Source organism: Heptranchias perlo, chromosome 4, assembly GCF_035084215.1.
Source record: "Heptranchias perlo isolate sHepPer1 chromosome 4, sHepPer1.hap1, whole genome shotgun sequence".
Classification (NCBI taxonomy): Eukaryota; Metazoa; Chordata; class Chondrichthyes; order Hexanchiformes; family Hexanchidae; genus Heptranchias; species Heptranchias perlo.
This window is the reverse complement of record NC_090328.1, coordinates 8,901,469-9,002,595: the sequence shown is the minus strand read 5'-3', so window position 1 is coordinate 9,002,595 and position 101,127 is coordinate 8,901,469. Positions and strand designations below refer to the sequence as shown.

General features: G+C 47.4%; 2 protein-coding genes across 2 annotated transcripts; one reads left to right on the top strand and one right to left on the bottom strand.

The window, feature by feature from the left end:
• Positions 1–2,200: 2,200 nt before the first annotated feature.
• LOC137320396 (profilin-3-like) lies at positions 2,201–2,620 on the top strand. Its single transcript, XM_067982096.1, has one exon. It carries the CDS (start codon positions 2,201–2,203, stop codon positions 2,618–2,620), a length of 420 nt encoding a protein of 139 aa, XP_067838197.1.
• Positions 2,621–15,228: 12,608 nt separating this feature from the next.
• Positions 15,229–98,354, bottom strand: dok7b (docking protein 7b). The gene is made up of 17 exons (XM_067982095.1): positions 98,287–98,354; positions 98,108–98,153; positions 95,179–95,409; positions 88,216–88,416; positions 82,224–82,343; positions 69,040–69,147; positions 65,213–66,075; positions 52,788–52,836; positions 47,734–48,699; positions 39,884–39,975; positions 38,077–38,221; positions 36,322–36,416; positions 33,562–33,631; positions 32,219–32,292; positions 27,458–27,521; positions 18,907–19,059; positions 15,229–15,819 (listed from the first exon to the last, which is right to left on the bottom strand). The coding sequence occupies exons 1-17, from the start codon at positions 98,338–98,340 to the stop codon at positions 15,680–15,682; spliced, it is 3,471 nt and encodes a 1,156-aa protein (XP_067838196.1). The 5' UTR covers positions 98,341–98,354; the 3' UTR covers positions 15,229–15,679.
• Between the last annotated feature and the right edge of the window lie 2,773 nt (positions 98,355–101,127).

Sequence of the window (101,127 nt, the reverse complement as noted above, 5' to 3'; positions counted from 1 at the left end):
TTCACTGAGGCCTGGAATCATCAATTGCTTTGATAGCGGTAAAGACCAGAATTGTATTCCAGATGTGGTCTGACCAATATCTGATTCAGCAATGCAGCCTTTTGATCAATACTGCCCCCTCTCTGCTACTGCAACCCAGTGCTTAATTTGCTGCAGCTAACTCACTGAATTGATGGATTTATCACCAAGTTCCACTATCTTTTTATCCTCGGTGGTGTCTTGTACTATGGGTCTTGCCCTTCTACTAAGTTTCTCAGAGCGGAGCGGGGAGAACCCTGGATTTATTTTCTCGATTAGCACGTTGTGCCACTATTTTGGTTTTAATGCGTGGGACATTCTGGCCCCACCTTGTTGCTGTTGTGGCAGATCTAGGACTGACTGGGCTGGAAATGTGCTTGTTGGGGGGCATGCATGCGGCACACCCCCTGCCTCCGCTCCCCCTCTCCCAACCCCCAAATCCTCTTAATTTCCTGACTGCAATCCCACTGCTGTGTGCCCAGTTTGAAAGCTGGTCAGTAGGGGCAGAGAGGGCATAGACGAGATGAGATTTGGAAAGGATGTGTGCGAGCCCGGTCAAGCACATAGTCATATTCAGGCTTCAGGTATTATATTTTTATTTTAAATAACCACCTCTTATTCTTTTACCTGAAGGAACTGCTGAGACTTGCTGTCACCAATTCAATGTCATTCGTCTGTGTTTGCTTTAAACTTTTTGTACTCCTCGAGCTGAGGGATGTTGCTAGGAAATGGAAATCTTCCCATGTCAGACACCCAAAGTCAGCATCAAGCATGTGGGTATATGTCAACCAGCTACTACTGCTGATTTCCCCCACAGCCAACCTGTGACTTCTCAGATTGTCAATTGGGAACAGTTTGGTGCTGTAGACCCTTAAGTCCTTGTGCATGTTGCCTCCCAAATCTGTGCCCATCTTTGCCACAGCTCTATGTTTGAATCTCTCCTGTTGGGTCTCTCTCTCTATCAGGGCGCTGAAACAGCCCTAATCAAAGTCACAAATGGCTTTGACTGTGGTGCATTTTCACTCTTCGTCCTCCTCTACCTCTGACACAGCCAGCCTGCTCCAACGCCGCTCCTTCGTTGTCCAGCACAGCAGGACTGCCCTCGCCTGGCTCCACTCTTGCCTATCAAATCGTAGCCAGGGTAATTTCAGCAATAGCTTCTCTTGCCGCCCATACACCATTACTTCCGGAGTGCCCCAAGGATCTATCCTGAGCCCCCTTATGTTCCTTGGTGATGTCCTTCGAAGAGATGGGGTCCGCTTCCACATGGCTCCTGATGACGCCCAGCACTACGTCTCCACCACCTAGCAACATAGGAACAGGAGTAGGCCGTTCAGCCCCTCAAGCCTGTTCCGTCATTCGGTTAGATCATGGCTGATCTGTATCTTAGCTCCATTTAGCTGCTTTGGTTCTGTAACACATAATATCCTTGCCTGACAAAAATCTCTCAACCCCTCGGTGCCGTCAGACTACTTGTCTGGCGTCCAGTTCTTAGATGAGCTGCAATCTCTTCCCGCTAAACATTGGGAGGACTGATGCCATCATCTTCGGCCCACCCCCACAAACTCTGTATCCTTGTCACTGTTCCGTCCTTCTCCCGGCCACTGTCTCAGGTGGAACCAGACTGTTTGCAACCTCAGTACCCTGAGCTGATCTTCCGACCGCATATCCTCTCCATCACAAAAACCTCTGTAACATTACCCTCCTCCTCATCTTGCTGATGTACATTGGTTCCCTGTCCTTCCAATGCCTCCCATTTAAAATTCTCATCCTCGTGTTTAAATCCCATCAAGGCCTCTCCTCCCTCCCATCCCCACCCCTCCCATCTTTGTAATCTCCTCCACTCCTAAAACCCTACAGAACTCTGAAGAAGGTAGAGAGGAGACGATAGAAGAGGCCTATTAGCAGGTTTCCAAATTTCCTTGCCTTCATAAGATACAAACATGGAGAAAATGAAAGGAAAAGGGGGTGAAAATTAAATAAGTTACACAGGATGGGGGGGGGGGGGGGGGGGAGGGTAAACCTCCCAGTTCAATACTTGTGTTGTAAAGACAATGTCATAAAGCTTGCATGACATCAGACGTTACCCTGCACTGGGCCTTGGCTAAATGCTTCATTTCCCAGCCTTCTCTCGGTGTCCAAGCACATTGTCTTTTTGTTGTTGATTACAAGGGGTATAAAAATGCTCGATTGGAAAGAATATATTGCGACTGTCCTGAAGGACAACACCATTGAGGACATTGCAATAGTTGGGTGCACCCCCAAGAACAAAACGATCTGGGCGTGTAGAAGTGATGGAGTGTTGGGCCAGGTTACATCTCAGGAGATCGAAGTGATCATCGACAATGACAGGAAGTCCATCCTCCAAAACGGGATCACCATCGGTGGGAAGAAGTATTCCATCATCCGTGACAACATGCTGCTGGAAAAGGACCCGTCGATGGACATCAGAACACTGGGCGACGAGGGAAAGAGCATCTGTATCGGGAAATCTTCCAAAGCTTTGATGATTCTGATGGGCCAGAAGGGAGTTCATGGCGGAGTCGTGAACAAGAAGATGCATGATATGGTGGACTTCCTGAACAAAAATGGCAACATCTAAATAGCGAGGAATGAAATAAAACTGATGAAACCCTACTCTTTTTTGGTGTATTTTTCCTACCACATAGTTTAAAAAAATAATCAAAACCTTTGAAAATAGGATTATTAAGAGATCTTCATGATGTGAGTGCAGTAGGGCTGTGGTTTCCAAATATTTTGGAATGGGGGCCCTCCTGCCAACACTGATACCCTCCTCCAAGCCCCTTGGGCTGAAATTTCTGAGACACAATCAATAGTACAAACGTAGACAGTGCTTTCACTGCAGGAAAACATCTTTAGTGAGGGCAATGGGTAACTCTCCCTGTATGACTGCTCATTGTCTTGGAGCTGTCCCTCATTATACTGCTGATCAAACTGCCTACTTCCACCTCGGTAACATCGCCTGGCTGTATCCCTGCCTCAGCTCATCTGCTGCTAAAACCCTCATTCAAGCCTTTTGTTACCTCCAGGCTTGACAGTGCCAGTGCAACCTTGCACCCTCCGTAAATTTGAGCTCACCCAAAACTCTGCTGCCCATTTCCAAACACGCAGCAAGTCCCGTTCACCCATCACCCCTGTGCTCACTGACCTACATTGACTTCTGGTCCGGGAACGCCTCACTTTTAAAATCTCATCATTTTCAAATCCCTCCATGGCCTCGCCCCCTCCCCTGTAACCTCCTCCAGCCTTACAACCCTCCGAGATCTCTGCACTCTGCCAATTCTGGCCTCTTGTGCATCCCCAAATTCCTTTGCCCCACCATTGGCGGCCATGCCTTCAGCTGCCTAGGCCCTAGCTCTGAAATTCCCTCCCGTAACCTCTCCGCCTTCGTCTCCTCCTTTAAGACGCTCCTGAAAACCTACCTCTTTGATCATGCTTTTGGTCACCTGTCCTAATATATCCTTATGTGACTTGGTGTCAAGTTTTGTTTGATAATCGCTCCTGTGAAGCACCTTGGGATGTTAAAGGTGCTATATAAATGCAATTTGGTGTTTGTTTATTTTTGATTCCAGAGGATATTGATACTTTCAGATCTTTGTCCTCTGCACTGAGCTAGGAAAATGATCTCGATACGAGTTATTTCAAACTTGGAGCTTGTTTTACAGATGGAACTGAGGGTCAGATGGGACAGAGGTAGATAGGGGTTTGGGGCTTGGGTAAGAGGAGAGGGAGACTGGCTTGGGCGGGGTGCGAGACGGAGATTGGGGCTCGGCTGAAGGGAGAGGGAAACCGGCTTGGAAGATCGGAGCTTGGGCGGGGGAGAGGGAGATTGGGGCTCGGGCAGGGGGAAGAGGGAGATTGGGGCCTGGGCGGTGGAGAAGTAGATTGGGGCTTGGGTGGGGAGGGCAGAGGTAGACTTGAGGGCAGGGAGCATGTGACTTGGGGTCAGGAGATTGGGGCTCAGGGAGAGAGGGAAACGGGGTCAGGAGATTGGGGCTCGGTGAGAGAGGGAGACGGGCAGGAGATTGGGGCTCGGGCGGGGAAGAGAGAGAGACGAGGTCAGGAGATTGGGGCTCGGGTGGGGGAGAGAGAGTGGACGGGAATGGGGGGGGGGTTTGGAGGGAGGCAGGGAGGAAAGAGGTATACAGGAGATTGGGCAAGGGAGAGAGGGATACCTGGGGCTTACCATTTGCTGCAGAGCCGGGAGTACCAACACCAACGGCGTTGAGCAATGGAGCCAGTCAAGCGGTGAAATATGGGGACTGTACAGTGAGTAAACAGTGAAAGATTGTTTCTACTGGTGGGTGAATGAGGAACAAGAGGATGGAGACTGAGGATTCTCACTGGAAGAATTAAGTGAGAAGAGAAGGAAAGTATTTGAACTAAAGTCTATTAGACCATGGGATGCTTCACCATTTGGCTTTTGAGGTAGAGACTAAATCATTTAAAAGGGGAAATGGGATAAGTATTTGAAAAGAAGGAATATAAAAGGATGGCATTACAGGAGAGAGAGCCAGCACTGCCACGGGCACTGGGAGACGAAGGGCTGTCCCCTAAGTTGTCATTCTGTGAAAACTCTCCTTCATTAGAGTCTCCAATGCTCTGCTGGACTCAAACAACAATTCAGATGCCTGGACAGGTTGGTGGCTTACATAGAATTACTTCGAATGTACAGCATAGAAATAGGCCATTCGGCCCAACTGGTCCATGCTGGTGTTTACTCTCCAGACGAATCTCCTCCCACCCCTCTTCATGTAACCCATCAGCATATCCTCTCTATTCCTTTCACCTTCATGTGTTTATCCAGCTTCCCCTTAAATGCATCTGCTATCCTCCTCAACTACTCCTTGTGGTAGTGAGTTCCACATTCTCACCACTCTTTGGGTAAAGAAGTTTCTCCTGAATTCCCAATTGGATTTATTATTGACGACTGTCTTATATTTAAGGCCCCTAGTTTTGGTCTCCCTATAAGTGGAAACATCTTCTCAATGTCTACCTTATTAAACCCCACAATAATTTTAAAGACCCCTATCAGGTCACCCCTTCAGCCTTCTCTTTTCTGGAGAAAAGATCCCCAGCCTGTTCAATCTTTCCTGATAGTGGAGTGAAGTGGAAGAGGTTATACCCAAGAGTTTCACGTGTGATTGTTTCCCTGTATGGCATAACTTTTTTCCCTGCAAGCAGTACAGTGGACCATTGTCCAGGTATTTCCACAGAGAGCAACAGACAGCAGGGCCAAAATGTCTGAAAGTGAAGCAGCCCTCGGAAGTTGTCGGCAGCTGCAAGGGGCCCAGATTCTCGGCTGTATACCTGGATGTTCTTTTGGCAACAGTGAGGCCAGGCAAGCAAGTCTGCTGGCACTAAGGGCAGATTATCTCTCTCAGTGGAGTTGGTTGAGGGATAGATGTTGGCTAGGATACTGGGAGAACGCTCCTGCTCGTCTTTGAATAGTGATGTGGGCTCTTTTACGTCCACCTGAGAGGGCAGGCGGGGCCTTAGTTTAACGTCTCATCAGAAAGCACCTCTGCCAGTGCAGCACTCCCTCAGTACTGCACTGAAGTTGCAGCCTAGATTATGCACTCCCTGATATGGATCAATGGCATTGCCATGATCTAATTGAAAGGTGAAAGATGCTTGAGGGGCTGAATGGCCATGTTCCATTTACTTGCTTTTGTTCCATATCCCCCGATACGAACTTTGTAAATCACTGGTTAGGCCTCAGCTGCAGTATTGTGTTCAATTCTAGGCACCACACTTTAGGAAGGATGTCAAGGCCTTAAAGAGGGTGCAGAAGAGATTTACCTGAATGGTACTAGGGATGAAAGACTTCATTTTTCTGGAGAGGCTGGGGTTGTTCTCCTTTAGAGCAGAGAAGGTTGAGAGGAGATTTGATAGAAGTATTCAAAATCATGAACGGTTTTGATAGAGTAAGGAGTAACTGTTTCCAGTGGCAGAAGGGTCGGTAACCAGAGGACACAGATTTAAGGTGATTGGCAAAGGAACCAAAGGCGACATGAGGAAACATTTTTTTATGCACTGCCTGAAAGGGTGATGGAAGCAGATTCAATACTAACGTTCAAAAGGGAATTGGATAAATACTTGAAGGGAAAAAATTACAGGGCTGTGGGGAAAGAGTACGGGGGTGGGATTAATTTGATAGCTCTTTCAAAGAGCCGGCACAGGCACGATGGGCCCAATGGCCTCCTTCTGTGCTATTACATACTATGATAACCTTATAAAAATCTCAGCCTGGAAGTTTTATTGCCCCAGCATCCACAGCTTTTGGGGGACAGAATTCTAGATTTCCACTACCCTTTGTGTGAAAAAGAGCTTCCTGATTTCCCTCCTGAATGGCCTAGCCCTAGTTCTCTGTATCTACCCTATTGAATCCCTTTATCATTTTAAACACTGCAATTAGTTTCCCCCCTGAACCTTCGAAACTCAAGGGACTACAAACCAAGTTTATGTAAACTGTCCTCATAATTTAACCCTTTATGCCGTGGGTATAATTCTGGTGAACCTGCACTATACCCCCTCCATTATATCTTTCATGAGGTTCAGTTCCCAAAATTGAACGCAGTACTGCAGATGGGGTCTGACCAAGGCTCTACAACTGAAGCATCACTTCCTCACTTCTGTATTCCAACCACCTTGAGATAAAGGCCAATTCCATTTGCCTTTTTGGTAACTTTTTGTGCACCAACATTTAGTGACTTGTGTCCATGGACATCTCCTTTGCTCCTCCACAGTTTCTAGTCTCTTGCCATTCTGATTTATGTTTCCTGGATCCAAACTGGATGACCTCACACTTCCCCACATTGAACTCCATCTGCCATAGTTTTTCCCACTCACTTAGTCTCGCTATGTCCTCTTGTAACTTCCTGCTTCCATCTACACAATTTACTAGACCTCCTAACAGTGTCATCTGCAAACTTGGATATACAACTCTCTGTTCCTTCATCCAAGTCATTTATTTATATATATATATATATATATGTGTGTGGTGAAAAGCTGAGGCCCCAGTATAGATCCCTGGGGAACATCACTTGTCACATGCTGCCAATCAGTATCCATTCCCTTCATCCCTACTCTTGGTCTCCTACTTCCCAACCGATTACCAACCCATGTCACAAGGTTACATCCAATTCTGTGCACTTTCATTTTTGCTAATAATCTCTTGTGCAGAGCCTTATCAAATGCCCTCTGGAAGTCCATTTGGATAACTTCCATACACATTCCCCTGGACACCAGGTTCAAATGAACAAACCCTTTCAGTCCTCTTCAATGATTTCATCCTTCTAACATCCCACCCTCTCATTAGGCTGTAAAGTTCCAGTCCAACTTTTCCCGTATGATAAATACAGCCATCTCACTTCCTGCAATCAAATCCTTCTTCCTGTGTGCTGAGGAATTTTGCAAAAGGCCAACAGTGTGACATTGTTGAAGGCTTGTGTAGCACAAAATGGTGTGAGAGATTTCCCAATTTAAGGAAGAGCAAGACTCGTTGAAAAGAAAAGGCGGACAATAAACACCTCAAACACCAGCAGATCAAACTTGACCACCGTGTTTACTGAAGATGACAGATCTCTGAAAACTCATCCCGTCTCCAAAAAAAAAACAAGTGGAGGAACCATATTCTAACAAGTACAGTACATATCGTGGCAATTAATAACCTGCATATGTGCTACTGATGTTTTATCTTGAAACACATTGAGAATAAAAATGGATGTAAACACGTCCTGTGTGTGTATATATATATATATAAAAAAAACAGCCTACGTTCCTTCAGTACCACTTGCAGCTGCAGAGTAATCAACATTTCTGAATGATCAATAAAAGTCACTCCTACTCCCCTCGCCAACAGCTCAGTCAGTCAAGGCAGTGCGTAAACTGAGCCATGCAGACCAGAAGGTCCCAGGTTCGATTCCTGGTCTGTGCTAAGTTAACAGGTGGTGGTACGTGTGCTGCAACTGACCCTCAATAGCCAGGGCTAGGGATGGGGAAAAATAATTGGCCAGGGTTCTCGTTCCTGAATAGTATCCAGTAACCCCTGCTGGAAGTTTTCGGATGTCAGGCAAGGACAGGATCGAGCGATATTCCTGCCCCACGGCCAAACAAACTGGTCACCACTTACTGGCCGGGCTCACACATGAGGAATGGTCACTCGCCAAGGTCAACGGGTGTCCGTGGAGACCTGTCCCAGAAAGGAACAGCTTCAGAAGAGCGGGAGAGAAGAAACCAAAGGCCAGAAGGAAATGACAGTCCGCTTCTTCGAGCTTGACTGAGCTCTTGGGGTTCAGGTTTGAATTTAGCCTCCCAAAGACAGCCTTCCCCCTTTACCATTAAATGACGGCAGTCCATCTATCAATGGACATCCCACTGCACTCAAAACAAAACATCCTGGAAATGCTTGGCAGGGCAGTCAGCATCTGAAAGAGATGGTAAGCCGTTTAATTAGCTCTGATGCTAATCTTTCTCGCCTTGCGCTGATGACAGGACCCCACTGTGCAATCCCAGAGTTCTTTGTATATTCATTTTATATTTCCAGTGTCCAGCCCGTTAATCCAAGGAGTAACTCGGCCATAACAGACCAGGAAGGTCCCAGGCTCACTCTCTGGCCTGTGTTGCATTAACTGATCTCATCTGGAGCAACAGTTGAGGAGTTATAATTGGCCTCAGTGCCACCAGATTAGGGCCTGGGGGTGGGGGAGAGGGTAGGAAGAAGTGAACAATCAGCTGGGATCCCAACTCCTATTTGCTATTCAAGGACTCTTGGTGGAGATGCACATGTGTGGACATCGTGAGAGTCTAGGACCAAGGTCAGTTGTGATGTTGCCCATTGCCTCCCCCTCCAACGTTAAACAGTTTGCTGCCAAGGCTCCCAAGGAATAATAGCCACTTGGATGAGCTATCAGAGAGTGACCACTGCCCCTAGGTACCACAAGGAGTCAACTCTTTCAGGACAGGAGGGGACCCCACATTGGCAAGAGGAGAGCTCACTGGGTTTCCAGCAGTCGACAAAGTTTTTCTTCCTGCCTCACTGCACTACCCTGCAAATCGAGGTAACATCTGAGGTGAGGCCACAAACAGTGGAATTCTTTTCTGTACAAAAGTAATAAAAACCTATTTTAAGATGATCTCACAGGCACCATGTAAAACATCAGCAACAAAAACCTTAAAAATGTAAGTCAGGTATTTCAAATCTACTATTTCAGCAATAAATAATAATTCTTCATCAACTTGCCCTCTGAGCTTCTAAGTACAAACAAAGATTGACTACAACTTGCATGTAAAGTCATTTCTACAAATTAACGGCAGTCTGACCAGTGTTAACCCATGGTGGTGATTTCCTCCAGTCACTATGTGTGGTGACATCATAATCAAATAGAAGAAAACTTGCATTTATATAGCGCCTTTCACAACCTCAGGACGTCCCAAAATGACCATGTAATCTTTTGTTAGTGATGTTGGTTGAGGGATAAATGTTGGCCAGGACACCAGGGAGAACTCCCCTGCTCTTCTTCAAACAGTGGCCGTGGGATCTTTTACGTCCACCCAAGAGGGCAGACAGGACCTCGGTTTAACGTCTCATCTGGTGTAGAAATGAGCAAACAAATTGATTAAGGAACCTGAGCTTTTGGAGGGCCTGAGATTTTTACAATGGAGAATAGAACACACACAAGGAAGAGGTCATTCAAGTATTAACGGAATGGATAAATTGAACCCTGATAATACTGAGATTGCCACAAACTTTTAGAACCAGGGGACATGGGCTCAAAGTTAGAAGAGGGCAGGAGCACAGACAGTTTAGATTGAGATTTAGGTGAGCTTGTGGAATGGACTGACCGTGGAGGCAGATAGTGTGGGTGTGTAAGGGAGAACTGGAGAGATACTTGAGGGAGTGAGCGATTGAGGGCAATCATTTCGAGGACTGGCCAGGTGGACTATGGATTCTTGTGTTGGGGGAGCACAGTCAAAGAACACATGTACGGCTTTTTCTGCAAATACCAACTGCAGCAAATGTTCCTGCACTTGTTAATAAGATTGCTGCACATTGAGCTAGAAATTACTGCTGATGATAGCAGTGGACAAACACTTCAGCATGAGTACGTGACACTACTCCACCTGCTATTTTGGCAAAGACGCTAATCATTGAGCTAGCACCTCTGTTTAAAAGAGCAGTGGTTAGCACTCGCGCCTCTTGAGTCAAAAGGTGTGGATTCAAGTCCCACTCCAGTACTTAAGCATACACTCCAGTCCAGTAGAGGAAGTGCTGCATTGTCGGTGGTGCTTTCCTTCGGTTGAGAACCTTAATCCGGGCCCAGCCTGCCTGTTTAGGCAGACACGAGGTCCCACGGCCACTATTCGAAGAAGAGCAGGGGAGTTCTCCCAGTGTTCTGGCCAATATTTATCCCTCGACCAACATCACTTAAAAAAAAACAGATGATCTCGTAATTTATCTCATTCATGCTTGTTGAGTACAAATTGGCTGCCGTGTTTGCCTACAGTGCAACAGCAATTGCACTTCAAAAGTAATTCATGGGCTGTGAAGTGCTTTGGGAACTCCTGAGGATGTAAAAGGCGCTATATAGGCGCAGGTTAATTTGTTTGGCACCTGTTAAAACAGCGGACAAGGGAACATCATATGAACAGGTTAAGTGTTTGCCTGCTAATATCTCGCACTGTAATCTCCACTCCACTAAAATTAGCGGGAAACACCCCACTGGAAGGCAAAGAGCCTTCACATAAAGCAGCATCACTTTACCTGGGTTTGTTACTTTTACATTTAATTGAACTGTGCGTCTAGCAGCCTCTTGAATCCAGTGGAATTTGACTGGGCAATTGCAATGGTTATCAATTCATCCCTGTAGTCTATCTTTAGTCTGCATTAAAAGCTTCGAGGGTGACATACATGTTAATTCAAAAAAATATCCACAGAAGTTTGGCAGTGACTTTGTACAGTGAAAATAAGCCTCGCTCCCCAACTGCTGGTACAGTAGGCAATATATTAATTCCTATCCATCAGTCATTGGGAGTAAAGTAACATAACAACTATACATTAAGATTACAGCAGTAAACCCGAAATCTTTAGAAGAGGTTGAATAAAATATATATATATGAAATAAATACATTATAAATACACATATCAATAACTAACCCCAAGGAAAGCAAAATCTTCCCATGAAATCCCTCCTCAAAAACAGCTTTTTTTTTGCTCTTTTCATCCATTTCATTTTGGTTTATAGTCGCAAAATGCTTTTTGTCGCAGATGTCAAAAAAGACACTTTGCATTTCACTTAATATTTGTTCAGCAGGACATAGTGGAAAAAAAAAGGAATAGACCTTAAGACCCTGATAGGCAGTAACTGGTATTAGTGTCTGTGCAACAATGCAAAATGATCTCGAGCTTCAAAAAACAGTGTTAAAACCTTTAAAAAAAAGCACAGCTAACTTTCCAATATCGTTAAAAAGATGTACAGCGGCACAAGAAATCGGCCGGCAGCATTACGAAAATAAGGCACTCCAGTATAAAATAATGCAAAGATCGACTTTGAGAACCGCAACTGGGAATATGAAAGACGATGGGTTTGGAAAGGTCCCTTCAGCTTTGGAACTTTCCGTTTGTGACGTCAGTGGGCGGAGGCTTGCCACGATCGGATGTCATTCATTGCTCTGTCTGCTACCTCAGCCGAGGTTGTCAAATTTGCCGATGACGCCAAACGCAGGAGAGGCGGTGGGAAGGCTCACCACTACCACCACCTTCTCAAGGGGCAACTGGGGATGGGCAATAAATGCTGGCCTTGCCAGCGACACCCACATCCCGAGAATTAATTTTTTTTTAAATGCTTTAAATTGAAGGAGGCAGCTCAGAAATGGACCAGATGAGTCAAAGTAAGTAAGCAGGCAGAACAATGGTGTAATTTAATTCAGGGTAAGTGTAAAGCACCACACAAGGGAAGGAAAAATGGACAACGCCTACTCCAAAAATGGTCTTGAGGCAGTTCAGGATGAATTTGAAAGAGATCTAGGAGTCTTAGCGGACTCAAGGCTCAAGAGTGTCCAACCAATACAGAGCGGCAATCGACAATCCTAAATGCTGAACTACATAGCCAAAACAGTCGTGATCAACTGCAGAGTGCTCTGGTCAGGCCATACCTTGAGTACTGTGTCCAGTTCCGGTCACTGAGATGCCAGGGAGACATTTAGCACTGGAGGCAGCGCAGGGAAGAGTCATGAGGCTGATCCCCCAGTGTTAGGGGTCTGAGTTGATGAGGAAAGACTGGACAGATTTGGCTTTGCAGCTTTGAAAGGTGATCTTACAGAGGTATACAAAGTAGTGATGGAATACTCTCCACTTGCCTGGATGAGTGCAGCTCCAACAACACTCAAGAAGCTCGACACCATCCAGGACAAAGCAGTCCGCTTGATTGGTACACCACCCTAAACATTCACTCCCTTCACCACCAGCGCACTGTGGCTGCAGTGTGTACCATCCACAGGATGCACTGCAGCAACTCGCCAAGGCTTCTTCGACAGCACCTCCCAAACCCGCGACCTCTATCACCTAGAAGGACAAGAGCAGCAGGCACATGGGAACAACACCACCTGCACGTTCCCCTCCAAGTCATACACCATCCCGACTTGGAAATATATCGCCGTTCCTTCGTCGTCGCTGGGTCAAAATCCTGGAACTCCCTTCCTAACAGCACTGTGGGAGAACCGTCACCACACGGACTGCAGCGGTTCAAGAAGGCGGCTCACCACCACCTCCTCAAGGGCAATTAGGGATGGGCAATAAACGCTGGTCTTGCCAGTGACGCCCACATCCCGTGAACGAATTTTTAAAAAGTTAACGGTGTGGAACCGGTAAATCCGGAAAATTAATTCAGCGTTACATTATGAGAGTAGGACAAGTAGGAAACAGGTTTAAACTAGTATACCATAAATTTAGGACTAATATCAGGAAGTCCTTCACAAATGGAACCAGATAAGATTAGTCCGGGAGTGAAATCCCTGAAGTTGTTTAAGAACCAATAAGATTCTGCAATAGGGTAACCGTAAAGTCCTCTCTGGATGGATCAGCTAAGAAGGGACAAATGGCCTTCCTCACCCACGATTACCGTACGATCTTACAACAACAACTCGCATTTATATAGCACCTTTAACATAGTAAAACGTCCCAAGGTACTTCACAGGAGCGTAATCAGACAAAATGTGACACCAAGTTACATAAGGAGATATTAGGACAGGTGACCAAAAGCTTGGTCAAAGAGGTAGGTTTTAAGGAGTGTTTTAAAGGAGGAGAGAGAGGTGGAGAGGCGGAGAGGTTTAGGGAGGGAATTTCAGAGCTTAGGGCCTAGGCAGCTGAAGGCACGGCCGCCAATGGTGGAGCGATTAAAATCGGGGATGCGCAAGATGCCAGAATTGGACGAGCGCAGAGATCTTGGAAGGCTGTCAGGCTGGAGGAAGTTACAGAGTTAGGGAGGGACGAGGCCTTGGAAGGATTTGAAAACAAGGATGAGAATTTTAAAATTGAGGCATTCCCGGACCGGGAGCCAATGAAGGTCAGTGAGCACAGGGGATGATGGGTGAACGGGACTTGGTGCGAGTTAGGATACGGGAAGCAGAGTTTTGGATGAACTCGAATTTATGGAGGGTGGAAGATGGGAGGCCGGGCAGGAGAGCATTGGAATAGTCGAGTCTAGAGGTAACAAAGGCGTGGATGAGGGTTTCAGCAGCAGATGGTCTGAGGCTGGGGCATAGACGGGTGATATTACTGAGGTGTAAGAATCCAATCTTGGTGATGGAGAGGATATGGGGTTGGAGGCTCATCTCAAATAGGACGCTGAGGTTGCCAACGGTGTGGTTCAGCCTCAGACAGCGGCCAGGGAGGGGGATAGAATCAGTGGGATCGGAGTTTGTGGCCGGGACCGACGAGAATGGCTTCAATTGAAAATTTTAAAACTGAGATTGATAGATTTTTTTATTTGGCAAGGGTATTAAGGGTTACGGAACCAAGGCGGGTAGATGGAGTTATCATATAGATTAGCCATGGTCTAATTGAATGGTGGAACAGGCTGGGGGGCTGAATGGCCAACTCCTGTTCCTATGTTCGATCAACCCAATATTTACCTTGTGATCTTGTGCTAAAATAAATGGGTCATTCCTAGCAGACAGAGGGATGTCAAGCGAACTCATTAATTGTCCGTCCGTTGACATCACCAACAGTAATTTCAAGGCCTTGGAGTTGTTCCCGTGAGTTGCGCGTTGTTAAGGTAACTGACCGCAGTGCATGCGACGGGCTCACTGGCTCATGAGCCACAGGTAGCCTCTGCATCCCTGCAGAAATGATTATCGTGGCCATGTTGCACCTTAAACTGACCATAAAAATAAAATAAATAGACTGGGAAAGATCCATTGAAAAATCCCAAATCTACACCAGCAATTCAGGAAACAGCGTACAGTGCACCGAGTCAAATATAATTCAATCATTGCACTCTTGCAGCTTGATAGAGATGTCTTGTGGACACTTCTGTTGAGGACCAAAGATCCCCCTCCCAGGACTGTGTTCGGAGACACTGAAGTGCACCAATAAATCAGGTGTGTTGCGATCACGCCCCCCCTCTCTAACATGGTGAACCACCAAGACATTTCGACATGAGAAGGCAATTCCACCCCAGCCAAGCTCCACAGAACCAGTGTGCACTTGGATACTCTAACCTCCGAGCTGCATTGCCATGGCAGACTCAGGGGTGGGGGGGGGAGGGGGGGAACACGGGAGTGGAGTAGGCCAAGACTGACTGAAGGCAGTTTTTCTCGTGACCCTGTCCAGTCGGCCGGTGTGAGGAGACTTTTCCGGCCCACTCCAATGGGCTACGTTCCAACCCAGACTTCCAGAGAGAAGAGCGAGCGTGCCCTCTTAAAACAGTTCCGTCACTAATCCGTGGCTTGTGCTGAAGGGACTTCTTATTAAAAAGGCAAAAATGTGGCTCCATTTCTCCCCTCATTGGCACAGCAACAAGTTTACCCGGTGAGCAGCAGAACCATTCAAACTAGGAAGGTCCCCGGATCGACTCTACCCCCCTCTTCCTTTCCTTCCCCTCCCCTCCTTTGTTGAGTTAGTCGGGGCAGTGGTAGCGGGCACCAAAATTGGACTCCGTATCCCCGAGTTATGGGATGGCGGGGGGGTGGGGGGGGGGGGCTGGAAATCAACTCCTGACCGCGAACCAGCCGTCCGTGGATTTCGGTTGAGAACACGATCGGGATCACACGTGACGCCTCCCCCCTCACGGTTGAATAGCCTACTGACACTTGGGCGAGATACCAGAGGGCGACCGGCGCCCGTCGTGGCACCGTACCCCCAAGCAAGGAGTCAACGTGTTCTGGGGAGGGGGAAAAATTGACGAGGAGAAAAATAAAAGGACAAAATACATCCTTTGCAGTCAATACATCGCACAAAAATACATGAATCCCATTAGCCCTTCGAACCTGCTCATCAATCAAAGAGAGAGTCTGGTCCATTACGAGCAAATGTCAGAGTGGAAATGTCAGGCAGTCAACTGTCGTCCGAGGCTCAGACTGATCCTGTTTAACCGCCCAAGTTCTGAATGAAAGGAAAGGAAAAATGTCCGGCCCGGCCTCACTGCGGTGCTGTCCCCTTCCTCTTTTGTTCCAGTTCCTGTAACCGCTCCTCCCGGTATTGGGCGTGTTGAGTCCCCACCTTGTGTGCCGTTTCCGTGGCCGTGATATCGATCTGTGCGTACTTGGAAGAACCCGCTCCTGTGGTAGACAGGCAATGTGATCGTCAGCAAAAAGGAGCTAGAACTTCTCAAAACCAAACCATAAACCACTGCACGGCCTCCCCAAAAAGCCAACTTCTAAATCAATTCCATTTTTAAAAAAAGAAGCTCTAGCGGCTCTCTTATGGCATTGCTCATGATAGGTGGGGATGATTATAGCCTCGAGTTTAAAATTCTCATCCTTGTTTTCAAATCTGTCCATGGCCTCACCCCTCCCTATCTCTGTAACCTCCTCCAGTCCTACGACGCTCTGAGATCTCCGCGCTCCTCCAATTCTGGCCTCTTGCGCATCCCCGATTTTAATCACTTCACCATTGGCGGCCGTGCCTTCAACTGCCTAGGCTCTAATTTCTGGAATTCCTTCCCTAAACCTCTGCGCCTCTACCTCTCTGTCCTCCTTTAAGATGCTTCTTAAAACCTACCTCTTTGACCAAGCTTTTAGTCACCTGCCCTAATATCTCCTTATGTGGCTCAGTTTCAAATTTTATTTGATAACGCTCCTGTGAAGTGCCTTGGGACGTTTTACTACGTTAAAGGCGCTATATAAATGCAAGTTGTTGTTGTAATGCACAATCTATTATTCTGCTGCTAAGGTTGAGGTGTGACACTTTAAGGTCTCAAAGACTCTGTACTGGAATTAGGCACATTCCAACATCAACTAAGGGATTAATTGTTGTTGTTGAGAGAAATTTGCTAATTCGCCAAGGCTAATTAGACTAAGTAGAAAGAAAAAGAAAGACTTGCATTTACATTGCGGCTTTCATGACCTCAGGACGTCCCAATGTGCTTCACAGCCAATGAAAGACTTTTGGAGTGTTGCCACTGTTGTAATGTAGGAAACGCGGCAGCCAATTTGCGCACAGCAAGATCCCACAAACAGCACTGTGATAATGACCAGGTCATCTGCTTTTTTTTTTAAGTGATGTTGCTTGAGGGATAAATATTGACCAGGGCACCGGGGAGGACTCCCCTCCTCTTCTTCGAAGTATTGGCCATGGGATCTTTTACATCCACCTGAGAAGGCAGATGGGTCCTTGGTTTTAATGTCTCATCCAAAAGACAGCACCTCAGGCCGTGCAGCACTCCCTCAGTACTGCACTGGGAGGTTTAGCTGAGATTTTGTACTCAAGTCTCTGGAGTGGGGCTTAAATCCACAATCTTCTGACTCAGAGGCAAGAGTGCTACCCACTGAGCCATGGATTGACACTTTCAGTCTCACCCAGCGGGCTCCCTCTTTCCTTAGACCAAGTAGGCGACTTTCAGTCTGAGGTCCTCAAGGGGAAGTTTACGTCATCAGCAAGAAATGGCTGCCTTTTGAAAAAAAATACTTTTTACACTTCCAAGTGGGAAGTGACGAACAAGCTGGATGTAAGGCTTTTTTGAGGAATGCAAAACGAACTCTACATAACTCAACTTCTCTCAAGATTGGCGGCCATGCCTTCAGCTCCCTAGCCCTAATCTCTGGAATTCCCTCCCTAAACCTCTCCGCCTTTCTCTCCTCCTTTAAGACGTTCCTTAAAACCTACCTCTTTGACCAAGCTTTTGGTCACCTGTCCTAATATCTCCTTATGTGGCTCAGGGATAACGCTCCTGTGATACGCCTTGGGACGTTTTACTAGGTTAAAGGCGGTATATAAATGCAAGTTGTTGTTGAGGCCTCTTATCAGGTACTAACTGGCCACCTACCAAACATTTGGAGACTCCTGTGAAGAACTAATGATCTGGACTTCCCCTCAAGGATCTCAGGCTGAAAGTTGCCGACTGGATCTAAGGGAAGAGGCCCCCCAATTCCTGTTGGGTGAGACTGAAAGGGAAATTGCATTGGGCGATCCCAAGCCAGCAAGGACAACCTCCCACGTCCGACAATAAAACAAATTTGATGGCTTCCCTAGGGCGTGGAACATTTGACGCTCCCTGGCCGTCATGGGCTACCATGCATAGCGAGGGTGGAAATAATGAAATACTCTACGGGACACCATGGCCCCCAGAGTCCCTGTGATCGTGGAAAAGTGATTGGATGGAAATTAGTTAGTCAAAGACGAATAACGTTAGGTTATCTATGGATCCTAGAATTACAGTAGCAGCTTCACAGAATCGTCCCTCAAGAGACTAAATGTGTTGGGTGGAATTTATAAAAGGCAAATTCTACACGGCCTGGGCAATAAATGGGCTTTAAGAGGTGAATGGCCTCTTCTCATTCCATGCTTTCTTATGTATTATATATGGATCTGGTATTGTATTGTAGCTTATGAACTTATGAAACCAGTAATGCCCATTCAACCCGTCCCCTCTCTGCTAATGTTACCCAGTACATATTTCGCTGCGGTTAACTCACTGAATTGACGGGTTTATCACCGAGTTGAATTATCTTTCCATCGTCGGTGGTGTCTCGTACTATGGCTCTTGCCCTTCAACTAAATTTCTCAAAGGGGGGAAGGGGAGAGCGGAGAGAACTCTGGATTTCGGTTCCCTGATTAGTGCATTGTACCGCTGTTTCGGTTTTTAATGCGTGGGGCATTCTGGCCCCATCTCGTTGCTGTTGTGGCAGAAATGGGCTGGAAATGTGCTGGGGGACGGGTGCATGTGACGCACCCCTGCCTCCGCTTCCCGTCTCCCGCCCCCGCATCCTCCTATTTTCCTGATGGCAGTCTCTCTGCTGTGTTTCCCACATTTGCCTCATTTTGAAAGCGGGATGCGGGTGGGGCAGCTTTCAGCAGAGACAACAGATGGAAAGCAATATAAATGTATAGGCAGTCATCCAATCTAATCGAGTTTAACAAAGAGCTCCTCCGATGGTCCATCTGGCTAAGAAGACAGTGAATGACCGAGCCAGACTATTCCAGACCGGAAAGGTCCCAGTTCACTACTGACTTGCTCAACCCGGGGGGGGGGCGGGGGGGGGGGGGGGTGGCGCGGCCCCAAGCAATGTTACATGGGGAGGTACCAGAGATCACCCAGTGCCCATTAAATTGTACCCCAGTAGGTACAGGGGCAGAGAAGGTGGGGGGGGGGGAGGCAAAAAAGACAAAGCTTGGTAAAGAACTGCGGTCCCATCATGCTGAGTTACCTCGAATGGCAGGACTGGACTCCTGGAGTTCGAGTTCCATATAATGGAGCTGCTTCTTGGACGCGGGGCTCACTGGGATGTTCACGTACGTTGCTCCTTCACAGCGAGATCTGTCGGCCCCAGAAGGCTCCACTGGATAAACAAACGCCCCGCCTGCTGGATACAGAAAAGCAGATTAGCGGCAAGTTAGCGATTCCGGGGTAGAGTTTCCGCTTTGGCTGCGATCGGGAAATTGCGCCCATAATGGCCTCGAAATTGTGCCGGTTAGATTAGGCTTCAAGTTTCCGCTGAAATTTATTTGCACAATCGCAAGCGTGAAATCGTCCACGAACCAGCGCAATCGGGCAGCGTAATGGAAGGTAACTGCTTCTTTTTTTCCATTAAAATGTATTCCTTGATGTATTTAAGAGTGGTAACCTAGCACAGTTTTATTAATACAGCTGAAAATGTGTTTATCAGCAAAAATAAGCATTTTTAAAAGGGTACCTGAGAGTGACCTGATTTAAAATCACTTAAAAAAAAACGATACTGAACCATTTAATAGTTTCATTGGTGTACACTAGTCAGTTTCTTAGTAAATTCAATATTTTTCGATATGAAAAATCTTTTAAAACGTGCCGACTAGTGCCTGTGCGCCTATGAAAATGAGCGTAATTTGAAGAGAGTTCCCGAACCCCCGGAATCGGCAGAATCTGGCAATTTCGATCGGGGTGTGGGGGGGGGGGGTGTTTTGTGGGCGGGGCCTGATCCGGGCGAATTGAACCTTGAACCAGCGTGAAAGGTCACGGAAAACACGAGTGGAAGTGGTTTTGGACGTAACTCACTTCCGTTTAAAACTCCCTTGCTTTTTGTGCACTGGTTCAGCCAATTGCGCTGATATGACTACCGTAACCAAGCAGAAACTCCACCCCTCTCTCTTTTTAGTTTTACTCGGCAGAGGGAAGTCACAACTCCCTAGAACACCCCGGTTTTTTTCAAACAGTTTGCATTATCTCACCTGACCTCAATCGTGCCTTTCAAAAGGGGACTGGATAAATACTTGAAGGAAAAAAATTTGCAGGGCTACAGGGAAAGGGCAGGGGGAGTGGGACTAGCTGGATTGCTCTTGCAGGGAGTTGGCACGGGCTCGACGGGCCGAATGGCCTCCTTCCGTACTGTAACCATCCCATGATTCTATGCACATTACGATTCAGTTCATCTGGTGGAGTAGGCCATTCGGCCCCTCGAGCCTGCTCTGCCATTTGATAAGATCATGGCTGATCTGATTGTGACCTCAACCCTATTTTCCCGTCTGCCTTGTTAATCACGAATCTATCTAACTCAGCCATAAAAATATTCAATGACCCTGCCTCCACCGCTCACTGGGGAAGGGAGTTCCACAGACTCACAACCCTCTGAGGGAAAAAAATTCTCCTCATCTCCGTCTTAAATGAGAGACCCCTTATTTTTAAACTGTGGCCCCTAGTTCTTGTCTCTCCCACAAGGGGAAACATCCTCTCAGCATCTACCCCTTCCAGTCCCCTCAGGATCTTAGTTGTTTCAATAAGATCACCTCTCATTCTTCTAAACTCCAATGTATAAAGGCCCAACTTGTCCAACCTTTCCTCATAAGATAACCACCTCATCCCAGGAATCAGTCGAGTGAACCTTCTCTGAACCGCCTCTAAAGCAATTATGTCCTTTCTTAAATAAGGAGACCAAAACTGCACACAGTATTCTAGATGTGGTCTCACCAATGCCCTGTAGAACTGTAGCAAAACATCTCTACTTTTATATTCCATTCCCCTTGCAATAAATGACAACATTCCATTTACCTTCCTAATCACTTGCTGTACCTGCATACTAACTTTTTGTGATCCATGTACTGGGACACCCAGATCCCTCTGTACCTCAGAGTTCTGCAATCTCTCTCCATTTAAATAATACACTGCTTTTCTATTCCTCCTGCCAAAGTGGACAAGTTCACATTTTCCCACATTATATTCCATCTGCCAAATTTTTGCCCACTCACTTAACCTATCTATATCCCTTTGCAGACTCCCTATGTCCTCTTCACAATTTACTTTCTTACCTACCTTTGTGTCATCAGCAAATTTAGCAACCATACATTCGGTCCCTTCATCCAAGTCATTGATACAGATTGTAAATAGTTGAGGCCCCATCACTGATCCCTGTGGCACTCCACTCGTTACATCTTGCTAACCTGAAAATGACCTAAATGACATAACAGCTACATCATTAGAGGGGCTTAGGGGGTTAATATATGAGGACAGGCTCCATAAATGTGGCTTGTATTCCCTTGAGTTTAGGAGATTGAGGGGTGATCTGATCGAGGTGTTTAAAATGTTTCAAAAATTTGATAGGATAGAAACTATTTCCTCTGGTGGGGGAATCAAGAACAAAGGGACATAACCTTAAAATTAGAGCTGGGCCGTTGAGGAGGGAAATTAGGAAGCACTTTTTCACACAAAAGGTAGTAGAAATCTGGAACTCTCTTCCCCCCAAAAGGTTGTGAATGGCTGGGGGTCAATTGGAGCTTCCGAGATAGATAGATTTTTGATGTCTAAGGGTGTCAAGGGATATGGAGCAAAGGCGGGAAAATGGAGTTGAGGTGCAGGCCCAAGGGGATGAATGGTCTACCCCTGTTCCTATCATAGTAGTACAGCACAGGAAGAGACCATTCCGCCCATCGTGCCTGTGCTGGCTCTTGGAAAGAGCTATCAAATTAATTCCGTTCCCCTGCTCTATGTTCCTAGTATTCCTTTTTAATGAAGGTTGATAATATTGAGAACAATGGAAAGCTCCTGGGTCAGTCAACTGGAATGGTAATGCTGATCGCTTCTACTCAATATTGACGAATGGCGATCTTGGTTCATGAGAGGGGTATTGTCTGTTGCCTGCGTTACAGGATTTGCAGTGGTGTACACAAACCCCCCCCACCACTGCTCACAGTTCAGTAGTGACTTTGATTAGCAACTGTTTCTGAATCCTTTGAAAAAAAGGGGGCAAGACCCCATGACGGGCTGGAGCCCGGTGTGATTGGCAGATCGGTGGGCAGAGATTTCATCTCACAGACTGGTTTTGACAGTTTTTTTCAGTCAGCGATGCACACCAGACACAGAGGCGTAAAGCGCCATGCCAGCCTGATGATCAAAATGAGGGCTAGTCTGAAGTTATGGTAAATAAATGTATGGTTAGTGACTATATTTAGAGAGGAACCGAGTTGCGTATTTGTTGTTTTATACTCCAAGGGATGTAGGGAAAATATATCCCACTGTGCAAACTATGTATTGTTTGCACATCTATTTCAGGTGAATACTCGTACAAGACCTTGGGACCTTGGTCAGGCCTCAGTTAGAAAACTGTGTCCAGTTTTGGTCTCCTCACATGGTGGGTGATATTGAGGCTTTGGAAAGGGTGCAGAGGAGGGCCACTAAACTTATACCCAGATTGAAACATCTTAGTCATCAGGATAGGCTAAAAGAGCTGGGACTCTACACTTTAGAGAAGCACAGACTTAGGGGTGATCTGATCGAGGTTTATAAGGTCATGAAGGGAATAGATTATGTTCGAGTTGACAGTTTGCTCCAATTAAATAGGTTAGGGAAGACAAGGAGTCACAATTTTAAATTGTATAAGGTCAGATCTAGGTTAGATCTGAAGAGGTGGCTCTTTTCCCAGAGAATAGTGGACTTCTGGAACTGTTTCTGGCTGGGGTGGACATCAAAAGGTAGGTACTGCACAGAATTATCAGGGCCAGAGTGATTTCCTGGAATCATTTCGATCGCCTGGGGAATTTCCCAGATTTTTTCCCCCAAATTGGCCTGGGTTTTTATCTGATTTTTCACCTCTCCCAGGAGATCACATGGTTTTGAGTGGAGTGAGGAGTGTATATATTGTGATACACAAGGTATCACAATTGTGTGGTACAGGCTGGACAGACCAGAGGGTCTTTTCCTGTCCATCATTGTTTGTATGTTTGTAAATAAAACCATTTGTCGGCTCAAAGTCTGTATCTCAATTCGGCAAGATTGCTTGTCCAGTTCAGAGAGGAGAATGTTACAATCCCTGGGCTTCACAGTTGTTTACTTAGATATTGGGTCGAAAAAGGTACACTCTGTATTGTAGGGGACGTGAGGTCCACTTATGCGACTGGCCGGTGATGCTAAATGCGAGAAAACATTATCACTGTTTGATGGAAAGCTCACGTCTTCACAACATGAAGGAGGAAATTGAGGCTCATCCAAGACGGGGGTCGGGGGGGGGGGGGGGGTAGTGAATTTCCGCAGGGGTTTCCCCCACTTGCCCAGCGTAACTTCAGTGCGGAAATTCCGGATAAACAACCTAAATGATGTTTACGCCAATTCCCTCCACCCCGAGATTCCCGTGGCCCTTCTGCCAAAGTTACAGTGGACAAGTGGAGAAGGTCTCTGGAAGTTCACCTCTTGGACGTCCGACAGCACAGAGGCAGTGGGAGGGTGGAAAGAGGTGGTGGAGAGGTCGAGCCCAGCGCCATCAGTGTACAAGTGCAAGCTGATCCGGTGTCTGTGGATACCGTGCCTAAGGAATAGCGTGCAGATGAGTAAGAGGAGGGAACCCAAGGATGGATTCCTTGGGGGGAATTCCTAAGGTGACAGTGTTGGGGGTGGGAAGAGAAGCCATTATTAAAAATGCTCAGGCTACAGTCGGATAGAGAAAAGACTGAAAGGACTTACATTTGTGTAGATGCTGAGAGTCTGTTTCCCTTGGCTGGGAGAGTCTAGATCTAGGGGGTCATAGTCTCAGGATAAGAGGTCGGCTATTTAGAACTGAGATGAGGAGAAATTTCTTCACTCAGAGGGTTGTGAATCTTTGGAATTCTCTACTCCAGAGGGCTGTGGATGCTGAGTCATTGAGTACATTCAAAACGATAGATTTTTGGACATTAAGGGAATCAAGGGATATGGGGATCGGGCGGGAAAGTGGAGTTGAGGTTGAAGATCAGCCATGATCTGATTGAATGGCGGAGCAGGCTCGAGGGGCCGTATGGCCTACTCCTGCTCCTATTTCTTACGTTCATGAACTCAAGACGTCCCAAAGCACTTTGCAGCCAATGAAGTACTATTGTAATGTAGGAAACACATTTGTGCACAGCAAGCTCCCACAAACAGTAATGTGATAATGACCAGATAATCTGTTTTAGTGATGTTGGTTGAGGGATAAATACTGGCCCAGGACACCAGGAGAACTCCCCTGCTTTTCTACGGAATAGTGCTGTGGGATTTTTTACACCCACCCGAGAGGGCAGACGGGACCTCGGTTTAACGTCTCATCCAAAAGACGGCAGCTCCAACACTCCCTCAGTACCGCACTGGGAGGCCTAGATTTTGTGCTCTTATCTCTGGAGTGGGGACTTGAACCCACGACGTTCTAGAATCAGAGGCGTGAGCACTACCCATTGAGCCACAGACAGTTAAAAGAGCAAGCAAGTGAGGGAAGTCCCACAAACAAGACAACGGAGGTCAGAGCATGGTAAAGGTTGCAGCGAGGTCACAGAGAATGAGGAGGGATAACGCACCACAGTCACAATCGCAGAGAATGTAAGTTCGTGACTTAAACTGGGGCTGTGTCGCTGCCGTGGGAGGGGCGAAAATCTGAATGGAGAGATTGAAACAGGGAGTTGTGTGAGACATGAGCACAGATTTGGGAGGTGACAACGTTTTCAAGGACCTTGGGAAAAAGAACGGAAGATAGGAAATGAGGTGATAGCTAGCGAGGACAGAAGGATCAAGAGGTTTTTTTTTTGAAGAGAGGTTGGTGACAGTAGTTTTGAAAGGGTGGGGGAAAGTACCCGAGGGAGGAAGCTTATGTACAATATCCCCTGGCATGGGGACTACGGAGGGAAGATGGGACAGTCTGGAGTTTAATGGCAATGGGGTTAGGAGATGGGTCTCATGGAAGAGTGGAGTTTGGAAAGCGTACGGAGGGAGATGTGGGGAGAAACTGGAGAGGTACGGGGGTTCAGGGCTAGGGGAGGAGAGGAATTGGGGGAAAGTCTGGCTTGGCGAGCAGGGGAAAGGGAGGAATCCGCAGGACCAGTTTAGTGATTTAACCCGTAAACATACAAAATTGATGGGCAGAAAAAGGCCGTCAAGCCTGCCCCACACTCATGATGGCCGGAGCATCATGTCTAAACGCTTCACCCCTCTCCCCTCACCCACCCTCACCCACCCCCCGCCCCCCCTGCCTCCCGCAGCTATGTAATCTCCTGAAGGAGGCAAAAAAAGAGAAAAAACCTGGGCCATAAAGGGAAAAAATACTCGCTGATATGGTTAGATGAAGTAGGGAGGGAGGAGGCTCGTTTGGAGCATAAGTACCAGCAAGGACCTGTTGGGCCGAATGGCCTGTTTCTGTGCTGTACATTCTATGTAATTCTATGTAATACTCTGAATAATTCCTCTTCGACCCTTTCCATTGAATTTTAGGCAAACGTACTTCCAGGCTGAGCCACCGAGACTAAACTCCACACTCTCCTCCGCCATTGACTGGTCCCTCCCAGCTCAAGACTAATCTTTTGCTAAAAGTCAAGTCTTAATTCACACAATAGCCAACTGCCACAGCAAGGTAGAGAACAGCACTCAGGTAGACAATTAATTAACATTCCTACTGGTTCAAACCTGGAAAGGAACCAAATAAACAAGTTTAAACAGCTCCTAGTATTGAACAGTTTAAATGAAAGTAAATTAAACTCAAAATACAGTCAAATAAATAAGTGAAAATGTCATTACTTAAGCCCCAATCGTTCCTGTTGAGGTTAAAGACCACACTCTCCTGATCTTTTGCATTCCACGGTCCTCTCACAGCTCAAGCACTGTATTCAGACCTCTAAATGACCATGACTTTTTCATTGGGTCCGCAATATTAATTCAGGGCTACCTATTTTTTTCTAGTCAGCAAATTGGGGCAGAAGGCATTTTCCCTCGGAATCAATCCCCTTCCCGGTACCCCCCCACCCCCTGAATCTGCTCTAAGGAGAACAATCCCAGCTTCTCCAGTCTCTCCACGTAACTGAAGTCCCTCATCCGTGGTACCATTCCCGTAAATCTCCTCTCTTCCCTCTCCAATCAGGGTGCAGAGGGGATTTGAATGAGGTGGGAAGTGTGGTGAGGTCACTCCAGCCAGACGTGCACGCTATGTCAGTGCTCGTTCTTGTTTTTTACACTCCCTTCCCCACCTCACCCCCCCCACCCCCACCCCAGGAAACCTCCCCAGAAGTACATCTGAGGCACAAAGTGGGCAGCGACCCACTGGGACAGGTTCCCACCCCCTTATTGCTTTGCATTGTACCGAGGAAATAAGCGATCCCCCCCAGGGTGCAAAGCAGAAGAAAATCAGGGCCATGATTTTATTCTGCGAAGGAGAGCGGATATTGGTGGTTGCATCACACTTTCATAGAATCATAGAATCATAGAAGTTTACAACATGGAAACAGGCCCTTCGGCCCAACATGTCCATGTCGCCCAGTTTATACCACTAAGCTAGTCCCAATTGCCTGCACTTGGCCCATATCCCTTTATACCCATCTTACCCATGTAACTGTCCAAATGCTTTTTAAAAGACAAAATTGTACCCGCCTCTACTACTGCCTCTGGCAGCTCGTTCCAGACACTCACCACCCTTTGAGTGAAAAAATTGCCCCTCTGGACCCTTTTGTATCTCTCCCCATTCACCTTAAATCTATGCCCCCTTGTTATAGACTCCCCTACCTTTGGGAAAAGATTTTGACTATCGACCTTATCTATGCCCCTCATTATTTTATAGACTTCTATAAGATCACCCCTAAACCTCCTACTCTCCAGGGAAAAAAGGTTATTTTACAAGGCCCCTATTGAAGCTGATTTAGGAAGGATGTCAAGGCCTTGGAGAGGGCGCAGTGGAGATTTACCAGAATGGCACCAGGGATGAGGGACTTCAGTTATGTGGAGAGAGCGGAGAAGCTGGGATTGTTCTCCTTAGAGCAGAGAAGGTTAAGGGGAGATTTCATAGAGGTGTTCAAAATTATGATGGGTTTCGATAGAGCGGACGGGGAGAAACTGCTTCCACTGACAGGTGGGTCGGTAACCAGAGGACACAGATTTGAAATAAAAAGAACCAGGGGGGAGATGAGGAGAAATTCTTTTTACGCAGCGAGTTGTCGTGGTCTGGAATGCGCTGCCAGAAAGGGCGGTGGAAGCAGATTCAATAGTAACTTTCAAAAGAGGAACTGGATAAATAGTTGAAAAGGAAAAATTTGTAGGGCTGCGGGGGAAAGAGCAGGGGGGAGTGGGTCTAATTGGACAGCTGTTTGAAAGTACCGGCACGGGCACGATGGGCCGAATGGCCTCCTTCTGCCCTGTATGATTCTACGATTCTATGATGGACAAGTTCCAGAACACTACATACCAAGGTTTAAGGTAGGAGAGAATCGCTGGCTAAGGTTGGCCGATGTAAAAGAGCCATCAGCCTCATTTTTGGTTAGAATTGAAACTGTGGATATTCCCAAAGGACAATCAGACATTTTTGAAATGTTTACCGGGCAATTTCTTTGTGTCAAAGCTGCCTGAAGTTTCGTCTTCTGACGGAAGAAAGCCTTTCTCCTGCAAACACAAAGGTCGTGGAACCAAGTTAAGGAGCAAGCTGAAACATTTATCGCTTAACATCTGCGGCGGTTTATCGGTCCTGTGTGACGCGTCTCAGTTGGGTCAGCGAGCGTCGCCCGACTCTGCTGGGGCCGTATTTCTCACTGTTTAAGGAGCAATATCTCACCCTCCGGGTGCATTATAGAATCATGGAATCTTACAGCACTGAACGAGGCTTTTCAGCCCATCGTGCCTGTGCCGGCTCTTTGGAAGAGCTATCCAATTACTCGCAGTCCCCTCCTCTTTCCCCACAGCCCTGCAAATTTTTCCCCTTCACGTATTTATCCAATTCCCTTATGAAAGTTACTACTGAATCTGCTTCCACAGGCAGCGCATTCCAGATCATAACTACTCGCTGGTTCTTTTACCAATTACCTTAAACCTGCATCCTCTGGTTACCGACCCTCCTACCACTGGAAACAATTTCTCCTTATTTACTCTATCAAAACCCCTCATAATTTTGACAATCTCTATTAAATCTCCCCTTAACCTTCTCTGCTCTAAGGAGAACAATCCAAGCTTCTCGAGTCTCTCCAGATAACTGAAGTCCCTCATCCCTGGTATCATTCTAGGAAATCTCCTCTGCACCTGTGGTGCCCAGAATTGAACACAATACTCCAGCTGGGGCCCACCAGTGATTTATAAACTTCCTTGCTTTTGTACTCTATGCTCATTGCTTTTTTAACAGGCTTCTCAACTTGTCCTGCCACCTTCAAAGATTTCTTGGTGGAGGGGTTAAACATGTGCTCTTATAAAGTTTTCAAACCTCCCCCTGCAGTAGATCCTTCATGGTGGCCTAAATAATCTTCAATTGTCCTACAATTCCGGAATTGAGCACCCTGCCCCGCAGAGAGCAGGGAGTCCCATTCATCGTTTGTCAGCACAGACAAAGAGTCGAAAGTACCAGATGACGAAAGAAAAATCCACAGTGCTACCTCCTGTGATTACATGAGAGGGGGACGGTCGATGGCTGGGGTTGCTGTAGTGGGGCAGAGTGCAGGGATTTATGTTCAGCCACAGGCCTGGCCTCGAGACTGACAATTACAAATGTTGTCAGCGCTGAAATTTCCCGCTTTCAGCAGCAGTGATGGACTGACACCCAAGTCAAGGTCCCGTCCCAGAGGCAGACTTGGCCCCAGGCACCAGGCCCCAGTCCCACCCTCGGCCCCGGGCCCCGGTCCCACCCTCGGCCCCGGGCCCCGGTCCCACACTCGGCCCCGGGCCCCGGCCCCACACTCGGCCCCCGGCCCCGGCCCCACACTCGGCCCCCGGCCCCGGCCCCACACTCGGCCCCCGGCCCCACACTCGGCCCCGGGCCCCGGTCCCACACTCGGCCCCCGGCCCCGGTCCCACACTCGGCCCCCGGCCCCGGTCCCACACTCGGCCCCCGGCCCCGGTCCCACACTCGGCCCCCGGCCCCGGTCCCACACTCGGCCCCGGGCCCCGGTCCCACACTCGGCCCCGGGCCCCGGTCCCACACTCGGCCCCGGGCCCCGGTCCCACACTCGGCCCCGGGCCCCGGTCCCACACTCGGCCCCGGGCCCCGGTCCCACACTCGGCCCCGGGCCCCGGTCCCACACTCGGCCCCGGGCCCCGGTCCCACACTCGGGCCCGGGGCCCGGTCCCACACTCGGCCCCGGGCCCCAGACACACACTCGGCCCCGGGCCCCAGTCCCAGACTCGGCCCCAGGCCCAGACTTGGCCCCAAGCTCCAGTCCCACACTCGGCCCCGGGCCCCAGTCCCACACTCGGCCCCGGGCCCCAGTCCCACACTCGGCCCCGGGCCCCAGTCCCACACTCGGCCCCGGGCCCCAGACACACACTCGGCCCCAGGCCCCAGTCCCAGACTCAGCCCCAGGCTTGGCCCCAGGCCCCAGTCCCAGTCTTGGCCCCAGGCCCAGACTTAGCCCCAAGCTCCAGTCCCAGACTCGGCCCCAGGCCCCAATACTAGACTCGGCCTTAGGCCCCTTCGAATTAATATATGCTGGTATAGACTCTGGAACAGTTCCTACAGATTGGAGGGTGGCAAATATAACCCCACTATTTAAAAAAGGAGGGAAAGCAAAATCAGGGAATTACAGACCAGTTAGCCTTACATCAATAGTGGGGAAAATGCTAGAGTCTATTATAAAGGATGTGATAACAGAACACTTGGACAATTACAAATGTTGTCAGCGCTGAAATTTCCCGCTTTCAGCAGCAGTGATGGACTGACACCCAAGTCAAGGTCCCGTCCCAGAGGCAGACTTGGCCCCAGGCCCCAGGCCCCAGTCCCACCCTCGGCCCCGGGACCCAGTCCCACCCTCGGCCCCGGGCCCCAGTCCCACCCTCGGCCCCGGGCCCCAGTCCCACCCTCGGCCCCGGGCCCCAGTCCCACCCTCGGCCCCGGGCATTAACGGGATTGGACAAAGTCAGCATGGGTTTATGAAAGGGAAATCATGCTTAACAAATCTACCGGAGTTTTTTGAGGAGGTAACTAGGAGAATAGATAGGGGAGAACCAGTGGATGTGGTGTATTTGGATTTTCAGCATGCTTTTGATAAGGTCCCACACAAGAGGTTAGTGTGCAAAATTAAAGCACATGGGATTGGGGGGAATATACTGGCATGGATTGAGAATTGGTTGACAGACAGGAAACAGAGAGTAGGAATAAACGGGTCTTTTTCCGGGTAGCAGGCAGTGACTAGTGGGGTACCGCAGGGATCAGTGCTTGGGCCCCAGCTATTTACAATATATATCAATGATTTGGATGAGGGAACTAAATGTAACATTTCCAAGTTTGCAGACGACACAAAGCTGGGGTGGAATGTGAGCTGTGAGGAGGATGCAAAGAGGCTCCAATGTGATTTAGACAAGTTGGGTGAGTGGGCAAGAACATGCCAGATGCAGTATAACGTGGATAAATGTGAGGTTATCCACTCTGGTTGTAAAAACAGAAAGACAGATTATTATCTGAATGGTGATGGATTGGGAAAAGGGGAGGTGCAACGAGACCTGGGTGTCCCTGTACACCAGTCGCTGAAGGGAGCATTCAGGTGCAGCAAGCAGTTAGGAAGGCGAATGGTATGTTGGCCTTCATTGCAAGAGGATTTGAGTACAGGAACAGGGATGTCTTACTGCAGTTATACAGGGCCTTGGTGAGACCACATCTGGAGTATTGTGTGCAGTTTTGGTCCCCTTATCTGAGGAAGGATGTCCTTGCCATGGCGGGAGTGCAATGAAGGTTTACCAGACTGATTCCTGGGATGGCAGGACTGACGTATGTGGAGAGATTGGGTCGACTAGGCCTATAGTCACTAGAGTTTAGAAGAATGAGAGGTGATCTCATCAAAACATATAAAATTCTAACAGGACCAGACAGACTAGATGCAGGGAGGATGTTCCAGATGGCTGGGGAGTCCAGAACCAGGGGTCACAGTCTCAGGATACGGGGTAGGCCATTTAGAACCGAGATGAGGAGAAATTTCTTCACTCAGAGGGTGGTGAACCTGTGGAATTCTCTACCACAGAAGGCAGTGGAGGCCAAGTCATTAGATGTATTCAAGAAGGAGATAGATATATTTCTTAATGCTAAAGGGATCAAGGGATATGGGGAAAAAGCGGGAACAGGGTACTGAGTTAGACGATCAGCCATGATCATTTTGAATGGCGGAGCAGGCCCGAAGGGCCGAATGGCCTACTCTTGCTCCTATTTTCCATGTTTCTATGTAAGTGAAGCCCTCATCCAAATCCCAACCACACCAAAGAAAAGCGTCAACCATTCTGCCAGCAGTCCGACCCTCTAGTCAGTATCTCAACCTTCCAAACAATGGCTACCCTGTCCTAGGTGCTCCCAATATCCTTGCCTGGCGAACTAAACCGCCAAGCAAAATACAGCTCATAAAATGTTTTCTTTAAATCTGCAGGCAATGCTCTCTCTCTTTCTCACTCACTCTCACACGCACGCACTCTCTTGCACAATGGGCAGTTAATATACATGGGATGGGGGCTGAGCGATTTTTTAAAAACCCAAACTATTATCGTCCATTTACGGCTCGGCCTCATTCTACACATTGCTGAACACCAATCTACACATTTGCCAAAAGAAAGGCTTGCATTTGTACAGCACTTGATCACATCTCTCAGAAATGTGTCAAAGCACTTTGCATAGAGTGAAGTACAATGACTGTTGTTAGGTAGGAAAACATTTGTATACAGCAAGATGCCTCCAACAGCAAGGTCATAGAATAACCAGTCAAACTGGTTGAGGAACTGATGTCGCCCAGGATACTGTTAGCAGCTCTTGTTTGTCTTCAAATAGTATACGGGATCTTTAACATCCAACTGAACAAGCAGAGCCTCGGTTTAACATCACACCTGAAAGACAGCACCTCCGACAGTGCAGCACTCCCTCAGTACTACACTGGAGCGTTAACCTAGATTTTGCGCTCAGATTGCTGGAATGGGGACTTGAACCTACAACCTTCTGACTCAGAGAGGGAAGAGTGCTACCCACTGAGCCACGCCACGGTCAACATTTACACCATGGAATCCCCCTCCTCTGCCCAAGAGAAGAATACTTTTAAGTGTAAGCGATCAATAATTACTTTTTGTTCTCCAATGGGAATGTCAGCTGTGTCACTGCTAGCTTATCACTGTCACTTTTCACCACTTACCCTTTTTTGTTTAAGACCCATAATATCCAGGTGTGCCCCTTGACCTCGGTGAAGCTTCAAAGACCCAGACGGACCTGTTAGCGGAAAACAGCAAAGCCACGGTTAACAACCGCTGTAAATCTGCAACCTCTCCCGAATGGGCTATTAGAAGGGGGGAAAATCAGCTCAGGGTCTCTCCCGCTCCGCCACGTAACTTCGGCCCAAGTACAGCGGAATCCCGGCCGGTGCACGAAGTTATGGGAGAATCCCTGAGGAAATACAACCCCCTTTCCCCCCCCCCCACCCCAATAATCGGCTTTTTGTTTTACGGTGACCAATACTTCTTCCATTGCATCGACGGTTCGCAGTCCAACACTCTCCACCCACACAATACAGCCCCCACCCCCCACCCACCCACTTAAAACGCCCAAGTTTAAAATGGGCAGTCGCTCACCGGCCAAAAAGCGATAACCATTATCCATTTGCATTAAAGTCAATCTCAAAGTTGCCGGTTGTTTTGTCTTAAGCGCTCCATTTATTATGGGCAGAAACAGCTGTGTTTACTCACTAGTTTGCCCCTTGTTAAGGTGCATTGAACGTAAGAACAAACATAAGTAAATAACACCTCATAGAAGGGAGGCCATTCAGCCCATCTTGCCTGTGCCGGCTCTTTGACAGAGCTCTCCAATTAGTCCCACTCCCCCAGCTCTTTCCCCGTAGCCCTGCAATTTTTTTCCCCTTTCAAGTATTTGTCCAATTCCCTTTTGAGAGTTATTATTGAATCTGCTTCCACCGCCTTTTCAGGCAGTGCGTTCCAGATCAGAACAACTCACTGCATAAAAAAATTCTCCTCATCTCCCCTCTGGCTTGTTTGCCAATTATTTTAAATCTGTGTCCTCTGGTTACCGACCCTCCTGTCAGTGGAAACAGTTTCTCCCTATTTACTCTATCAAAACCCCATATAATTTTGATCACCTCTATTAAATCTCTCCTTAATCTTTTCTGCTCTAAGGAGAACAATCCCAACTTCTCCAGTCTCCCCACATAACTTGTCTCCCCTCATCCCCGCTACCGTAAATGTTCAATTACCCTTGGTGTACTTAAAGTCTGTCTAAACCCCTCTAAGTGCTGTGGAGGTTACAGTTTGTACTGATTGCAGCTTAAATAAAGCTGCAGGTCAGAGTGGAGCTGGAAACAAGTGGGCAAAAGGAAGGAACATTCTTGTCTTACAGTAGAGTGCTGTAATAACGGTACCGCGTTATACCAGCCATCGCGTATAGCGAGAAAATCGCGTTCGCACGAACTCGCCCGTGATGAGCGGTGCAGACTGTATTTATTCAACTGTGATGATGAAGTGCCAGTACCTTCTCCCTCCAGGAGCAGCTTCTGTTGTCCACAGCTGGCCATATATTCATATCCACTGCCCTTCTCCAGCTGCAAGTCAAAGCATCGGAGCCATTAGCCAAGGAAAGTGGTCTTTTCGCTCAATGGTTAAGGTGTTCTCTGTTTCGCCAAAGTAGGAGAGTGGAATGTTTTATTACGGCCCCTCCCCCACTCCCATCCTTCCACCCACCCCCCCCCACCACAAATCCCCTCACTAGGCTGAATTATTCTCCTCTCTGATCCAGAGGCACTGGGGCCAAATGCCATCCCAGCTCTGGTCAGCCAACTGAGCAGAGACATGGGGGGGGGGGGGGGGCTGAACCTGGAATCTTCCCGGTCTGTGTTGCTCAGTACCACACACAGAGATGTGCATATTCACTGAGGCATCAGAAAGAAAGAAAAACCCGTATTGCTATAGCACCTTTCAGCACCTCAGGATGTCCCAAAGCGCTTCACAGCCAATAAAGTAATTTTTGAAGTGTAGTCACTGTTGTTATGTAGGGAAACGCTGCAGTTAATCTGCACACAGCAAGATCCCACAAACAGCAATATGACAATGACCAGATAATCTGTTTTTAGTGATGTCGGTTGCGGGATAAATATTGGCCCAGGTCACCAGGGAGGACTCCCCTGCTCTTCTTCAAAATAAAATCATAGAATCATAGAGTGGTTGCAGCACAGGAGGAGGCCATTTGGCCCATCGAGCCTGTGCTAGCTCTTTGTAAGAGCAATCCAGTTAGTCCCATTCCCCCGCTCTTTCCCTGTAGCCCTGCAAATTTTTTCCCTTCAAGTATCTATCCAATTCCTTTTTGAAAGCCACGATTGAATCTGCTTCCACCAACCTCTCAAGCAATGCTTTCCAGATCATAACCACTCGCTGCGTAAAAAAGTTTTTCCTCATGTCGCCTTTGGTTCTTTTGTCAATCACCTTAAATCTGTGTCCTCTGGTTCTTGACCTTTCCGCCAATGGGAACAGTTTCTCTTTACTTACTTTATCTAAACCCTTCATGAGTTTGAACACTTCTATCATGAGAAAATAAGAAATGGGAGCAGGAGTAGGCCATACAGCCCCTCGAGCCTGCTCCGGTATTCAATCAGATCATGGCTGATCTTCGACCTCAACTCCACTTTCCCGTCTGATCTCCATATCCCTTGATTCCAAAAATCTATCGATCTCAGCCTTGAACATATTCAACGACTCAGCATCCACAGCCCTCTGGGGTAGATAATTCCAAATATTCACCACCCTCTGAGTGAAGAAATTCCACCTCATCTCAGTCTTATAGTGCTGTGGAATCTTCTGTGTCCACCTGAGAGGGCTGACGGGGCCTCGATTTAACGTCTCACCCAAAAGACAGCACCTCCGAAAATGCAGCACTGCTTCAGCACCGAACTGGTGCGTCAGCCTGGATTTTGTGCTCAAGTCTCTGAAGTGAGACTCGAACCCACAACCTTCTAACACAGAGACACGAGTGCTACCCACTGAGCCACAGGAGCATTTGCACAATTATCAACAGTTTCTAAAACAAGCCAACACTCAGCTGCTAACCTTTTTTGTCTTGACAAATTTCTTACTCTTTTTAGACCAGTCACTGGTCCCAGGAAAGTCGGCTGCCCCATCTCTGGGGCGCTCTCTCTCGCGTTGCTCTGCGATTGGCCACCAGCGGGCGCCCACGAGCAGCTCAGGTGAGCACGCCCAGTGATTTGAGCGGTCGGGGAGTGAGCAGCCTGCCATTGGCAACCAACCCCAAGTGGAGTTGAGGTAAAAATCAGATCAGCCATGATCTCATTAAATGGCGGAGCAGGCTCGAAGGGCCGAATGGCCTACTCCTGCTCCTATCTCTTATGGTCTTATTATGGTCCTTAAGGACAGCAGGAAGAAAGTGTGTGATGTATGGAGAAATGAGAGTGAGAACCCATGCCTGCCAACACTGCGGTCCAACGGAACAGCACTGCCAACGCTCGCGATTCTCCAAAGTGTTTTTTTATATATAAAGGCTTGCGACGAGTGTGAAATTTAAACGCGCAGTTTTTAAACGTCCCTCCGTGAATTGCCAGCATTGAAAATAGTTTCTGAATCATTGGGCGCTCGTGAGTGTTGGCAATGCTGAGCTAAGCCGTCTTCAAACCCCACCCCCCGCCCTGTCAAATCCATCAGGTTTTGATACTCAATGATATCTGTATCTACCTGCACCTGAAAAGAGCCCCTCCATCAGAATTCCTCCGCTTCAGTCTGATACAGGGGCTCACTCACCGTCCAAGGTTTCAGATCTGACGAGGAGTCCACTCGTCATTAGAATCCTAGAATCGTACAGCGTAGAAGGAGGCCATTCGGCCCATCGTACATACGCTGGCTCTTTGAAAGAGCTATCCAATTAGTCCCACTCCTCCCCTTGCTCTTTCCCCATAGCCCTGCAAATTTTTCCCCTTCAAGTATTTATCCAGTTCCCTTTTGAAAGTCACTATTGAATCTGCTTCCACCGCCCTTTCAGGCAGCGCATTCCAGATCATAACAACTCGCTGCGTTAAAAAAAATTGGTCCGTCTTTTCTTTTTCCAGACCCTGATGGGACTCGCTGTGTGTTTTCTGTTCCATTAGATCTGCGGTTTATTGCCTTGCTTTATTTTTTTTAAATCCCAAAATTGCTAACCAACCCTTCACAAATTAACAATACAATTTAACTTAATAGTACCAGCCCAATTCCTCGACCGTTGCGGGTAAGGTCTCTTTCGACGTCTCACCTCAGACTGTTTCTCCGTTGGGAGAGCCTCCATGAACTCGTACATCTGTCCTGTCGCCATCTTCTGCTTCTCCTCCTTTTTCTTTGGTTTCTTATCTGCAGTAAGAGTGCACGAACATACGTGTGACGTATCTTTGAAGATAGATTTTTTTTCACTCGATATAGTTGGAGCGCCACCATTTTGTCATCAGTGTGTGTCAAGATCCCTCTTACCTACTGTAACCTTGGGATAACTCACCGCCAACCTGTAGAACTGATGTCCGTCTCTACACAGGGGCAGCAGCACAGATACAACGTGGTAGATGTTCAACTTGGCGATACAGATTGGCCGCCCTTTATAGAAAATGCCCTATTTTCATCTCCGTTGATCTGAATGAAAATCAGGTGATTTTCAATTTAGAGTCGACCGATCCCCAAGATCAGTTTTAGACCCGGGAGGCAGGTTGAAAATCTACCCCAATGGGACTTGGAAAGCTATCGGTTACGTGGAGAGACAGGAGAAACTGGGATTGTTCTCCTTAGATCAGAGAGGATTAAGGGGAGATTTAATAGAGGTGCTCAAAATCACAAAGGGTTTTGATAGAGTGAATAAGGAGAAACTGTTTCCATTGGCAGAAGGGTCGGTAACCAGAGGACACAGATTTAAGGTCATTGGAAAAAGAACCAGAAGGGGGGGAGATGAGGAGAAATATTTTTACTCAGTGAGTTGTAATAATCTGGAATACACTGCCTGAAAGGGTGGTGGAAGCAGATTCGATAGTGACTTTCAAAAGGGAATTGGATAAATACTTGAAGGGGAGAAAATTGCAGGGCTACGGGGAAAGAACAGGGGAATGAGACTAATTGGATAGCTCTTTCAAAGAGCCGGCACAGGCACGATGGGCCAAATGGCCTCCTTCTGTGCTGTAAGATTCTATGATTCTATGTAGAGATATCTACTGAAACCTGAACCGAGAGCTGACAACTGAATGTTTAGCTTTTAAACGCACCGGGGCTTAAAAGATTAAATTATGAGGACAGGTTGCATAAACTTGGCTTGTATTTCCTTGAGTTCAGAAGGTTTAGGGGTGATCTAATTGAGGTCTTCAAAATGACAAAGGGATTCGATAGGGTAGATACAGAGAAACTATTTTGTCTGGTGGGGGTATCCAGAACAAGGGGGCATAATCTTAAAATTAGAGCTAGGCCATTCAGGAGTGAAATCAGGAAGTGCTTTTTCACACAAAGGGTAGTGGAAATCTAGAACTCTCTCCCCCAAAAGACTGTGGATGCTGGGGGGGTCAACTGAAATTTTCAAGACTGAGATCGATAGATTTTTGTTGGGTAAGGGTATCAAGGGATATGGAGCAAATGGAGTTGAGGTACAGATCAGCCACAATCTGATTGTATGGCAGAACAGGCTCGAGGGGTCTACTCCTGCTCCTATGTTCCTATTTACTTTCATCAGGATGATAGAATTGCTTCTGAACTAAATTGAGCCCAGATCCCAAGGCACACAAACACGCATGTACACACGTATGTGCACGCACACGCTGCCAGGTAATGGTACTTAACTAGAAACTCTGAGAACTCCCATCATGGCAAGTTGTGGAACAGAATTCAATACCTCTGGTAAAATGGGCGAGCGCCAGAAATTTAAAAAATGACCATGAAAGCGGCCAGATTGTTGTAAAAACTGGTTCATTAATGTCCTTCAGGGAAGGGAACCTCTGGCCTACAGGCGAGTTCAGTCCCACACTTGACTTCAGTTCCACACCTGACTGCAGTTCCACACCTTGTGGTTGACATTTAATGCAATCTAAAGTGGCTTGGGCAAGCAGCACCTTCTCAGGGTACTCAGGGGAACTGGGGACAATCAAGGCTTCTTCGACAGCACCTCCCAAACCTGCGACCTCTACCACCTAGAAGGACAAGGGCAGCAGGCGCATGGGAACAACACCACCTGCACGTTCCCCTCCAAGTCACACACCATCCCGACTTGGAAATATATCGCCGTTCCTTCATCGTCGCTGTCAAAATCCTGGAACTCCCTTCCTAACAGCACTGTGGGAGAACCTTCACCACACGGACTGCAGCGGTTCAAGAAGGCGGCTCACCACCACCTTCTCAAGGGCAATTAGGGATGAGCAATAAATGCTGGCCTTAACAGCGAAGTCCATATCCCGCAAATGAAAAAAAAATTACTTTGCTAGTACTGCCCGCATCCTGACAATTAAAAAAGAAAGACACACATACACAGAGAGCCATCCAGCTTTCCATGTAACTGCTGCATGCTCTGTGGTTTTTTAGGTTTAGATTTTGTGTTTGAGAATCTAAAGCCAGTCTAAAGTTTAAGACCACACTACACAAGTTGTAAAGCCAGTGTGTTTACCAGTGCTACAGGTGAGAGCGCTGAGATAAAGGGTTGCCTATCTGTTAAGGAGCTTAAGGGAATTGGATACTTACTTGAAAAGGAGAAATTTACAGGGCTATGGGGAAAGAGCTGGTAGGCGTGGGACTAATTGGATAACCCTTTCAAAGAGCCGGCATGGGCACAAAGGGCCAAATGGACTCCTTCTATGCTGTATGATTCTATGATTACATATAGAATAGATGCATTTAAGGCGAAGCTAGATAAACACATGAGGGAGAAAGGAATAGAAGGTTATGCTGATCGGGTTAGATGAAGAGGGGTGGGAGGAGGCTCGTGTGGAGCATAAACACCGGCACAGACCTGTTGGGCCGAATGGCCTGTTTCTGTGCTGTTCATTCTGTGTAATTCTATGTAAGCGAGGATCTGAAAGGCAGACTGTACGTGTCTGAGGCATTAGCTTCGATCTGCTCTCGGTTTCTAACCTAATTTTCACTAGGTCAGTTCTCAACAGGCCATGGCTAAGAGGACACCGCCAATACAGATATCTCTGGGTGATCGAGTTGATTCAGCTGGAGGGGAGAAATGTGGAAAGGAAAGCGGTGGATCTAGATACACAAAGTGCTGGATGGTGAGGGACACGTTACAAAGGAACCTTCTCTTGTTGGTATTAGGTTGACATAGAATCATAGAATCGTACAGCAGAGAAGGCAGCCATTCGGCCCATCTTGCCTGTGCCGGCTCTTTGAAAGAGCTATCCAATTAGTCCCACTCCCCTGTTCTTTCCCCATAGCTCTGCAAATTTCTCCCCTTCAAATATTTATCCAATTCCCTTTTGAAAGCTTGAATTGAATCTGCTTCCACCGCCCTTTCAGGCAGTGCATTCCAGATCATCACAACTCGCTGCGTAAAAAAAAATTCTCCTCGTCTCACCTCTGGCTCTTTTGTCAATTACCTTAAATCTGTGTCCTCTGGCTATCGACCCTTCTGACATGTGGCAACTAGCAAGACGTTCTGTAAACCTTAGGTATCTAGCCGTGACCATCGCCTCGAATTTCTGAAGGGGGTTCTCCGATGGGAACCCCCTCTCCCCCCACAACAAGGGAAACGGCTCAAAGAGGCATCTCTCCAGGGTCTCCTGCCTGAGTCAGGGCGGGAGATCCCTGTGGAAATTCAAGGCCCACCTCTTTATAACAGCCCGATTTTTTTTTACCCGCTGAATGTTTCTCAAAGTAACTTCTACCTCCGCGTCCTTTGGAGTAAAGCACACGGCTGATCGGGCACTTTTTAACGAGAGTGATGGGCCTGAGGGAACAGGGGCCTTGAAGGTTACGAAATCGTAGGCTTTATCCAAGGCATCCTTTTGACAACAGGATGCGGGGAATGCACAGGCAGAGCCTCCGAGACACATGGTGAACCCCAGAGGAAACTCAGCCCAGGACACCCACCCCTCACAGTCTCCTAACTAAAATAATCTTTCATTCTCATATTTCATCTCTCCCTCTTATTTTCAAGTGTGTGGGAGTGAAGACTAGTTTAAGTCGCACTGTCAAGTTTAAATCTTATTTAAAGATGCCATAGAATCATCGAATATTTACGGCACAGAAGGAGGCCATTCTGCCCATCGTGTCCACGCCGGCTGAGAAACGAGCCACCCGGCCTAATCCCACTTTCCCGCATTTGGTCCGTAGCCCTGTAGGTCACGGCTCTTCAGGTGCACATCCAGGTATTTTTTAAATGAGTTGAGGGTTTCTGCCTCTACCACCCTCTCAGGCAGTGAGTTCCAGACCCCCACCACCCTCTGGGTGAAAAAAAATGTCCTAATTTCTGTCCTAATCCTTCTACCAATCACTTTAAATCTATGCCCCCTGGTTATTGACCCCTCCGCTAAGGGAAATAGGTCCTTCCTATCCACTCTATCTAGGTCCCTCATCATTTTATACCTCAATCAAATCACCCCTCAGCCTCCTCTGTTCCAAAGAAAACAACCCCAGCCTATCCAATCTGTCATAGAATCATAGAATCATAGAAGTTACAACATGGAAACAGGCCCTTCGGCCCAACATGTCCATGTCGCCCAGTTTATACCACTAAGCTAGTCCCAATTGCCTGCACTTGGCCCATATCCCTCGATACCCATCTTCCCCATGTAACTGTCCAAATGCTTTTTAAAAGACAAAATTGTACCCGCCTCTACTACTGCCTCTGGCAGCTCGTTCCAGACACTCACCACCCTTTGAGTGAAAAAATTGCCCCTCTGGATCCTTTTGTATCTCTCCCCTCTCACCTTAAATCTGTGCCCCCTCGTTATAGACTCCCCTACCTTTGGGAAAAGATTTTGACTATCGACCTTATCTATGCCCCTCATTATTTTATAGACTTCTATAAGATCACCCCTTAACCTCCTACTCTCCAGGGAATAAAGTCCCAGTCTGTCTAACCTCTCCCTGTAAGTCAAACCATCAAGTCCCGGTAGCATCCTAGTAAATCTTTTCTGCACTCTTTCTAGTTTAATAATATCCTTTCTATAATAGGGTGACCAGAACTGTACACAGTACTCCAAGTGTGGCCTCACCAATGCCCTGTACAACTTCAACAAGACATCCCAACTCCTGCATTCAATGTTCTGACCAATGAAACCAAGCATGCTGAATGCCTTCTTCACCACCCTATCCACCTGTGACTCCACTTTCAAGGAGCTATGAATCTGTACTCCTAGATCTCTTTGTTCTATAACTCTCCCCAACGCCCTACCATTAACGGAGTAGGTCCTGGCCCGATTCGATCTACCAAAATGCATCACCTCACATTTATCTAAATTAAATCATCATAGCTAAAATTCTCCAGTCCTGGCAACAGCCTCGTAAATCTCCTCTGTACCCTCTCTAATGTAATGTGGTGACCAGAACTGTACGCAGTACTCATGCTGTGGCCTAACCAGTGTTTTATACAGTTCCAGCATAACCTCCCTGCTCTTATATTCTATGCCTCGGCTAATAAAGGAAAGCATTCCATATGTCTTCTTAACCACCTTATCTACCTGTCCTGATACCTGCTGCCCTGTTGGTATCAGAGCTCCCATTCAGTGCAAAGAAGAGGGAAGAGATAGTGCGATGACAAGAAGATTGATTTTCAGTGATTAAGTATAAATGCTTGAAGTTCATCCTGTGAGTAGCTGAACCATAAACTCAAAGGAGGTCCGAGGCTCGATTCACAATCTGCGCTGAGTTACATAGAATTTACAACAGGCCATTCGGCCCAACTGGTCCATGCCGGTGTTTATGCTCCACAAGAGCCTCCTCCCACCCCTCTTCATCTCACCCTATCATCATATCCTTCTATTCCTTTCTCCCTCATGTACTTATCCAGCTTCCCCTTGAAATTATCTATGCGAGTTCCACATTCTAACCACTCTTTGGGTAAAGAAGTTTCTCCTGAATTCCCTTTTGGATTTATTAGTGACTATCTTATATTTATAACCCCTAGTTTGGTCTCCCCACAAATGGAAATATCTTCTCTACGTCTACCCTATCAAACCCCTTCATAATTCCAAAGACCTCTATCAGGTCACCCCTCAGCCTTCTCTTTTCTAGAGAAAAGAGCCCCAGCCTGTTCAATCTTTCCTGATAATTTGTAACCTCTCTGTTCTGGAATTGTTCTTGTAAATCTTTTTTGCACCTACTCCAGTGCCTCTATATCCTTTTTGTAATATGGAGACCAGAACTATGCACAGTGCTCCAAGTGTGGTCCAACCAAGGTTTTGTATAAGTTTTAACAGTCATCTCGTTCTGAAGCAGCAGAGTGGTAGCGATGCTATGAGGGGCCTCAGAGGCCCTGATTTAGGGAGGGGGGGAGGAATTTTCCAAGGCTCCCGCTCCCGATCACTATCCTGCCGGAAGTGAGCATGAGGCGGGCAATAGGTGAAGACCAGGGCTGGATGCGGTTTTGGATACACAGACTATAACACAGAGAGGTCAAGGTACGGAAACAAACCAATCGGCCCAACCAGTCCATGTCGGCGTTTACCATCCGCGCTAGCAAGCAGTCCGAATCACATTTACCCTCTCCCTGTTCCCATATCCCTCTCGCAGTCAAGTAGCCTGCCAACATCCATAGTCAATGCGCAGAATGCCCGCTTGGACAAGGTATCAGACTGACTGGTTGGCACCCTTGGCACTGTATCCAAACAGGGAGTCAACGACAGGAGCCGGGCAGAGGAGGAAAACAGACCAGAAAAATGTGCACTCGTGTTTTTATTTTAAGATTTTGTGAGTAAAATTAATAACTTTTTTTTTCTACGAAGTCTAACCTTGAGTGCACGTCAGTCAGACAGATCAAATCAGATCGAAATTAAAGAGGATTACAGAAAATAACCATGCAGACGAGAGTACTTGAAATTGAAGCACACAAGGAAAAGACAGACGCACAGAGAGAAGTGTTGAGAGATTCATCTTTATTGTTGAGACAAAGAGGATATTATAAACAACACAGAAACCAGGAAGGAAGATTGTGTAAGAGTCGACACTTCATTCACAAGGTAGGAGAGGTAGAAGAGAGGCAAGAAACCATGAAAGGAATGGGAACAGCTCAGACATGAGTAGGTAATGGGATTAATGGGAACACCAGTAGGTAATGGGAACAGCTCAGACATGAGTAGGTAATGGGATTAATGGGAACACCAGTAGGTAATGGGATTAATGGGAACACCAGTAGGTAATGGGATTAATGGGAACACCAGTAGGTAATGGGATTAATGGGATTAATGGGAACACCAGTAGGTAATGGGATTAATGGGAACACCAGTAGGTAATGGGATTAATGGGAACACCAGTAGGTAATGGGATTAATGGGATTAATGGGAACACCAGTAGGTAATGGGAACAGTGAAGACACCAGTAGGTAATGGGATTAATGGGAACACCAGTAGGTAATGGGATTAATGGGAACACCAGTAGGTAATGGGATTAATGGGAACACCAATAGGTAATGCAATTAATGGGAACACCAGTAGGTAATGGGATCAGTGAAGGCACCAGTAGGTAATGGGATTAATGGGAACACCCGTAGGTAATGGGATTAATGGGAACACCCGTAGGTAATGGGATTAATGGGAACACCCGTAGGTAATGGGATTAATGGGAACACCAGTAGGTAATGGGATCAATGAAGAAACCAGTAGGTAATGGGATCAGTGAAGACACCAGTAGGTAATGGGATCAGTGAACACACCAGTAGGTAATGGGATCAGTGAAGACACCAGTAAGTAATGGGATTAATGGGAACACCAGTAGGTAATGGGATCAATGGAAACACCAGTAGGTAATGGGATCAGTGGAAACACCAGTAGGTAATAGGATCAGTGGAGACAACAGCAGGAAATGGGATCAGTGGAGATACCAGTAGGTAATGGGATCATGGCGACACCAGTAGGTAATGGGATCAGTGGCGACACCAGTACGTAATGGGATCAGTGGAGACACCAGTAGGTAATGGAAACAGTGGAGACACCAGTAGGTAATGGGATTAATGGGAACACCAGTAGGTAATGGGATCAGTGAAGGCACCAGTAGGTAATGGGATTAATGGGTACACCCGTAGGTAATGGGATCAATGGGAACAACAGTTGGTAATGGGATTAATGGGAACGCCAGTAGGTAATGGGATCAGTGAAGAAACCAGTAGGTAATGGGATCAGTGAAGACACCAGTAGGTAATGGGATCAGTGAAGACACCAGTAGGTAATGGGATTAATGGGAACGCCAGTAGGTAATGGGATCAGTGAAGAAACCAGTAGGTAATGGGATCAGTGAAGACACCAGTAGGTAATGGGATAAGTGAAGACACCAGTAGATAATGGGATCAGTGAAGACCCCAGTAGATAATGGGATCAGTGAAGACCCCAGTAGATAATGGGATCAGTGAAGACACCAGTAAGTAATGGGATTAATGGGAACACCAGTAGGTAATGGGATCAGTGGAGACACCAGTAGGTAATGGGATCAGTGGAGACACCAGTAGGTAATGGGAACAGTGGAGACACCAGTAGGTAATGGGATCAGTGGAGACAACAGCAGGTAATGGGATCAGTGGAGACCCCAGTAGGTAACGGGAACAGTGGAGACCCTAGTAGGTAATGGGATCAGTGGCGACACCAGTAGGTAATGGGATCAGTGAAAACACCAGTAGGTAATGCTATCAGTGAAAACACCAGCAGGTAATGGGATCAGTGGAGACACCAGTAGGTAATGGGATCAGTGAAGGCACCAGTAGGTAATGGGATTAATGGGAACACCCGTAGGTAATGGGATTAATGGGAACACCAGTAGGTAATGGGATTAATGGGAACGCCAGTAGGTAATGGGATTAATGGGAACACCAGTAGGTAATGGGATTAATGGGAACGCCAGTAGGTAATGGGATCAGTGAAGAAACCAGTAGGTAATGGGATCAGTGAAGACACCAGTAGGTAATGGGATCAGTGAAGACACCAGTAAGTAATGGGATTAATGGGAACACCAGTAGGTAATGGGATCAGTGGAGAAACCAGTAGGTAATGGGAACAGTGGAGACACCAGTCGGTGATGGGATCAGTGGAGACAACAGCAGGTAATGGGATCAGTGGAGACCCCAGTAGGTAATGGGAACAGTGGAGACCCCAGTAGGTAATGGGATCAGTGAAAACACCAGTAGGTAATGGGATCAGTGAAGACACCAGTAAGTAATGGGATTAATGGGAACACCAGTAGGTAATGGGATCAGTGGAGACACCAGTAGGTAATGGGATCAGTGAAGACACCAGTAGGTAATGGGATCAGTGAAGACACCAGTAGGTAATGGGATCAGTGAAGACACCAGTAAGTAATGGGATTAATGGGAACACCAGTAGGTAATGGGAACAGTGGAGACACCAGTCGGTGATGGGATCAGTGGAGACAACAGCAGGTAATGGGATCAGTGGAGACCCCAGTAGGTAATGGGAACAGTGGAGACCCTAGTAGGTAATGGGATCAGTGGAGCCACCAGTAAGTAATGGGATCAATGGAGACACCAGTAGGTAATGGGATCAGTGGAGACACCAGTCGGTAATGGGGTCCCCAACATCCCAAATGTAATATTCTTACCCTTGTGTTTAAATTGTGGAATGGCCTCACCCATCCTTCTCTCTATAAATCTCCTCCATCCCAACCGTTTCCCAGATCTATGTGTCCTCTGTCCCTCTCCTTTTGAAAACTCCCCCTCCCTTTGTACCAATATTGGGGACCGTGCCTTCAGCCATCCAGGCCCTACACTACGGTATTCCACTGCTCCCCCCCACCCCCAAGTCTCTCCAACTCCCTTTTCCCCTTTGCGACGCTCCTTAACACAATGTCCTAATCTCTCCTTCTTTAGCTCTGAGTCCATTTTGGTCTGTTTATGTTTCTGTGTAGCACCTGTGACTTTTTTTGATAAGTTGTTCTGATGGGAACAGTGGAGACACCAATAAGTAATGGGAACAGTGGAGACACCAGTAGGTAATGGGAACAGTGGAGACACCAGTAGGTAATGGGATCAGTGGAGACACCAGTAGGTAATGGGATCAGTGGGGACCCCAGTAGGTAATGAGATCAGTGGAGGCCCCAGTAGGTAATGGGATCAGTGGGGACCCCAGTAGCTAATGTGATCACTGGAGACACCAGTAGGTAATGGGATCAGTGGAGACCCCAGTAGCTAATGGGACCAGTGGAGACCCCAGTAGGTAATGTGGTCTCCAACATCCCAAATGTAATATTCTCACCCTTGTGTTTAAATTGTGTAATGGCCTCACCCATCCTTCTCTCTATAAACCTCCTCCATCCCAACCATCTTCCAGAACTATATGGTCCTCTGTCCCTCCCCTTTTGAAAATTCCCCCTCCCTTTGTGCCAACATCAGAGACCGTGCCTTCAGCCGTCCAGGCCCTGCACTACAGAATTCCACCCCCCCCAACCCCAAATCTCTCAACTCCCTTTTCCATTTTGAGACCCTCCTTAATGCAACGTCCTAATCTCACCATTTTTGGTCCGTTTATGTTTCAGTGAGGCACCTGGGACATATTTCGATACAAATGTAAATTGATGTTGTAATGGAAACACCAGTTTGTAATGGGAACAATGGAGACTCTGGATGGTAATGGGATCAGTGGAGACTCTGGATGATAATGGGATCAGTGGAGACTCTGGATGGTAATGGGATCAGTGGAGACTCTGGATGGTAATGGGATCAGTGGAGACTCTGGATGGTAATGGGAGCAGTGGAGACTCTGGATGGTAATGGGATCAGTGGAGACTCTGGATGGTAATGGGAACATTGGAGACTCTGGTTTGTAATGGGAACATTGGAGACTCTGGATGATAATGGGAACAGTGGAGACTCTGGATGGTAATGGGAACAATGGAGACTCTGGATGGTAATGGGAACAGTGGAGACTCTGGATGATAATGGGATCAGTGGAGACTCTGGATGGTAATGGGAACAGTGGAGACTCTGGATGGTAATGGGAACAGTGGAGACTCTGGATGATAATGGGATCAGTGGAGACTCTGGATGGTAATGGGATCAGTGGAGACTCTGGATGGTAATGGGATCAGTGGAGACTCTGGATGGTAATGGGATCAGTGGAGACTCCGGATGGTAATGGGAACAGTGGAGACTCTGGATGGTAATGGGATCAGTGGAGACTCCGGATGGTAATGGGAACAGTGGAGACTCTGGATGGTAATGGGATCAGTGGAGACTCTGGATGGTAATGGGATCAGTGGAGACTCCGGATGGTAATGGGAACAGTGGAGACTCTGGATGGTAATGGGATCAGTGGAGACTCCGGGTGGTAATGGGAACAGTGGAGACTCTGGATGGTAATGGGAACAGTGGAGACTCTGGATGGTAATGGGAACAGTGGAGACTCTGGATGGTAATGGGATCAGTGGAGACTCTGGATGGTAATGGGATCAGTGGAGACTCTGGATGGTAATGTGTGTGGGGAGAGGGGGAGGACTGAGGTTGGTAAGCAAGAGTATAGATAAATTGTTAAAATAGCCAAGTTACCTTCATCCACACCGCTGCGGTCACACACCTCTGCCTTCAAACGGATGCCATTTCTTTCAACGAGCTCCTGTATTCCTCTCCACGAGTTTGACAGCTGTTGGTCGAGCCAGTTCTGTTCAGCGTCCGCTTGCTGTCTTCTTGGCAACCCGGTGCTTGATTTACCGCTCTTCCGATCCATTGCTTTCCACCTCCAACAATCTCCTCCAAGTTTGCAGCTCTCTGGTGCACCGGGTTCTTGAGCTGGGGCCTGTATAACCAGGTACGTCTGTGCAGCGAAGGTCAGACTGCTCACCCGGGCAGCAGAGCGATGGGCGACTGCATCCCGGGACCCTGGAAACGTCTGCACCTTTCCCAGGGCGGCAAGGAGCTTTCTTGGTGCGTTGACGACTTTGTAAGTGTCTCTTGCGCTCTCTCGGTTTCTCCAGTGGTTTTGGAACGGGCCGTGGCGGCAATTTGAGTTCACCGTCTCTCCCCGTGCCGGTATGGAATTTCGTGCCGCGACCATCGGTTCATACACGGGCCCGACGCCATCTCTCCCGCCTCCGTGGCCTTCGCCGCGGCACAGCCGCCCTCCCGACAGTCTGCCCCACGTAAACGTTTCTCTGCCGGCTCTGAAACCCTCGTCAATTGTCACGCCGCACGCGGTGAAACCATCCGACGCCGCCTTCAATCTATCGCCCGTGGGATGACTGCTGCTGAAGGCATTGTCCTTGGCACCGGAATCGTTACTCGGAGCAGTTACACTGAGACGACAGGCCTCTGTGCCTTTGAGGCACCAGCTTCTGGTCTCCCACAGTGCACCATATATGTCCCCGTCACTACTTTGCCGGCGGCCATCTCGTTTAACCGTAGTCTGGCTGTTGTTCTTGGCCGTCCTTTGGAGCTCCTTGTATTTGTTATTCTGCGGCTCAGTCAGCCCGTACAGGTTGTCACTGCGTGCTTTCCCTTTGCTGTCACTACCAGACCCTGCTCCGTGATACATAAATAGCCAGATACATTTTATAGAACATTGAACTCAATGGAAATCCAAGGGCACCGAAACGGAAAGTGTGCGTTAAAAGCTTATGATGATCTGTCCCTTAGAACAGTATCTCTTTTAATGTAGGTGGTCTTTAAATGAAGGACACAGTTAAACCATGTGCACAACAGGAGTGTGATGGAATACTCTCCACTTGCCTCGATAGAGCAGCTGCAACAACACTCAAGAAGCTCGACACCATCCAGGACAAAGCAGCCCGCTTGATCGGCAGCCCATCCACCACCCTAAACATTCACTCCCTTCACCACCGGCGCACCGTGGCTGCAGTGTCTACCATCCACAGGATGCACTGCAGCAACTCGCCAAGGCTTCTTCGACAGCACCTCCCAAACCCGCGACCTCCACCACCCAGAAGGACAAGAGCAGCAGGCGCACGGGAACAACACCACCTGCACGTTCCCCTCCAAGTCACAAACCATCCCGACTTGGAAATATATCGCCGTTCCTTCATCGTCACTGGGTCAAAATCCTGGAACTCCCTTCCTAACAGCACTGTGGGAGAACCTTCACCACACGGACTGCAGCGGTTCAAGTAGGCGGCTCACCACCACCTTCTCAATTCATCCCGAGAATGAATTAAAACATAACACCTGCTTTGAGACATATGAGTTGAGCCTTGACAGGGAGCGTAGGGGGGTCATTTGACTGTAGAGCCAAGCTATATCCTGTCTTCACTCACTTCCAGGAGGGGTCTTTGGACAGTGATCGCCTGCGGGAACCATGAACACTTTTTCCCCCCCTCTTCTCTAATCTGGGATACTGAGGAAAGTTATAACAAACCCAGCGGAGATCAGCACGGATCAGGGGTGCAACGAAGGTTCACTAGACTAATTCCTGGGATGAGAGGGTTGTCCTATGAGGAGAGATTGAGTGGAATGGGCCTATACTCTCTGGAGTTTAGAAGAATGAGAGGTGATCTCATTGAAACGTATAAGATTCTGAGAGGTCTTGACAGGGTAGATGCTGAGAGGCTGTTTCCCCTGACTGTAGAGTCTAGAACCAGGGGGGCATAGTCTCAGGATAAGGGATCGGCCATTTAGGACCGAGACGAGGAAAAATTTCTTCACTCAGAGGGTTGTGAATCTTTGGAATTCTTTACCCCAGAGGGCTGTGGATGCTGAGTGTTTGAGTATATTCAAAGCTGAGATCAATAAATTTTTGGACTCTAGGGGAACCAAGGGATAAGGGGATCCGGCAGGAAAGTGGAGTTGAGGTCGAAGATCAGCCATGATCTTAATGAATGGCGGAGCAGGCTCGAGGGGCCGTATGGCCTACTCCTGCTCCTATTTCTTATGTTCTCAAACCTTTGGGCCTTCCTGTTCTGGGCAAGCTCAATGGGCCATGGGGCAGAAGCATCTCAATTCGCCATATTAAGTGGCAGTGACTCAGGTGCATTCCTGTGGACGGTAAAGTCAGATATTCTGCCCCCGGCATTAATTTGACGTTTCTTTTGTTACTTGTCAAGCAATCCCGAGATCTGTATCGGATTACCCTTTGATCTATTAAAAGCCCTGCCGTGTGTAGCAAAACTTTCAACGCAAGATGACAAAACAGGGCCATAAATTAATATATCGGATTAAGTTACTCTGTTTAATCATCATCACCCTTCTATAATTGCTGAGGGAATGCATCCAGAGTGTCCCCGGCAACATGTAGCTTTGATACTTGATAAGCTGCGTGTCACAATATATTAACTTGTTGCCCTGTACAGTATTCAGCAACCGACGTATACTTAAAACATCGCAAAATGTCCTGAGGCAATTAGCAAGAGGAGAGGAAATTCAAACACCAATAAAAAGACTTGCATTTCTACAGCACCTTTCAACAACCTCAGGATGTCCTGAAGCGCTTTACAGCCAATTAATTACTTTTGAAGTGCAGTCACTGTTGTAATGTAGGAAAACGCGGCAGCCAATCTGCGCACAGCAAGATCCCACAATCAGCATAATGACCCGATAACCCGTTTTTAGTGAAGTTGGTGGTGGGATAAATGTTGTCCTAGGAAAAACTCCCCCACTCTTCTTTAAAATAGCGGCCATGGGATCTTTTACATCTACCCAAGAGGGCAGACAGGACCTCAGTTTAATATCTCATCTGAAGGACAGCAACTCTGACAGTGCAGCACTCCCTCAGTACTGCACTGGGTGCATCAGCTTGGGTTTTGTGGAGTGAGGGACTTGAACCCACAACCTTCTGACTCAGAGGTAAGAGTGCTACCCACTGAGCCACAGCTGATACTTTGCAGGAGTTATAAAATTTCTTACCTGCAGGGAATCCTGTCAGGTTAGGTCCCCCTCCCTGCGAGGCTGATCCTTGGGTCACCAACAGGGAGAAATGGTGGGGGGGGGGGGGTGGAGTCTGTGACCTCTGGCTGGTCCAAGAACCAATCCAGAGGTGTGCAATCCCAGAAAGCCAAGCTAACAGCTGGATGTACAAACCGGGAATTTCGTCAGGGATTCTCCACCTGATAGACTGTGTAACTTCAGCAGAAACCCCCCCCCCCCACCACCCTGGCGACAACGTACGGCCCGAAGCCAGAACGCCCACCATCTTCTACAGAACCAGCTCTGGGACGACTCCCCTTCGATGACGTCCCAGAGCCAGTTAGTCAAAGCTCACCGCAACTCTCACCACCCCCCACCCCCCACCCCCCACCCCGCACCATAATAAGAAAGAATATTGGCATTTCATAAAACAAGGTCAGGAATTTTCCACCATGAAATGGGGGCATACTTGAAGCATAACCCACAGATGTTCCTCCCCTTTAAGGTGGACCTTTATTGCTCAGACCAAGAGTCACAAGGGGCTCCTCCAACAAAGCCTCAACTCTCTAGCCTGGAACGTAATGACCAACGACATTAGCATCCATAAGACACCCCTTTGCCTGCTATTTTAGGGCAGGCGTTTGACGTTATTTTAAACGGGTTGCACAAATACATTAAGTGTTCAGCACTAATAGAGCCGTCGTTCATTTCTAGGCCTCTGTATCGATACAATCCATTTGCACAGAGTACAACTGGTAAAGCCTCACCCACCGCAGTTCCCGCCCATTGAATTGCCCCCTGACAGTACCATCATCTCGCACTGTCTCTGTGTCTTGTACGCGTGGTTTAAAGTGTAGAGTTCGCCATCCTGTGTCCAAACTTCCTCACATCTCTCCTAAACCTGCCCTTTCAACCTTGACCCTGTGTCCTCTCGCGCCACTGCCTTTGCGTATCTCATAGCACTGTTCCGGATTCACTTCCTCCATCCGGTTAAGTATATTATGTTCCTCTTTAAGATTCGCTCCGAGACTTTTTCCTCGGACTTTGTTCCCAACTGTAAATTGCAGAATTCTCCGATTCATATTTAAACCACGAGTGAAATTAGATAGTCATATAATCCATAGGGATATGGGCCAAGTGCAGGCAATTGGGACTAGCTTAGTGGTATAAACTGGGCGACATGGACATGTTGGGCCGAAGGGCCTGTTTCCATGTTGTAAACTTCTATGATTCTATAATCACACAGCACAAAAGGAGGCCATTCGGCCCATCGTGCCTGTGCCGGCTCTTTGGAAGAGCTGTCCAATTAGTCCCACTCCCCAGTTCTTTCCCCATAACCCTGCAAATTTTTTCCTTTTCAGGTATTTGTCCAATTCCCTTTTGAAAGTTATTATTGAACCTGCTTCCACCGCCCTTTCAGGCAGCGCATTCCAGATCATAACAACTCGCTGTGTTAAAAGAAAATTCTCCTCATCTCCCCCTCTGGTTCTTTGCCAATTGTCTTAAATCTGTGTTGTCTGGTTACAGACCCTCCTGCCGGTGGAAACAATTTCTCCTTATTTACGCTATCAAAGCCCTTCATTCCACTTGGAGAACTCTGTCACAAAAGCAAACTCTCATCCAGTGAGGACTACTGGTCGCAGTACATTTTCCGCTCTGCCAATCTGCAGATTCCAGCTTTTCCCCTAACGTAACACCAGAGCAGGTACCAGCAACGGGAATTGGAACATGGAACGGTTTCCGATTCTTACCTGGGACAGCAGGGATAGACAAGGCTCCTGATTGCGAGACTGTTGTTCCCTGTACAACAACAAAAAAAAAGGATCACGTGTTACACGGGAACAGGAGCAGGCCATTCGGCCCCTCGAGCCTGTTCCGCCATTCAATTAGATCATGGCTTATCTGTATCTTAACTCCATTTACCCGCCTTGGTTCCGTAACCCTTAATACCCTTTGCCTAACAAAAATCCATCAATCTCAGTTTTGAAGTTTTCAATTGACTCCCAGCAGCCACAGTTTTTTGGGGGGGAGAGAGTTCCAGATTTCCACTGCCCTTTGTGTGAAGAAGTGCTTCCTGACACCGCCCCTGATCGGCCTAGCTCTAATTTTAAGTCGATTGTTCTAGACTCCCCCCACCAGAGGAAATAGTTTCTCTCCATCTACCCTATCAAATCCCTTAATCATCTCAAACAAATCAATTCGATCACCCCTTAATCTTCTAAACTCAAGAGAATACAAGCCTGGTCAATGCAACCTGTCCTCATAATTTAAATAAAGTCGATAAAGAGCGTATCGCAAATTATTAAAAGGATGAGGGATGTGTCTGTTTGGCGTTTATAGTGAAGCACGTTCTTTGTGTTTGTCTTTCACCAGAGTGAGCATGATGTGGAGATGCCGGTGATGGACTGGGGTGGACAAATGTAAGGAATCTTACAACACCAGGTTATAGTCCAACAATTTTATTTTAAAATCACAAGCTTTCGGAGATTATCCCCTTCGTCAGGTGAATGAGTGAAAGGTTCTCAAATCGCATATCTTATATTAGGCTGGGACACCATCACACCAATCAAAAGGTGTCGTTGGTGTTCAAACAGGCCAGTCACGGAGAACAGTACGTCCCAGTACACTGAATATACATTGTGTCAAATTACACAGACAGAGAGAAAGAGACCCAAATGGCAGAGAGAGAGAGAGAGAGTATTAAAAACAGATAACTTTTTTTTCCCTTTTGCTGGTGGGGTTACGTGTAGCGTGACATGAACCCAAGATCCCGGTTGAGACCGTCCTCATGGGTGAGCAAACAAACAATCTTCCCCTCAGCATTGCATCAGAATTAATTCAGATTCCACAAACCGAGGGAGATAATCTGGATCAAGTTTGATGTTCATAAGATGGCAGTGAAATGCATCACCTAAAGGAACAGTCATTGTGGTGTTACACGGGTAAGTATTGGGTACGGTCGGCTGGGTTATGGTACGGGACTGGTAACCTATAGGTCATGAGTTCAAATCACACTGTGGCAAATTGTGATATTCCATTCAATAAACCTGGTTGTTTGTGGGCTGCCATTATGAAGCTACCAGATTGCTGTAACCTAGTGCCCAACATTGAGTGGCTCAACAAGGTAGCATTTTTATCTCAAAGTCATAGGTTCGAGTCCCCATTCCAGATCCTTGAGCACTTAATCTAGGCTGACAGTTACAGTACTGAAGGAGTGCTGCACCGTTGGAGGCGCCATCTTTTGGATGAGACATTAAACCTGCCCTCTCAGGTGGATGTAAAAGATCTCGTGGCATTATTTTGAAGAAGAGCAGGGGGGGGGGGTTCTCCCCGGTGTCCGTGGTCCTTCGACTAACATCACTAAAAAAACGATTATCTGGTCATTATCACATTGCCGTTTGTGGGAGCTTGCTGTGCGCAAACTGGCTGCCGCATTTCCTACATTACAACAGCGACTACACTTCAGAATACCTCGTCAGCTGTAAAGAGCTTTGGGATGTCCTGAGGTCATGAAAGGCGCTATATAAATGCAAGTTCTTTCTTTCACTGCCTAAAATCACTGAGCCATTGAGGGCCTAAAACATGAATCTAAATGCAACACTGGCTAAAGTAAAACGTTTTTTTAATTCATTCTCGGGATGTGGGCGTCACTGGCAAGGCCGGCATTTATTGCCCATCTCTCGTTGCCCTCAGAAAGCCTCCTCCTTGAACCACTGGTATTGACTTGATATAACTGAGTTGCTTTGCTAGGCCACTTCAGAGGGCAGTTAAGAGTCAGCCACCTCGGTGTGGGATTGGAGTCACCTACAGGCCAGACCGGGTAACGACGGCAGGTTTCCTTCCCTCATGACACATTGGTGAACCAGTTGGGTTTTTACGACAATCCAACAGCTTCACGGTCACTTTTACAGATACCGGCATTTTATTTCCAGATTTTTTTTTTAAACTGAATTCTAATTCTCAAACTACCACTCACGTTCTCTGGGTTATTATTCCAGGCCTCTGGAATACTGGTCCAGTAACACAACCACTCGATTACCGTACCCGTAAAGTAAGCTTGGCACCAAGGTGTTGCTTGAATCTTCAAAGAAATACAACGTTTTGGCCGTGAGCCTTTGCAGTGAATGTCGGCAAGTTGGATTTTGTATGTTGGGAGAGGTTGTGGGATTTGCAGGTCAGGGCCGCTGTACTTTTAACTTCCAATAGGTGGTGCTGCTGAGAACGGTGAGAGCTGTACTGCTGCCACCAGCAGGAACCCAACAGTACTGCAGCTGCTTAGCACAACAGCAACTTGCATTTATATAGCGCCTTAAATGTGGTAAAACATCCCAAGGCGTTTCACAGGAGCGATTATCAAACGAAATTTGACACCGAGCCACATAAGGAGATATTAGGACAGGAAAAGAGGTGGATTTTAAGGAGCGTCTTAAAGGAAGAGAGAGAGAGAGAGAAAGAGGTAGAGAGGTTTAGGGAGGGAATTCCAGAGCTTAGGGCCTAGGCGGCTGAAGGCACGGCCGCCAATGGTGGAGCGATTAAAATTGGGGGCTGCGCAAGGGGCAGGAATTGGAGGAGCGCAGAGATCTCGGAGGGTTGGAGGGCTGGAGGAGGTTACAGAGATAGGGAGGGGCGAGGCCATGGAGGGATTTGAAAACGAGGATGAGAATTTTAAAATCAAGGCGTTGCCGGACCGGGAGCCAATGTAGGTCAGCGAGCACAGAGGGTGATGGGTGAACGGGACTTGGTGCGAGTTAGGATACGGGCTGCAGGATAGAACCCACAAAAACAGCAACAACAACAACAACTTGCATTTATACAATGCCTTTAATGTTGTTAAATGTCCCAAGGTGCTTCACAGGAGCGTAATCAGGCAATGAGCCAAAGTTGGCGACATTTTAGGTCAGGTGACCAAAAGCTTGCTCAAAGAGGTAGGTTCTGAGGAGGGTTTTAAAGGAGAAGAGAGAGATAGAGGGGCGGAGAGGTTTAGGTAGACAGGGGCAAATTAAATTTTGTTTTGGAAATGTGAAATTTACTAGCCAGTAAAATGAAAGGCCAGAAAGTTAACGAGAACCACAAAAACAGTTACCAGCAGTACAAAGTAATTTTTTTTAAACATAACTTTATAAATCCAGTGATATTTCTGCACTAATTAGAGGGTTCCTAAGTTATAACTGTTGCCAACCTGAGATCTGAGATAGATAGCTTTTTGGCAACCAAAGGTATTAAGGGATATGGGCCAAAGGCAGGTATATGGAGTTAGATCGCAGATCAGCCATGATCTTATCAAATGGCGGAGCGGGCACGAGGGGCTGAATGGCCTACTCCTGTTCCTATGTTCCTAACCTATGCCTAAGGTCTCGGAGTTGGGTAAGTACAGTACGTCAGTGTCAGCTATGGCTCAGGGGGTCCCACTCTTGCCTCTGAGTCAGAAGGTCGTGGGTTCAAGTTCCTCCCCAAAGACTTAAGCACAGAATCTAGGCTGACACTCCAGTGCAACACTGAGGAAGTGCTGCACTGTCAGAGGTACTATCTTTTTGATAAGATATTCGACCAAGGCCCCGTCTGCCGTCTCAAGTGGACGTAAAAGATCCCATGGCACTATTCAAAGAAGAAAAGGGGAGTTCGCCCCGGTGTCCTGGCCAATATTTATCCCTCAACCAACGACACTAAAAACATTTTATCTGGTCATTATCACACTGCTGTTTGTGGGATCTTGCTGTGCTCAAATTGGCTGCCGCGTTTCCTACAATGACTACACTTTAAAAGTACTCCATTGGCTGTAAAGCGCTTTGGGACATCCTGAGAAAAGAAAGATTTGCATTTATATAGCGCCTTTCACAAACTCAAGATGTCTCAAAGTGCTTTACAACAACCAATGAAGTACTTTTGAAGTGCTGTAGGGAAACGCGGCAGCCAATTTGCACTCAGCAAGGTCCCACAAACAGCAATATGATAATAGCCAGATAATCTGTTTTAGTGATGTTGGTTGAGAGATAAATATTGGCCAGGACACCAGGGAGAACTCCCCCTGCTCTTCTTCGAAATAGTGGCCATGGGATCTTTTACATCCACCTGAGGAGGCAGACGGGGCCTCGGTTTAACGTCTCACCCGAGGTCATGAAAGGCGCTGTATAAATGAAAGTCTTTTTTTCTTTTCTCAGGACGTCCCGAGCACTTTTCAGCCAGTGAAGTACTTTTGACATGTTGTCACTGTTGTAATGTAGGAAACTGGACACCATATCAGACAAACAGAAACTACTAATGGGTTTCTCATTAGTTTGAAGTCTTTTAAACAAGGTGATGGGTTTTGGGTGTGATTGCTGTTATTAAGATTCTAAAGGGACTAGATAATGTGAGCTATGACAATATCACCTTGTCCAGAACAGTAGAACAAGAGGACACGGCCTGCGCATGAAGGGGGTATAAACTCAAAACTAATCTGCGGCAAACAACATTTTAAACCTGGATAAACCTGTTGCCTTTCGATCCATTGTCGGATTATAATGAACCCTAACAGAAGAGACCTAATGGACTGTGCACCTCTCGGACTGACGGTACCTCCAGACACGTCTGGTTCAGAGTCTCTCGGCGATATTAGATGTGGAGTGGAGTGTACTTCTAGTTAGCTTGGGTCATGACCGGCAAATGTGGAAACGCATTCCTCCGTTTCTGTCTTCTCTCCAGCGGTCGGATGGGATCCGCACAGTTACATAACTGAAACCCGAGGGACTCTGGTGGCAGCTGTGCAAGATTCTCAGCTGCCTGACTTTTCACTTACTCAGACCGCGTCACAGAATGGGCTGTATCCCAGACGCCTCTCAGTAGTTGAGCTGACACGAAAGAAAGAAAGAAACAGAAAGAAAGAAAGAACTTGCATCTCACGACCTCAGGACATCCCAAAGCGCTTTTCAGCCAATGAAGTACTTTTTGAAGTGTAGTCACTGTTGTAATGTAGGAAACGCAGCAGCCAATTTGCGCACAGCAAGCTCCCACAAACAGCAATGTGATAAAGGCCAGATATCCTTTTTTTTTACATATAGTGATGTTGATTGAGGGTTTTACTCTTACGTTTAATTTATAGTCTTTAGAAGACATTTAGTCCAAGTTTACGTCCAATCTTTTTTTGCTCCCAAACTTTAGTCACATTCTACTTTAGTCATGGGAAGGATTTTAGTGCAAAATGATCGTGTTTTCCTTCTTGTATTTTCGGGAATTTTTGAATCAACATTTCTGTTTCGACAAATGCCCCCGATTGCTACTTCACTTCCGCACAACACACAGGGCCGTGAGAAACGCCGGGAAGGAATAAACTGAGGTACGAACGGCATCGGAGATTGTATCTGTCCGATTCGCAGGGGAGCTCTCCCCGGTGTCCTGGGCCAATATTTATCTCTCAACCAGCATCATCAAAAACAGATTATCAGGTCATTATCTCTTTGCTGTCTGTGGGATCTTGCTGTGAGCAAATTGGCTGCCGCGTTTCCTACATTACAACAGCGACTACACTTGAAAAGGTACTTCATTGGTTGTAAATGGCTTTGAGACGTGCTGAGGTCATGAAAGGCGCCATAGAAATGCACGTTCTTTCCTTACACCCTTACCTAAGGATGAAGTGAGGCGACCTGTCCCACCCTCCCCTCAACTGGAGGCTGAAAAGCAAACAGAAGTGTCTTCCACGTCCAATTTAACAGGCGTGGAAAACAATCTTACCTCAGCGCTCCTGCCACTGGATTCAATATCCACCCGCTCCACCATGAACGCACTGTCTACAGAACACTGGGCAGCAACTCTCCAAAGTTACTTCAAGAACAGCCCTGTGAGCTCTACCACCCAGAGGGGCAAGAGCAGTAATGTTGTGGGATCACCATCACCTCCAGGCTCCCCTCCAAGTCACACATCGTCCTGACTTACACCGAATTTACAGCACAGGAACAGGCCATTTAGCCCAACAGGTCCATGCCGGTGTGTGTGCTCCACGCGAGCCTCCTCCCACCCTTCTTCATCTGACCCTATCAGCAGATCCTGATATTCCTTTCTCCCTCATGTGTTTACCTAGCTTCCCCTTAAATGCATCTATGCTATTCGCCTCAACTACTCCTTGTGGTAGCGGGTTCCACATTCTCACCACTCTTTGGGTAAAGGAGTTTCCCCTGAATTCCTTATTGAATTTATCAGTGACTATCTTATATTTATGGCCCCTAGTTCTGGTCTCCCCCACAAGTGGAAACAGCTTCTCTATGACAACCTTATCAAACCCTTCCATAATCTTAAAGACCTCTAACAGGGCAACCCTCAGTCTTCTCTGTACTAGAGAAAAGAGCCCCAGCCTGTTCAATCTTTCACTGGACATATATATAGGCCATTCCTTCATCATCAGTGGGTCAACATCCTGGAACTCCCTACCCTACAGCAATGTGGAAGCATCTTCACCACAGGGACTGCAGCAGTTCAAGAAGAAGGGTGGCTCACTACCACCTTCCCGAGGGCAACTAGGGATGGGCAACAAATGAAGTTCTGCCTTCTTCACCCATATCCCGAGAACAAATAATAAGAAAAAATTTACAAGATGTTGGAACCCAATAAAACATCAGAAATCCAGGCTTTATTTTTTCGTGCTTCTTAAAATCACTTGCAATTAATTTCTTTCATGAAGTTAGTTGTTAAGCAGTTACGATGGTCTTAAGCTAATGTTCACGTACACACAACCCCACTCTCAGGTTAGGCTAAAAGTTACATCATTTACATGGCATATGTACTGCACCAGCTGCACTATGTCGCAGCCGAGTATGCAGACACACAGCCAGACTGTCACACAAGCACACTTGTGCACCAGTTGCCACGTTAAACACACCAGACAGGCACCACCCGCACTTATTATTATGTCAGCTGTGGCTCAGTTGGTAGTACTCTCGCCTGTGAGTCAGAAAGTTGTAGGTTCAAGTCCCACTCCAGAAACCTAAGCACAAAATCCAGGTTGACGCTCCCAGTGCAGGACTGAGGGAGTGCTGCACTGTCGGAGGTGCCGTCTTTCAAATGAGATGTTAAACTGAGGCCCCATCTGCTCTCTCGGGTGAATGTAAAAAATCTCATGGCACTATTTCAAAGAAGAGCAGGGGAGTTCTCCCCGGTGTCCTGACCAATATTCATCCCTCAACCAACATCTAAAACAGATTATCTGGTCAGTATCTCATTGCTGTTTGTGGGCCCTTGCTGTGCACAAATTGGTTGCTGCATTTCCTACATCACAACAGTGACTACACTTCAAGCCCCACTCCAAAGACTCGAGTACAAAATCTCAGCTAAAACCCCAGAGCAGCACTGAGGGAGTGCTGTACTGTCTGAGGCGCCGTCTTTCAGGTGAGATGTTAAAACCGAGGACCCGTCTGCCTTCTCAGGTGGACATAAAAGATCCCATGGACAATATTTCGAAGAAGAGAAGGGGAGTCTTCCCGGGTGTCCTGGTCAATATTTATCCCTCAACCAACATCACTTTAGGAAAAAAGCAGATTATCTGGTTGTTATCACATTTGCTGTTTGTGGGAGCTTGCTGTGCGCAAATTGGCTGCTGCGTTTCCGACATTCCAACAGTGACGACACTTTGGAAGCACTTCATTGGCTGTAAAGCGCTTTGGGAACATACTGAGGTCGCGAAACACACTTTATAAATGGAGGCTCGTTCTTTCCTTTCTAAAATATGTAACGCATGTAGAATTTCCCCAGCCACCAACTTCAGTTTGTTTCTCTATGAAATTCCATTAGACAACGTCCCTGTCTTTAACCCTACTGTGCGAGCAGGACTTACAACCGCAGGATCATTTACAACGGTGAAGACCAGTCCTCATTCCGGAGCTGTGAGGCGTGGCCAAATCAACCAGGGACTCGGAGGCCCCCTCAGACCTCCAGGAGGCCCGGAAATGTCTCCCATGCCTGCCCTCAGCGGCTCATGGTTCCGCTGGGCCTGACGGGGCAGAATTCCCAGGGTAGCCCAGGAACAGCCGGTCCTCCATAGATCGCGCCACGTAGTGAAAAGAACTTGGGTTTCTACAGCGCCTTTCATGACCTCAAGACGTCCCAAAGCCAATGAAGTACTTTTTGAAGTATAGTCACTGTTGTAATGTAGGAAACGCAGCAGCCAATTTGTGCACAGCAAGATCCCACAAACAGCAATGTGATAATGAGCAGATAATCAGTTTTAGTGATGTTGGTTGAGGGATAAATATTGGCCAGGACACCGGGGAGAACTCCTCTGCTCTTCTTCGAATAGTGGCCATGGGATCTTTTACGTCCACCTGAGAGGGCAGACGGGGCCTTGGTTTAATGTCTCATCCAAAAGACGGCACCTCCGACAGTGCAGCACTCCCTCAGTACTGCACTAGGAGCATCAGCCTAGATTATAGGCTTAAGTCTCTGGAGTGGGGACTTGAACCTGCAACCTTCTAAACCAGAGGTGAGAGCGCTACCCACTGAGCCACTGCTATAGCAGTCAGTGTTGTGTAAGTGAAAACATTTCTGTGATTTGTAGTGATTAAAAGCCTATACAGTGGAGAGAGTGGCCTCATTATATGGACCAACTGTGGCAACCTTGCCAGCCTCTGTTGCTGCCCCCTTGATGCTATTCAAAATACAGTACGTGCCTGATGGCGAGCGATAACATGCAGTATGGACGTGGGGTATCTACCCGAAACGTTAATTCGTCTTTTCTCCTGTATTGAAGTCAAAGTTCCAATGCCTGCAGCTTCTCCTCTGTTCCCCTTAAGTTGTAAGCCTTGGCTCAGTGGGTAGCACTCTTGCCTCTGAGTCAGAAGACCACAGGTTCAGGTCCCACTTCCAGAGACTTGAGGACAAAATCCAGGTTGACACTCCCAGTGCAGTACTGAGGGAGTGCTGCACTGTTGGAGGTGCTGTCTTTTGGATGAGATATTAAACCGAGGCCCTGTCAGATGGATGCAAAAGATCCCACAGCCACTATTTTGAAGAAGCGCAGGGGAGTTCTCCCCGTTGTCCTGGCCAATATTTATCCCTCAACCAACATCATTTCAAAACAGATTATCTGGTCATTATCACATTGCTGTTTGTGGGATCTTGCTGTGCGCAAATTGTCTGCTGTTTTTCCCACCTTACAACAGTGACTTCACTTCAAAAGTACTTCACTGGTTGTAAAGGGCTTTGGGACCTCCTGAGGTTGTGAAAGGCGCTATATAAATGCAAGTTCTTTCGTTTATATACTAGAGGAAGAGTTTCGATGGGCCGATGGCCCTTTTTATCCCAGACTTTTCTTCCTGCTCGTATCGGACTTTTAATATGACATTGTGTTCAACGGTGTCTCTGTATTTATAGTGTGGCATGTGAACCCAAGTCCTATTGTCACTGCTTGCCAGTGTTTACACTAGTGCTTCCACTTAGCATCAATTTTGGCAGGCCATGAAAGGACAGCACGAAAGCCTCATTATAACACTCTCTGATGTATTGTGTACGCGCCTCTCCACCCAACGCAGAAACCAGACGGCATTACAGAGAGGCACCAGTGTGCTCGGGTTTACACAGCCGGCCAAACAAGAGTGCAACCACTCAGCGTACTGTTTTTGACATTGCCCCCACAAATCTTATTCCTCCCTCTTCGTGTCAGTTTTCTCCCCTCCGCAAACCGGGGGCGATTTTCAATTGCTGCCCGCCCGTTTCTCGCCTGAGAAATAGGCAACCGGCAGAGGAAATAAAAAGAGGAAGAACAGGCCGGAAGAGCGTAGGGCTGGCCACAAGGTCACCCAGCTTTCTGATTTTTGAAACGAATGAACCGAAAATTAGGCAGGCTCCATTAAGTGAGTGTGTGCGCGTGTGCGTGCCTGCTGTAAGTGTGTAAGTGTGTGTGCATACGTGCAAATGTACACGCGTGTGCATGTGCGTGCACGAGCACAAAGGCGCGGGTATGCAAGTGCACACGTGTGTGTTAAAGTGTGTGCTTGTACACGCAAGTGAACGTGCTTGTGTGCATGTGTGCGATCCTCTCCGCCTGATTTGCTGCTATGAGCTCTGCCCAGGTGATTACCTAATGCCTAAGTGCAGACAAGGAAAATCTTCAGGAGAGGAGAAGTAAACAGGGGGCTTATATTCTTCAACAAACAAGGTGAGATGGCTGGAGCCCCCACCTCTCTGAGCCCCCTCCCGCTGGAGCCCCCACCTCTCTGAGCCCCCTCCCGCTGGAGCCCCCACCTCTCTGAGCCCCCTCCCGCTGGAGCACCACCTCACCGAGCCCCCTCCCGCTGGAGCCCGCACCTCTCTGAGCCCCCTCCCGCTGCAGCCCCACCTCTCTGAGCCCCCTCCCGCTGGAGGCCCACCTCACTGAGCCCCCTCTTGCTGGAGCCCCACCTACGAGCCCTCTCCCACTGGAGCCCCACCTCACTGAGCCCCTCCCGCTGGAGTCCCACCTCCGAGCCCTCTCCCGCTGGAGCCCCGCCTCACTGAGCCCCGTCCCGCTGGAGCCCCACCTCACTGAGCCCCCTCCCGCTGAAGCCCCACCTGACCGAGCCCCCTCCCGCTGGATCCCCATCTCACTAAGCCCCCTCCCGCTGGAGCCCCACCTAACCGAGCCCCCTCCCGCTGGATCCCCATCTCACCAAGCCCCCTCCCGCTGGAGCCCCACCTCCGAGCCCTCTCCGGCTGGAGCCCCACCTCACCAAGCCCTCTCCCGCTGGAGCCCCACCTCCGAGCCCCCTGTCCGGCTGGAGCCCGACCTCACTGAACCCCCTCCCGCTAGAGCCCCAGCTCCGAGCCCCCTCCCTCTGGAGCCCGACCTCACTGAACCCCCTCCCGCTGGAGCCCCACCTCACTGAACCCCCTCCCGCTGGAGCCCCATCTCTGAGCCCTCTCCGGCTGGAGCCCCACCTCACTGAGCCCCCTCCCGCTGGACTCCCCCGAACTAATTAGAAGACGTGTAGGGCACATTGTCTTTGGTCGGCTGTGATTAGCGCCTCTCTCAGCCCTGGACGTTAATCCCGAGGGGACAACACAGTTACAGACGGTTTAGTACCAGCCCAGGTCGAGCCAGATTCAGCGTCCGAGAGAGGGGTTGCTAGCAACTTGACCCAGGCCAAAGCATCTCCGTCAAAAAGACAGCTGAAGGTCAAAGGTTACAATTAAGGCTCAATGGGATGTTATTGGACAATTGGATAAGGCAATTAGCTAGCTGGCCTCGCAGAGTGTTGGACGGGGGAGGGGGAGACGATTTTTCTGTCCAATTCCACATCTACGCTGGTCTCTAGATCAGTCCCTGCTCTTCCAAAAAAAGTAACTCATTGTGTGTAGCAGTTAGAGATGTTTTGTTGTAAAAACTGCCTCAAGGGGCCATTTGGGACCAGAGATGAGAAAAAAATTTCTTCACTCGGAGGTCTGTGAGCCTTTGGAATTCTCTACCCCAGAGGGCTGTGGATGCTCAGTCGTTGAGTACATTCAAGACTGAGATCGATAGATATTTGGATTCCAAAGAATCAAGGGATATGGGGATCGGGCGAGAAAGTGGAGCTGAGGAAGAAGATCAGCCATGATCTGATTGAATGGCGGAGCAGGCTCGAGGGGCCATATGGCCCATTCCTGCTCCTATTTCTTATGTTCTTATGTTCTTAAAAGCTGCCATGTTAAGGGCAAGTACTTTCATTCTCATAAAAAGAAAAGAACTTTCATTTCTGTAGCGCCTTTCATGACCTCAGGATGTCCCACAACGCTTCACAGCCAATGAAGTATTTTCTGAAGTGTAGTCACTGTTGTAATGTAGGAAACGTGGCAGCCAATTTGCGCACAGCAAGGTCCCACAAACAGCAATGAGATAAATGACCAGATAATATGTTTTTTTTAGTGGTGTTGGTTGAGGGATAAATATTGGCCCAAGCCACCGGCGAGAACTCCCCTTCCCTTCTTCCAAATAGTGGCCATGGGATCTTTTACGTCCACCCGAGAGGGCAGACGGTTTAACATCTCATCCGAAAGTCGGCACCTCCAACATTGCAGCACTCCCTCTGTACTGGCATCGGGGGTGTTGGCCTGGATCGTGCGCTCAAGTCCCTGGAGTGGGGCTCGAACCCACCACCTTTAACATCACGCATTTACAGAGCAGGATCTCTGCAGCAGCTATAGAGGAGATGACCAAGACCTTGCCAAGTTGCTGTGCGTACTAAGCATCTGAGATTACCTTTAGGCCTCCGCAGGTCAGGCAGGCAGTGAAGAGGGAGCGTCCCGCTCCCGGGTATGGGCTGCATATTTCGCACGGGTCCGTATATCCCTCGCCCAGCACCGTTGTTCCAATAAGCGAAGCCCCTTCACTCCCTTTGGCTTCCGGTGGCTGCGGTTTGAACGGTGACCACCTTGGCACGAAATCCGCGTACAGCTCATCAGCAGAGTCCCTGGCGCCTTCCTGGGCGGGCGGAGTGCTCTTGCCCCTCTCCGTGCCCAACAGTTGGCTGTCGCCCATCTCCTGGGGTGCAGGGGCCTGGTCCTTTAACGCGGAGGGAAGCGAAGCCGTGGGAGCTGAAACCTCTCTCGCAGCAGCTGCCTGTAAGACGCTCCTAGGCGTGTCGTAGTGGTGCCGGAGAGAACTGGGCACCTGATACTCGGAAGCAGACGTCCTGGGGGCCTCGCCGGGCCGGCAGGTGCACAGGGCCCGCTCGGCCGGCAAGGCCGCGGGGAGGCTGAGCAAGGACCCAAACTCGTCGCTCGGGCAAACGTCCAGGCTCCCAGTGTAGGAGGAGAAGCTTCCGGAGTAGGAGGAGTGGCTGGCCGTGGCGATCCCGCTGTCGGAGGAGCTCTGGCGGCCCACCTCCTGCAGCTTCCGGGACCGAGGCGGCTTGGGCGGGGGCTTCGACCCCTTCACGACCTCCGGGTACAGCTTCTCCTCCGCTGGGCCCAGCCCCCTGGCTGCGGCGGGCGAGTGGCCCTCCTGGAGACCGCTGACCACCAGCTGCTCGGGCCACAGCGTCAGCCGGCTCCCGATACTGGCACTGTCCGACTGGCTGGTGTCCGAAGACTCGGTCGAGCTGGACAGACTCCGGTCATCCCCTAGAGCGGAAACAAAAATGAAAACATCCACTGTAACTCGGCATAGGGACGATAACACTGCCCACAATTCCAAACTAGTGACGGCTATCCAGTATCGGAGGCAAGACTAAGTTTTCTTCACATACTTCAAATGTCATCATTTTTATAGCATCAGCTGGTTTGTTTCATCCAACAATTTAATGTTATGGTTACATTATAGCAAGTTTCTACTGTATTATAGAAGAACATATGAAACAGGAGAAGGAGTAGGCCATATGACCCCTCGAGCCTGCTCTGCCATTCAATAAGATCATGGCTGATCTTCAACCTCACCATTGACCAGAAACTTAACTGGACCAGCCATATAAATACTGTGGCTACGAGAGCAGGTCAGAGGCTGGGTATTCTGTGGCGAGTGACTCACCTCCTGACTCCCCAAAACCTTTCCACTATCTACAAGGCACAAGTCAGGAGTGTGATGGAATACTCTCCACTTGCCTGGATGAGTGCAGCTCCAACAACACTCAAGAAGTTCGACACCATCCAGGACAAAGCAGCCCATTTGATTGGCACCCCATCCACCACCCTAAACATTCACTCCCTTCACCACCGGCGCACAGTGGCTGCAGTGTGTACCATCCACAGGATGCACTGCAGCAACTCGCCAAGGCTTCTTCGACAGCACCTCCCAAACCCGCGACCTCTACCACCTAGAAGGACAAGGGCAGCAGGCACATGGGAACACCGCCACCTGCACGTTTCCCTTCAAGTCACACACCATCCGACTTGGAAATATATCACCATTCCTTCATCGTCGCTGGATCAAAATCCTGGAACTCTCTCCCTAACAGCACTGTGGGAGAACCTTCATCACACGGACTGCAGCGGTTCAAGAAGGCAGCTCACCACCACCTTCTCAAGGGCAATTAGGGATGGGCAATAAATGCCGGCCTCGCCAGCGACACCCACATCCCATGAACGAATTTTTTAAAACTCCACTTTCCCATCCGATCCCCATATCCCTTGATTCCCTTAGTGTCCAAAATGTATCTTTCTCAGCCTTGAATATACTGAACGACTGAGCATCCACAGCCCTGTGGGGTAGAGAATTCCAAATATTCACAACCCTCTGAGTGAAGAAAACCCTCCTCATCTCAGCCTTAAATGGCTGACCCCCTTTCCTGAGACTATGCCCCCTAGTTCTAGACGCTCCAGCCAGGGGAAACAACCTCTCAGCATCTACCCTGTCAAGCCCCCTCAGAATCTAATATGTTTCGATGAGATCACCTCTCATTCTTCTAAACTCCAGAGAATACAGGCCCATTCTACTCAACCTCTCTTCATAGGATAACCCTCTCATCCCAGGAATCAATCTAGTGAATCTAGAAGAGACTTCTTTAACTACTTGACACACACATACACAGTCACAGGAACACGCAGAGACATGTACACACACACAAGCCAGCAGTTCCTATATTACGCAAAGACTTGGGACGTTTTACTACGTTAAAGGTGCTATATCAATGCAAGCTGTTGTTGTTGTTGATGATGATGATGATGATGATGATGATGATGAGAGTAGCTCAGCGAGATAGTGGTTTAGATGTTTGCTTTCTATCCCTACGCTCTCAGTTACAGATGGCGAGTCATCAGGAATGCCTGGACTTGCAAGTCCAACAACGTGATGGGGGATCACTTCACGCGCGCGGTTTAAGTGTCACGGGCTCCGAATTTTGTGGGGCTTTCTACCGTTGAGTGCGCCATAACTTTGCCAGAAGCGCGGCAGAAACCGCGAAGTTGTGGAGCTGCAACGACAGAAACTCTGAGGAAATTCAGGGGCAGGGTGAGGGAACTCAGGGCCAGGGTGAGGGAATTCAGGGCCAGGGTGAGGGAATTCAGGGCCAGGGTGAGGGAATTCAGGGCCACGGTGAGGGAATTCAGGGCCAGGGTGAGGGAATTCAGGGCCACGGTGAGGGAATTCCGGTGAGGGAATTCAGGGCCACGGTGAGGGAATTCCGGTGAGGAAATTCAGGGCCAAGTTCGCTGCCGCTCTCTGGGTTGGCGACAGGACGAACAGAAATGTCGTTAGAACTCGGGCCCAGCTTTGGCTCCGGTGAGCCGCATGGACGAGTCCTGGAGTTGGGGGGGGGGGGGGGGGTATTGGCAGCGACACGAGGTGATCGCCAGGCCCCTCAGGTCAGCGAGGTATTCCCAGTTTCCTTTCCCCTCTCATTGTGTGCCCAGTTCTCCCCCTCCACTCCTGAAGTCGGCGACTGGTGCTGGGCTACAGAGACACGCCTGGTGCCGACCATCCGGCAGCTCATCCAATTGGCTGCTCTGAGCCCAGGCAAGGAGTGTCAGGAGGCTATTTGACTACAGGGGCAGCATCAGACCAAGCCCACATTTACCCAACGTCTAAATGTGCCGACTTTCCAGCAGAGATTAATGGATAATGATCAGGAAAATAAAGAAAGAACCTGCATTTATATAGCACCTTTCACAACCTCAGGACGTCACAAAGCACTTCACAGCCAATGAGATACTTTTGAAGCGTAGTCACTGTTGTAATGTAGGAAACGTGGCAGCCAATTTGCGCACAGCAAGATCCCACAGACACCAATGAGATAAATGACCAGAAAATCTGTTTTAGTGATGTTGAATGAGGGATAAATATTGGCCAGGGCACCAGGGAGAACTCCCCTGCGCTTCTTCAAAATAGTGGCCATGGGCCACTACGTCCACCTGAGAGGGCAGACGGGGCCTCGGTTTAACATCTCTTCCGAAAGACGGCACCTCCGACAGTGCAGCGCTCCCTCACTGGGAGTGTCAGCCTCGATTTTGTGCTCAAGTCTCTGGAGTGAGACTTGAACCCACAACGTCTGACTCAGACGAGTGTGCTACCGCTGGAGTCGCCCGGCTGTTTGACATGAGGGGAATTGGAAGCTACAAACTGAGCCAACACGTTTAAAAGGCTTCTCTTCTTACCTCCGCTGCTTTGTCGGCTGGAGTGCGACAGAAGACTCAACCGTTTCTCCAGCTCCAATGCTTCATGGCTAATTCTTTCTTCCGTATAGGCCGGGCTCATACCGGGATCTACGATTCAACGAGAATGATTAAGAATTTGCCACAAAGACGCTTTGATTCCAAGAGGCATACACAACCAGCCAGGCTCGCTTAACAGTTTAGCATCTATTAGGAATCTCACACAATGATCATTGCCCGTCAATAATCCCCAGGATCGTTATTCTGGATGTGGTCTCCAATATGTCTCCTTTGAAGACAGGGCCAACTGCGCTGCCTTGGAGACATAAGAACATAAGAAATAGGAGCAGGAGTAGGCCATACAGCCCCCCGAGCCTGCTCCGCTATTCAGTAAGATCATGGCTGATCTTCTACCTCAACTCCACTTTCCCGCCTGATCCCCATATCCCTTGATTCCCCTAGAGTCCAAAAATCTATCTCTCAGCCTTAAATATGCTCAGCCCCCTGGAGTAGAGAATTCCAAAGATTCACAACCCTCCGAGTGAAGAAATTCCTCCTCATCTCAGTCTTAAATGGCCAACCCCTTATCTTGAGACTATGACCCTAGTTCTAGGCTCTCCAGGCAGGGGAAACAGCCTCTCAGCATCTACCCTATCAAGCCCTCAAAGAATTTTATATGTTTCAATGAGATCCCCTCTCATTCTTCTAAACTCCAGAGAATATAGGCCCATTCTACTCAATCTCTCCTCATAGGACAACCTCCTCATCCCAGGAATCAATCTAGTGAACCTTTGTTGGACCGCCTCTAAGGCAAGTATATCCTTCCTTAGCTAAGGAAACCAAAATTGTACACAGTACTTCAGACTGGTCTCTAGACTAGTGTAGATTGTCCACAAGTCAGTTTGGGGAAGAGAGAAGAAAGCAATTGTTTCTGCTTACTTATTACACATGGGATCGTACCCTGTACAGTATTCTAACCGACATTTAATTCTTTGTTTGTAACAATGAATCCGAGGTCCTTTGTGACTTCAAACTTTTCATTTAATTCATTCTCGGGAAACGGGCGTCGCTGGCAAGGCTGGGATTTATTGCCCATCCCTAGTTGTCCTGAAAAGGTGATGGTGGGCCTTCTTCTTGAACCGCTGCAATAGCGGTTTGATACAAATGAGTGGCTTTCTTGGCCACTTCAGAGGACAGTTGAGTCAACCACTTTGGTGTGGGACTGGAGTCACATATAGGCCCAGACGGCAGGTTTCCTTCCCTAATGGACATTAGTTAACCGGTAGGGTTTTTACATCAATCCGACAGCTTCATAATCACTTTTACTGATGCCAGCTTGTTATTCCCAGGTTTTTTTTAGAAAACTGAATTCAAATTGGCAAAACTTCTGCGGTGAGATTTGAACTCACGTTATCTGGATTACGAAATCCAGTAACATCACCGCGACACTACCGTGCCCTCGAAACTAGATCGGCAAATACTTGTTACGTTCAATCGGGGTTCAGTTGCCGGCATCTCTCGGGCTTTGGTAGAAGAAAGGTGAGAGAGCATCGAGGAGGTGGAACAAAGCGGCTTGGGCAACACAGCAGGGTGTGGGGAGAGCAGCCGAGCTCGAGGGCGAGCATGGTGCCAATTTTACTCAATCTCCCGACTCAACTCAAGTCAGCAATCAGGGAGACCGATGAGCTCGAGGCTGGAGGCACGGAGTAGCTGGAAAGGAACCAAAAAGGACCGCCTTGGCTTCGCCAGTGTTCAGTTGGGAGGAGGTCTTTGGCTCATCTGGGTTTTCATTTCATTCAGGCAACACTGGAAGCATGGCAACATCCTCTGGGTCAACGGAGGAGGCAGCTGGGTGTCAAAAGTATGCACGGAATTGACCCCCTTGTTTTCCCAATAAGGGGTAGCATATGTACTTTCACTCCCTCCACCACCGGCGCACTGTGGCTGCAGTGTGTACCATCCACAGGATGCACTGCAGCAACTCGCCAAGGCTTCTTCGACAGCACCTCCCAAACCCGCGACCTCTACCACCTAGAAGGACAAGAGCAGCAGGCACATGGGAACAACACCACCTGCACGTTCCCCTCCAAGTCACACACCATCCCGATTTGGAAATATATCGCCGTTCCTTCATCGTCGCTGGGTCAAAATCCTGGAAATCCCTTCCTAACAGCACTGCGGGAGAACCTTCACCACACCAGACTGCAGCGGTTCAAGAAGGCGGCTCATCACCACCTTCTCAAGGGCAATTAGGGATGGGCAATAAATGCCGGCCTCGCCAGCGACGCCCACATCCCGTGAACGAATAAAAACAAATGGTGAAATAGACGGGCCATGGGTGGACTCCTGAGGTACATCAGAGGTGACACTGTGAGTAGGGGAGGTCAATCATGGGTAGAAATGTAGGGCCAGTATTGAGTCACACAGGAGGGAAAAGAGGAGACTCCAATAGTCAACAGTATCTAGGGGTCATAAATATAAATGGTCACTAATAAATCCAATAAGGGATTCAGGAGAAACTTCTTTATCCAAAGAGTGGTTAGAATGCGGAAATACTACCACAAGGAGTAGTTGAGGCGAATAGCATCGATGCATTTAAGGGGAAGCCAGATAAACACATGAGGGAGAAAGGAATAGAAGGATATGCTGATTGGGTGAGATGAAGTAGGGAGGGAGGAGGCTCACGTGGAGCATAAACATCGGCATAGACCAGTTGGGCCGAATGGCCTGTTTCCATGCTGTAAATTCTATGTAATGTAAGTCTATATAAGGCAGCAGAAAGATCTTCTCCCCTCTTTGTGATCTTGCTAAGTCTCCCAACCCCTCCCCCTCCAAAATCATGACTGGAACCCTGTTTAGTTTCATCTCCCCTTTCATTGTGATCCTATCTCATTTCTTCCCTCCCACCCCCTCACATGCTTACTGTCCTCATTGAAATGTATAAAATTCTGACACGGTTAGACAGACTGGATGCAGGGAGGATGTTTCCCCTGGCTGGAGGGTCCAGAACGAGGGGTCACAGCCTCAGGATACGGGGTAGGACATTTAGGACTGAGATGAGGAGAAATTTCTTCACTCAGAGGGTGGTGAACCTGTGGAATTCTCTACCACAGAAGACTGTGGAGGCCAAGTCACTGAATATATTTAAGAAGGAGCTGGATAGATTTCTGGACACAAAGGGGTACGGGGAGAGAGCGGGAATATGGTATTGAGATAGAGGATCAGTCATGATCATATTGAATGGCGGAGCAGGCTCGAAGGGCCGAATGGCCTACTCCTGCTCCTATTTTCAATGTTTCTATGTCTTCCTCCACACCCCCTGCCACCACAATCGATCAAACTTTAGCATATAGTATACAGCAATATAGTTTAACCCAAAGAATTGAAACAGGTTCTGGTAAAGAAAAAAGAACTTGCATTTATATAGCGCCTTTCACGACCCCAGGACGTCCCAAAGCGCTTCACAGCCAATGAAGTACTTTTGAAGTGCAGTCACTGTCGTAATGTAGGAAGTACAAGGTATTCAATGTAAAAGGCTTACAAGACGTTTGCTGGTTTTGCCCATTTGTGTCTGTTTTAGTTCGGCCAGAAAACAGGCCAACCTGTGCAGTATCAGGAGAGATCGAGTTCCCAGTTTCCTCAATAGAAGGGTGTGATATCTGTTCGCCACCCTCTCCCCAACGATGGAGCAGCCTATCTAACTCAAATCACCAGGGATCGTTCGTTGGCTCCAAGTTCAGGACACAGAATACAGAGGAACCCCAAAAGACCAACTAGCGAAACAACGTCGAAGGCAGTGGATGATGCCAAGATGCTTGCCGTGCTGGTAAGGGACTGGTGGAGGGGCGAGGTGGTTGATCCAGCTCGAGGGAACTAGTGACGTTGCTACACTAGTTGGTCTTTTGGGGTTCCTCTGTATCCTGTGTCCTGAGCTCAGAGCTAACAAACAATCCCTGGTGATTTGAGTTAGATGGCTGCATACAATGATATCACTATTCCTGACCAGAATGGAAATGATTGGTGAATCCCCCCGTCAATCACGCCTGAAGACCGTACTGCTGTAAGTGACTGGGATTGATTTTACGGACATAATTTGTATTATGTAACTGCCCCTCCACTCACTGCATTTTGCTGGAGAAATAACCCTGCTTTTATCGGGAGACTTTGCTGCAGTTTTGGTCATGAGTTCCGTTTGCTGTAGTTCGTAAAGACTCTGTTTCAATAGACTCTGTTTGCTGAGTAAACAGACTGTTTGCTCTAAGTCCCGTCCCCGTCCACTGTCTCACTGACTGACACAGTGGTGTCAACACTCACCTTGTTTAAAATTAACAGCCCGAGGGGAGTAGTAGCCCAGGGGCCGATTACCCAAAGGCCCTGCCAACCCACGTGCAATGAGGTGGCTTTCAGCTCAGCCCCCACTCACGACTTTAATATGGAACATATATGAAAATGACGGGCATGAAAAGACCAGCTGATCTATCCAGCCTGCCCCATGCCCATAATGACCATAAGGACTGGGAGTCCTACTCACTACCACCCCCCACCCCTCCCCCCGGCCAGGTGACCTCCTGGGAGGGGCAAAAAAAGAGAAAAACCCTGGGCCAATAAGGAAAAAAAACTCTGGTAAATTCCTCTCCGACCCACCCCCACCCCACCCCACCGAACATCATTGGGTTGCTTTACAGTAATTATACAGACTGATTTTGGATAGTTTGGCTATGTCTGTTAGCACCCACTCAAACATTGGGAGTCCCTGCACTGACCTGGAGTGCGAGGTTGGGCGTGTCGTCATTGATGCCAGTGCGCAAATAGAGGAAAAACGGGCAGGGACTTTCCAACTTGTAGCTCTAATGAGAGCGGCACTGGAGTCCGACATCCTGGCTTCAGCACACACATTCCAAGGGCGTGATTTTATTTCACTTGATGCCTTTAAAAGGGATTTAATCCGACTTACAAGGTTACACTCGGAACACCTCAGGATACCCGATATAGCTGCAGACAAATTCATCAATCAGGCACTTCTTCATTCAACAGGATGGGTTCATGCCCTTCCCCTCTGAAGTGTCCAATACACTGCTTCTTACCGTCGCCCACTCTCTCTGTCAATGCTTCACTTGAGCTGACCCTTAGGAGATCTATGGCTGTAGCCCAGGTGACTCATAGAATCGTAGAATGACACAGCACAGAAGGAGGCCATTCAGCCCATCATGCCTGTGACGGCTCTTTGAGTGAGCGATCCAATTAGTCCCACTACCCTGCTCTTTCCCCATAGCCCTGTAAATTTTTCACCTTCATGTACTTATCCAATTCACTTTTAAAAGTTATTATTGAATCTGCTTCCACCACCCTTTCAGGCAGTGCATTCCAGATCATAACAACTCGCTGCATAAATTTTTTTTCCTCATGTCGCCTCTGGGTCTTTTGCCAATTAGCATAAATCTGTGTCCTCTGGTTACCGACCCTCCTGCCAGTGGAAACAGTTTCTCCTTATTTACTCTAACAAAATCCCTCATAATTTTGAACACCTCTATTAAATCTCCCTTCAACCTTCTCTGGTCTAAGGAGAACAATCCCGGCTTCTCCAACCTCTCCAAGTAATATATATATTTGATACATATTAATGACCTGGACTTAGGTATGGAGGGTATAATTTCAAAGTTTGCAAATGACATGAAACTGGGAAACGTAGTAAACAATGAGGAGGATAGTTACAGACCTCAGGGGGGCATAGACAGACTGGTGAAATGGGCACACACATGGCATAAGATGAAATTTAACACAGAGAAGTGTAAAGTGATGCATTTTGGTGGGAAGAATGAGGAGAGGCAATATAAACTAAATGGTACAATTTTAAAGGGGGTGCAGGAACAGATATTTTGCATCTTTGAAGGTGGCGGGACAAGTTGAAAAGGCTGTGAGAAAGTCATGAGATCCTTGGCTTCACAAATAGAGGCATAGAGTAAAAAATTATGTAAAGTGCCAAATCCATCTGCCAAATTTTTGCCCACTCACCTTAACCTATCTATATCCCTTTGCAGACTCCTTATGTGCTCTTCACAACTTACTTTCCTACTTAGCTTTTGTGTCATCAGCAAATTTAGCAACCATACATTCGGCCCCTTCATCCAAGTCATTGATATATATTGTAAATAGTTGAGGCCCCAGCACTGATCCCTGTGGCACTCCACTCGTTACATCTTGCCAACCTGAAAATGATCCATTTATGCCTACTCTCTGTTTCCTGTTGGCTAACCAATCCTTTATCCATGCTAATATGTTACCCCTACACCATGAGCTCTTAATTTGTGTAGTCGCCTTTTATGTGGCACCTTGTCAAAAGCCTTCTGGAAATCCAAATACACCACATCCACAAGATCCCCTTCATCCACGTTGCTTGTTACTTCCTCAAAGAACTCTAATAAATTAGTCAAACACGATTTCCCTTTCACAAAGCCATGTTGACTCTGCCTGATTGCATTGAGATTTTCTAAGTGCCCTGCTATAACCTCCTTAACAATAGATTCTTGCATTTTCCCTATGACAGATGTTAAGCTAACTGGCCTTTAGTTTCCTGCTTTCTGTCTACCCTCCTTTCTTGAATAGAGGAGTTACATTCGCTATTTTCCAATCTGATGGGACCCTTCCAGAATCTAGGGAATTTTGGAAAATTAATACCAATGCATCTACTATCTCTGCAGCCACTTCTTTTAAGACCCTAGGATGAAGTCCGTCAGGACCTGGGGACTTGTCAGCTTTTAGTTCTAATATTTTTTTCAAAACCCTTTCTCTGGTGATTGTAAATATTTTAAGTTCCTCCCTCCCTTTCACCTCTTGATTCACAGTTATTTCTGGCATGTTATTTGTATCCTCTACAGTGAAGACGGATGCAAAATATCTGTTCAATTCATCCGCCATTTCCTTATTCTCCATTATTAATTCCCCAGACACACACTCTAGAGGACCAATGCTCACTTTACTTACTCTTTTCCTTTTTAAATACCTGTAGAAACTCTTACTATCTGTTTTTATATTTCTAGCTAGCTTTCTCTCGTACTCTAATTTCTCTCTCCTTATTGTTCTTTTAGTCATTCTTTGCTGTTTTTTATATTCTATCCAATATTCTGACCTGCCACTAATCTTCAAGGAATTGTATGCTTTTTCTTTCAATTTGATATTATCTTTAACTTCCCTAGTTAGCCACTCCCCTGGAGTCTTTCTTTCTCACTGGAATGTATCTTTGCAGAGTGTAATGAAATATCTCATTAAATGTCTGCCACTGCATCTCTACTGACATATCCCTTAATCTAAGTTCCCAGTTCACTTTAGCCAGCTCTGTCTTCATGCCCTCATAATTGCCCTTATTTAAGTTTAAAACACTAGTCTTAGACTTACTCGTCTCTCCCTCAAACTGAATGTGAAATTCAATCATATTGTGATCACTGCTACCTAGAGGCTTCTTTACAATGAGGTCATTAATTAATCCTGTCTCATTACACATTACCAGATCTAGAATAGCCTGCTCTCTGGTTGGCTCTAGACCGTGCTGCTCTGAGAAACTGTCCTGAAAGCACTCTATGAACTCATCTTCCAGGCTACCTTTGCCAATCAGATTCTTCCAATCTATATGTAAATTAAAATCACCCATGATTATCGCTGTTCCTTTCTCACAAGCCCACATTATTTATTTCTGTATACCCTGTCCTACAGTGTGGTTACTGTTAGGGGGCCTATAAACTACTCCCACAAGTGACTTCTTGCCTTTACTATTTCTTATCTCTACCCAAACTGATTCTATATCTTGGTCTTTAGAACTAAGATCATTTCTCTCTATTATACTCATGTCATCCTTAATTAATAGAGCTACCCCTCCACCTTTTCCTAGTTTCCTGTCCTTCCAAAATGTCAAGTACCCTTGAATATTCAGGTTCCAGCCTTTGTCATCTTGCAGCCATGTCTCTGTAATGGCTATCAGATCGTACATATTTATTTCTATTTGAGCTGTCAATTCATCTTCCCTCTAGTCTGAAAAACAACCGTTCACCACTACTCTCTGCTTTCTGTCCCTTAGCCAATTTTGTATCCATGCTGCCATTGTCCCTTTAAACCCATGGACTTTAATTTTGCTAACAAGTCTATTATATGATACTTTAACAAACGCCTTTTGTAAGTCCATATACACAACATCAACCGCACTACCCTCATCAACCCTCTCCGTTACTTCACCAAAGAACTCAATCAAGTTAGTCAAACATGATTTTCCTTTAACAAATCCGTGCTGGTTGTCATTTATTAACCCATACTTTTCCAAGTGCCAATTAATTTTGTCCCGGATTATTGAGTCGTGCTCCGATTTTCTCGCTCTCTCTCCCCCCTCCCACAATGAATGGTCCCTGGTTCAGTGCTCTCCCCCGATGGTGCAAAAATCAGGGATGCACGAGAGGCCAGAATTGGAGGAGCTCAGAGATCTCGGAGGGTTCTAAGGCTGGAGAAGATTACAGAGATAGGGAGGGGAGAGACCATAGAGTGATTTGAACACGAGGATGAGAATTTTAAAATTGAGGCGTTCCCGGACCGGGAGCCAATGTAGGTCAGCGAGCATAGGGGTGATCGACATTTTTTGGCCTTTTCTATCTACAACCCAATCATTAACTTAGTTTTACACTTTTGGGGTACGCGTGTGATTGTTATCCATCAGTTAAGGACCAGTAAGTTATTCCGAATGTAATAGGTGAAAAGATGTCACAGTCAATAGGCCCAACACGTCTCACAGAGAACTTTCTCAATACACCATGGGACAAAGTCACACCGGCCAACGCAGAGCAATAAACAGTCACATCCCCAGAAACACCGTAGATACTCTTCTGCCCTTAAGTGGCTCAGTGGGTAGCACTCTCACCTCTGAGCCAGAAATTTGTGGGATCAAGTCCCACTCCAGGCACATAGAGCACAAGTTCTAGGCTGACACTCCCAGTGCAGTACTGGGGGAGTGCTACACTGTCAGGTGGTGCCATCTTTCAGATGAGATGTTAAATTGAGGCACCATCTGCCCTCTCAGGTGGGCATGAAAGATCCCATGGCCATTATTTGAAGAGCAGGGGAGTTCTCCCTGGTGTCCTGGCCAATATTTATTTTTTATTCGTTCATGGGATGTGGGCGTCGCTGGCGAGGCCGGCATTTATTGCCCATCCCTAATTGCCCTTGAGAAGGTGGTGGTGAGCCACCTTCTTGAACCGCTGCAGTCCGTGTGGTGAAGGTTCTCCCACAGTGCTGTTAGGAAGGGAGTTCCAGGATTTTGATCTAGCGACGATGAAGGAACGGCGATATATATTCCCCACCCAACATCACTATCTGGTCATTCAGCTGTTTGTGGGTCCTTGCTGTGTGCAATTTGGCTGCGGTGTATCCCTACATTACAGCAATGACAGTACTTAACTGGCTGTAAAGCGCTTTGTGACCTCCTGAGGCCAGGAAACGCACTGTATAAATACAAGGCCTTTTTCTTTGCTGTATATATATTCATTGCAACAGTAATATAACCGTCTCTCCCCAAAAATCATGGGGCACAATTCCACAACGGTTGGACAAGAAAGTTATTTATTTACAAGACCAGCTTCTGATTGGTCTTCACTCCACTAGGGGACTGTAATGCAGCCCCTTTAGATAGCCCCACCCTATGTCGGATAATTCGCCATCACTGGCATGAGAAAGAAAAGGGGGAAGAGGGAATCGTCTGTTTTACCACTGCCACCTTGGTTGGAAATGGACTTAAATGTTGCAGTTACCCCAATTCTGGGTTAACAGGATAAAATAAACCCATCCCCCACCTCCCCCCCCACCCCACCCCCCAACCCCGGCCACAGCACTGCATCCAAAACCTACTGAGGAGTCGACTCATTTGACGAAGCAACACAGCTCTAATTTGAAGATTATGTCTCCTCGTTCTTAATTCCCCCCAACAAAGGAAATAGTTTCTCTGCATCTACCCTATCGAATCCTTTATACATTCTAAACACCTCGATCAGATCGCTCCACAATCTCCTAAACTCAAGGGAATACAAGCCAACCTCCTCCGTTACCAGTCTGCCCATACATAGAATCTACAGTCCAGAAACAGGCCATTCAGCCCGACTGGTCCATGCCGGCGTTTATGCTCCACACAAGCCTCCTCCCTCCCTACTTTATCTCACCCATACAGACAGGGGCCACTTTTCTCTCATTCCTCCTGCAATACCAATACACGTTAAATCCCCCCTCACCTTGTCGAACTCGGTCTATCGCAACTAATCATCTTAAACAAGTAGCAAGTTCCTTTAAAAGTTAAAGTTCACGGTATATTTAGAGAGACAGGCGTATCTGACTAATGTTGCTGCAGAGAATTCTTCAGTTGAAGGCAGCGTGTAAAAAATAACTCTGATGATGCAGAGAGTTGACACACTAAAAGCTCCGGCCCTGCCTTTAACCTGTGGAGGGCCCTGCAATTCCACCCCAAAGCAGCCTGATGATTTACTTATAAACCGAGTGGAAGGAGGTTTCACTGATCTCAATAGGGACTCAATTCATCAGCACAAACTCCTCCACCTCCACCCCCCTCCGCCAATCCTCCCTTCCTCCTACGCTCGAGAGGCTTTACTTTAAACGGGTTAACGCCTGGTTAAAAATAGTGTACAGAGGAATGTAGTAAGAACGCATTAACCCTTTGTATCTCAAGCTAACCGATCAGAAGGGCATCAAGGGAGATGGAAACAAGGTGGGTAAATGGAGTTAGGATACAGATCAGCCAGGATCTGATTGAACGGTGGAACTGGCTCGAGGGGCTGAATGGCCTACTCCTGTCCTAATGTATCTAATGGCGGAACAGGCTGGATGGGCTGAATCGTCTACTCCTGTTCCGAGTGGTGCAACAGGCTGGAAGGGCCGAATGGCCTGCTCCTGTCCTAATGTATCTAATGGTGGGACAGGCTCGATGGGCTGTTCCTAATGTTTCTGGGAAACAGACCCCTAACGAGCTCCATCGGGGGAGTCAGGTTGAGAAATTAGCGCAGACGCAGAGCGAACCAGTGACGCCGCGGAGCGTCATTACGTTATGCCAACAGGCTGACCTCACGTTAGCCGGCAAGGTCAGCCCATTCATGCCCAAGGTCACGTTGCGCCAGCAAAGGTGGGTGCGAGACGCGCAGTCCCCTGGCACCCCCCCCCCCCCCGGTTGGCCCCACCTGCCTCCCATTACCTGCGCAGCCATCTTCCGTGTTTCACAGGAAAGCAGAGCTTCAGGGATGCATAACATCGAGTCCACAGGACAGAAACAGGCCATTCGGCCCAACTGGTCTGTGCCGGTGTTTACGCTCCACACGAGCCTCCTGCCTCCCTACTTCATCTCACCCTATCAGCATATCCTTCTATTCCTTTCTCCCTCTAGCTTCCCCTTAAATGTATCTATGTTATTCGCCTCAACTACTCCTTGTGGTAGCGAGTTCCACATTCTAACCAGCCTCGCAGCGAACTCGTTAACTCTCCTTACTGACATGAATCTATCAGCCCGACGGGGTCTGATTTTAACCTATTTATAGTCTGTAGAGTGGTCTCAAAGTATGTTGTGACAGCGCAGCGCGCAATGGATTCTGGGTCATCGTAACAGCTCCACCTGCAAGACTGAAGGGAAGGCTTCAATCGGGGGATTGGTGGACTCTCCCACTCACCCTCCCCAATTGGGGTATTGGTGGACTCTCCCACTCACCCTCCCCAATTGGGGTATTGGTGGACTCTCCCACTCACCCTCCCCAATTGGGGTATTGGTGGACTCTCCCACTCACCCTCCCCAATTGGGGTATTGGTGGACTCTCCCACTCACCCTCCCCAATTGGGGTATTGGTGGACTCTCCCACTCACCCTCCCCAATCGGGGTATTGGTGGACTCTCCCGCTCACCCTCCCCAATCGGGGGATTGGTGGACTCTCCCGCTCACCCTCCCCAATCGGGGGATTGGTGGACTCTCCCGCTCACCCTCCCCAATCGGGGGATTGGTGGACTCTCCCGCTCACCCTCCCCAATCGGGGGATTGGTGGACTCTCCCGCTCACCCTCCCCAATCGGGGGATTGGTGGACTCTCCCGCTCACCCTCCCCAATCGGGGGATTGGTGGACTCATTCGCTCACCCTCCCCAATCGGGGGATTGGTGGACTCTCCCACTCACCCTCCCCAGTGGTGGTTGGCTGGATTCCACCACTCACCCTCCCCAATCGGGGGATGGATGGACTCTACCACTCACCCTCTCAGTTGAGGGGCTCTGTGGGCACCAGTGGAGGCATTGATCCCTTGCTGGGGTACAGCTCCACAGGAATCTAGACAGTGAGTGCTTTTGGGCTATTCCACCACGAGGGGCATCACAGTAGACCCTGGTCCTGTCCTCAGTCCACACACACACACACACACACACACCAGCACATCCTATGGGGGCTAATCAACTAAATCAGGGGAAATAAATAAATATCAAACCTAGCTTTGCTTGATTGAAACTTTAGGATGGAAACACAACAAATTGTCTTTTGTTTTTTGTTAAATCATCTTAAAGTGTCAGCCAAGGCTCAGTGAGTAGCACTCTCATCTCTGAGTCAGAAGGTCGTGGGTTCAAGTCCCACTCCAGCGACTTGAGCACAAAATCTAGGCTGACAGTCCCAGTGCAGTACTGCGGGAGTGCTGCACTGTCTTTCAAATGAGATGTTAAACCGAGACCTTGTCTGCCCTCTCTGGTGGATGTAAAAGATCCCACAGCCGCTATTTTGAAGAAGAGCAGGTGAGTTCTCCCCGGTGTCCTGGCTAATATTTATCCCTCAACCAACATCACTAAAAAACAGATTATCTGGTCATTATCACATTGCTGTTTGTGGGATCTTGCTGTGCGCAAATTGGCTGCCGTGTTTCCTACATTACAACAGTGACTACACTTTTTAAAAAAATGTATTTCATTGGCTGTAAAGCACTTTGGTTCATCCTGAGGTTGTGAAAGGCACTATATAAATGCAAGTCTTTCTTTTTAATTCCCCACACACAAAATAAATACAAAGTCAAAAATGCCAAAGAATAAAATCTCGTGGCCCTCCCTCCCACCCTCTCCCCTGCGAGTTACAGAGATAAGCAGTGGACATGCCGGTTTTCTCTTTGCGCTGTTACTCTATACTTCCTATATTGACCTGGCAGGACCGGCTGTAGTCCAAAGGTTCCTTTGGTTGGTGAGATCCCTCGGACGATGCAATCGAACAGGAAACTGATCTGCTCCCCCTCGGTGCAGGACAGAAAGAACACACCAGCCCCTGCCGTACAAAGAAAAAAACAGAAAAGGCAGCCTGTTATTCTCTCAGACATGGAAGGACATTTCTTAAAGCGTACAAGGAGGGGGCTGTGGGGGGGGTGAATTTCTTGGAGGTTTTCGTCGAACTTCCACCGTGGTTACGGCAGTGGAACGGGAGCTTCCCCCCCCACTCCCCGAGGAAATTCACCCCTTAGTCATCTTACATCAACGATCGAGTTTGGCCTATTGGACATTATCATAACAACAGTAAAGAAATGAAGAGACGTTTCTTCCCAGTCACTATTAGAACTAATAAATTAAGATTCAGAATTAAAATGATGTACGATTATTTCCATTAATCCAGAATGATGTAATCAGCCCGTGTCCTCTGAACTCTCCTCTCTTGTTCCTTCATGGCCTTCCTCCTCCTTACATCCTCACTGAAATCAAGTCATGGAACAGACTCCCTAGGGAGACAGTGAAAGCAGTTAGTATTGGTTCAAATGCAAATTAAATAGATTTCTTTCAGAAAATAATATTTTGGAATTTAGTATGCGAGTTATTTGAGACATGACAATGTGGTGAGTGTAACATGCTTGGGAGGAACAGGTGACTTTGGGATCTATGGTTCCCAAAGCTCTCCACCACTGGGGGCTTTCCTCACCTCATGTCTGGGTCTGTTGTAGACTCATTGATAGAGATCAATTGCTATGATTAGTCAACAATCCATTATCGTTGTACCTCCTTATCTAAGGAAGGATATACTTGCCTTGGAGGCGGTGCAACGAAGGTTCACTAGATTAATTCCTGGGATCAGAGGGTTGTCCTATGAGGAGAGGTTGAGTAGAATGGAGTTTAGAAGAATGAGAGGTGATCTCATTGAATCATATAAGATTCTGAGGGGGCTTGACATGGTAGATGCTGAGAGATTGTTTTCCCTGGCTAGTGAGTCTAGAACCAGGGGGCATAGTCGTAGGATAAGGGGTCGGCCATTCAAGACTGAGATGAGGAGGAATTTATTCACGCAGAGGGTTGTGAATCTTTGGAATTCTTTACCCCAGAGGGCTGTGGATGCTGATTCATTGAATATATTCAAGGCTGAGATCGATAGATTTTTGGACTGTAGGGGAATCAAGGGATATGGGGATCGGGTGGGAAAGTGGAGTTGAGGTCGAAGATCAGCCATGATCTGATTGATGGTGGAGCAGGCTCGAGGGGTCGTATGGCCTACACCTGCTCCTATTTCTTATGTTCTTATGTATCATGCGACTACCAGGATGATGGAAGGCGAATTAGATGGACCTTGGTCTTTCTCTCTAAGGGGGAGGGCAGGAGTGATTAAATGACAAAAGGGATGATAGTGAAAGGCAAAAGGAGGTGATAGTGGGACAAGTAAAGAAACAAGAGTTGGGTCCAGAGGAGGTGTAAATGGTTAGAGAATGTCCAAAAGGATGGGAGCGGTGAATAAAGTCTAAAATTGTTGAAATCAGCATTGAGTCCAGAAGATTGTAAAGTGCCTAATCGAAAGATAAGGTACTGTTCCTCATGACGATACCGGATTCTTTACTCTTAGTCTGGTTCAGCAAAAACTGAAAGCGAATACACTTGAAAGTTTTAACACAATTTATTAGCTGCAGCTGACCCTATCTATAGAATTGATTTCAACTCTTGACAGAGTCTGGTCAATCTCATAGAACAGGCAATTTACACAGTCAAAGTTCACACAATTATACATTTTCAGAGTGGGGAGGGACATGAGTAGCAAGGGGTTAAAACCAATCATAAGCTGAGTCTGGGCAAGCCATACTAACTGACATAATGACCGACCACTCACAGGTGATACCTGTTCATACGTAGGTCACAGGAAAGGGAGTCTCACTTATCTCAGGCCTGGGATGTTTTTCGACCTTGTCCGAAATAAGGATCCATTCATTAGGTAGATGCAAAACAACACTCCCTACACCTGCTTACCCCAGAATTCAGCTTATCATATCGCTTTGCTTGATTCATAATAAAGCATACATTTTCATACAGGAAATTAATAACATAAACGAATGATCAAGGATAAACTCATTTGAAAAGCTCATTGTTCTAATTCTAGCTAGCAAAATGGGCCACTTATATTAACCCTTGGTTTACCATACTGCCATTTTGTTATGGAGGCATCTTATTGAGCTACTGAAAGCTTACTACATATGCATTTCATTAGAGGGGCACCTCGTAGGTATTCTCACTCAGGCTTCATTGGATCAGTGTAGAAGGCCGAGGACAGAGAGGTCAGATTGGGAGTGTGGTCTCCTCTACATTGGGGAGACCCAATGCAGATTGGGTGGTCGCTTTGCTGGAAATCTCCGTTCAGTCCGCAAGCGTGACCCTGACCTTCCAGTCGCTTGCCATTTTAATTCTCCCAGCAATTCCTATATAAGGTGGAAGACAAATGTCAGCAGTGGCTCAGGGGGTATCCCTCTCGCCTCTGAATTAAAAGGTTGTGGGTGCAAGTCCCACTCCAGAGACTTAAGCACAAAATTTAGGCCGACACTCCCAGTGCAGTACTGAGGGAGTGCTGCACTATCGGAGGCGTCGTCTTTTGTATGAGATATTAAACTGAGGGCAAGTCTGCCCTCTCAGGTGGACGGAAAAGATCCCGTGGCCGCTATTTCAAAGAAGAGCAGGGGAGTTCTCCCCGGTGTCCTGGCCAACATTTATCCCTCAACCAACATCACTGAGAAAGATTATCTGGTCAACTGCTGTCAGTGGGACCTTGCTGTGCTGAAAATCTGCTGCCTCGATTCCTACATTACTACACTTCAAAAGTACTTCATTGGCTGTGAAACGCTTTGGGACATCCCGAGGTTGTGAAAGGCGCTGTATAAATGCAAGTTCTTTCTTTCTTACTGAGAAGGACTTTGTCAGCTGCACGGGCCACATGATTTACTGTACCCCACGAGAGTGAAGGAAAGGGCAGGTGGGGGAGATTGACTGCCCAATGCATCAACAAGGGTGGAATGGCCCACGGCTAAGTTTCTGCCTCCCGAACATCTTCCTAGAAAACAGATTTAATGCTGAAAGCACCCAGCAGTCCACGTGTTCAGGTTACAAGCCCACGATGCCTCCCAGCTAACAGCTACAACCCTAGTCACTCATCTAGTGTCTGGAACTTCAGGAATGCATCTCCGCAATGCCAAGCAGCTGTTTATCGGCTGGGAGTCAAAGCTTGCGGGGGGAGGGGAGGGGGGGAGCAATGCCGGTCATTAAATATAGTTTTATCATTTAATAACCGTTTGCCCAGCAAAGGAAAGCCATGTGGGCTTTGAATTGAGTTTGAGTTTTTCCGCTGTTAAACTATGCTGAAGGAAACAATACAAAGTTGATTGAAAGGTGAATCCGTGATTTACCTGTACTTCTTCCAATTTATATACAGTATATACTGTATTCACTCTACACTGGGGACACCCAACTCCCGAGTGACCTTACATAGCAAGTGCTGGTGTGACAAAAAAAAACAGGAGTGAAACCTGGGCCTTCCTGGTCTGTACAGGTCAGTGACTCACTGCCTTTGTTTAAAAGGATCAGTCGACGTTTTGTATAGGCTCGTCTGAGCTGAGGAAAATCAGCCAAGGTTCCCTCCCCTTGCTCGCTATCAGCTGAACCCCTGCTGTAAGATTTTTTAATTCATTCTCGGGATGTGGGCATCACTGGCAAGGCCGGCATTTATTGCCCATCCCTCGTTTCCCTGAGAGAGTTTGTTACAACTGAGTGACTCGCTAGGCCACTTCAAATGGCAGTTAAGAGTCAACCACGTCGCTGTGCGCCTGGAGTCACATATAGGCCAGATCAGGTAAGGACGGCAGGTATCCTTCCCTAAAGGACATTAATGAACCAGTTGGGTTTTAATGACAATCCAACAACTTCATGGTCACTTTTACTGATACCAGCTTTTCATTTCCAGATTGAAATTTTCATTTCCAAACTGAACTCAAAATGTTGAACTCATGTTCTCTGGATTACTAGTCCAGTAACATAACCATTACACTACCCTACCTGATGAGTGCGTATCGATATTGATAAAGGACAAGATCGGGCTTAGCTACAATGCTCCCAAGATCAAAAAGCTTGCCGACACGGTCAAGACTCGTTCATGACAAACGGACACTTAGTTTAGACTCGGAGGTTGGCGTTTGTGAAGATCTCCTGTGTCTGTTTTCTCTGGCAAAATCAGAAACAAGTTCCAAAAAAAATACCAAACAGAGGCAACCTTTATGAATGGAGTTATGGTGTCATTACATCGTAACCAAAAGCGCCCTGCTACGATTCAAAAGGGGTCCTTGCTACGATTCAAAGGGGTCCTTGCTACGATTCAAAGGGGTCCCTGCTACGATTCAAAGGGGTCCCTGCTACGATTCAAAGGGGTCCCTGCTACGATTCAAAGGGGTCCCTGCTACGATTCAAAGGGGTCCTTGCTACGATTCAAGCCCAGTCCAGATACCGTTTCTCATGACCAATCCCAGAAGCTAACTTCCAGACGTAAACTCTCACTCCCATGAATTTCAACATGACCATACGCGCAAAGCTCTGTGGGATAGTTTGCCCCGGGTGAACGTTGAGTCCTTTTATTGCTCCCAGGACTGACACTACATTCTCACACCACTTCAGCAGACAGATAATATCAGCCACACCAGATACTTTTTGTATCAGGCTAAACTATTAAGCAGGTTTACTCACAAGTCGAACTATTTACAACGGCAATCAACATAAGCGACGCAAGGCCAATGCAGACATCTGAAGCCAACTCATAATGGGTTAAACAGACAAACCAGTTGAGATTTTTTTTGCAGCAGACTGTACGCGATTTGCGGAGGTACGGGCCCACAGAACTGCTGCCCTCGCCGCCAGACAAGAACGAACTGCTGGCGCACGTGTTAGTTTCTGTTACTCATTTTAAAAATGGCCCTACTTTGAAGGTCAGTCTGTGACACAGAGGTGATCTAGTTGAATAATGACTTCACAACCTGTAAACAGACAGGCATGACGATGGCAGCCTGGGGTGTTTGATGCGCACTGTCTATGTTTGGGTCATTTCCCAAAAGGAGCCTCCTTGACTGGATTATAGTAATTCTAGTGCAATTCAACGAAGGGAGGCTGCTCATGTCTAGTTTATTGGTACATTGACCCTTAACTTTGCAAACAAAATACTGGCACGTTAGGGGAAACGGGAAAGTGTGGTGAGATATTTCACCCGAGACGGGGCCGCGGTTTAACGTCTCATCCGAGAGGCGACACGCACCTCTGACACAACGATTCAAAAGCAGCACCTTGTATGGTGCCGAGTCTTGACCTGCGAGAATATATTTCTACCAAACCATGACAAGCCAGAATGATTTCCAACTCCCGGGCAGTCGATAAGGGAAGGCTTCACCTGCAACCAATGAGTCTTGACCGGCAGGGAGCATCGCGCCAGAAAACGATCCCTGTTCATTCTAAAATTCTCATCCTTGTTTTCAAACCCCTCCACGGCCTCGGCCCCCATTCCCTATCTCTGGAACCTCCTGCAGCCCCACAACCCTCCGAGATCCCTGCGCTCCTCCAATTCTGGCCTCTTGCGCATCCCCGATTTTAAATCGCTCCACCATTGGCGGCCGTGCCTTCAGCTGCCTGGGCCCTAAGCGCTGGAATTCCCTCCCTAAACCTCTCCGCCTCTCTCTCCTCCTTTAAGACGCTCCTTAAAACCTCTTTGACCAAGCTTTTGGTCACCTGTCCTAATTACGTGGCTCAGTGTCAGATTTTGTTTGATAATCGCTCCTGTGAAGCGCCTTGGGACGTTTTACTATGTTAAAGGCGCTATATAAATGCAAGTTGTTGTTGTTAATGTAACATGAAAAATCACAGGTACTTACACATACCACACCGTGAGCCTCCTTCGAAGACAAACCCATTGGGAATAGCTCCGTAGCGTCTCATGTCGGAGAGCTTCCACTGACCAATAATGGTTGGAGGGACATCCCGTACCAACACAAAGATATTATTGCAAAAATGGAGAGTCGCGGGTCCACTTTCCAGCTTGGTTCCAGGTAAGACCGTGACATGGAATCTGTGAACTGAGAACACAAGACAACACTGAGGAATTCAGTGCAGACTCCAAAACCTCATCCAAAAATGCATTACCAAAAATGCCAATGATTCTCATTCATTCTCCACGCGACAGCCCTACTACCCTCAGAGATCTCTGCGCTCCTCCGATTCTGGCCTCTTGCGCATCCCCCACTTCCTTCGCCCCACTATCGGAGTCCGTGCCTTCAGCCGTCTAGGTCCCACCCTCTGGAATCCCGTCTCCGCCTCTCTCTACTCCTCTAAGTTTTCTCTCTCCTTCTTTGGCTCTGTGTTAAATTTTTGTCTGATTACTCTCCTATAAAGCGACTTGGGACGTTTTACTACATTAAAGGCACTACATAACTGCAAGTTGCTGTTGTTGAAGCTTCTAAAAAGAAGCTTTTTTTTGGTAGGTAATTGGAGACTAGACGATTTTACATTTACGACCACAAGAAAGTTCAGGCAGTCCCTAATGGGCCCCAGTTAGGACAGTGGGTTCCACTCATAAGTCATCACACCTGGAGGCCTGAATTTGGATGGAGCCTCAAATGTCAGCTGTAGCTCAGTGGGTAGCTCTCTTGCCCCTGAGTCATGAAGGTGATGGGCTGAAGTCTCACTCCAGTGACTTGAGCACAAAATCTATGGCTGATACTCCAGTGCAGTACTGAGGGAGTGCTGCACTATCAGAGTGTGCTGTCTTTCAGATGAGACATTAAACGGAGGCCCCATCTATCCTTTTAGGTAGGTGTAAAAGATTGTATGGCGCTATTTCAAAGAGGAGTTGTCCTGGGGCCAATATTTTTCCCTCAACCAACATCACTAAAAACAGATTATCGGGTCATTGTCACATTGCTGTTTGTGGGACCTTGCTGTGTGCAAATTGGCTGCTGCGTTTCCTATATTTGAACAGTGACTACACTTCAAAAAGTACTTCATTGGCTGTAAAGCGCTTTGGGACGTCCTGAGGTCGTGAAAGGTGCTATATAAATGCAAGCTCTTTCTTGTATTTCAAACTGGTAACTAGACAAAAACCTCCCACTTAAAAAAAAATGCTGTGCGAGTATAAATAAGCTTCACAAGGAACAGACAAGCTCAGCAGCACACAAGCGTTGCCAGTTCAGCGGTGTCAGCTCCAAATGGGTCTCAGCCACAGGTATTCAAATTCCCCTTCGGTTTTCCACCTAGTGAGGTGCAGACTGTTACGCAGCAGAAGGTACTTTTCTGAGGTCGGGTTGGAGGAGTCGGGGTGGACGCTTTTCCTGCGGGCCAGGCACGGAAGACGAGAAGAAGGTGGATCACACCATTCACAACTGACCCCAGCACAAGAGGAGACCGTGTCTACCCTTTGTTTTAGCGGTTTGGTGCCATTTTCGGGATCGCTGGGAACGGCACCGGCCGATGGTGGGGCGATGGAAACCGAAGATGCCCATGAGGCCAGAATTGGAGGAGCGCAGTGATCTCGGGAGGGGTTGCAGGGTTGGAGGAGGTTACAGAGACAGGGAGGGGACGAGGCCATGGAGGGACTTGAGCATAAGGATGAGAATGTTAAGCTCTATTGTACGGCGAGTGCCCATTGTTGCTGTAATCGGATCCAAGTACAGTAAATTCTGACGAAATGAAGTTGTGTTGATTGTTTCACAAGTGGTGCTTTCATCCATCAACTGGCGACCGGCTCTCTGTCATCGCACAATAGTTTTCGGGATTTATTGAGCACCACAGTGCTTTCAGAAACAAACCCATTACTTGGCAGAGTGCCGTGCCCTTGTATTCACATGCGGAATATCCTGCACTCAACACCATCCCACACGTTGGGTTACCCGCGAAGACCCTTGCAGCGAAAGCATCGTCGAGCAGAAATGAGGGACGGAGGGGGAAGGAGAACGTGATCAAAGGAACACAAGATGAGCTTTAATAAAAAGAAGAAAACAAGAGGACAGAAAAAAAAAGTGTCCGCTACAGAAATAAAAAGGAAAGATGAACCGGTGGAATTCAACAGCGACAGTAACTTCCATTTATAGGTGAGGTGTGAAACGTCTCCTTTGATCTGGCTTGATAGTCAGCTCTATGCCCAGAGACCTTTTAGGCTGGGATATATGCTGCAGGCTGTTGGAATCACAGAATCATAGAAAGTTACGGCACAGAAGGAGGCCATTTGGCCCATCATGTCCATGCCAGCCGAAAAAGAGCTTTTCTTTATTATTCATTTATGGGATATGGGCGGAAAAGTGGCAAATGAATCCAATTCGCCACATTTCCCTGTATCCCATGGGCTTTTACCTTTCTGACCAGTCTGCCACGTGGGACTTTGTCAAATGTCTTACTAAAATCCATGTAGACAACATCCACTGCACTACCCTCATCAATCCTCCTTGTCACTTCCTCAAAGAATTCAATCAGATTTGTAAGGCATGACCTTCCCTGAACAAATCCATGCTGACTATCCCTGATTAAACCATGCCTTTCCAAGTGACAGTTTATCTTATCTCTCAGTATTGATTCTAATAGTTTGCCCACCACCGAGGTAAGACTGACCGGCCTATAATTGTTCGGCCTTTCCATCGTACCCTTTTTAAACAACGGTACTACGTTTGCAGTCTTCCAATCCTCTGGTACCTCCCCTGTATCTAGTGAGGATTGGAAAATGATCCTCAGAGCATCCGCTATTTCCTCCCTGGCTTCCTTCAATAGCCTAGGAAACAATCCATCCGGCCCTGGTGACTTATCAACTTTCAAGGATTCCAGTCCCTCTCGTACTTCCTCTCCTGTTATGTTTACCTTATCCAATATTTTACACCTCTCCTCCGTAACTAATACGTCCAGATCATCCCTTTCCTTTGTGAATACAGAGACAAAATATTCATTTAAAACCCTACCCCCAAGTTACCCTTATCATCCCTGATAGGTCCCACCTTTTCCTTAAGCTATCCTTTTGTTCTTAACGTACTGATAAAACATCTTTGGGTTCTCTTTAATCTTACAGCTAATATTTTTTCATGCCCTCTCTTTGCTTTCCTTATTTCCTTTTTTACGTCATCCCTGTACATTCTATACTCCTCTAGGCTTTCTGCAGTATTTAGTTTTCTGTGACAGTCATAAGCTTTCTTTTTCTGCTTTATCTTGCCCATATACTTCTAGACAACCAGGGGGCTCTAAATTTGGCAGTGCCACCCTTTTTCTTTGAGGAGACGTGTCTGCATTGTACCCGTAGAATTGCACTTTTTAGTGCCTCCCACTGGCTTGCCACTGATTTCTCCTCAAGTAGTTGTGTCCAGTCCACTTCTGCCAAATCACCTTAGTTCTGTAAAATTTGCCTTCCCCCAATTTAAAACGTTCACTCCTGATTTAACTCTGTCCTTTCCATAATAATGTTAAAACTAACTGAATTGTGGTCACTATCCCCAATATGTTCACCCACTGTCACTTCACCCACTTGCCCACCTTCAGTTCCCAGGACTAAATCTAGAATTGCATCCCCTCTTGTTGGGCTTGTCACGTACTGGCTAAAAAAGTTCTCCTGGACACCGATCAAGAATTTTGCGCCCTCTGTGCCCCTCGCACTGTTTGAATCCCAGTTGACGTCCCCTACTATTATTGCCCTCTTAATTTTGCACTCAGAAATTTGGCTACATATTTATTCTTCTATCTCCCTTTCGCCATTCAGGGGTTTATAGTACAGTCCTAGTAGTGTGACTGCCCCTTTTTTATTTCTTAGCTCAACCCATATGGCCTCGATTGATGATCCATTTAGCATATCATCCCTTCTCACAACTGTAATTGATTCTTTAACCAATAATGCTACCCCCCACCTCCTTTTTTATCACCCACTCTATCCTGCCTGAAAACTCTATATCCAGGTATATTGAGCTGCCAATTATCCCCCTCTTTAAGCCAAGTTTCCGTTATAGCAATGATATCATGCTGCCATGTGTCTATCTGTGCCCTTAGATCTTCTGCTTTGTTTGTAATACTCCTTGCATTGAAGTATATACCCTTTAACCCCGTCAAATTCCTGTGCTGAACACTATTTAACCTTTGCTTCTTTTGCCTTTCTGAGTCGCTAACTACGTCACTAACTGCTTTTCTACTTCCCATTTCTTGGTCTGAATTTGTCCTATCTGTACCTGCCCTTTGGTTCCCGTCTCCCCGCCATACTAGTTTAAACCCTCCCCAACAGAACTAGCAAATGCCCCCGTGAGGATATTGGTCCCGGTTCTGCTTGGGTGCAACCCGTCCAGCTTGTACAGGTCCCGCCTTTCCCAGAATCGGTCCCAATGCCTCAGGAATTTAAACCCCCCCCTCCTACACCATCTCTCAAGCCACGCATTCACCTGGTCTATTCTCCTATTTCTGCTCTCGCTAGCACGTGGCACTGGGAGCAATCCTGAGATTACTACCTTAGAGGTCCTGCTTTTTAATTTATTTCCTAACTCCCTATATTCTGTTTCCTATCCAGCTTAATCCCACTTTCCAGCACTTGGTCCGTAGCCCTGTAGGTTACGTCACTTCAAGTGCTCATCCAAGTACTTTTTAAATGATTTGAGGGTTTCTGCCTCTACCACCCTTTCAGGCAGTGAGTTCCAGACCCCGCCACCCTCTGGGTGAAAACATTTCTCCTCAGCTCCCCTCTAAATCCTTCTACCAATTACTTTAAATCTATGCCCCCTGGACACTGACCCCTCTGCTAATCTGGACATCCCCTGGGCATCTACCTATTTCAACAACAACAACAGCTTGCATTTATATAGCACCTTTAAAGTGGTAAAATGTCCCAACACGCTTCACAGGAGCGTGATCAGACAAAACTTGACACCGAGCTACGTATTTGAGATATTAGGACAGGCGACCAAAAGCTTGGTCAAAAAGGTAAGTTTTAAGGAGCGTCTTAAAGGAGGAGAGAGAGGTGGGGAGGCTTAGGAAGGAAATTCCAGTCCTTAGTGCCTCGACAGCTGAAGGCACGGCCGCCAGTGGAGGAGTGAAGTTAAATTCTACAATTTCAACACCACCATCACCAGGAGGTGTTCTAATAGCTTGGCCATCGCTGCTCTCTGACTGACCAATGAGAAGTGATTCAGGAAGGTCAAAGTTCCTCAAGGAACCATTTATTGAGGAGAGAGATGGGGTTTGGGCTGCAGTCCAAAGGAACAGAATTCAGATTCAAAATGTTACCAGTTGATCTGAACCTCAGTTGGCAAGAGCCAGTGTTGGAGGGATGCCCGTCTGTGTGCACAGGAGTATCGTTGTTTAACCAACTTAAACCAGGCAGCCAACCAGCAGAGAGCACTGGCATGCTTCCCGATAATTGTGTAGTTAGGCCCTCCCCATCTGTTAACCCTGCAAGCTCTTTCTGGCGTTGAGTGGTGGGAGTCCCAGCAATGAGATCTGCCCCTACAGGTCCCATCAGGCGAGCTAGTCAATCATCAAAAGATCCAATAGATTTTTGTTGGGTAAGGGTATCAAGGGATTATGGATCAAAGGCGAGTAAATGGAATTGAGGTACAGAACAGCCATGATCTTATTGAATGGCAGAGCAGGCTGAATGGCCTGTTCCTAACAGCACCACGGAGGACTGTAGACCTGCCTGGCTCAGGTATTGGATGTGCCACAGTTCCAAGTTCGGCTCACCAGCCGTATCATCTCGGAGCCAACTCAATTCCAAAAACACCAGTTCAAGCAATCAGAAAACAGTGTCCTCTATCTAATTAATAAAGAATAGTCAGTCTGTCACGTCTCCAGGTATCTAACAGCTCAAGCGATAGTTTTCAGGGGGTGATGTCAGGAAGCACTTCTTCACACAAAGGGGAGTGGAAATCTGGAACTCTCTCCCCCCAGAAAGCTGTTGAGGCTGGGGGTCAATTGAAAATTTCAAAACTGAGATCGCTAGATTTTTGTTAGGTGAGGGTGTTGAGGGTTACGGAACCAAGGCGGGTAAATGGAGTTGATACAGATCAGCCATGATCTAATTGAATGGCACAGCAGGCTCAAGGGGCTGAATGGCCTATTCCTGTTCCTACGTGAATTAATGATATCCTTTTTACCTGGGACCTGGGATCAAGTTTGGGGTGTGGCCTGTTGCACAGGATTTTGTTTGTGACTATTTGATTGGATGACCAGTCACGTACCCTAGTGTCACACACCTACTATCCAGTTGCTGCATCGGCATCAAGCAGAGATATGAAAACTCAGACACCGTTTTAACATTTTGGGGATCAAACTCTGAATGGAAATTCAAAATGTGGAACATAGGAACAGGAGGAGGCCATTCAGCCCTTCAAGCCTGTACCACCATTCAATTAGATCATGGCTGTTCTGTATCTTAACTTCATTCACCCACTTTGGTTCCGTATCCCTTAATACCCTTGGCTAACAAAAATCTATCAATCTCAGTTTTTAAATTTTCAATTGACCCCCAGCCTCAACAGGGAAGAGAGTTCCAGATTTCCACTCCCCTTTGTGTGAAGAAGTGCTTTCTGACATGACCCCTAAATGGCCTAGCTCTAATTTTAAGATTATGTAAGGAGTCACACAACACCAGGTCATAGTCCAACAGCTATATGCTGGTGTTGTGCAACTCCTTACATTTGTCCACCCCAGTCCATCACCGGCATCTCCACATTTAAGATTATGCCCCCTTGTTCTGGATTCCCCCCACCGGAGGAAATAGTTTCTCTCTATCTACCCTATCAAATCCTTTCATAGTCTTAAACACCTCATTTAAACAAAAAAAAACAAAAGTCGGATCTCCTCAAAGATTTACGGTCAGCCTAAGTTACCTTCTCCCAAACTGTAGCGAGTCCGTATATCCCAAGCACACATGATTTCCTTGTTCTCGAATCCCAGCAGCACCGTTTGTCCCAGACAGATTATTGCGAGCACGTGATTCACACCCTCCAGTGACAGGCCGGGCTCCAGGCCACATATGTCCTCCAGGGTCACACTATTCCTCTCCTTGTGCCCTTTGCTCTTCTCAGACTTGTCTTTGAACACCAGCATTAGCAAACAATCTGAAAACAAATAATGAAAGAATGGAACTGAATACTCAATACTACGGACTCCGCACGTCACACACAAGCAAAATTCATGGGGAAAGAAAGAGAAAGAAAGAATTGAAAAGGAAGAAGAAAAAAAAGAAGAAAAAAAGAAAGAAGGAAGAAAGAAAGAAAGAACTTGCATTTATATAGCACCATCATGACCTAAGGATGTCCCAAAGCGCTTTACAGCCAAATAAAAAGAATTTTTGAAGTGTTGAACTGTTGTAATGTAGGAAACACGGCAGCCAAATTTCACACAGTGAGGTCCCATAAACAGCAATGAGATAAGGAATAGATAAACTGGATTTTTTAAAAAAGTGATGTTGGTTGAGGGATAAATGTTGGCCAGGACACCGGGGAGAATTTCCCCGTTCTTCTTCGAAATAGATGGCCATGGGATCTTTTACGTCCACCTGAGAGGGCAGACGGGGTCTCGGTTTAACATTTCATCCGAAAGACAGCACCTCCAACAGTGCAGCACTCCCCTCAGTCTAAAATTATAATTTCTTGTTAGGCAATATCTCGAAACAGCTGGGAGCGTGAGGCCCCTCCTCAGTGCACAACTGCATTGTGATCCATAGTAACCTGGATCGGAATTTTAACAACACAAGCAGATCTGGCATTGTGTTGCTTAGATTGAGTGAACGATTCGCTGTTTAATAAACAACAGGTTCGATATCAAAGCGTGACGGGGAAACTGTCAACAGGAAGTGCACCACTTACAGGAAGTGCATGCAATACTCAGGGCTTTAAATATATTATAGAAAGGCATTGTATTTGTCTGCTTCCAATCTTGTGATATCTCACCAGCACACAAACCTCTCACGATGTCGGCCAGTGCCTTGTATATATCATGCTTAGCCTCAACACCCCCAGATACACGGCATCAGGTCCATGGGGGATTTATTTGTTTTTGGTTCCTCTAACCTGCCCAGTTCCCCAACCTTTCCTCCTCCCCCTCCCGTCCACCGATCGATCCCTCTCTTTACACTCCTGACAGATTGAGAGCAGTTGTACTTTCCACGTCAGCTAACTGGCACAAACAGCTGCGAAAATGGCAACTTCAAAGATTCCTAATCCATTCACAAGATTCACTCACTCTGCAACTCGATCTCACCTGCTCCCAAACAGGCACGGTCTGAAAAAAAATACATCCATCAGGAGTTACCAGACCACAAAACTCCGCACGGGGTGGCTGCCGGTAAGCTCGAGGGCTTCTGCGACCGGTGAGCATCGCAGGGAGTAGACCGTATTGTAGACACTGATAACATCATCATTTAGTTGGTAAAGTTCCTTTTGGTTTCATTGGGACTTTATTGCTTATTTGGGCATCTTCATTCAGGACGTCCCCAAAGCACTTCACAGCCAACGAAGTACTTTTTTTTTTGAAGTGTAGTCACTGTTGTAATGTAGGAAACGCAGCAGCCAATTTGCGCACAGCAAAGTCCCACAAACAGCAATGTGATAATTGACCAGATAATTTGTTTTTTTAGCAATGTAGATTGAGGGAAAAATATTGGCCCAGGACACCGGGGAGAACTCCCCCGCTCTTCTTCGAAATAGGAACATAGGAACAGGAGTAGGCCATTCAGCCCCTCGTGCCTGCTCCACCATTTGATAAGATCATGGCTGATCTGTGATCTAACTCCATATACCCGCCTTTGGCCCATAGTCACTTTCAAAATAGTGCCGCGGTATTTTTGACGTCCACCTGAGATGGCAGTCGGGCCCTCGGTTTAACCTCTCATCCAAACGACGGCACCTCCATCAGTGCAGCACCTCCCTCAGTACTGCACTGGGAGTGTCAGCCTAGATTTTGTGCCCAATTCTCTGGAGCCTTAAGGGGCATTTGTTCTGCTGATTCTTGTTTGGTGACACTGGGGCAACTCGGTGTCACCCATCAAAGTAGGCCCAAGAGCAGTTAACTCGAGCACACTGCCCAGCTCCATTCAAATCATCAATAGGATCGATATACATTTCCACCTGTTTTTTTTTCTGCATGCCCTTGCACGGAACTATTGTGTATATTAATTCAAGGCTTCCCCCGCACAAAAATATGCCAAAAAGCAACCTTTAAAGTACTGGAAAAATTGCCACCGTGACCAAATCAAACACGACTATCTCTTCAAATGAAAAAACACACTAGTCAGAATTTGGGAATTAGAAAAGTTTTGACTGGGAGAAAAAAACAGAACCTACAGAGTCAGCAGGTACCAGGCGGAGTTCTGAGTAAAGTTCCAAACCCGAAGCGTTTATCTCCCTCAGATACTGACCGACTGACTACGCTCAGTTTTACTTCAATTAAAGCAAAGATGTTTCAACTCATTTTACAAACCTCTTCTCTCCCCGCGAACCCCCGCCTCCCCCCGGCCATCCCCTAAAAAGGAACACATTTTAATTTACGAAAGACTTTCAAACGAGCAATTCACAAGTTTTAAAACACAGCAACTGGTCAGCTGCAGGTCAAAAGGCCCGAATGAGATGCCAAGGATATGTCGTGCACTGGTCAAAATAAAACACTAGAACTATATAATACATGTTTTTAAAAAAAAGGCACCACTCCATAACTAGTGAGCTGTGTTCCAGTCAGTTTCCTAACGTCCAGCTCCCCGCTAGACCGATCCCCCAGACAGTCAAATATAGACAAGTGAGTAAAACTGCAGACACGTACCTGCTACAGGAGAAGGCTTTCGGAGCACCAGCCATCTACTTTTCCACTGGACGGAGATATATAAAAACACAACAACATACAGTTAACAAACCGCCCCACACGTAACCTTAAATCCACAAACCACTTGCTGCTCCCCCCAGCCCCCACACCACATTTCCCCCCCCTGCAGATCCACAAACCTTTTTTCCATCTCTCAATTTTACTTGCCCCTCCGCGACAACCGAATCCGTCATCTTCAGTCATGGTTCTAAACAGCTGCAAACTCTCAGGGTCACTTTCAAAATAGCTTGATGAGCTCTGCCATCTCACAGCCCTCACCAAGCCAGAGAGAGACGCTCACTGACGTCGCCCCTTAGTTGCACCGCCCACCAGACTCGTGTGTGAAGGAGAACACTTTTTTTTTTAAAGAAGACCTGTCTCTTTGCCTCCACCCACCCATACGCATGCACTCTGTAATGTACTTTCCCTTTAAGGGTCGACTGAAAAGCACTTGTACCCTTGGCGCTTGCTTTCATTTGGACCCGGGGAGAATGTTGAACTACACAGCCAAAAAAGTACAAAATAAAGTTTCAACGGTGGCTCAGTGGGTAGCACTCTCGTCTCTGAGTCAGAAAGTTGATGAGTTCAAGTCCCTACTCCAGAGGCTGGATCGCAAAATCTAGACTGACACTCCCAGCGCAGTACTGAGGGAGTGCTGCAATGTTGGTAGGTGTCATCTTTCAGATGAGACATTAAACCAAGGCCCTGTCTGACCTCTCAGTTGGACATAAGGGATCCCATGGCACTATCTTGAAGAAGAAATGTTCAATGTCCTGGCCAATATTTATCCCTCAACCAACATCACTAAATCAGATTATCTGGTCAATATCTCATTGCTGTTTGTGGGACCTTGCCGTGTGCAAATTGGCTGCTGCGTTTCCTACATTACAAATGGTAACAACTGTCTACAGGATGCACTGCAGCAACTTGCCAAGGCTTCTTCAACAGGAACTTCACCACCTAGAAGGGCAAGGGTAGCATGTGCATGGGAACACATTCCCCTCCAAGTCCCACACCATCCTGACTTGGACATATGTCGGCCATTCCTTCATCGTCACTGGGTCAAAATCCTGGAACTCCCTACCTAACAGCACTGTGGGAGAACCTTCACCACACAGACTGCAGCGGTTCAAGAAGGCGGCTCACCACCACCTTCTCAAAGGCAACTAGCGATGGGCAATAAATGCTGGTCTTGCCAGCAATGCTCATATTCATAGAATCATAGAATCGTTACAGCACAGAAGGAAGCCATTCAGCCCATCTGGCCTGTGCTGGCTCTTTGTAAGAGCAATCCAGTTAGTCCCGTTCCCCGTAGCCCTGCAAATTTTTCCGTTCAAATATTTATCCAATTCCTTTTTAAAAGCCACAATTGAATCTACTTCCACCATCCTTTCAGGCACCGTATTCAGTTCATAACTACTTGCTGCATAAAAAGGTTTTCCTCATGTCGCCTTTGGTTCTTTTGCCAATCACCTTAAATTTGTGTCCTCTGGTTCTTGACCCTTCCGCCAATGGGAACAATTTCTCTTTATTTACTTTATCTAAACCCTTCATGATTTTGAATACCTCTATCAAATCTCCAATGAACCTTCTCTGCTCTAGGGAGAACAACCCCAGCTTCTCCAGTCTATCCACATAACTGAAGTCCCTCATCCCTGGAATCATTCTAGTAAATCTTTTCTGCACCCTCTCTAAGGCCTTCACATCTTTCCTAAAGTACGGTGCCCGGAATTGGACACAATACTCCAGTTGTGGTCGAACCAGTGATTTATAAAGGTTTAACATAACTTGCTTACTTTTGTACTCTATGCCTCCATTTATAAAGCCCAGGATCCCGTATGCTTTTTTAACCTCTTTCTCAACCTGTCCTGCCACCTTCAAAGATTTGTGCATATATACCCCCAGATCTCTATGTTCCTGCACCCCCTTTAGAATTGTACCATTTAGTTTATATTGCCTCTCCTCGTTCTTCCTGCCAAAATGTACCACTTTGCACTTCTCTGCGTTAAATTTCACCTGCCATGTGTCCGCCCATTCCACCAGCCTGTCTGTATCCTCTTGAAGTCCATTACTATCCTCCTCACTGTTTACTACACTTCCAAGTTTTGTGTCATCTGCAAATTTTGAAATTGTGCCCTGTGCACCCAAGTCCAAGTCATTAATATATATCAAAAAAAAGCAGTGGTCCTAGTACCGACCCCTGGGGAACACCACTGTACACCTCCCTTCAGTCCGAAAAACAATCGTTCACCGCTACTCTCTGTTTCCCTTAGCCAATTTCGTATCCATGCTGCCACTGCCCCTTTTATTCCGTGGGCTTCAACTTTGCTGACAAGCCTATTATTCCCCAGGATGAATTAAAATAAAAGTCAAAACAGTAGAATATAAGTGAGAAAAGGCAGCGATCAAACGGTGCCCGATCTGATCAGACCACACCCTGAGAACTGTATCCAAGAATCAAGAGTGAGAGTCAAGTACAGAGCTAGGAGGCTGATTCCTCTCAATATCCGGGGTATGAGTTATGAGAAAAGACTGGAGAGACTCAGGCTTCTCATCCTGGAAAGGAGGCATCTGAGACGTGATCCTACAGAGGCGTATAAGATAGTAAATGGTACTGAAAAGGTAAGAACCAAATATTAGTTTAAATTAAACTGCAGGAGTAGTGCCAGGGAACATGGGTTCAAACCAGTAAAGGGTAATTTCAGGACTGATGTCAGGAAATTATTCGCACAAAGAGTGATCAATAATAAAGTTGGAGATAGCGTAGTGGAATTAAGAGCCATGAGATCTAATAATTCATTTAAGAACCAACTTGATGCTACAACGGGGGACATTAGGATCTCTCTTGATGGATGGACCGAATGGCCTTCCTCGTCTGTAATTATCTTGTGAGAGCAATGCCCCTGTGCTGTGTTTATATTCCGAAAACCAGCCCCTTACCCCAGTGGAAGAATCATAGACCCAGTTTATTGTGGGCTCTG

Coding starts and splice junctions, on each gene's coding strand:
- LOC137320396 (XM_067982096.1), top strand. CDS start 2,201: ATGCTCGATTGGAAAGAATATATTGCGACTGTCCTGAAGGACAACACC.
- dok7b (XM_067982095.1), bottom strand. CDS start 98,340: ATGACGGATTCGGTTGTCGCGGAGGGGCAAGTAAAATTGAGAGATGGA. Junction 39,976..47,733: donor CCGCAGCGGTGTGGATGAAG/GTAACTTGGCTA, acceptor CTGTTCCCTCAG/GCCCATCACTCTCGTTAAAA. Junction 38,222..39,883: donor CTTTGAGAAACATTCAGCGG/GTAAAAAAAAAT, acceptor TTGTCCTTCTAG/GTGGTAGAGGTCGCAGGTTT.